This window comes from Microtus oregoni, unplaced genomic scaffold (assembly GCF_018167655.1).
Source record: "Microtus oregoni isolate MIOR12 unplaced genomic scaffold, Mior012 000012F_ref0000307, whole genome shotgun sequence".
Classification (NCBI taxonomy): domain Eukaryota; kingdom Metazoa; phylum Chordata; class Mammalia; order Rodentia; family Cricetidae; genus Microtus; species Microtus oregoni.
In genome coordinates, this window is record NW_024543071.1 from 8495059 (window position 1) to 8639237 (window position 144179).

The 144179-nt window shown below is 40.3% G+C and overlaps 1 protein-coding gene across 1 annotated transcript; it reads left to right on the forward strand.

Annotated features, from left to right (window-relative positions):
- The first annotated feature begins 87905 nt into the window (after positions 1-87905).
- On the forward strand, positions 87906-88580 carry LOC121454551 (profilin-1-like). The gene has a single exon (XM_041661951.1). It carries the CDS (start codon positions 87906-87908, stop codon positions 88326-88328), a length of 423 nt encoding a protein of 140 aa, XP_041517885.1. The 3' UTR covers positions 88329-88580.
- The last annotated feature ends 55599 nt before the right edge of the window (positions 88581-144179 follow it).

Here is a 144179-nt window from a genome sequence, read left to right on the forward strand (position 1 = left end):
AGAGGAGGTAGAAAGATGGAAAGAACCAGAGGCAGGGGGTGAATGAAAGGAGGATATGTTTTCTGGATACAACAAAAGAGCCATGCATATCAACTCTCCAGAGGTTGCGACAGCTCAAGCCAGACAAAACCCAGCAAAGAGAGGGGAGGTGGGCATGAAGTCTCACCCCAGTACTGGATTTTTAAAGTGACTTTTTATCTATTAATTTATGTGTATTTATGTATATATGTGTGGGTGCGTGTGTGCCACAGCATGGGTGTGGAGATCAAGAGACAACTTGCAAGACTCATTTCTCTTCTTCTACCATGTGGGTCACAGGCGCCACACGTCATTAAGCTTGGCAGCAGGGGCCCACACCATTTCTCTGGCCCCCAAATTGATTTTTTTAACCTCAAATTTTCTTATGCTAAATCTTAGAGTGAAAAGTCTTTACAAGACCAACATTTTTTCTTAGAGTTTAAAGTTTGAAAAAGGTTCCCATTTTCATGTTGTAACCAGATCGATATTGTTTATACAGTGTGAGGATGAAGGCTAGATGGAAAGATTATGTGACTACGTGTTAAGCATCTCGGGTTAGTAGCTGCATGAAGACCTATTGAGTCTGTAAAGAATTTGCTTGTGATTTTGAGTGGAAGGTAAGCACAGCAGCTGGAGGCTTTGGCTTCTAAAAGCTGCATTGTAGCAAGGTCAAGCATTGTACTGCTACCAGGAAGCGTTCCATGTGTTGATGTGAGAATATATACTGGGACTAACTTCATACCGAGCCTGTAACTCAAGAAGTTTATGTATATATTGTGAAGAGTAAATGTTTATTTTTTTATGTTACCCAACATTAATTTTTATTTCTTTTGAACCCCCTCGACTGTCACTCCCCAGCAACAATAATGTTCCTTCTTGTACAGTTGCTCTGTTCTCTGAGAGCGTGATGCAAATGAAGCTGATTCTATTTCCTGTTCCAGGACAGGGCATGTGGTTTTAGACCTGAGACAATCAACACCATTCTCATTGAGAAGTAAATATGTGCACGAATAGCACAGAACCAGCCTGAGACCTTGAGAACGAGGTGGGCATTGGGTGGCCTGGAAAGAGACCTTCAATTTCTTTCTTCCAGGGTTTAATAAATGTCTCTCGGAACCCCGTAGCATCACATCAATATGATAAAAAAGGCGGCAGAGAGCATAGGAGAGTCAGAGAGGATGATATCATTTGACCTCTGAGTCAAGACACATGGGAAGATAAATACACCCCTTAGATGCTTTATTTCCACAAGAAAGTGAAGTCTTACGATGCTTAAGCCGTTTCTGGTTGGCTGAATACTGAATTCTTATAAGCCGAATCACTTGCTTTTTTTGATGTTAATCAACCACTTTTGGAATTACCATCTCTTTATAGTCATATTGAATCTTGGTGGATCGAAATAATCACTTTAGTTCTAAGCTCCTTTAAACACCTCCAGTTTTACTCTAACTAATGTGCTATTGCTAAAACATTAAGAGACAGGAGGGAAGCTACCCACTTAAAAAGCCTCCCGGCGAACTCCTACTGTGAATTAGGAGAACCTGTATAAACCACATTACACGCTGGATGTATAGCTTTGAGGATTCCACTTTTCACCTTTCTGTGGAGCTATGACAGCTAAGACTGCGTTCATTCAGTTCTCAGCTCTGACTGGCTGGTCACACAGCTGTCGGCACCACTCTCTGAATGACATATAGAATGAGACTTACTTATTGGGACATAGAAGAACACTTTGCCTAATCCTCAACACTCCTTGAATTGTAACAGACATGTCAGATTGATTTTCATGTCAAGCCATGTCAGATAGGCTTTACGTTTGTATACCTGGAGGCCAGGGACATAAGTCAAATTGTAAAAGAGGAATAAGTTCACAACAGGAACAGCCTCTTGTTCCCCGATGAAATGTAGCTGTTGGGAGTGAGTAGCAAATGTTAGGGTTCTGTAGCCATTTTCCAGCTATGGCTGATTTTTGAAGTTTATGTTGTAAGAGTCGAAGGGGGGAAGAAGGGAATAGCCATGTCCTCAGCATTTGGCAAGTGGACCTTCTGAATGACCTCCCTGTAAGCATGTTCCACAATGTGACCAAAACTCGGATGCTCTGCTAAGGAGGTGAAATGCTGTTTGTCTTATTTTCTTTTTCATTTAGTTTTGAAATTGTAATTTAATTACATTTCTGCGTTCCCTTTCCTTCCATAAACCCTTCCCTGCTTTCCTTCAAATTCATGGCTTCTTTTTTCATTAATTGTTGTTGCATTCATGTATGTATACACCCATATTGTATATTGCTTTTAATTTTGCTATAAGACATAATCTCACAGCAAAGTTCCTGATCCTCTGGCTTTTTACACTCCCACCACAGTTTGCAATGTTCTCTGAGCCTAAGGCGTGACAATCGTTTTACTGGTGTATGTATTGGAACTGGGCTCCACAACTCTGAATGTTGCTTGATTGTGGTTTTCTGTAGCGGTCTCCCTCTGTTGCAAAGAGAAGATCTCTTGATGAGGGGGCGAGGACTACACTGATCTGTGGGTAAAGGACAGGTAGCTGTAGATTGATATTGGGGATCATGCTGGACATGGAACTCTACAGGTAGGCTAGGCAGATGGACAAGCATGCTCCAATCATCTGCCTGTTTCTACCTTCTCAGTGCTGAGATTATAGGTGACACCGCATTAGGCTCTTTTAAAAATAAGAATTCTGGGGGAGTGAACTCAAGTCTTCATGCTTAGAAGGCAAATACTTTATCAGTTGAGCTATCTTTTATTTTAGTCCCATTTTCTACCTTTTAATTACAAGAAACTTCTCATCAATTGACTTCTTTGTTTTATTGTTTTCAAGCATTGTAGCTGAAATATCCAATTTTGAGAATGTTTAGAGACATGGAATGGGAAAGGAGACTGTAGTATATGCTTCACGAAATTGAATCAGAAATCTTAAAAGACACTAAATGCTTCTCCTTATCTCAGCCCTTTCTAAAAATGCACTTTTCGTCCCCAGTTAGTATTTGCCTCACATGACTTAAGTGTTTCTCATAAAGTGCACGGGGTCTGCTTTCCCAGTAATTTCTCTACTTGCTAGGGATGCTTTCATCATTTTATTATGACCCAGTATCCTGATTAACCAGCTTCTTCAGAGTGAGGCTCTTAAGGGATACACTTTAAAGGAAGCCAGAGATAACTGAACAGACATAGATGAGATGCATGATGAATTATAAATACAGATGAGTGAGGTGGGATTTGATGATACCGGAGCATAAATGAGTTCAGCTTACTGCTGCATCCAGGTTTCCTATAGCACATCATGTTTTCACATTTCCATTGCAAATGCTCAGCACTGGGAATGCGTGGGAACCCATTAGCAGGTATTCTGTCCACCTCTTCATCTTCCAAATGCAATGGAAAGGGTTAATTGAAATGGTTGTCTGTTGGAAAATTTATCTGCATTATTCTCCATTTTTATCACTCAAAGTCTTGAAGATATATGTTTAGACTGATCACAGTAAATCTATAGACATACTTTGCAGCTTAGGTAACTGAGTGCAGGAAAACTGCCTAGCAAGGCTGGAGCGCAGGGTAGCCATGAGGCTGGTGTGAAGGGACATACGAGGCAACTAATGGGTTGCCTTTTTCCAGTGCTCTGTGTCCTTGTCTCAGTCAGTATGACCTCCATAGTCTCTAGAACCCCAACATCACAGGCTTGAGAGCAATGGGCTCAGAACGCCTGGCCTAGATTCTCAGTCCTCCAGTTCTGAGGGTGCTGATCACTTCCTTGTTTCCTCTCACTCAGAAGAAAGATGCTCAGAGTACCTGACTGTATATCCAAAAGGATCAAAGTTAGGCATACAACATATAGTATATCCGTGCTTCTTGTTGTCCTATCCACAGGGACCAAGTTACAGATGACTGGATAAAGGAAACATGGTGTATATATACAATGGGGTCTTGTTCCACCCTATGAATGAAGAAATTATGTTGTTTGTTAGGAAATGGGGATAGAAGTGAAGATTATCCTGCTAAGTGGAATAAGCCTGACTCAGAAAGACAAATTTTCATGCTTTCTCTCAAACATAGAATCTAGATTTAGAAAGAAAAGTATGAACATTGAAGGGGGTCTATTTTGGAAGAGGAAGGATACAGGAGGAGGAGGGTGAAGATGGTGGAATGAAGCTCATTATTTTGTATAATTAATATATACTAATAGAAAAGGGAAATAGTCCCTCACCCATAGGATGACTGAAAATCCAAGATAAAATATGTAACAATTAGAATAGCTCCTGGATAACACTAAATGATAAACACTAAGGATTTCTTCAAAACTCTAGCTCCATTAAACTCTCTAGTTGTGTCCTTAAGAATGTCAAGTTTAAGTTGTATTCCACATCATTTAGTGCGGTATTATAGCAACGGCATGAGCTCAGATACCAAGTTCCATGGCATTTGCTCTCATTATTGATGATATGCTCTTATTTCCCAATGATTTCCCTCTATTTTTACAAATAAATTAATTATTTTGACACAGGGTCTCACGTAGCCCAAGTTTAAGCTTGCTACGTCGTCAAGAATAACCTGGAACTTCTGACTTTCCCATCTTCTCCTCTAGAGTTCTGGAATGACAGGCATGCACCACTATGCCCACTTTATGCAGTGCTAAGCATAAAATCCAGGGCCTTCCATATGCTAGGCAAACCCTCTACTAGTTGATCTGTATCCCTAATTTGGTGATTTCTTTTGACTGGTCCAGGGCTAGGAAATGCTAAGCACATGGGTTACTATCGTTTCATAACAATTGCAGCCACGATCAACCAACTGTCCCATCTACAACTAAACCCATAAAAGGTTCACAGTTCTTCTCAACGATCAGGACAGCCTTGTGAATTAGGGTTGGCTCAGTGGTAACCTATTTGGATGTTTTTATTCTAGCAATTCAGTCGTAGTATTGCCTTTGTGGTGAAGAAACTGAACCGAGGAGGGGGTTAAGGCTGGAAGAGAGCTCAGACATGACTGATGTGCTTGTTAGCATCTGCTGACCCATTCTCTGTCATGAGCACCCGATCTTCCCTACTCCAGTGTGGTGATTTGCAAGAGCATAAAATGAGCTAATTTTGGAAATTTGTCAGTGTACAATCTCAGATAATAAAATATCCAGATTTACACAAGTGCTGCTGCTGTGGAAACAACAGCAGAAGTTATCTGTGCAGCTGGGTGGGGTGGATGCTGTCTGTCTGTGCAGCTGGGTGGGGTGGATGCTGTCTGTCTGTGCAGCTGGGTGGGGTGGATGCTGTCTGTCTGTGCAGCTGGGTGGGGTGGATGCTGGCTGTCTGTGCAGCTGGGTGGGGTGGATGCTGTCTGTCTGTGCAGCTGGGTGGGGTGGATGCTGGCTGTCTGTGCAGCTGGGAGGGATGGATACTGGTTACCTGTGCAGCTGGGAGGGATAGATGCTGGTTATCTGTACAGCTGGGCGGGGTGGATGCTGGTTATCTGTACAGCTGAGCAGGAAGGATACTGGTTATCTCTGTAACTGGGTGGGGTGGATGCTGGTTGTATGTTCAGTGGGGTGGGGTGGATGCTGGTTATTTGTGTAGCTGGGTGGGGCAGATGCTGGTTATATGTGAAGCTGGGCAGGGTGGATGCCTTAGAGTGTCAGCTGTCAGCTTGTTTCAATGTGTGGAGAAGTTTTATTGCATTTATTCTTTCAGTTTAGGAGTGTGTAGCTAAGCTTGATTCAGAAATTAGAGAAAAGGTCTATGAAATGCATAGCTTTTGTGATTTATTTTAGAGTACTGTAGTCTGGATCACAGAATTTGCACATGACCTTTGGTTAGGAAAATTGCTCATCAAGTCAATACAGAATGTTTTAAGATAGTGGTTCTCAATCTGTGAATTGAGAACCCTTTGCGGTTTGAATGACCCTTTCACAGGAGTTTCCTAAGACCATCAGAAAACAGAAATTTACATTACCAATCATAACAGTAGTAAAATTACAATTATGAAGTAGCAACAAAATTAATTTATGGTTGGGGTTCCCAAAGCATGAGGAGCTGTATTAAAGGTTCATAGCATTAGGGAAGTTAAGAACCCCCGCCCTAAGAGGTAAGATGAAAGCATGGGGTAAATGCAGGAAGGCCCCCCATAACCTGACATTTGAACACGGTCCTTGATGTTGTCTTTCCTCTAATATCTTTTAGCTCAATGTTTTATGAGTCCAGCATAACCTTGGCCTAAGTTAAGCCATTCTTTGAAGCACATACGGGAGCATTTGGAGAGGTATTGGCCCTTTCATTATTGGGAGTGAAGGTTAGGTTTGCTTCAGCTAATGGCTGTGTCTGTAGCTTCTTTATTTCCCATAACCCATTCTCTCTCTCTCTCTCTCTCTCTCTCTCTCTCTCTCTCTTCCTTTCTCTCTGTCTCTCTCTATTTTTCTTTCTTTTGCAGAGGAAACAGGGTCTCATGTACTTTATGCTCGCCTTGAACTTACTTTGAAGCTGAGGATGACCTTGAACTTCAAATCCTCCAGCTTCTATCTCCTAAGTTCTGAGATTTCAGGTGTGTGCTTCCAAGCCTACTTTTTGTGGTGGTGGGGATCAGGCTAAGTTTTTTTTTTTTTATGAGACACTACCATTTTATCAATTGACCTACATCCCCAGTTGATTGTTTAATTTAATTTTGTTTGGTTTCCCAATATATATTGGTTTCCTGGTCCAGAGGAGGAACTGGCGTATGTTTGACTCACATCTCTGTTTCCAATAAACTTGTTGCTAACTAATTTGAGCTAATCCCTTTTCTGTCTCCTAGGAATTCAAAACTCAAATTTAGAGATTTCTATAGAGTTACCTTTTGCCTGTGTTTGTCTTGTACAAGAATATTCTGTAGTGGAGGGCCCATTGTCTTATGCCACCATGAAGACTCAGTGACTAGGAAGAAAGGGAACAGGAGAGAGAGGAAAAGAGAGAGAGAAGGAGGGAGAGAAGTAGAGAGATATTCCATTTTTATTTGCCAGACTACATTCCATTTCGAGGACTGATGGTTTGCTGGGTCATCCCATGCATGAGAGTGAATTTGGCCAGGTAGAAACGCAGCCTTCGAAGGCCCTTAGATTTCTGGTGTTTTAAAAAAGTCGCCTCTCTTTTTATGCTCATTCTGTGAGTTTTAGCACAGCTCCTAACATTAAGTAAAACGCCAATATCCAGTCTTCAGATCACCGTCCCAGTAAAATACAATATATTCAATCCAAGAGAAGCATGAAGTAGTCAAACATAACCCAAATCCTCTCTGCTTCAGACAATGCCTCTTTTCTGTGGATTGAGCATTATGAATAAGACAAAAGCCTCAAATAGCTGTTATTTTTGTCTAATAGATGAGACTATTGAGACTCAGGAGAGATTTTATAGTGGAATTATTCAAATAGCTGGTCAGTGACACAATTAGAATTTTTAATACATTGTTTGACTTCAATACCAAAGCCCAACAACCCTTAGGTCCCTCACTTCTTTCTACTCTCTAAAGTTGACATGTTGTTTACTTTCATTGGTAAACATTGGTCTTCCACCCAGGTCTGAGTGACCCTACGTCTAGTTCATCTTCTACATTTTACTTTTCAATCATGTATGGTAACTTGGCATGAGTTGACTCTGGTGAGATGCTCTGGATAATGGGTGGATACATTTGTTTACCTGTAAAAGTCAAAGGAGAGGAAGAAAATGAAACTACTAACTTGGATCAGGTAGATGCAGGATCCATGTAGCCCTTAGAGGCTCAGATGTGCCCAGACTTTAAGGAGAGCTATTAGAGGTACCACCCCTCAGCTTTACTCATGTCTGCCTTTGACCTACAAGCTGATATTCAGTAGTAACTCTCCCCTTCCTCTCTTGTCTCATCTGTGTTTCCATCATTTGGGAAAGGTGAGTGGTTCATAGGTGGGTTGGATAACTGAAGACAGCTGTCGAGTGCCTTCCTGCCTTGCACACTGCCCCTGCCTCCATTTACTCCTGTTCTCACCGTCTCCTTCATATTTATGAACTTTAATCAGGAGAAAGAAATTAGGTATTTCATTTTGTTTCTTTTTCTAAAATATGTGCCTCAAAATTTCTGCATCACTGAAGAGAATAGATCATATATGTTCAATAAAGGACATTATATTCCAAGTGAGAATATTTTTGAACAGTATTTCGTGCCCCATTCTAAAGCTTTACTTAGCTTGGCTTACCTGAATCCACCTTAACTTTGTCATGGTGCAAAGTTCAAAATTCAGCAGATATTAAAGATATTTGACCACCACTTCTCCATCAAAAGCACCACTCACACCCAGTAACCTCATCTTCTTTGCCCCTTTCCAGACTTTTGAATTGGCCAAGAATGTAGTAAGGAGATGCTTGTTTGTCCCAGCTGCCCAGAACCAAAATAACCACACAGAAACTGTATTAATTAAATCACTGTTTAGCCCATTAGTTCTAGCTTCTTATTGGCTAACTCTTACATATTAATTTAATCCATTTCTATTAATTTGTGTATCACCACATGACAGTGGCTTACGGGCAAAGTTTCAACATGTTTGACTCTGACAGGGGCTCCTTAGCGTCTCTCTGTCTCTGCCTTCTTCCTCCCAGCATTCAGTTCTGAAGTAATAAGGGCGGCGGCGGGGCTGCATCCCCAACACCCCAGCCGCCTGCCCTGCTAGCTTATGCCCCGAAATAATTACACGGACACTGTATTCCTCCAAACACTGCCTGGCCCATTCTCTTCTAGGCTAATTCTCACATATTAATTTAGCCCACCTCTAATCATCTGTATGTAGCACCCCAAGGTGCGCTTACCGGGGAGATTCCAGCCTAGTCCATCCTGGGTCGGAGCTTCATCCCGGGAGCGGGGCATGGCGTCTCTCTCTGAGGCGTCTGCTCCCGAGAGGAAAGCGGTCCAGTCTCTGAGCTCACTTCCTCTTCCTCCCAGAATTTTGTTCTGTTTACTCCTCCCACCTATCCTCTAACCAATAAAATGGGCCAGGGCAGTTCCTTTATTAGCCAATGACCTTCCTCCATCACAGTTCCATCTTTCCTGCCTACCTAAGTTCTGCCCTGCTATAGTTTCAAAGCAGTTTATTCATTAACCAATAAAAGCAACACATAAACAGAAGGACCTCCCACACCACAAGAATGCCCTTGTGTAGTCTGAATGAGCATGTCCCCTATAGGCTAAAATGACAACAGTTGATCCAAAGTTGATAGTGATGTTTGGGGAGGTTTAGGTGGTGTGACCTTGTCTGAGAAAGTATGCCCCTGGAGGTGGACTTTCAGAAATTAAAGACTCCATGCTGCTTATAGTTTGATCCCTATTCTTTGTTCTTGCAGTTTCAGCTGAAAGATCTCAGTATCCTGCTCCTGCCATCATATTTCCCCACTTTGATGGATTCTTATATCTCTGGAGCTGTTAACCTAAGTAAAGTTTCTTCCTCGAGTTGCCTTAGTCATTGTGTTTTATCAAGGAACAGAAAATCAGTCAATGCAGTTCTTGTGTCCATGGTTCTACTCTAATGAAGCCTTTTGTATTTCTGTATATACTCAAGAGCAGCCCTGCTTAGACAAGAACTGTAATATTGTTCTCTTAATCCGTCCTATCTGTATAATATCTCTAAGGTCTTTAACGAGACCCAAGAGTCTATTCTGGGCTCATTCCAGTGTCTTTGCAATAAAGATCTTTTACTAGGAATCTTATTTATGTTTCTTTGGTTCTCAAACTCCTCTTTAATTACTGCCTACACAGAGCTCAAGACCTGCCACGAATGATAAAGACTCACTCTCATTGCTGCCTTAAATCTACTTCCCTTCCACCCAGTGCAGTAACCTTTATTACTGTAAGTTATAGCTGTACGGCTGTTCAAAGGGAGCTAAAGAAGAGCTTGCTTCTGTGTAAGATATGAAGGCAAATGAGTCACTGCTTGCTGTATGACAACAGGTTGGGGAATGGAACATGAGTCATTTGATGGATCCATAAAAATGCATTATGTGCCTTTTAAAAGATAATTATCTAGGAGATATTTGCTTAGTTTAGCTAGAAGTTTCTTTCGGAGGTGATAAATGTGTGGAAGGAAAAGAAAAAAATGATGGATTTGCTCACAACTGAAGAGATAAGGAGCAGAAGAGATGACTGGAGTGAAGACCAGGAAGGTCCTCAGTGTCTTGAGAGCAGTAGGATGTGAGATATCTCCTAGAAAGGAAGTCATGACAGCGACGGTGTAAGCCTGGAATTTGGTTATGGAAATTGCATTTCTTTCTACATTATACTGCAGTTTTTGTTTGCACATGAGGAAAATCATCTCCACCCCAAACAGAGAGTTGATATGTGATTGTGACTTGTAGTTGGGACAATATCACAGCTAGAAAATAGGTTACCCCTTGAGGCTTCATGCCCTACAACAGTTTTAGACAGCAAGTGCTATGTTAGGGACTTGGCCTTTCTTCTTCAGCTCAGCGTTTCATCTCTTTACCATGCTTGTTCTCTTAGTGTCTTAATGGAATTGCCAGGCAAATCCCCCAAGCCCAAGTAAAACACAGATTTCTGATTGGACACCACACATTTATCACCATTCATAAATGAGGTGACTCTGAGCCCAGTACAAGGCTACCTCTTCTCTACTGTACTTCTTGTTCATTTTCTCTGCCTTCTCGTGGATCAAGTGGTTCCTAATGTCCCATTTTGATCTTTTCTACTGGTTTAATATTATCACATCCTTAATGAAGTTTTAGTGGTTTCCCAAAACTTATGTAAGAATTCAAATATAATGAACATACATTGAATGACTATCACATCTTCCCATGTGTAGTGTAAGGACCTTAAAAGTGTTGCCCATTTCTTAAATTTTTTTCCTGTCATTGTTTTGCATTAAAATTTTTAGTATTGTGTGTTTTTTCAACTTCACATACATATGCATTGCATACTGGTCACTCTTCATCAGCCCACCTCCCTAACATCCCTGTCAACCCTTCCCCTTCTCTTTAAGTCTTATTCATGTCTTTTAATTTCATTTTGTGACTCACCAAGATTAACCAAGGGCCATCTCTGTGATTATGGGCTTGTAACTACTCGTCAGAGTCTGATGGACTCAGCAGAAGACATAAAACAAAAGACAATGATTCTCCCCCTCAGAATCTATCAGGAAAAGGGATGGGCCCTCTAAGCCCCTCCCACCTACTTGACTGATTGCTAATAGGGTTAGTCTTTGTACCCAGTAAAGACAACCTCAGCAGGCGTGAGTTAATGATTATAGTGCTCACACTGAATCCAGAAAAGGGCATTTTGTGACTCTCACAAACGTCCTGCCCCTCTTCTGCAGTGTTCCCCACGTCTTAGAATGGGTGGTGGTACAAATTACATGTTTAGGACTGGATCCACAGTCATCTTTTTTCCTTGTTCTTGGTAAACAACATGTCTCTACATTCACCACTGTTCGTAGCAAACAGAAACTTCTCCGATTAAAGCGGGGAGCTTCTTATGTCGGAATAACATAGGTGTTTAGAAGGCAGATTATTGTTATGCACATTTAATCACCAGAAATGTGTTCCATGAATGAGCCTAATACCTCTCTAGACCTGGATTGTTAGCCAGGCTTACTGTCTCAGGCAGTGCTCCTTCCTCACACCTCTGGAATGGGTCTTGGATCCATTCAGAGAACAGTTGGCTACTATCCCAATAGTCAAGATGCTACTGCACAGGAAGGCGTGTCTTGCTTTCCAAATAGTTAAATTATACTACCTTAATGCCATTTAATCACACCTTATCCCAACTTCTCTTCTCTTCAATTCCTCTACCTTCCTTCTTGACTTAACCTTTCCACTACAGTGTTCCCTTTCTTTATTTTCTTTTTACAACCCCCCTCTTAAGAAACCCCATCCCTTTCCTTGTTTTCTGGATTGCACGGGTACTCCAAGTTAGAGACACCACACTACAGAGTTGAAGCTAGGATCCTCATATGAGAAAGAACATGTGGCATTTGTCCTTTTAGGCCTGGGTCACCTCACACAGAGTAATTTCTCCATTTAATATGATATTGGCTAAAGGCATGCCATTTATAGTCTTTATTATTTTGAACTATGCTCCATCCATCCCTAGCTTTTCCGTGGCTTTTATTATGAAAGGAAGTTGAAATTTTGAAGGTTTTTTCTTCTTCTGAGATAGTTATGTGATTTCTCCTTGAGTTCATTTGTATGATGTATTGCATTTATTGATTTGTGTATATGGGACTATCCCCGAGTCTCTGGAATGAAGCAAACTTTATCATGAAGAATGTTTCTTTTTGATGTGCCATTGAATTTAGCTAGCCAGTATTTCATTGAGAACTTTTTCATCTTCTTTCATCAAGGAAATTTATCTGCAATTTTTTTTGTGTGTGTTCCTTTTTGATTTTGGTATCAGAGTAATGCTAGATTTATTAAAAGAGTTTGGAAGCATTTCTCCATTTTCTAATTTATAGAATATTTGAGTATTATTAGACTTAGTTCTTCTTTGAAAGAATTCTACCAAACTGTTGATATATAGTTTTATTTCATTGTGATCTGAGAGAATATAAAAGTTATTTTAATATTCTGTATTTGTAGAGACTTGCCTTATGTCCTAGCATGTGGTTTATTTAGAAGGTTCTATAAGATCTTAAGAAGAATGTGCATCTTTAATGTTTGTGTGGACTTTGTAGATGTCTGCCATGGCCATGGCCATTTCATTCATTGTTTCATTTAACTCCAATCTTTCTCTTTTCTTTGTTGTTCAGATGTGTTGTTGTGTATTGATGATAACGAAATATTGGAATCTCCTAATATTAATATGCTGGGATCAGCATGTAATTTTATTCAAGTGGTATGTTTCATGAAGTTGGAAGCAATTGTGCTTGATATGTATATGTTTAAAATTGTAATATTCTTGTGATTATTCCTTAATGAATATTCTTATGCTTCTTAAAAATCAGTACTCTATTTTTACATTTATTTAGAATATTCCATATATATGATTACTTTTTAAGACTTATTTTATTCTCAATTATATATTCATGCATACATATATAAATTCTACATATGTATGTTTGTATAAATATATGTGTGTGTGCACATGTACATGTTCATATGCAGGGGTCCAATGAGGTCAGATAAGGGTGTCGGATCCCTTGGAGCTGAGGTGGAGTTACAGGTGATTTTGAGCTGCCTTTGTGGGTGCTGGGAACTGAAAGTGGATCCCCTCAACAGTGATAAGTCCTCTCCACCCCCGAGTCCTCTCTCTAGCCTCTGTTATTATGATTTTCTTTAACAGTTATCTTGCTGACAAATGAATAAAGGAGAGTAGTTTATTTTACTATACTTGATGTCAGCCCCAGTGTTTCACTTCTCATAGAAAGCCTGAGTTCTAGCCTGTGTCTCATTTTTCCTTCTACAATAGCTCTTTTGAAAAATAAAACATTTCTTATGCAGCACTTGGGCTTTAAGTAAACTATTGATTTTTTTTTCTGACAAAGTCTTTATCTTTCATTCACTCTTGAAGTTTCTTTTTATTCTGATTATAGAAGTCTGGGTTGAACCCCTCCTTTAGCTTTAAACATACCTACTGACTGTCTCCTTTCCTGGTATCTGAGAAGCCTGCTATAACTTCTAGCCTTGTTCTGCTATAGGAAATGCATCTTTGTCTCCCTCTTAGCCCCTTTAAGATTACCTCTTTATTTCTTGGCTAGTTTGAATATAATATGGCCCCTCTTTCTCTCCTATTATTTAGTCAGTGTTTTCTGACCCTACACAGCACCTACCCGTTCATTAGAGACCTTATTGTTTTAGTTACAATTATTCTAATCTTCTCTTTGGTAGTTCTCATGTGTCTTTGTCATGCATGAGTTCACTTTTGTGTTTTGGTGTGTTTGTTCTGTGTTTTTTCTTGCCTTTTTGTTTCTTATTATTTATGCCTTAAAAGTTTATTATTGAAGAACTGATTTTGATATATATGTCAGTAGTACTGAAGGTGTGTGTGTGTGTATGTGTACATCGTATGTGTGTGCACGTGTATATGCACATGCATGGGTGTGTGTGTATGTGCCTGTGTGTGCATGTGAGTATGCATTTGCATATGGACTTGGAGATAGTATACTCCTCTTTTTTGACTACTATATAAATGTGTTCATTATACAAAACTATGGTTCATATGCCATTTTATTCATGTGTACAATGCACTCTAATCATGTCTGTCCTCTATTCATTCTTGCCTCCTCTCCCATTTGTTCCAAATAGTCTTGCTTCTATATTGTCTTTTCCAGAACTAACTTGCTTTATTTTATTTTAAAATATGACATATTTTACCTAATTCTTTAAGTCTTTCATACATATATATGTTTTAATCTACTCACCTCAACTACTCCCTACAACTGCCCCCAGGTCCACCTCACACCATCATCTCCTCTGAACTTTCTGAAAAATAACTCATAGAGTTCAGTTTGTGATGACCATGTATTCCATTTCAAGTGGAATGTAGTCTACTTACAAGGAGTCACACCATTTGAGCAAACTGATTCTTCATTTCCCAGAAATTATCAGCTGCACTAGTTCCTCAGCTTGGGATGAAGGTTCATTAGCCCATCCCTTCCACATTCATGTCTATGAGATAGTGTCTTCTACATATGACAGAGAATCTATATATGTCAAGAAATCTCCTAAGTTGACAAGTCAACATAAGGGAATTCTCCCAAGGCTTCACCAATCCTACGAGATCAGTGATAAACATAAGTGATCAATATTAAATGAACTCAGCAGATTGCACTTATAAATTTCTACACACATATGTAAAACTGTAATTAAAAATAAGAGGATATGTGTTGCTGGAGGCTGCTTGTTTGTTCCTGGTTGCTCAGACTCGAAATAACTCGAAACTGTATTAAGTAAATCACTGCTTGATCTATTAGCTTATGCATAGTTCTTGCTTGCTTTTATATTTTAAATTAACCAATTTCTATTATTTTATATTTTACCATGAGGCTCGTGGCCTACTGGCAAGGTTCTGACTGGTGGCTTGCATCTTCCTCCTCTGGTGGCTACATGGCTTCTCACTGACTCTATCTTATTTTTCCCAGCATTCAGTTTAGTTTTCCCACCTAGCTCTATTCTGCCATATCATGGGACAAAGATGCTTCTTTATTCATTAACCAATAAAAGCAACATATATACAGAAGGACTTCCCCCACCATTTCCCCTTTTCTGCCTAAATAAAAAGGAAGGTTTTAACTTCCTTTTAAAGTTTTAACTTTAACATAGTAAAATTACATACAACAAAACAAGTATCAAGCAAGAATTATAGTTACAGTATTTATATCTACTTTATCTTTTATAATAACTAAGGAAAACTATAATTATTTATTCTTCAACGCCATCAAAGACTCCAGAAAAATATATTACCTAAGTTAAACATGAAGTGCATTGTAAGTAACTTCCAGAACTCTAGACTTGACAGAGGCATCTCATTACCTGGACAGTCACCTAAGGTTCTTCTGTATTGTTGGTGCATCCATCTTCAGCCTGCAGGCCCATAGTATTTGGCAGACTTTCCCATGAAGCAAAGAAACTTCATTGGGGCCAATCTGTTGAAGGAGGCTGCTCGTTTGTTACTGGCTTCCCAGACCCAAAATATTCATTCAAAAACTATATTATTTGCAATACTGTTTGACCAATAGCTTAAGTGTATTTCTAGCTTGCTTTTACATCTTAAATTAACCAATTTATATTATTTTATATTTTACCATGAGGCTCGTGGCCTAGCAGGAAGGGTCCACCTGGCGGCTTGTGTCTTTCTCTTCTGGTGGCTACATGGTGTCTCCCTGACTCTGCCTACTCTCTCTCTATATTTTCCTTCTTTACTAACCAAAAAAAGCAACACATATGCAGAAGGACTTCCCACACCAGATATGAATTTGAAAAGGAGTAGGCAGGACATGAGAGGGATTTGAGGGAGAAGGGGAATTATGTAAATATAATTCTCATATATAAAACTCCTAGTAAGTAAGTATCAAGGTTTTGCACAGGAGAGAATAAATGGAGCATTTGTTTCAGTTTGTTATGTCAGCTAATGTGAAGGTTTGCAGCTCTATTCGTCTCCCTTCAAATGACAAAGTCTTTTCTCTTTGGAGAAGGCTCCTCATTCTGCTAGACATTTTAATCAGGAGTTCAGAGTGGCTTCAAGTGTGTTTTGGTTATGCTTACTGTTACCCTTGAGTGAAAGGCTTCAGATTCCTCTAGCTATAGTTATATAAGGCTTAGTTAGGGTGTAGATCAGGTCATCAGAATGACTTTTTTTGATGTCTGCTTCCTGCCAGAATCTGGATTTCCCTGCTTGGCCTGTGTCCTTAGAAAGGCACAGTCTAGGAAAAGCTGATGATGTAACCAGTGAGCACTGTCAGCTCTCTGACTTAAGATGAATGGGCTGTGACTGAAGCAGCCAGAGAAAATGGAGTTTGGAGCGGTCTCCAGACTTCCTTATGTTCATGTTCAAACTTTTAAAATTATTTTATTTAATTTTTAAAAATCATTTAATTACTGAGCAGCAGTGATATAAACAATTGTATAATATATAATTATTATGTAAGTATGGAGCTATCCTGTTGCTATACCAAATGCCCAAGGCATTTCTGTCCATGGTGGACCTCAGCAGAGCCTGTGACACTACACTTCAAGTGGTACACCACTCAGCACTGTCTCAGGGTACGACATCTATTTGCTCTTTCTATGCTTAGATATTCTCCAGGTGCTTGTCTTGGCATTGAGGTCCTATACTAGCCTTGTCTGCATTATACAGTAACTGGGAGAAAAACTACTTTTGTGTTTTAAATGGAGAGTTTGAGTCCATGAGAAACATCACCAAGGACTCAGGCTACAAGGTGAAGATATGTGTTGGAGACTAATTTTTGGCCCAGGAATAGGCAAAAACTTAGCAATATTAAGACAGAGAAAGGTTGCCACCTGGTTAGACAAGCAAAAGTCCAGAATTCCCAAGGTGGTTGGCAAGGTTAGGCTTTCCTTCTATCAAGGAGTAGTCGTTCTATAGCACTGGCATGCTGATAGCACTGTGGTGCTGCAGCTCATGCAGTTTGCAAGGTTAACATGCAAGGTTTTGTTATCGCAGGCTGTGATGTGAGAAATGGATGTGAACCTTAAGTAAATATTACGTACCATTAGAAAGGTTCCTATGCAAGCAAGCAATGCTGCCCATTGCTCCCTGTGAACCTTATGAAATGAGCATCTTGCTCAGCCTTTGGGAACATTCCAGAATGAGAGTCAGATTGTGGTGGAGTTCAGTTAACCCAGGATGTATTTCTAGGAAATCTGAGGTCATGTTCTGCTTTTTTCCTTTTACAAGATCTATTTTTTTTATTCTATGTGTGTGGTCCATGTGGTTACATGTGTCCCTGAATGTCAGGAGAATGTTAACTCCTCTGTGACTGGAGTTGTAGGCAGTTGAGAGCCGCTATGTAGGTGCTGGGAACAGGACATGGATCCTCTGTAAGGGCAACAAGTGCTCCTAATGAAGGAGCCATCTCTCTGATCCCCTGAGGTCATGCTTCCAGAGAAATTCTACAATAGATTAATGCACAAGGCGAAATGTCAGTGCACACGCCCTGTAAGTGATCTACTTCTCAGAGCAAGGAACATGTTCTCACAACTTGGACCATCCTTACACGGAAGCTGAAATAAAGTCATCTAGGAGACACTCAGCTATGTGATCCCAGGCCACCATGAGGGCAGAGCATACAAGGAATGAGGGAAAATCCAGAGAACTGCTACTCAAGGGAATGAGACAGGAGTATTATAAGTACACACCAGTCTAGGACAAGATAATGAATTAAAGGCCAGCTTGGGTAAGTTAATATGACTCCATATCAAGATAAAACAAAAATAAAAATAAAAAATAGAAGGTTCTTTTGAGTTGGCTACTGTGACTGGTGATCGTTTTGTTCCAGGGTACTTTTGGGAAGCTTGTAATGTATATTCCATGTTATCTGTGTAGGAGATAAAAGGGAGACATTTATTCATAAGTTTCTGGTTCCACAGATTCTGTATCATCTGTCTTTCCAGGTTGCACCGTATGAGGGTTGAGTGGGTCTGGGTTATCAGTTGCTGTAATTTTGGAGAAACCCGGAGTAATGAAGCAAGAGGAGATGGGTGGAGCAGAGCCTGCGATGAAGCACTGTCAGACTGCACCTGTGTGGAATGGGTTATGTTTCTATAACAGGGACTGGAAAAAGCAGGGCCAGAATGAAGACATCAACCTTAAAAGCCAGCCCAGAAGTCACCTCCTGCCTAGTCTCCTGAGTACTGTTCTTTGCATCTGCCTAAATTCAATGGCTGGGCAAAATTCCACAGAATTACTGATTCAACAGACAGCTCATTCAAATTATGCCTTTCCCAGGAACCATATTTACCGGCTCATGTCTTAATTTAGACTTGAATCATGCTTCACAGATGGCTACCATCGAGGCAACAATTTCCATGTATAACATTAGAGTTCAACATACTAACAAAGTCAGGACTTTTCAATATTCACCCTAGGAAGATATAAGTCTATCCTATATTGATATTCTTGTGTATGAAAATTAATATTCTTATAAGCTTTTGAGAAATACATTAATAGTTCTAAGCATAAAATTTTTAAATGTGAAGGAACTTAGGTGATCTATAATGGATAGAAATGCACTTTTTAGTTCATGGGTTTTTTGGAGCTTTTTTTTCAAATTTGAGAGACATCAGTTTTCTTTCTTTCAGTTGGAGTGAAAACAGTTTTCACATCTGTCATTAGAATGTTTTCAAACTTTCATAAATCAACAGAAGCTGAATCATCCTGATGTCTGTATTCAGGTCAGTGAGCACTTGCTCACCCTGGAAAGGAAAGCAGCTGTTTTTTGCTAATTACAAATTTAACTTACAGTCCGTAGATTCATGAGCTGTGGTGATTACAGAGACAAGATTTTGGGATGGGGTTGTGATTTTCAGTATCTTTTCCTGCAATGGGCTGCTGAACTACAGTTATGTCATTTTGTGAGAGTGTTCTTAGGGCAAACTTTAAGTACGAACATAATCTTGTGTAAACTGATCACTGGTCATGTAGAGGAGCCATAACTTTTTATACAGTGTGCTCCTGACCTTAAGGTTGTGAGAGCAGCCTGTTTAACTGCTATCTTTCTGCTTCTGTAAAGAATGTTTGCTTCCTTCCTACAGATATCCACAGCTGGCTTCCTGTATACATCACCATCACACACTTGCAATTTTTGCCTTTAAAAGATCAAGCAAGTTGGAGGTCAGGGCTGCTTCTGACTGCTTTGCGTGGGATAGTTCCACTGCTAGAGAATAAAAGTTCGATGTAATTTTACTTATTCAGGCCTCTTGGGTGGTCTATTTTTTGGGTATCCCATAATATTATTGTTTCAAGCAGTAGAATACAGATGAATAGATTGGCAGCCTTGACCTCATTGAAGAAAAGGGACATTGATGGTAGAAGCCAGCAGTACCACCTCCAGAGCATACATGGTTGTCACCTTCTTGACCACCTGGGAAACTTCTGGAGCTATTGCTTCAGATCTTGCCCCTTCTCAATGATGTACAGACACACTTGTCAAGCAGATGAGAAAAACTTAACAATGGCATCTGTTTTCTTTGGACTGGTGTGTGCATCCTCTAAGTATTTATACATATGGATCTTACTGACACCCATACCGGCATTTGGACGTTGTGGTAATATGGGGCGGCAGGGCTGCGTCCCCCACACCCGGCCGCCCACATGGCTAGCTTATGCTCCGAAATAACAACACACAAACTGTATTCTTTTAAGCACTACTTGGCCCTTTAGCTTCTAGCACTTACAGGCTAATTCTCACATCCCGATCAACCCATCTCTAATAATCTGTGAGAACCGGTCTTACCGGGAAGATTCTAGCCTAGTCCATCCTGGGTCGGAGCTTCATCCCGGGAGCGGGGCATGGCATCTCTCTCTCAGGCGTCTGCTCCCGAGAGAGCTGTGGAGTCTCTGACCTCACTTCCTCTTCCTCCCAGCGTTCTGTCCTGTTTACTCCTCCCACCTATCCTCTAACCAATAAAATGGGCCAGGGCAGTGCCTTTATTAGCCAATGACCTTCCTCCATCATTTCCCCTTTTTCGGTTTAAACAAAAAAAAGGCTTTAACATAGCAAAATTACATATAACAAAACAGTTATCAAGTAAAAGTTACAATAATCTTTATCATAACTAAGGAAAACTATAACTATAACTAACTATTCTTAACTCCATCAAAGACTCCAGAAAGATACAATACTACCTAAGCAAACAAGAAAAAAGCAACTTTTAAAACTCTAGACATGACAGAGACATCTCGCTGCCTGGACAGTCACCCAAGGTTCCTCTGTACCGTTGGGGCATCCATCTTCAGCCTTCAGGCCCATGGTATCCAGCAGACATTTCCATAAAGCAGGAAAATTCAAAGTCAGTTCAGTCACTATCTGTTGTGTCCTGCAGAATGTCTCGCAGACTCTTTCATGAATCAGGAACCCCGAAAGATCATCTCACCTTAGGCAAGTTCAGTAGTCCTCTCTCTGCGGGTTCTCTGTGTCCAGTTTATGCAATAGTCCAGGCAAGAGCAGTTTCTTGCCCAAATGGCTATCAAACTCCATAAGGTGCCTCTTCGATGCCCATCTTCCTCTTGAAGTACATTGGTGCTGCCAGGAGCAGAGTGTCTCATTGTCATGAAAATTCCTAAGTTATTAAAACAGTAAATGTCCTATTCTGTAATCTTTGAAAGACATGAAGAATGTCTATCTAAAATATATCTCTATATATCTAGAAAATCTAACTAACATGACTACAAGCTTTACTATTATCGATGATTATCCATTAACAACCTATATATATTACATTTTTAAATGAACTACACAATCACAACACCTTAATCAATATCAGAAATACATATACATATAACAAAATTGACCTTAAATCTCTATCAATAAAGCAAAATCTATACTAATGCAAATTATTCATACCGATATCATATCCCCCTTAAAATGTAAAAGAACGTTTATAAACAATATTTGGGAACATGGACGCAGTTTTTTCTCTCCAAACTGCTTCCTGCTGAATGGGGGCGTCGTTAATTAGGTCTTTCATGGTATAACCTGTGTGCTAGTTTATCTCAGTTGGCAGTTGAGCGAAGCAATTTTTTGAAGGCATTCACACCAACCCTTCAGGAGGGCGTGGTCTATCATACCATATCGGGATAAATGCAATCCACAAGGTCTGATCCTCTGTGAAAACAAAAGAAGAATCTCTTTTCCAAAGTATCATATCCTTAGATCCAAATTCTGAAATCATACCCTCATGATATCCGTTCTGGTTCCACTTGGCAGCCCATATAATGAAATGTCTCTCTGTACTTAGCTCCTTCACAGTCAAAAATTTTAAAGAAAACACAATGTACATAATCCAGACTCTCTGTGAATTTTCCATTTTTATGTGGCTTATTTTTCTTTATTTCTTTTAATCTCTTAACTATCTGTACTCTGTCTCTTTAAAGACTTTACTTTTACTTTTTTAAACCATTAACTTTATTCTCTATATTCTTTTTCTTCTCTCTCCCAAGCCTACGTACATTCATCCACAGTGTGACTCATTTAGTGGTCTGAATCTGTCCTATTGTGAATCTGCAATTTTTTACTATCCAGGGGCACTTTTGATTTGCGCCTTTAAATCACTAGGCGCTTAAGAATCTAAGCTGTGACATTCCTAGGTTAACTTTTTGCTTTTTGAGCGTATATCTTTGACCTGGAATATCTCTGTAGACCAGGCTGTCTTTGAACTCTCAGAGATCCGCCTGTCTCTGCCTCTCAGGCAGTGGGATTAAAGGTGTTTGCTACTACACCTTGAACTCACAGAGATCTGTTTGTCTCTGCCTTCTAGGCACTGGGATTAAAGGCGTGTGCTACCACACACAACAACTCTCTTCCTTTTTTTTTTTTGTTTTTTACTTTAAGAACTTCAACTTTTAGTCTGCATATATTTTTAACACACTGTAAACCATTTAAAAATTTTCTTTGTCTTTGAATCTCTCTTTACTGTATATCTCTCTTTTTCTGACCACATGAATCTTTAATTTACCAAGCAATCTCAGTAGGACTAAAGGCGTGGCTTTGCCAGCTAGATCCAGTCCATTCCTTAGCTTTCCATCCTCATGGCTGAGGTACTGGCTGTAGCCAGCAAGCGAGCTACAACAGACAACACTCAAGTCCTCTCTCGGTAGCCGGCCCTCCTGCCTCAAATAGTCAGAGTTTGCCCTGGCAGGACGGCCCAGAAAGCCGGCATTTTTAAACGGCGCAGCTTTTTTCCTGTTATGGCTGAAAACCGAAAAGCATGTGTTCAGCTTTCGTCAACACCGTTTAAGTGTTTCGTGGCAGGACCTCTTAATGAGCTGCAGGCTTTGCAGCTAAAGCTGAGTCAGGAAGCCTCTCTTAGATGAGGCGCTTGCTTGCCTCTAGCAAGCAGAGTAGAACCGAGAAATTGCTGCTACCATGAAACCAGGCACAATGCTTTCATTTTGTTCTAGAATTACTTCCCAAGCTGTCTCAGGCTTTATGTGGAAGCAGTTGTCCACGTGGGCGCCATATGTGGTAATATGGGGCGGCAGGGCTGCGTCCCCCACACCCGGCCGCCCACATGGCTAGCTTATGCTCCGAAATAACAACACACAAACTGTATTCTTTTAAGCACTACTTGGCCCTTTAGCTTCTAGCACTTACAGGCTAATTCTCACATCCCGATCAACCCATCTCTAATAATCTGTGAGAACCGGTCTTACCGGGAAGATTCTAGCCTAGTCCATCCTGGGTCGGAGCTTCATCCCGGGAGCGGGGCATGGCATCTCTCTCTCAGGCGTCTGCTCCCGAGAGAGCTGTGGAGTCTCTGACCTCACTTCCTCTTCCTCCCAGCGTTCTGTCCTGTTTACTCCTCCCACCTATCCTCTAACCAATAAAATGGGCCAGGGCAGTGCCTTTATTAGCCAATGACCTTCCTCCATCAGGACGTGGGGCTTTGGAGAGGCGATTACATCAGGATGAACCATGCTCCATTGATGTTGGTTACAGTTTTTCTGAATGGAGTTGGTACATTTACAAAAGAGACCCTGGAAAGCTCCCATGTTCCCGTCTGTTCTGCAAAGACGCAGCCAGAAGACAGCTGTGCTCAGAATGTGCTGACGTGAAGGGCATTTGCAGCATTGTGGCATTGAATTTGCCAGATCACAACAGAACATCACCATGTAAGATGGTTTTCTCAGCATAATAAAACATGGAGGACAGTATGGCAGGAAGGAGGTACACTGTTGATTTGCCCAGCTATCCAGAACTAAGCATAGGGAACATGACCCAGAAAACTAAGCGACATTTGCTGCTGAAAGAAAACCTGAACATGAAGTCCCAAAGCCACCTAGAAACTTTGGGAATAGCAGCAGCATGAGGTTTTGAACTGTCCCATGAAATAGAGGATCAGAGATAGAGCAAAGCATTCAAAGTCACAAGATTAAACAGAATCCAACAGGGAAGGACACTGAAGTCTGGGGTTCCACCCCTCACAGTCAGCACTCATCTCTTATTCCACATGAGTCAAGCCTTCTCATCTTCTCAGGCAGGGAACCCCACGTTTTCAGAAGAAATCACGTGCTATCTTTCTTCCATGACCATATGTAGTGTTGTTCTAAGTACCCCGAATATGAAACACTCTAACCTCAGAAGTTAACAACGGGGGCTTTGTGTCTTTGTGTCTGCCCTGAAGTCTCTTTCCTTCAAAAATAAAAGAAGCCCTTTACAGATTGTTCTGCCACACTCTCCCTTATATGGCTCTTTCCAGATAATGATAATAATACCGTAGACAGACACTATTTACAAAATAGTCTCAAATTGCTTGGTCACAGAACAATTACAGGATGGCATTAGTCTCATCCTAAGATTAAGAGGACAAGTTAAGTCAAACATGAGTGACTTCCTAATCTCACATGTTCAGTAGCTGGGCATGAAGAAGAGCGTGCAAGGTCTCACATGTTCAGTCGCTGGGCATGAAGAAGAACATGCGAACTCTCACATGTTCAGTAGCTAGGCATGACGAATAGCACGTGAGCTCCAGAGGTGGGGTTAGTTTCCGTCTATTTTATGCACAGTGAGTCTGTCCACAATTAATTGTTGGAAAAGCAATTATGAAGTGGAAAGTTTGCGAACAATGATGATGAATTATATCTAAAGTGTCTCGGAGCTTCTGAGAAACTGTGACCAAAGGCAAGAGAGGTGGATGTGTCAGTTTCGCTGAGGTCTTGGGTATGTCGTATTTGGAGTGAAAGCTGCGATTTTGTCCCCAGGATTAGCAATATCTCAAAATTCCAGTACTGGAGGCAAGCAGGAAATTACACAGTAATGCACCATGGGAGAGGAGATTGCTTTCTGATCCTCCAGGCATTTGTTTTATGTGCTGACACAAGAACGTTTGATTACTCTCTTAGCTATCTCATGGGGAATAGGTGTAAATGCTAATATGCACCAGACATTACCATAACCGTGGGGACAAATTTCATGCCAGCACGACCTGCAGGCGTGCATTCTGTGTCATGGCAGCCAGCCTGCCGTTGTAGGGTAGAGAGACTATCATCAGACTCTGGTCTCGGGAAGACCCCAGGGTCAGAACTCATGAGCTGCAACTTGTTATCGGAGTCACAGTTTATTCTTAGAACTTACTGTTGGAAACAACAGGAAATGTATTTCTGTACGGGAGGAGAGATATTCCAGAAGAAAACATAGATCCTAAAGTTTAATGAGGGAGCAGTTGAGGGAAGTCACAGGTGAGTTCTTCTGTCATAAAGCAATTGGGGTCCTTTTAGCTTCTCACAGTGGAGACAGTAGAGACAGTTTTGTGCTTATTCATCTTCCCCAAGGCTCAGTGCTTTGAAGCACCTGATGTACGCCTGACATCCCCTTGTGACTCAACTAATTCCTTTGCTGGGCTAATGTTGCTTTGAGACATCATATATATATATGTGTGTGTGTGTGTGTGTGTGTGTGTGTGTGTGTGTGTGTGTGTGAGTTGCCTCTCCTAAAGTCAAAAGAAATTTAGAGTCAGTATATTATTGTATAAAGAGCCTCAGTCCTGGGGAAGAGTCCAGAGGCAGAGATAAAAATGAAGCTGTTGATGGAGGAGGGGCTCATGAGTTCCCATCGCTAGCTGAGGAATATTAGGGGTTGATGGTTGCTAGAAGGAGAAGAGTAAGTTCTCTTCAGGAATGTGGCTTTTTGTAGGTTGCCCTGGCTCCAGTGGATGGCCCTACACCTATGCATACACAGGGACCACCAACTGGACTCTGTGGACTAGTAAGAAAAAAAGTAAGAAAAAAAAGAAATGAAGTTTGGAGGACAGGGAGGAAGGTCTTGGAGAAATTAAAGCGGAGGAAGTAGGGACAGAGATAGTTAAAATATATTGTCAACATGTGTAAAATTATCAAACATAGATAAATAAGAATTTAAAAATTATGCTGAACCCAGGAGAAAAGATAAATCTCTGATTCTAAGGCAAAGGGGAACAGAGTGGGTTATTGGATCTTTTCCCAGATTTTAATGACAAAGAATAGCTGAAAATAACCAGATTCTGTCATTGTAGACCCAGTGTCACCTTGATGGACAGCCAGAGGATGAGAAGTTTTTCTTTGTCTTCCTTGTTTTGGAACTAGTAGTCCTCAAAGCTGGGGACGATAGGAACCAAAATTCAAATAAGGCAAAAAGAAATCCAGAAATATTAAAATATTTTAGACTAAAAATGATTATTTGACCTATAAGTCAACTTTTGCATGTGCTCACAGAAAGCAACTCTCACCAGAGCAGTCCTCTGGTCTGGAGAAAAACAAATAGAAGATCCCATGACAGTCACTTACCACAAATACAACAGATTGTGAGATGATTGTGTCCAGGTGTTGACAACAGGCAGAGGAATCCATGATCCTCAAGAGAAGGAATACAGAAGAGTTTGGATAACTGAGGCCCTTTCAGGCCCATGGCTGGAGAAGATAGGGCCAGCCTGTAGGTAGGGGAAAGCAGACATTATAACTAGATCTTTTTAGGGTAATAGCTTGGCACCTGGTAGTCCCAAGGTGCTAGGCTTGATCACCATTGTGGCAGACCAATTAAAGACATAACCAATGGAGCAAAGCAGAAGATTTGTTCAGTGTTTTCTGTCTGAAAAGAGAACTCATAAAGGAGTCTGGTCAGCCCTAAGTTGTTGCAAAGGAGAGGGCCTGCTTGTCGTCCAGGCTGCCCGGCTAGCTTAGCCCTGAAATAACCACACAGAAATTGTATTAATTAAAATATTGCTTGGCCTATTAGCTCTAGCCTCTTATTGGCTAACTCTCACATCTTGATTTAACCCATCTCCATTAATCTGTATATCGCCATGTGGTAGTACTTACTGGGAAAGATTCAGTATATCTCTCTCAGGTGGAGAATCCATGGTATTCCTCTCCCACTCCACCTTTCCTCCCAGCATTCAGTTCTGTTTTCCCCACCTACCTAAGTTCTGCCCTATCAACTAGGCCAAGGCAGTTTCTTTATTAACCAATGAAAGCAACACAAAGACAGAAGGACCTCCTACACCACTTAGATCATCATTGGGGTATTTAATGATCCTTTTCTGGCCCGTGTATAGCAAGACCTGGCTGGCTTTGAACCTGTGATGTTTCCTCTGCCTTTGCTTTCCAAGTGCTGGGATTACAGGTATGTGCGACCACACCCTGCTTTCGTGTAGCTGTATTTAGAAAGATGTAACTGAATCAATGAATTAATTAATAAGTCAATAATTTTATCTGAATACTTCCTAAAATTTGGTTTGCAACGATGTTTTTTTAAATTATGGTTTATCAGTGAGAAGTTTTCTACATAGTAGGAAATCACCTGTTTCCCCACCCCCTCTGCAATGCTCCCTTTTGGAACAAGTATCCCTGCTATCATAATTCAGATGGGTTTTGTTCCTGGTCCACCATATATTACTGCATTGGAAAGTCAGGCACATGACTGACACACACACAGCACAGGACGTGCCATCCCCAGAGCCACCAAAGTTTAGACTTTGGAGACGAAGAAGACACCATTCAAAGAGAGTGATGTTTCTAGCTCTGTTTTGCGCCATAGGAGCTCCTGCGCATCTGCTCTGTTCTGTGTCCTTTAATAGTGAACTTGGCTCATGGTATTAATCCTATTAATTCACTGAATGTTTCCCCCATATACCTACAGATATCCAATTAAATGAGGCATTTGGAATCTCAAACTCATCCATCTGAAAATATCTTTCCCTGATCTGAGACGGGTTCATTAATTTGTTCATTTGACTGCGTTTAACAGCTTCTAGCTACGGAACATCTATACCTGTGAAGTGTGGGCATCAGCAAGAGTGACGAAGCGAGACAGAGAAGAAAGAGACATGACTTTGATCTTAGAGGCCTTGCAGTGTGAGGGGAAGAGCAGAGAAGCAGAGGACTGATGGCCACATGCTGTGGGATGAGCTGTGGTGGACTAGAGTGGGGTTTGCACAGCATTAACAATCAGTTTTCTCACAAACCTCACGTTGCACACACCCTCATGAATACTGGGAAAAATGTAAAGATAGGATTTCCCAGTGTCCACCCAGTGAGTCTATGGCATTAGGGCTGAGCAATCTGCTTTAAGAGATTACTCCAGGTTGTTGCTAAGTGCACTGAACAGTTGAGAGAATATTGCTATAGATCCATTGACTGAAACTTGCTATAGATCCATTAATCTCTCTCCAGTCTCCACACTCACCAGAAACCCACAGCAGGCTGTGGCAGATAGCACAGGTCCATTGTAGAGGTAATCCTGACTCAAATGCAAACTACTCAACTTTTTGGTAAAGGTATTCTTACAAATTCCTGGCAACTCACTGTTTAGTAGATTAATAAATAAGAAATTTTGTGTTCTAGAGGCTAAGGTTTGGATTTTGGGGCAGAGCTCTATGTCTGCCCAGCTGTGATGCTTTGAGTACACTGTGTTTTCATTTCCTCATTTTTGAGACAGGGTGATAGAAACACTACCATGAAGGACTGCGAAGAGAATCAATACAGTTACACATGTAATCCGAGAACCCTGAAAACCCTGTGATCTGCTCCACTGGCTGTCGGTTCCCATCTCCTTTCTAACAGTTTTTGGGGACATTCCCAAAGGAGTGCAGAGCAAGGCCACTGCTTTACAGAGTACAGTGAGCAAGACAGTGGGTCCCTATGTCATCCACTGTGTTAGTTTGAATGCAATTGGCCTCATAATCTCATAGGCAGTTGCACTATTAGGAGGTGCAGCTTTGTTGGAGTGGATCTGGCCTTGTTGGAGGAAGTGTGTCACTGTGGGGGTGGGCATTGTGGGCTCCTATGCTCAGTGTCTTGCTTGGCTTCCTGTTGCCTGCAATATGTAGGACTCTTAGCTGTTTCTTTAGCACGGCCATTGCCTGAATGCCTCCATGCTCTACATCATGATGACAATGGACTGAACCTTTGAAACTGGAAGTGAGCCACTCCAATGAAATGTTTCCTTTATAGGAGTTGCTGTGATCATGGCATCTCTTCACAGCAATAAGGCCCTCACAAGACGTTAACGCTTGAATAACCTGTGACCTGACATGGGCAGAGAGTCTGCAGGTGGAACCTGGGGAAGGAGAGGGTAAGTGGAAAATCCAGTTACACCCAACCCAAGTGAGGAACTTACCCAGGCCCAGTCAGACGTTGATATAGCCTTGTTGGCACTGTAGATGGAGGAAAGGACTCTTACTCAAAAGATGCAGGCAACCTCTGGAATCTGACAAAAGTGAGGGAATGGGTCTGCCAGAAGGAAATAAAGTCCAATCAATACATGAATTTTAGGTGGATGGTTCCATGTCAAAGTGATTAGTAGTTTAACTGCCAAGATATTGTAGAGGCACTGAGTTTATGGAATTCTGTTTGAGCAGAAGTGGAAAACTAATACACATGTTCTTAGAGACAAATGTCCCCCTTTTAATAATATACACATCAGTATTCATTTATAAGTTTTGTACTCAGAATGTAATTTCCTCCCATTTCAATGGCATAGCCTCTCATCAGTGGAATTAAGGAGTTGCCCTGATGCTAAGGATTTGAAAGCTGTTCTTTAATTTCAATAAGTCTTCTGTCTTCCAGGGTGCAGGGTATAAAGCCATTCCTCATGATCTTTTGTACCTCCTCCCTAACATCCTCATATTTAATTATATCCCCCCTCCCACTTCCCTTAACCTTTAGAGGTTTGTTTCTACAGGATTTCCACCAGATAGTACCTCACGGATCTCTGTTCCTGTTAAATGTCCCCTTATTTCACAGATTCCTCCATGGTGTGCCTGGAAACAGGGTCTGGGTAATTGGCAATCACATTATTTGCCTCAGCACTCTAGAATGCCATAAAATTAACTTCCAGCTAAATGAACCTAAAAGAAATAATGCAACCAGAATATTTAAAACCCCAACTAAGAGAGTTTTTGCATTATTCTGAACTTTGGTTACTAAGTGAAGATAATTTTTAAAGCTGTGATTAAAGATACATTTAAATTAGAATGTAGTTAGTTAAAAGGTGAGACAGAGCTTATGAAATCTCATCTGAGTAAATGTATCCCTTGGGAGAAGATGTTGTCTGCACTCCTCGTCGTGGTTCATGGTGTCTCTATTGTGCAGGAAGAACAATAACAAAGCTTGCAGCTCAGTGCACTGAAATTGATTTAAGTTTCTTTTCATTAGAATATACATTTATGATAGCTGCCACTAGCAAATAAAGGCTTAATTTTCTAATTTATTCAGGCATTCACAGAGCTGTTTGCCTTTTTTTTTTTTTTTTCGAGACAGGGTTTCTCTGTGTAGCTTTGGAGCCTGTCCTGGAGTTCCTGGAGTTAGCTCTTGTAGACCAGGCTGGCCTTGAACTCACAGAGATCCACCTGCCTCTGCCTCCCAAGTGCTGGGACTAAAGGCATGTGCTACCACTGCCTGGCCCCTGCCTTTTGTTGTAAGAATGGTTCCAGTAGTTTGAACTGGTTTTAGCTCACTTTTCCTTGGGAAAGTTTGCAGTGCCTGGAGTTGTTAATCCAGGTGGTAAAAGGGTCCTGAATCACTCTAAGTGTAAGAAGCTTCCAGAGGCATCTTCTGTGAGGTACCAGAAATGTTGATAGAAGTTTCTGTGTGTATATGATGTTGTGAACCCAGAGTTTTGTCCATGTTGGGCAAAGATCTCTCCCAAAAAGCTGGGCAAGATCTTTCCTCAACCTTTGTTGGAATCTTATAGTAGTTCTGTATCCTCTGAGGCTGCTTTGGAAAACAAATGGGATATTGATTTCAGGCCACTCTTGATGAGGGCTGCTATTTATTAAAATATGCCACAAGATTTGTGTGGTGTACAAAACACTGGGGGACATTTTTACGCAGCAAAGGAAGAATTGATGGGACGCAACAACTGAGTTCAAACACCTGAAGGGACCGCATGTGGAGAGAGAGGTTCACTTACTTCTGCCTTTCCCGAAGGGATGTAAGCGTCCTGCAGTAGGAGATACACTGAGGTTGATCTCCTGGGACCAAACGGTGTGAAGACGGAGGTGATGACTGTCCTTAGAGCCGTACAGGCATCTCCAAGAACCAGAGGTTCTTGTTCGACCTTGACAACCCATGCTTTAGGAATCTCCCATGTATTTCTAGGTCAAATGAGGTCAAGTATTAAAGTCCCCACATCCCCCCCCCCCCACAACACCTGCATCCTCTCTGCTACACAGAATCAGGTTGGGCACGGGCAGATGCTGACAAAGTGTAGGCATCTCTCCCACAGCCTGATCCAAAAGGGACCAGGAGCAGGTCTGCGGTTACAGGATATAGACGGTGACTTTTATGCGACTATTTGTCCCCCCCCCCCCTTTCCACCACTGGGGAACTGCCTTCTAGGGCATGGGTGGAACCCCAGGATTCTTTTCTACACAACATCTACACACTTCTGTGGGTTTGCAGATGGAACGCCGTCTTTTTAAAAGGCAAACTTGTGAATGTGCCTTCAGCCCCCAGTTCCTGCTTAGTCAGCGTGTCTTCTACTCCGGGGCTTGCAGTGTGCGTTCCTGCTTTGTTGACTGACGACTGTTTCTTATCTATACGTTCTTATTTTGATGTTCTCTCTCTCTTTCTGCCCCCACCTCTGTGTACTTATGCATGTGCAGGTGCTTGTGCATGTGTATAGGCTAGAGGTCAGCCTCAGCTGCCATCCACATTACGTTCCTTAGGTGCCATCCGTGTTACTCACTGAGACAGCGCCTGTTCTGAGCCTGGGGCTGGACGGCCAGTGAGCCTCAGGGATCCATTAGCTGTGCTTCCCCAGTGCTTGGATCATACGCTTAGGTCACCTGCTTATGTTCTTCTTTTTCTTCACTTTTGTTTTTCAAGACAGGGATTTTCTGTCCTATAGCTCTGTCTGTCCTGGAACTCACTCTGTAAACTGGCCTCAAACTCACAGAGATCCACCTGCCTTTGCCTCCTGATTGCTGGGATTAAAGGTTTGAGCAACCACCTCCAGCTGGCTGTCTTCATTTGGATGTGGACTCTAGGGATGCCACACTCTTGCAAGGCAGGCACAGCCCTGACCGTGCCGTCCCCCGGTTCACATTTCTTTCTGGTTTTCTCTGGCTTCCCGCTTCTCCCTTCTTGTAAGTATTACCCTAACAGCATCGGTTCCCTTCAGTAGCAGCTACTGAATCCAGGTTTAAGTTTTTCAGCTTTCTCAGAAGCAACTCCCCGACATCTTTCCAGGGGGAAAATAGCACCTCAGAGCCACTGCTGTCCTTGAAGGTCTAGAACTTGGCTGCACGGCACTCTGGCTGTGCATGCAGTCACTATTGCATCCCCTCAGCTTTTCCTGCCCTTCTCTAGAGTTAGGAACTCCCATGACTGTGTACCTTTGTGACTCTTACTTCCTTTAACCTGTTTATACAGTACAACTGTCTACCTAATTAAATGTCATTTGACTTTCTTTTCTAATACTGGTAAAAATTTTTGGTCACATTTCTCAGTAACACTCTTGGCTACCGTCATGTCCCTCTCGCCTCCCACCTGTCAATTAAAATGCCGCTTTACAAGTGTGAAACACCAGGAAAAGAGAAAGGCTACCCTCCAGGCCCGCTCCAGACAGTGCAGGAGCACAGCTTGATGAGCGACTTCCTGGACAAAAGCTCAGCGTGGATGTGATGTCATTACCTGTAATAAAACAGTAGGATGTGATATGGAAGTGGTTTTCAGGAATCATAAAGTCAAAATGATTAAGTATCAACAAAAAGCTTACAGATAAAAGGATTTAAGGAAAATAAAACAGCATTCACATCATTCAGCTAGGAACGTTAAATAATTACTAGAAAGGCTCACAAATCAATGAAAACAGCAACGTGTCTAGCATGTGGCCAGAAAACGATCCCTCCTGCAGTGAACAGATCTGCGTGGAGATAAAAAATAGACTAATACCTGTACCTGCCCTTCTGGTCCAAGTCCCTATCCTGTCAGGATCATCTGAATCCCGAGCTTCCTGCAGGTGAAAGTTAATTATTTTTGATAATACTGCCTCTTAATCATGTACTGTGTTATGAAGCAAGTGTTTTGTTAGGCACGCATTGATATATGGTGTCTTATCACATTTAATGCTTAAGAAGTCATGTTCCCATTTTAGGATGAAGGAATCTGTGTTTTCAGAAGTTGGTAATCGTTCAGGGTTTCTCAGCAGCCAATAATGGAGCCACGATTAGACCCTTGGTCAGGCTGATGCCTAACCTTGGTCTTTTAACCATCTCCAGCTGCTCTCTCTTCCTGCCCTCTGCTTCTTTGCCATTTGTAATGTTTCTCTTATTTACTTACCAGCTTTTCTTACTATGCTCTGTAGACTGCTCCTGGCTTTCAACTCAACTATTGATTCCAACACAGATTGACTAGCAGAGTCTCTGTCACATGCTTATATCCCGGGAATGGACCCTGGAGGAAGACAGAGGGTGGGGCTGAGGCAGGAAGTGAGATGATGGACTAGTCTGTGGGTAGAACAGGGTGGACTCAATCTGAGCCATCTTTAACTCATCAGTCTCTGGGATTCTTCAATGTGTGTGCTTCTGAGGCTAGCAACCTGCTGTGCCAATGTTAACCTCTGGTTTGGTCTCTTAGCAAAGGAAACCTCTTACATCAGAATTACCATCACTAAAAGCTTCTAGCTCTTTAAATGGACACAGTGACCTTTGGTTGACCTTTTCCTTAGTTTAAAAAATAGCAGGAAGCTTCCACATTTATATTTGATGTTCAAGAAAATCTCAACCATGGTCAAAGGGCCAAGGAAGAGGAAGGGCGGCTGCCCTTACTGGAAGCTATGAGTGCTACCGCTGTTGCCCCTGTAGCTTTCATGGATGAGCAGTGGTGGTTAAGTCCTAAGCAGGAGCTACTGCTGGGAGGGTGCAGTTCCTAACCATCAACCTCGGTCTCTAGCTTGTAGCATGGAATGGAAAGTTGAGTGGGCTGAAGAGAGGAAGTGTGTGGGGGGGACTCAGGTCAAGTGAGCCTACCTCTCTGGATATGGAATGAAGTCAATTATGAACAGGAGACTCAGTATCAGCTGTTAGTTCATGGGAGATGCTGGAAGCAAAGGCAAGAGGATCTCAAGCCACCAATCACCCTTTTCAGAGGATTTGTGCTTATTAGTAAAAGCTTCCCAACATGATTGGGATTAAAAGCAGCAGAAATTAAATAGGGGGAATTTTGGAAGTCATATGAAACCTCCTATATGAGACCTCCTATAGGTCTCATAGCCTGGGTGAACTGATCTCCATTTGCTAACCATGGATACTTTAAATTAGGAAAGCCACAATCTTAGAGTTCTTTTTATATATAGAAAAAGAGGCTGTGTGACCCAGTTCTAGCCAGTGAGCTGGTGGAGGTGGGCTGCTTCCATATATTCCCTCTGTCTTCCTTCCTGCTGGGATGCAGAGATGAAGTCTGTGACATTGCAGTCTTTGGTGAATCCTGAAACAATAACAATGAGGACAAAAGCCGATAGACTAGGAGGAGGAAAGACGAAAACATCTTGGATCCCCGATGACATCACTGGCATCACTGGTCCTGGAAGGCTGACAACCGAGCTGGTTTAAAAAGACTTCTTTACTGTTTTTTCTGTACTCCATTTTTAAAATTGGGTTATTTGTTCATTTGATGACCAATTTTTTGAGTTCTTTGTATGCAGTCCCTTTGGATATCTGTATGGCTATTTCTCAGGAAATTAGGAAACAACCTTCCTCAAGACCCAACAATACATTTGTGTATATATCCAAAGGATACTCAATCATACCACAAGGACATACATGTGCTCAAAACTATATTAACAACAGCATTCTTGTTATAACCAGAACCTGGAAACAACCTAAATGCTCCTCAACCGAAGAATAGATAAGGAAAATGTGAATGGAGTACTACACAGCAGAGAAAAATGATGATGTCTTGAAAGTTGCAGGCAAATGGATGGAGCTCTAAAACATCATACTGAGTGAGGTAACCCAGACCAAAAAAAGACAATTATCATATGTACTCACTCATAAGTGTTTTTTAAAACATAAAGCACAGAAAACCAGCCTACAAATCACAACCCAGAGAACCTAGACAACAATGAGGACTCTAAGAGAGACATACATGGATCTAATCTACAGGGGAAGTAGAAAAAGGCAAGATCTCCTGAGTAAATTGGGAGCATGAGGATCATTGGGGAGGGTTAAAGGGAGAAGAGAGGCAGGGAGGGGAGCAGAGAAAAATGTATAGCTCAATAAAATCAATAGAAAGAATTCTTCTATTTTATGTTTTTAGTGTTTGTCTGCATGTGTGTACGGGCATTATGCCCATGACCAGTTCTGGTGGAGGTCAGAGGGTTCAGATCTTTGTGGCGGCAACCCAGACTAGCCACCTGCTTCCTCTGTTTTCCTGTGTGTTGTCTGTGCAGTGCGGCTTCTCCAAATGAGCCTGTAAAGTGTCAGATTCTTGGCAAGTTTTGCGGACTCAGGCTGTGGACCTACAATCAATAAAGGAGGGAAACTCCTGGCAGTTCAGTGGAAAGAGGAGATTCCTCAAGTTAAGAGCTGCCTTGGTGTTTAAAAGTCAGGTTTCAGTCTCCATCTTGTCATCCTGGTCTATGTAGAGACTGTCAGCCACTGCTCACCCCTTGTAAGCATCAAGATTGAATGAGGACTGTAGATGAGATTTCTTCTGTACAACCGTACATATGCGACTCCAGCTATTCATTCCAGTGAGAGAAGCAGTCGCTAGCATTAAGAGTTCTAACTGAAGCCAAAGTTTCTTAAAACTGTTTATTGCTTTGGGTAAGATATTTATATGAATACATAGTCTCACACACACAAACACACACACACACATGCACACACACATATACATAAGTATGCATACATATTATGTGCAAATTTCTCATTTTTTGAGGTGCAATTTCTTATTCTAGTGTGGTGGTTCTCAAAATTTTGTCCCTTTCTTCCTTTGGGGACGTTTGGTTAAGTTCTCAACCCATTTTGGGTTGTCATTTTTTTTTTTTTATTGAGAAAAGGAAAAAAAACAAGTTTCCGCCTCCTCCCAGCCTCCCATTTCCCTCCCCCTCCTCCCACCCTTCTCCCCCTCCTCCCACCCTTCTCCCCCTCCCCCCACTCCTCTCCCCCTCCCTCTCCAGTCCAAAGAGCAGTCAGGGTTCCCTGCCCTGTGGAAAGTCCTAGGTCCTCCCCCCTCTGTCCATATCTAGGAAGGTGAACATCCAAACTGGCTAGGCTCCCACAAAGCCAGAACATGAAGTAGGATCAAAACCCCGAGCCATTGTCCTTGGCTTCTCATCAGCCCTCATTGTTCGCCATGTTCAGAGAGTCCGGTTTTATCCCAGGCTTTTTCAGTCATAGTCCAGCTGGCCTTGGTGAGCTCCCAATATATCAGCTCCACTGTCTCAGTGGGTGGGTGCACCCCTCGTGGTCCCGACTTCTTTGCTCATGTTCTCCCTCCTTCTCTCCTCATTGGGAACATATACACATTAGAGTACTACGCTGCGGTAAAAAACAATGACTTCTCGAATTTTGCATGCAAATGGATGGAAATAGAAAACAGTATCCTGAGTGAGGTAACCCTAGACCCAAAAAGATGAACATGGGATGTACTCACTCATAATTGGTTTCTAGCCATAAATAAGGGTCACGGAGTCTACAATTGGTGAACCTAAAGAAGCTAAGTAAGAAGGTGAACCCAAGGAAAAACATATAGTTATCCTCTTGGCTATGGGAAGTAGACAAAATTGCCGGGAAGAAAATTGGGATCTTGGGGGTGGGGTGGGATGGGGGTAAGGGGAGATGGGGAGAGAAAAGGAGAAGGGGAGGATGGGGGGAACTTGGGGAAAAAGGATGATTGGGATAAAGGAAGGCTGGACAGGTTACATGGAAGCACAATTCTTAGTTAAGGGAGCCACCTTAGGGTTGGCAAGAGACTTGAACCTAGAGTGGCTCCCAGGAGCCCAAGGCAATGTCCCCAGTTAGTTCCTTGGGCAGATGAGGATAGGGAACCTGAAATGACCCTATCCTATAGCAATACTGAGGAGTATCTTGCATATCACCATAGAACCTTCATCTGGTGATGGATGGAGATAGAGACAGAGACCCACACTGGAGCACTGGACTGAGCTCCCAAGGTCCCAATGAGGAGCAGAAGGAGGGAGAACATGTTTTTTTGAAGTATGTTTCCTTTTCCCTGGGCCAGTCTATAAGCTCTTGAGGACTCGCAGTCCATTGCCTGTCTCTCCACATCCTGACCTACTCGTCACCTTGAGTTTGTAGGTTCTCAGCACATAGCTGTGGCAAAGCATGGGACAGATGGAACAGCGTGAAGCTTCCCAGATGAATTCTGATGTGTCCAGTAGGAACTCCAGTGAATTGAGCATTGTAAGTCGGAAGGAAAGAATGTCACTTATGTATTTTCATTTTCATGTATTTTACTAAAATGACCACAAGATGGAAACTAAATTGTTTATTTGGATTATAGACTACCTATTGTTAAAAAAAAAAGGCACCTTGAGGGAAGATGGTTTTCCTTTTCACTCAGAATGCTGGATAGAGAAGTCAGGAGTTGATTTCTTCCTTTTCTTCTATAATTTTTTTAAACAAACTTGAGAAAACCAAATAATGATGCATCAGATATGAGCTGAATGTGTTCTTCTGTTATTTCCCAGGTTACACACCAGCAGTGTCTTGCCTTGGATTAATATCAACCTACTTTGCATTGTGTACTTCGTGTGCTGGCTTTAGTTGAGGAAACCACCTGAAGTACGTTATTTCTGGAACTAAAGCAATCAGGATTAATAAGGAGCATACAGCTCAGTGGCATGCACTTGTCCAGCATGCACAAGGCCATGGGTCAATCTCTAGTACTGAAAAAAAAACAGCACTAATAAAGCAAAATATCTTGCCATATTGTTCATATGGAATTTCTTAGCTTTTCAAATCTAGGATTAGAGAGAATATCTTTTCCTACAACAGTTTTATAAAAGAAGCATATGAAAAACTAGTTTAAAATAGGAAAGTATTATTTTTGACACATATTTTACTTAATGAATAGATAATGTTGGCTTTTCTTGAAGAAATTCATAGTAATGATTTTTTAAATATACTCAGATGAAAACGAACAAACTTATGGAAATAATTGTATTATTTTTTCTGCATGGTTTATAAAAACATGTCCAATTTTCGTTTTAAGATAAAAATTCAAGATAATGAAAATTAGCTTCTGTGCAGTAAACCTCAGAGTCTTCAGGGCAGTCTTACAGCACAGGAATAGCTAGTTCATTTGATCTGACACTCAGTCACTGCTTTTACTTCCTATGTGGTAGGCAATGTTTCACATTTGTTTATTGCTAAAGTCCTATCTGCTTTTAAATTTTTTTTCTTTTGAGATAGCATCTTATATAGCCCAGACTGACTTTGAACGCATAAGGATGTTTTTGAGCTCCTGATCCTCCTGCCTTCATTTCCCATGGATTACAGGCATGTACTACCATATTCAGTTTTTAATCTCTTTGTGAGTTTGTATGTGTGTATGTGGTACGTATGCTTATGTGTATGTATATATCTATCTATATCTATCTATATATCTATATATCTATATATGTCTATAATGTGTGGAGGCCAAAAGAAGATGGCATGTGTCCTGTTATATAATTTTCTGCCTTTCCACCTTGAGACAGGGTCTCTTAAGGAATTTAGAGCTACGCTGGTAGCCACCAAGCTTCAGTGATCCTCAATAACACCGTGATGGCTCAATGACATGGGGTGTCAGTCCCTGCATGGTCATTCCTAGCTTTTTATGTAGGTTCTGGGATCTGAACTCAGTTCCCCATCCTTATGTAATAAGTGCTATTACCCACTTAGCTATCTCTCCAGCCTCATAATCTTCCTTTTTAAACCAAAGCAAAGTTCATTCTTTGGCCCTTTTGACACAGTAGATTACACTGGAGAACATTATAGTAAGTTGAACATACTAAGCACATGGACACCAATACTGTATGATTTCATTTACATATGGAACCTGAAAATGTCAAATGCATAGAAGCAAATGTGTATGTATGTGTGTGTGTGTGCGTGTGTGTGTGTGTGTGCATATAATTTAGGTCATGGATATTTCAATTAACTTGATTATGTCAATCATTTCAGTCAATTATCTATCTATCTACTATCTATCTATCTATCTATCTATCTATCTATCTATCTATCTATCTATCTATCTATCTACTATCATTTCTCTCCTATCTATCTATCTATCTATCTATCTATCTATCTATCTATCTATCTCCTACCTACCTACCTACCTACCTACCTACCTTCTTGCCTATCACCTAAGAACTAAACACTCTTAATATACATGATTTCTTTTAAGCAATACTACTCCAGTGAGCTGGAGAGCACACTCTTCAAACTCGCGTTAGAATTTTAGAAGCAGGTAGAATTGGTGTGGTACAGAGTACGCATAGTGAGTACATGTTGAACTGAATCAGTTGAAATCTGTGTTAGAAACCTTTTGGCATCCTTCATCTCAAAATCAGTCTCAATCTCCACTGGTGAGTGTAGGAAGCACATATTGTCTAAAGACTGATGCTTTCTGGAGTACATTCAAGTCGAGCGTCCAACACAGATGTTTCATGGGGCGGAGTAACTGTTTTCAACACTCAAATATTTCTGTGAAATTTCAACTTCATTTCCACAATTCATTAATGAGGCAGTGAGAACATTTAAAATGTTAGCTTTATAAAAAGCCAGGCCAACAAAATTATAAAAAATCACAATGTGTCTTGATTTAAAAATCATATCAAATTATGAACATTCATTCTATGCCTTTAAAATATTGTCATCCTTAAACTTTTTAGTAAAAGAATCTTGTTTTGACTCAATATAGGAACTGAATCAAATCAGTCTGCTTTCATTAGCCAAGAGGAAGGCATTTTGTAATAAGTTGTTTCTTGAGCTACAGTCTGACGTGGCTTTGTTGTGTGTCTGGCATGGCAGAGTTGCCACTGAATACCCAGGAGGTGTGGCGCTGAGGTGTGGCACAGAACAACATGCACACTCTACTGCTTCATCTTTCATTTGTTTGGGTTCTCAGAAAAGATTTCTTTAAATAATATTATTTTACTAAGGGACATCTTCTTTTGTCTTGAAAGTTGTCAGTCGAAGAATCCTAACTGAGTTCATAGCAATGCCTGATTACATCTGGGGGATTCTTCGAGAAGTACCAGATGGGTAATGGGTGCGGAGAAGTGACACAAACGAGAAAATTAGGAAAGCACATTTCCCCACAAACTGAACATCTGCTCACAGTGACACCTAACAGACGGGATGTGTCATTTCCAAAGACAGATTTCTCTTCTAGCAACCGGGGTCATGGTGCTGTTTTTGAATTGATTTTGTAGAAGACAACTTTATTATACTTTTCAAATTGTGACACAATATTCATATGCATTTATGAAATGTGACATGACAGTTCTGTACCTGTGTACACCATATAGTGATCAAATCAAGTTAACAAACACTTCCATCTCCTCAAACAGCCATTTCTGTGTTGGTTCCTTGCACACGCTTTTTGTTGTGAAATACATCATAGATTGTTGCAGAAAACAGTTGCCTGTTGAACAGTTGAACTCATGTCTTCTGATTTTCTGTATTTTGGGGCTTTGGTTATGAATGTTTTTTGTCTTCCCTCTATGTTTCAATATCTAATGAATAACCACACTCATCTGTGAGATTAACTTTTTGTTTCTTGTAGAATGAGAGCTGTTTGGTTTCTGCTCTTTTCTCGCTTTGTATAATGTCTTTAAGTTCATTGCCTCAGATCACCTGTTGGCTGTTGAGGACTGCACTGCACAGGAGCAGAAGAATCTGTTAAACATAATCATATTCATTTCTTTTGGATTGCCTGATTATGAGGCAGTTCCATTGTATTCTGTTTACCATCATGGTCATACTGCCTTGCATTCCCATGAATAGGATATGAGAGGGCCTCCTCCTCAGCATCCTCACCAGCAATTTTCATTTTCCTTTGGTCTTTTTGGTAGTAGCCATACTACCTGGATTGAGGTTCTATCTCATTATGTCTCATTGTGATTAGGACTGTATTTGACTGATGGTCAGTGATATGGAACATTTGTGTGTGTGCTTGTTGGCCACTTGTGAGTCTTCTTTCGAGAAATGTCTGTTTAGATTGTTTGCCTATTATTTAATTTACTTCTAAAAATGTGGGGGTTTCCTGAGTTATACAGTCTAGATAGTAGCCTTATGCAAGCTTAAAAGTTTGTAGACTTTTTTTGCCCATCTTGACTTACTCTCTTGACCATGAAGAAGCTTCTGAAATCAGTTTGTTTAATTTTCTGTTGCCATCTGTGCCTTTAGGGTCCTTGGGGAAAATTCTTGGGCTCCACCAGTGTTTTACAATATTCCACTTATGTTTTGTTGTAATAATTTTATAGCCTCATGTCTTTCATCTAATTTTTAAAAATTTATACATTGAGTTTATTTTTGTGTCTGGTATGAGATGGGGATTTAGTTTTATTCTAGTCTTCTTTTTGCATATAACCATTTTTACTACCAAGATTTGTTGAAGAGAGCATCCTTTCTTTAATATATCCTATTGTGGCATTTTTAAAAGATAACTTGGCTTAAAACATGAAAACAATTCTGTCCCATTGCTCCATAATTCAGTTTTTATGATCATACCAATGTTATTATAGCTTTGAAGTATGTTTTGGAATCGGCATTGCAACGGTTCCAACCTTCCCCCTTTCTTTTCTTCTCAGGAACACATTGGTTATTTTGGGTCTTTTGTGGTTTCATATGAATTGATGATTATTTTTTATGTAAAGAATGCCAGTGGTGTTTTGATGGGGATTACATTGACTCTATAGATGACTTTTAGTAATAGGGGCATTATAAACAATATTAACCTTTCTAAAGCCTGAGCTTAGGATACACTTCCTTTCCTTTGTAGACTCTATTTCTTTCATCAACATCTTATAGTTTTCACTGTAAAATTTTTTCTATTACGTGGTTAAATTTATTCCTAAATAATTTTTTCTTTTTTTGAGGCCAGTTTTAAAAATTTTATTTGTTTTACAACCTGACAGCAGTTTTCCCTCCCTCCTTTCTTCCTACCTTCCCTCTACCCCCTTGTCCCCATCCACTCCTCCTCTGTTCCTGTTCAGAGAGGGGCAGGCCTTCCATGGGTATTAACAAAGCATGGCATATCAAGATTTAGTAAGACTTAGCACCTACCTTTGTATTAAGTCTGGGAAGGGCAATCCAGTTTGAGGAATAGGTTTCCAAGAACCAGCCAAAGCATTAGGGACAGCCCCTGCTCCTACTGTTGAGTCTTACAAGTAGAGCAATCTACACAACTGTCACATATATGTAGAGGGCCTATGTTGGTTCTATGTAGGATCCCTGGTTGTTCTTTCAGACTCTCTGAGTTCCTATAAGACAGGTTAGTTGTTTCTATGGGTTTTCTTGTGATGCCCTTGGCACCTCTAGCTCCTACAATCCTTCTTCCCTCTCTTCAACAGGATTCTCTAAGTTCTGCCTAATGTTTGGCTGTGGGTCTCTGCATCTGTTTCCATCAGTTACTGGATGAAGCCTCTCTGATGACAATTGGGGTAGTCACCAATCCAATCACAATGGACGGTCAGTTCAGGCTACACATCCATGATTTCCAGGAGTCTGAGCTGGGATCATCCTTGAAGATTCGTGGGACTTTTCCTTATACAAAGTTTCTACCTGATCCTAAAATGCCCTCTCCCCTTTCCTAGTCATCTCGTTCAGTATTTTGCGCCCACCCCCGTCTGCTCAGATTTCTTCTATTTCCCTGTCTCAGGGAGATCCATGCATTTTCCCTTGGGCCCTCCGTGTTACCTGGCCTCTCTGGATCTGTAGATTGTAGCTCAGTTATCTTTTATTTTACAGCTAATATCCACTTATGAGTGAGGACACACCGTAGATATCTTTATGGGTCTGAGTTACTTCACTCAGGACGATTTGTTCTAGTTCTATCCATTTGCCTTCAAATTTTCTGATGTTGTTGTTTTTAATAGCCACAAACTCTTTATCCATTCTTTGGTGGAGGGACTTTTAGGTTGTTTCCAGGTTCTGACTATTACAAATAAAGCTGCTACGAACATAGTTGAGCAAGTGTCCTTGTGGTATGATTGAGCACCCTTTGGGAATATGCCCTAAAGTGATACAGCTGGGGCTTGAGACAGATTGATTCCCAGTTTTTGAGAAACCATCATATTGATTTCCAAAGTGGCTGTACAAGTTTGCACTCCCCACAAGCAAAGGAGTAGTGATCCTCTAGTTCCATATTCTCACCACTATAAGCTGTCACTTGTGTTTTTTATCTCAGTCATTCTGACAGGTGTAAGATGGAATCTCAGAGTTGTTTTGATTTACATTTCCCTGATGGAAAAGGATTATGAATATTCCTTTAAGTGTTTCTCTGCCATCTGGAATTCTGCTGTGAATTCTCTGTTTAGGTCTGTGCCCATTTATAAATTGGATTATTTGGTATTTTGATGTCTACTTTCTTGAGTTCTTTATATATTTTGGAGATCAGCACTCTATCAGATACAGGGGTGGTGAAGATCTTTTCTCATTCTGAAGGCTGCCTATTTTTGTCCCATTGACAGTGTCCTTTGCCTTACAGAACGCTTTTCAGTTTCATTAATTTATTAATTGTCAATATTAGTGTCTGTGCTTATAGTATTCTATTCAGGAAGTTGTGCCAAACAACCGTCCTGTGCCAAAATGTTCAAGGCAATTTACAACTTTCTCTTCTATCAGCTTCAGTGTGACTGGATTTACGTTGAGATCCACTTGGACTTGAGTTTTGTGCATGGTGATAGATATGGATCGTTGTGCTTTCTTCTATATGCTGAAATCGAGTTATGCCAGCACCATTTGTTGAAGATATTTTCTTTTTTCCATTGTGTGATTTTGGCTTCTTTGTCAAAAATCAGGTGTCCAAAGGTGTGTAAATTTGTGTCTGGGTCTTTGAATCAATTCCATTGATCCACCTGTCTGTTTTTATGCCAATGCCATGCTGTTTTTTTTTTTATTACTATAACTAAGTATAGAGCTTGAGATCAGGAATGGTGATGTCTCTAACACTTATTTTATTATACAGGATTCTTTCCTATATTCTGTTTCTTTTTGTTTTTCCATATGGAAAGAGTATTTTTCTTTCAAGTTATGTAAAGAACTGAGTAGCATGAATTCTAATTGGTTTTACTGATAAAAATTCAGAGTCAGCTATCACGGGGTAAAAAAACTGAAGGATCAGAGAAGCAGAGTGGCCAGCCGCTAGAGTTCTTACTTCTACCTATACTCAGACAAAAGGGGCGATCCTATCCTCAGACTGCAGCCTCAGACTCACTGCTGCTCAGAATGAGTGTTTCAGATCTCTCTTTCAGACTGCACTGAACTCTAGTATCCTCTGCCTTATAATTTTCTCTCCGTCCAACCATATCACTCCTGTCTCCACCTCCTTAGTGCTGGAATTAAAGACATGTGATAACAAGTACTGGGATCACCTTTATGTGAGCTTTGTTTCTCTTTTAGATTGGATCAATTTTGTGTCGACCAGGGTGGCCTTTAACTAACAGAGATCCACCTGCCTCTGTCTCCTGAGTGTGTGCTACCCTTGCTTGGCGTCTATGGATAACTAGTGTGGCTAGCTCTGTGCTCTGATAGTCAGGCAAGCTTTATTTTTTAAATCATAAACAAACTATCACCACAGATTTTTGCTAGAAATTTGATGGGGGTTGCATTGAATCTGTGGATTCTTTTGGTAAAATGACCAATTTTTACTATGCTAATCCTACAAATCTATGAGCTTGGGAGATCTTCTATCTTCTGATATCTTCTCCTATTTCTTTCTAAGACTTAGAGTTCTTGTCATAGAGGTTTTTTACTTGCTTGGTTAGCGTTACACTAAAATATTTTATATTGTCTTTGGCTATTGTGAAAGGTGCTGTTTTCCTGATCTCTTTCTCGGCCCTTTTATTATTTGTATGCAAGAGGGCTACAGAGAAAAGAAATGGACATTTTTTTAGATAAGTACCATATACCAAAGTTAAACCAAGACCAGGTGAACAATCTAAATAGACCTGTTAGTTGCGAAGAATTAGAAGCTGTTATCAAAAATCTCCCTTCCAAAAAAAGCACCGGACCAGATGGTTTCAATGCAGAATTCTACCAGAACTTCCAAGAAGAGCTAATACCTATACTCCTTAATGTATTTCACAATATAGAAACAGAAGAGTCATTGCCAAATTCCTTTTATGAAGCTACAGTCACCCTGATACCAAAACCTCACAAAGACTTAACCAAGAAAGAGAATTACAGGCCTTTCTCACTCATGAATATCGACACAAAAATTCTCAATAAAATACTGGCAAACTGAATCCAAGAACACATTAGAAAAATTATCCATTATGATCAAGTAGGCATCATCCCAGAGATGCAGGGCCGGTTCAACATATGCAAATCTATCAATGTAATCCACCATATAAATAAGCTGAAAGAAAAAAACCATATGATCATTTCATTAGATTCTTAAAAAGCATTCAACAAAATTCAACACCCCTTTATGATAAAGGTCTTGGAGAGATTAGGGATACAATGGTCATACCTAAATATAATTAAAGCTATTTACAGCAAGCCAACAGCAAACATTAAATTAAACGGAGAAAAACTCAAAGCCATCCCACTAAAATCAGGAACACGACAAGGATGTCCACTCTCTCCATACCTCTTCAATATAGTGCTTGAAGTTCTAGCAATAGCAATAAGACAACATAAGGGGATCAAGAGGATTAGTATCGGAAAAGAAGAAGTTAAGCTCTCGTTATTTGCAGATGATATGATAGTATACATAAGTGACCCCAAAAACTCTACCAAAGAGCTCCTACAGATGATAAACACCTTTAGTAATGTGGCAGGATACAAGATCAACTCCAAAAAATCAGTTGCCTTCCTATACACTAAGGATAAGGAAACAGAGAGGGAAATCAGAGAAGCATCACCTTTCACGATAGCCACAAATAGCATAAAATATCTTGGGGTAACTCTGACCAAGAAAGTGAAAGATCTATTTGACAAGAACTTTAAGTCTTTGAAGAAAGAAATTGAAGAGGACACCAGAAAATGGAAGGATCTTCCTTGCTCTTGGATTGGGAGGATCAACATAGTAAAAATGGCAATTCTACCAAAAGCAATCTATAGATTCAATGCAATCCCCATCAAAATCCCATCAAAATTCTTCACAGACTTTGAGAAGACAATAATCAACTTTATATGGAAAAACAAAAAACCCAGGATAGCCAAAACAATCTTATCCAATAAAGGATCGTCAGGAGGCATTACCATCCCTGACTTCAAACTCAATTACAGAGCTACAGTATTGAAAACAGCTTGGTATTGGCATAAAAACAGAGAAGTCGACCAATGGAATCGAATAGAAGACCCTGACATTAACCCACAAACCTATGAACACCTGATTTTCGATAAAGAAGCTAAAAGTATACAATGGAAAAAAGAGAGCATCTTCAACAAATTGTGCAGGCAAAACTGGATGTCAACCTGTAGAAGAATGAAAATAGATCCATATCTATCACTATGCACAAAACTCAAGTCCAAATGGATTAAAGACCTCATTATCAGTCAGAACACACTGAACCTGATAGAAGAGAAAGTGGGAAGTACCCTACAGGAGATGGGCACAGGAGATCGCTTCCTACGTATAACCCCAGCAGCACAGATATTAAGGGCCCCATTGAATAAATGGGACTTCCTGAGACTGAGAAGCTTCTGTAAAGCAAAGGACACTGTCGCTAAGACACAAAGGCAACCCACTGACTGGGAGAAGATCTTCACCAACCCCGCAACTGACAAAGGTCTGATCTCCAAAATATATAAAGAACTCAAGAAACTAGACGGTAAAAGGCTAATCACCCAATTATAAAATGGGGCACTGAGCTGAACAGAGAATTCTCAACAGAAGAAGTTCAAATGGCCAAAAGACACTTAAGGTCATACTCAACTTCCTTAGCGATCAGGGAAATGCAAATCAAGACAACTTTAAGATACCATCTTACACCTGTCAGAATGGCTAAAATAAAAAACACCAATGATAGCCTTTGCTGGAGAGGTTGTGGAGAAAGGGGTACACTCATCCATTGCTGGTGGGAATGCAAACTTGTGTAGCTACTCTGGAAAGCAGTGTGGCATTTTCTCAGGAAATTCGAGATCAACTTACCCTTGGACCCAGCAATATCATTCTTGGGAATATACCAAGAGAAGCCTTATCATACAACAAAAGTATATGCTCTACTATGTTCATAGCAGCATTGTTGGTAATAGCCAGAACCTGGAAACAACCTAGATGTCCTTCAATGGAAGAATGGATGAAGAAAGTATGGAATATATACATATTAGAGTACTACTCAGCAGTAAAAAACAAGGACTTCTTGAATTTTGCATGCAAATGGATGGAAATAGAAAACACTATCCTGAGTGAGGTAAGCCAGACCCAAAAAGTGGAACATAGGATGCACTCACTCATATTTGGTTTCTAGCCATAAACAAAGGACATTGAGCCTTTAATTAGTGATCCTAGGGAAGCTAAATAAGGAGAACCCAAAGAAAAACATATGGGCATCCTCCTGAATATTAACCTTCATCAGGCGATGAAAGGAGACAGAGACAGAGACCCACATTGGAGTGCCGGACAGAAATCTCAAGGTCCAAATCAGGAGCAGAAGGAGAGAGAGCACGAGCAAGGAACTCAGGACCGCAAGGGGTGCACCCACACACTGAGACAATGGGGATGTTCTTTCGGGAACTCACCAAGGCCAGCTGGCTTGGATCTGAAAAAGCGCGGGATAAAACCGAACTCGCTGAACATAGCATACAATGAGGACTACTGAGAACTCAAGAACAATGGCAATGGGTTTTTGATCCTACTGCACATACTGGCTTTGTGGGAGCCTAGGCAGTTTGGATGCTCACCTTACTAGACCTGGATGGAGGTGGTGGTTTGTTGGACTTCCCACAGGGCAGGGAACCCTGATTGCTCTTTGGGCTGATGAGGGAGGGGGACTTGATTGGGGGAGGGGGAGGGAAATGGGAGGCGGTGGCGGGGAAGAGACAGAAATCTTTAATAAATAAATAAATTAAAAAAAAAAGAAACCAGGTGGTGCATGCCTTTAGTCCCAGTTGTGCATGTCTTTAATCCTAGCCCTAAAGAGGATTATAAAATGGCAGGAGCCAGCTCTCAGACACAGTCTCATTCTGAGATTCCTGGAGGCAGGATCGCCATTTCCAACTGAGGTCGAGGTAAGTGTCAGTGGCTGGCTGCTCTGCTTTTTGGATCTTCAGACTAAAGTCATGTTTCTCTCTCTGAGTTTTTATTAATCGTGTTTCACCTTTGTTTCCTCTCCATGTTTCCAGGACCAGGCCTTGGGATCCAGCTTGTGTCTTCTCTAGCGAGAAAGGTACCATCTTAAAAGTTTTCAGTGATATCATGGTCCCTATATAAAAGTCTTGAGTCTCAGTTTTACATGACTTTGCTGCTGACCTACTGTATCCCATTAGGTAATCCATTTAGACTCCATGCTTTAGTTTCTACAATGTTATAGCACAGATTATAGTTTTGTCTACTTTATAGGCTTATTCTTGGAACCACGTGTGTTCACAATTGGAACTGCAGCATGCAATCTATGAGTGAGCTTTTATTTTGACTCATAGTGGGAGCCAGGTCATGGACACCTGCTGTCTAGTTACAAGAGGGTTCTGAGTTAGCTTGTGTAGGGAACAGAAAAGAGTCTTTTTTCCTCTGCAGTGCCCCTAAGGCTGTCCTTCCCAGCATTTCTAATAACTCTCATTATGTGTTAGGAGAGTATTAACTCAGATACATCTTTTCTAGAACGTTCCTTCTCTGATGCTCGTAGCACCTTGTGACTCTTAGCCCATGTGAGCTTGTACACTCTGGGATATACTGATATAAGGAGTATACTGACCTTTATACCCATTATTCGCTCTTATCAGCCTTAGGTGAGTGAGTCTTATTAGAGACAGGTGACAATCTGACACATCTCTAGGAGGAATGTAACACACTAAGAAAATGAGCACAGTCATCAAGTGATTGATTTGAAGACAGAAAATCCAGGAAGCTTTGTAATAGATCTTAGAGAGCATTCAGTATGACTTGGTTCTCTCCAGACCTTGCCAGAGGTACTTCTCAGTGATAATCATATGTGACCCGAGTCATGTCTGGAAACCCCAAAGTCAGCATCTGTTGAATTTTCTTCTGAGACTGTCAACATTTTCTATCAAATTATAGAATCTTCCATATCTAGATGAATTTGATGTCATTTTCTATTTTCTCAAGGTTTTTGATGTTTTGAATTTGTGAAAAGTTATGTAATCTAACTCTCTTGGAACTCGGTCATGATTTTAAACACACTGACAAAATATAAGTTCTTTGATTCAGAAAGTCCCGGTTTAGGGACACATAAAAAAGCTCAAGGGTCTTTTCAGTAGGGGGAAGTGTATACGATTGTAAGAGCCAGAGGTAGAGAATGATTGCAAGGAGGCTGTTTTCTAGACACAACAGGGCAGTTGTACCTACAAACTCACAGCAGTTATTACAGCTTGCACAAGAACTGTGCAGGCTGAAGCCAGACCAAACCCAGTGTGGAGGTGGAAGAGGTGCATAAAGTCCCACCCTGTCTGAAGATTAGTAGGTAGCCATTGGGAGAGGGAGAGCTAGCTTTCTTTAAGGGTGTGGTCCCTGGTAGGTCAGCCATGCTCTAGTGGAAGGCCAAAAACCTGAGTATAAGGGCAGCACAAGTTGAATTTGATGGTTCAAACAAACAAACAAACAAACAAACACGTAAGAGGATACAAGGTTGGGTGGGTAGGGAAGGTGCGGTCAACCTGGGAAGAATTGAGGAAAGAGGGTAAATATGATCAAAATTCTCAAAGAACTAATAAAAAATGCAAAAAGCAATTAAACTAGAATAAGAAAAATCTGTCAATACATAAATCTTCATTGCATTGCTACTGGTAGTTGCAAGAAACAGAAAGGAAAACAACTTAGTCCACGAAATAGGCAAATTCAGTCTATATCAATCTATAGAGATAAACCAGAAAGCCAAAAACCAGTGTGAGATACTGTGCCTTCTAGGTCAGCACAGGTAATCCTCCGAATAGGGTTATAAATGAGGCATTATTGTTTTGTCAATATTACCAATTCACAGATGGCGTGCGGAGGCTGAGAATGATGACTTGCTGAAAGACAGACAACTGAGAAGTTGGGAAGCCATGCTTTGGATGCCCATCATCCAGACATAGATCTGATGACTTCTCCAGGGAGCTGAGGCAAGAATCCTCACTCAGTTCAAAATGCTTCTCACTGTCTAAAGAAGAGCTGTGGTTCCCGTGTAGAGGCACTGGCGAAAGCGATTTCAACAGTAGCAAAATTTATAGGAACCATAGAGTAATGGGGAGTGGGGAAGAGATAAGAGAGAAATAAGGTCATGGAGTGAAATCCGGCAGACACTGTGCTGGCTAGATTTACTTTTTGTCAACTTGATATAATCTAGAGTCATCTGGGAGGAAGGAACCTTTTAATCAACTGAAGAAAGCTCACGTAAACTCACAGAGACTGTGAGCAAGCACAGGCCTACATACGTCTGCAACAGGTCTTTTGTGTGTATATTACAGCTTTCAGTTTAATACTTTCTTAGACATTTTATTTAATTTTCATTTTTTAAAAGAAAACAAACTATCTTTTTTCATTATACATACCTATCCAAGTTCCCATTCCCTCCTCTCCTCCCATTCCCTCCACTTATCCCTCCACTCCACCCCCATCCAATCTTCAGAGAGGGTAATGCACATTGCTTTGGGGAGGCTCAAGGCCCTCCCTACTATATCTAGGCTGAGCAAAGTATCCATCCAAAGAGAATTGGTTCCTAAAAAGCTAGTCCAAGCAGTAGGGATAAATCCTCTCCTGCAGAAGCTGTCATCAGTGTTTTTGATCTTGGCCGTCCATTTTCATGCAAATTTCAAGATGTCATTGTTTTTAACTGCTGAGTAGTGCTCTAATGTGTAAATGTGCCACATTTTCTTTATCCATTCTTCAGTTGAGAGGCATCTTTATTAGGTCATATATTCCTACTTTTGGTTGGGAAGTTGCTGCATAACCAGATGATTTGGGTTTGTTAGTACTCATTAAAATAATTATATTCACATGTGGTTTTCCAAATTGCTCAACATTTATAGTGCATGTTCACCCAGTGCTTCATATAAGTCATCTGAGAAAAACTAAAATAATCCTTGACAATAACCATAATCACAAACAATGATGGGATATGTTTACCTTATTTGAAAATGTTTCCTTGGCTATATATCACCTCCCATATATTCTGTCAGCCTTAGGAAATGAAAATTTATTGCCACTTTATGGAATAGGGACTTTGCCTCAAGAGATTAAGTGGATTTCACAATAAAATTAGCAATTAAAATCTGACCATTAGATCAACATAATTCTTAATAATATTCTAAATATTATCCTCATATATACAGATAAGTGTGGCTCTCACTCCTCATCAAAGATGCCTCCCTTTACAGTAAATGGAAATTAGTACAGAAAAATCACAATTGGGTACAATGCAAAGATCAGTAGATGGTGGGGACTCAAGCTCCGAAGGGTCCGTCTGCAGAGCTCCTCCATCTACAACTCGGGTAACAATGTGGAGCAGCCTTCAGAAGATTGTAACAACCAGAATACCACGAAGTCTACTGTGAGATTGCCTTTCTTAGGAATGACTGCAAGAATAAGGCCTGAACAATGACATTAATAGACTTGCTAACAAGGAAGGTAGGATAATTTTATGAGGTTCCACTTTTAGGCAAAGAATCACAGGTAAGTAATGACCACCGAGGAGGGTAAACTAGCCTCTCTCTAAGCATGAGCCTCCTAATTGGTTACCAACACAAAGTAGTCAGCCCTGAAACCATATGTACCCAAACAACAAAAGCAGATTTTTCAGGTTGCATTTTTATATTTGCATGTGCACACACACACATATAAACACAAACATAAACACACACATATGTATAACAGCAATAAACAAAGATTTGAGAATGAGGGAGACATGTGAGGAGCTGGCATTCACCACCTCTGGCTCTTACAATTTTTCTGTTCCCTCTTCCTGATGATCCCAAGCCTATGGAGGGAGGGAGGGAGAGAAGGAGGTTGACAATGGGTAAGGGGTGTTGGGTGGGTAGGGAGAAACTCGAGTCAGGAGTCACACTGCTGGTCTGTCCTCTTTCAGAGCACATGCCCTGTGAGTGTGTACTTCCTTCTCAAACTCTTCAAGGTGGTTGTTCATACATACAGTATGGCTGCAATAACTAAGGTCAAGAGCCCAAGGATAGCAGGAAAGTCCCCAACAGTACTACTTAGGCTTACTTCCCTATTTTCAAAGAGGAAGTGGAGACTCAAGTTACAATTTACTGCCTAGGAGGCAGGATAGAGAGAGGCTTAGGTCTGATCCCTTCAGACATCAGCTACATAATGGATGCAAATTGAGAAAGGAAAGGTTGTGACTTAATGGTGATATGTTTGTATGTCAAACTGACAAGTGGTCAATTTTGCTGGCTAGTTTTATGCCAACTTGACACAAGCTGAATTCATCTGAGAGGAGGGAACCTCAATTAAGAAAATGCCTCTATAAAATCAGGCTGTAGGTAGGCCTATAGGGCATTTTCTTAACTAGTGATTGATGGGGGAGGGTCCAGACCATTGTGGGTGGTTCTATCTCTGGGCTGGTGGTTCTTGGTTCTTTAAGAAAGCAGACTGAAAAAGCCATGAGGAATAGCCAGTAAGCAGCACCCATCCATGGCCTCTGTATCTGCTCCTGCTTCCAGGTTTTGGCCCCATTTGAGTCCTGTCCTGACTTCCTTCCATGATGAACTTTGAAAAGGAAGTGTAAGCCAAACAAACCATTTCCTCCCCTGGTTGCTTTGGTCATGGTGCTTCATCACAACAATGATATCTTAACTAGGAAAGACACGATCCTTGAAGTCCTTGTGTGTGGTCCTTCTGAATATCTGCATAGACAGAAGGATTCACTTGATTGGCAAACACAATCTACCTACTGAGACTCAGCTAGCTTGCTCTAGTAAAGATACCACACCTGCTACTACTGCTGCAAACATGGGATAAACTGGCTTCAGTGCATGGTAGTCATCATCAGTAGCAGGCATAACATCAAGGATAGTGTTAATCTATTTTTTTCCTAAGACATAATACAAGTTTTATGCATTAATTTGGCCTGGGTAGTGGTCTTTTTCACAGTCTGAAACTCTGATACTTCAGTTGAGTCTTTTTAGGTTTGATACTTTCCTTCTCTGTATATTTTTCCTTTTTAACTAAGCCACTCCCATGTGGCTTTGGCTGGCCTCAAACTTACTGTGAGCTAAGGATGATGTTGAACTCTATTCTTCCTGTTAAGTTTCCCAAGTACTGGGCCACAAGTGCACGTGGTACTCTTGGTTCCTGCGATACTGTGAATCAAATCCAGGACTTTGTCCCTGCTTGGTAACCATGCTACCTATTAGGCCTAACTTTCAAGAGAAGATGGTTTCTTCCTGGGGCTTTAAGAGGACTCTTTGGATTCAGTTTGCTAGTATTTTATTGAGAATTTTTGCATCTATGTCCATAAGAAATCTTTGTCAGTAATTTTACTCTTCATGTGATTTAGGTTATAGGGTAATTGTGACCTAAGAAGAATTGCACAATGTTCCTTAAGTTTCTATATTGGGGGGCAATTTAAATGAATCAGCATTAACTTTTCTTTGAAGACCCAGTAGAATTCTGCACTGAATCCATCTGGTCCAGCTCTCTCTTTAGTTGGACAACTTTCAGTGACTGCTCCTATTTCACTAGGGGCTATAGCTCTGTTTAAATCGCTAAATTGCTTTTCTGATCTTGATTTCACTTTAGAAAATTGTATATATCAAGAAATTTACTCATTTCTTTTACAGTTTCCAAGTTGGTAAAGTAAGATTTTTAAAATATGTCCTGATAATTTTCTAGATTTTTTCAGAGTCTGTTGCGATGTTCCCCCTTTCAACAATGATTTTTATTGAATTGGATATTCTTGCTCCATATTTTAGTCAATTTGACAAGGGTTCATCAATCTTATTATTTTTCTTAAAGCACCAACTCTTCATTTCATTGAGCTTTTGTATTGTTTTCATTTTGCTTCTATTTTACTGATTTCAGTCCTGTGTTTATTTCTTGTTGATTTCTTTTGGGCCTTATTTCTTACTTTTGTTATAGAGCTTTCAGTATTTTTCTTAAAGCACCAACTCTTCATTTCATTGAGCTTTTGTATTGTTTTCATTTTGCTTCTATTTTACTGATTTCAGTCCTGTGTTTATTTCTTGTTGATTTCTTTTGGGCCTTATTTCTTACTTTTGTTATAGAGCTTTCAGGTGTGCTATTAAATTGCTAATTTTTTAAAAATTCTTTTTCAATGTAGACACTTAGTGCTATGATCTTGTCTCTTAGAACTTCTCTCATTTTGTCCCACAGCTTTAGGTATGATGTGTTTTTATTTTCATTCAATTTTAAAGAATTTTTAACTAATTTTATTCTTCATTTCCATCTTGATTCATATTTTTATTTATCAGTGAATTGTTTAGTTTCCATGAGTTTGTAAACTTTTGTTTGTTGTTGGTATCCAGCATTACCTTTACACTTCCCTTTTTCTTTCATTGTTATTCTTCAATATATTCATGGCCCCCCACTATCAGTTTCTAAATCCAACGTCTTCATAACCATTATTCTTTATGAAGCTCTTCGTTGTGTGGAATTTTATAGTGCTTTTCTGTCTAGCCTGATCCCATTCAGCACTGATGCAAGCTCCCCAGTGCACTGCTACCACAGGCCTAGGACTCTTAGGTCCCACATTCTGCCAGTGATGGGTCCTTATTTGTGGCAGACTGTCAATAATTCAGAGGCAACATTTCTTTCCATAATTCTTCTACTGATCATTTCTGTTGTCAACAATCATAGGTTGGGAATGCAAAGACATCAACTTTAATACTCTCAGCTGTGAGGAGCAGAGAGAGGGGTAACTGTGGTCATATGTATTGTAGGAGAAAAAAACCCAAACAGTCATCCTTTCATGTAATAGCGTTGTTGGAGAGTAGGTTTAGGAGAGCCAAAACCAAAAGTACAGGGCAAATGAAGATGCTCAATCGCAATGCAATTTCAGTAGAGTATTTCATTGTCTCTATAAGCATAGTTTCTCCTGAGCATCCTTTTGGAATTGATCTTTAAGTCAAGTAAGCCAGAATATTCTTCCACCTCCTAGAGGGAAACTGGGGTGGTATGCCACAGTAATCATCACAAGATCAAATAATTCATCTAAAGTGTTTGATAGAGTTCCTGACATTAGTAAATTCCCCAAACTGACAGTAGTCATTTTTGCTTATTCTTGAAGATTTGCAGATAATTAAGTAAGGATGACCTGATTGTTAGATGGTGTGGACCCGGGGATTAGGCAAAGGTCAGGGTTCCTATAAGAAGTGGCATGAAATAATTGTAACTATATCTGACCTGTGTTCTTTGCTTCTAGAGTTGCAGACAAGTGTGTCACAGAAGACCTGACCCTCTTCATTCCTTTTCCTCAGGACAGAGTTTCTTTTTTTTTTCTCCATGAGTTCAGTTCCACTAGGTCTTGAATTATATACTGCCAAAGTGCAGAAGAAAGCTGTGTCCTTTCAGAAAATAAGTACTGATTTAGTAGGAGGGAACTTATTATGTACATCTTCTTTTTAGTTAGAATAAATGAACTCAGGTTTTTGTTTTCTTTAGCTTATGGACAGATTGCTCATTGTATCTGTTCTAAGACCAGTCACGTGCTTGGTTAGTGATGGTTACTCATGACCTTTTCTTTCCATGGGTGGATTTGTTTTAATGCATTGTTTTTATTAATTTATTGAGATTTTCATGCAACACATTTTTTTTTATCACATTAACCCCTACTTCTCCTTTTAACTCCTCCAAGATCCATGACACTTCCCTAACCCCACCAACTTCATATCCTCTTCTTTTAAAAAAATATTTGATTGAGTCCAAATTGTTCTGCCCATATACTTCTGGGTGTGGAGTCACCTACTTGAGAGTAGTTGACCTACCAGGGGCTACACCCTCACATAAAACTGACTCTTCCTTCCCCGGAAACCATCAGATTTCCATACTTCTTCACTTATGGATTGGGATTGGTGAGTTCCTTTTTTGTCTGTGTTGGAATGTTGACTGACTTGGTTCTATGAAGTCAACCACAAGTGCTCTGAATGCATGAATGCAGCAGTCTTATACCCAGGAGGTACTATTTTTCTCTGCCCCTCCCTAGCCTCCAGATTTTACAAGATTTCCATCTGTTCCTCCTTAGTGGTGTCTGAGCCTTTGGGATAGTGTGATATTCATGTTCCATTTATGGCTAAGCACTCCAAGGACATTCTTTAGTTGAGTTTTGCTATGAATTCTTTCCACCACCCAAAGAAACTTCTCTGATGAGATCTGAGAGCTGCACTAATTTATGGGTAGAGAGATATGAACTTATAAGATGGTTGATACCATATCATTTAGCAGAATGATAGTTGTAGGTTTACCCCTCTTCAAACATGGGCTCTTGATCAGATTTATAGTACCAGACATATGTTTCCTTTGGTGGAGAGGCTCTTAAGACCAATCGGAAAGAAGTTGGTTATCCTCGTAGCATTTATACCAATCCTTTACTCATGGGCAGTTCTTGCTACACTGATTATTATTGTGGTTCACAGGGTTCATGGCAGGTAAGACTGTTGATGATGCACCGATCTCTATCAGCTACATGACACCTTTAAGTATGATAAGCTATTGATTTTATTATTTAGTATAATAAAAACTCCCTTCCAGCAGGGAAGAACTTTCCTGGTCAGCCCTAATGTGATTTCTCTGTTCCCTGGGACAAATGTGTATGATATTCTCATGTTTTCCCATCAAGTTCTAGCCAGAAACCAGGAATATTTGTGCTAACCTGTACTGTTTCAGAGGGGAAAGGTCTTTAGGGCTTCTCTGATTAACTACTTGAAGATAGCTGTTCCACATCTGGTCCCAAACCTTTTATCCTGCAACCTTCTGGGAGGAACAATATTCCCTATGGAGAAAAATTCCAATTACACTCTTTTATATGAGCATGTATGTGTGTTCATGTGATTGCCTGCACATGCATGTGTATATGTTCGTGTGTTTGTGTGTGTGTGTGAATTAAGCTTACCAAATAGCACATTTCCATATAACCTTTTCAAATATTCTGATTTATCTTATCCCTCATTAAGGGATAGTGGTGGATAGTGTCTTAGATCAGAACAAATTTAAATACATGTAGATGGCATCTATTACTCCTAAAACAAAATGTTCCCAGTATATAACTATTGAATTGTACTTAAAAACAAGATTCTAATGTCCTTCCAGCAGACAGGTAGAGGTAAGCCTCTTGTTCTCAGAGTACTCGAAAGGTTTATAAAACGTAACGTCTTCTCTGCAAAGAACTCCGGGAGGAAAATTGTCCAGACTCAGGAGCTGGGGTTTCTATTTGGGCTTCACTCAAGGCGCCCCGCTGAACTCTTTGGCATATGTAAACCTCTTTGCTGATTTTCCAGTCTCTTCCCTGTGAAAGTAAGTGAGAATCAATTCAGGGACATTTTTACATGGAGCCTGAAAAATTGGATATTTCAAAAGCCAGCCTTCGCAAACCCCATAGGCTTTCCTTTCTTTAAGAATGATATTAAAGTGAACAAGAGCATTTGAAATGAAACAGATTGAATGTTCTTTCATGTTGGGAGCATGGGAAGATTTATTAAACACACGTCTGGGTTTCTCTGTGGACATTTCACGACTTCATCAGCTTCTCCACAACACTTTTCAAAGCATTACATTTATGTGATGAGAATACAGTTACTGACGACAGTTTACAGGATGGGGGCCCAATGAAATGAGGCCTTGGAACCTTCCAGCATTGCACAGACAGTAATATGTTTGTGTGCATATATGTGCATGTTCATGTGTATGCAGATGCATGCGCATGTGTGGACGTGTGGAAGTCAGCCTTGTGTGTGTGTGCCACTCTTCGGGAGCCGTCTACCTAGTTTTTTGAGGCAAGGTCTGTCACTGGGACTTGAGGTTGCTCATTAGGCTAAACTGTCTGTCTAGTGAGCCCCGGGGACCCTCTGTCTCTGTCTCCCCAGTGGTGGGACCCTCTGTCACATCCATCTTTTTACATGAGTGTTGGGGGCTGAACAAGTCCTTATGCCAATACCATGCATGATAGCAACAGAGTTAGTCTGCCCTATAGGTGTTTTTAATACAAAGTTTTGTGCTTTCATAGAAATTATAATTTATTTAAGGAGTCAGGACAAATAAATATCCAGATAAGACAGACAGACACACACCACAAATGCATATTAAGATGTGTGTGAGTAAAAAAAAAATGCCATTGCTTATCTGCAAAGACTCTGTGAGGTGAGATGCTTTGAGGAGTCTATAAGTGGAAGGTGCCCATTGGAGAGACAGGTAGGATTCCAGCCGATGGTGTTTGTGTTGGTTGTGGCCCTCCTGGCTATGGCAGTGTAATCTGAATTTATAGTTCACTTGCTTTGCTGGCCCAGAAGGTGTCTTGATGAAGGGCGCTTCCAAGAAATCCCACAGTAGCTCAGAATTGAGTATAATATAGGGTTATTTATTTAGGGGTAGGCTCACAGATCACAGTCTTCTGCTGGAACAGGGAACAGCAACTGAATCCTGCAGCTGGAAAGGAGACTGGATGCGCACTTTACATTGGCATAAATAGTATAAAAGGCCATGCTCAAATGGGTGGGTAACTTAAAGGCTACTGGCAGTAGGGATTCCTACAGCATTTTGAGCTTGTGTGAGGTTCTGGGGTTAGATACAACAGGGCTTCTCCCGGAAAAGTGTAGTTGACTCATGCATTCAGAAAGCTGACATGTTGAGGCCTTCTGCATGGCACTGTGGTGATAACAAGAGGCAGAGCTGAAGAAACGGAGACCTGAAGTAGAAATGGTGTTGCCTACTGCGTGTCAGCCTTATGGGTCAACTGCTGAGCATTTCCCTGCCCCTGTATCTTCCCTTAAAGTCAATGTTCCCCCACTCCCGTGTATATGAATAAAGAATTTAATTAGGGTAGCTTCTAGGATCATGGATGAGGGGTTATTTATGACCATAGGTATCTTATCAGTGTCCAGAGCACTGAAGACAATGTCTCTTCCTTCTCCAGCAACCACAGTAAGTCTTCACTGAAGGATAAGGCCTCATAAGCCCCTGCCACTCTATGCAAGAACACTGACTGGCCTAATAGAATGCAAACGTTGTTCAGGTGATCACATCTTCTGGGAGAACAAGAGTGGACTGGCCATGTCAAACCCGAAAGTCAGCCTTCCCCCTTTCTTTCTGCTCTTACGTTCTTTCTGCTTCCTAGTAAGTGTCTGACTTTTCGGTACACTGACTTGACAGGGGGAAATATACTGCGCTCATTCTCCCTGCTTCTCACAGGCTTGCTCACACTGGTTCCAAATAGTGATGGATTTGCTGAAAAATTTAGCCAGGCGTTTGCATGCTTATAGGGACTCAAGGCTGCTTGACAGAGCGTCAGTGCTGAAGTGGGTTTTCTTACCAGCAAATGTAATACATAAATCAGGTTTCGGGACCAGGTCCCATGATCAGGAACTGAGTGAGATTTTTGTTATATGCTTTTAATAAAAATGTGAACTTCCTCCTCGTTTCCTTCTACAAGGATTGACTGACACGTATTAAGATCGTGTCTAAATCCCCTCAGTTCCCCATTCTCCAATTACAGACAGAAAGGTGCTTCTCTATCGCTAGTTTATTACCGTGACATAGCAATCCTTCATTTAGAGAACTCATAATCTGGATAACTAACAAGCATAGCCAAAAGCTCTATGGATTTCCCCCCACTCACTGGAATATTCTTCCTTTGCAGAGGCCTTGGCCTTGACAATCACCTACCCAGAGACTAGAATAAATGAATAAATATGCGCTTTAAAGAGAAAGCAATGTCCTGAAGGAAAACTTCAAGCTCAAGTCCTGCTTGGAAACAGGGCTATCTATCATAGGTTTGCGATTTTCTCATCCTGCCTGAATTTAATAAAATTGGCCTAAAGCAAATCTGCTGAAAAGTCAGTCTCCAAATCAAGGCACATAAGCTTCTCTGAAGCTGAGTCCAGATTTTGTACTGACTGAGCTCAGAGAACCTTCAGATGGGCAGCTGTTCTCTTAAGCCACGTGAAGGATGCAGGCTGAGGTGGGGATGGGTGTGACTCTTTTTCCAAGGTCACCCTGCAAGCAAAACTGACTCCTCTATGCACAGTAGTTCACCTCTCGAAAGTCCATGCTCACAATTAAATACTGCGTAGGTCCAACGGGCCTACCTAGCTCAGTATTCCAGAAACTGCTGTAAAATTCTGCTGTCAAGACCCCTTTGACCACAGACATCCAGGCAGCTGATCTCAACATGTGCGCCCCTCCCTACTTAGACACAAAGAAAATTACATGGCTTATGGGCATCTAAAAGTATGGTCAATATTTCTGGGAATTCTGGGGTTGCAACTCTTTTCTTCTTTTCTTTTCTTTTCTTTTTCTTGGACTCCTGACTTTTCATTAAAAAGTCCTACTATTCTTCACACTGCCCAAGGTTCATTTCAGTCCCTTTCTCGGAACCCCCCTCACCCAACTTAGATAAACACACAAGACTTCATGGAGTGGGTATCACTTTGTATCCCATAGATCCCATATAGCGGCCTCTTTTCTTATGAAAGGATGTCATGACAACCTCATCACTCAGACCCAGCCTCAATCTGTTTTCCTCCTGTTGGCTCCCATTTCTGTTCTTCAGATTTTCTATGCCTAGAGATAAGGGATCCAAGAAATTTTCACCTGTCTTTAGCAACACCTGATTTCTAGGTGCTTTGATCTTGCCTTTTCATTTAATATTTATTTCCACACAAATACGCACGCATGGGTGCATTGATGTACAGATGCATGTATACATGCACACATGCACGTACACACACAAAGAATCCTGGTGCTTTTTGCTAGATAGTATGTTATTCTGTTTATTTTTTCAACGTCACAGATACAGCAAGATGGTTAGCCTCCATGATATCCAAACTTAGCTTGCTCCCCTGCCATCTATCCTATTGAAGAAAGACGAGACGACAGCAGAGAAACAGCAAACATTTGCCTGCGCTAGCAACTCTTCACAAAGCGGCAGAAGTCTCAGTTCCAGAATTGTAAATGGCATCACACTGCTCTAACTGGCCTACTTATCTTCAAACACTGAAATACAATGGAGACGTGTGAATAACACCAGCCGACCCTTGGAAGGCAACAGAGATCTCCTGGAACAGATACACATGAACAGAGTTACATTCTATTACAGAAATCCAGGGATTTGAGTTCTTAAACATCTTTCTAAGGCTCAGTGTTCTTCCCTTCTGACCTCCCTCTTGGGGCAAACACATTGCGGGTGAGTAGTTATAATTGTTATAACAGAAATCTCCCTCTAATGAAATAATGTGCTTATTTATTCTAAGAAACACAGCTGTAAGATGAATGGAGGAGTGACTTAGAAGTTTTTGTATTCAATATGCCACCTGTAATTGAAAAATAATTAGCTTCTCCATCTGCTTTCCATCATGCGTGCCTCCATCCCCTCCACTGTCTACAGTACTTAAGAACAGTCAGCATGTTTTTAATACTAATTGCCTACTAATAAGAACTCTGTAGAGAAATTCATTGCCCTGCTATGCAACTTAGTCATCATTTAACATACTGTTGATCTTTTAATAGATTAAAATTTGACTATGATGAATTTGCTTCTGACTGATAATTTTTATTTTGCCATGCCAATACTATTGAGATTTCCCTATATTTGTATTTAATAGACACAACAGAAAATAGGTCATATATAATATAGGTGTTGGGTGAAAGGTGCACACAGATTACCATTCTGTGTTAATATTATTCAGAAATAAAGGTTGGAATAGATCATATTCTAGAGAGCCAATTAAATATGATCTTACTGATTCTCCCTCCAACTAATTGCAGCTGTGGTCCTGTGAAGTGGCATGATGCTGCGGGAGGAAACAGTATTGACTTCACAGCTAAGAATTCATTTTTAATCCTTCACATTTAGGTATCTTTGTTTTTTCTTTATCAAAATAACATGTGCAATGCTTTTGGAAGGAGACTAAAGCCTTTTAAATATTCTTATTGACCATATTTTTATTAACATAAAAACTACTTTTATTGCAAAATAATATTATAGATTTAAGAGATTGTAGTGATAGGTGCGGTGGGGCTGTGTTCGCAGCACCCCGGCCGCCTGCTAGCTTATGCCCCGAAATAACAACACACAAATTGTATTCATTTAAACACGGCTTGGCCCATTTCTCTCTAGACTCTTCTCGGCTAACTCTCGCACCTGGACTAGCCCATTTCTAGTGTAGCCCACGAACGAGGTGGCTTACCAAGGAGATTCTAGCCTACGTCCATCCTGGGTCGGAGCTTCATTGCATGTGTCTGCCCGGGAGCGGGCAGCATGGCGTCTCTGCTCCAGAGAGCAGAGCTGTCAGTCTGAGCTCACTTCCTCTTCCTCCCAGCATTCTGTTCTGTTTACTCCTCCCACCTATGTTTTAACCTATGAGGGCCAGCCAAGCAGTTTCTTTATTACTTAACCAATGAAATCAACAGATTGATATATGACACTCCCACATCAAGAGATCACTACACTTACCATACAGATATAAACATTACCAGTGTTTTTTCTAAACTTTTAACTAACATAATGCCTGTGAACTATTTATTTATTTATCTTATCTATTTTTTTCTCAATCTACAAGGAGTGCCTGTCCACATCACTCAGTGCAGATCACAGCTACCCTTATCATGGTGGCATGGTCATTTGCTCTATTACCTGCAGCCCACACTGTTTTACACCTGAGTCATTCTGATAGTTCCAGCACTTTGATTCTTGCCTGTTCTGCTTCTGACTCTGTCCTTGAGGCTGAGAGAGTAGGTGATGTATGTCCCTTGTCACTTTGTCCAGTTCCTTGTCACCTCTAGGCCTCTGGCTGAACGATTTTCTCCTTTTTTTTTTTTAAATAGAAATTGCTTTGGTTTACATAGAAAGAAAAAGAAAGAAAAGAGCCCACAATTTACTTGAAGATTCTGACTTTCTTACTTGATGCTCCTTTTCTCTCCTCCCTCTGTTTACTATTTGGCACAACAGATCTCAGTGACATCCCTGGCCTTTGAGAGACAGTGGTCCGGGAATGAGAGCAGCTGCCTCTTCCACTGCACATCATCGGCCGCTCATAGCTGACTCAGCAGATGGGCAATTTTATATTCTCTATTATTTTATATCTTGGGGGAAAGAAGCAAACAAAACCACATTATGAAGAATTTCATTTTCTTCTTAAATACCTGACAGAAAGTCACACTGAATGTTTAACTGTCTCTCTTCTATTATTTTCTTTATTCTCTCTTTCTCTTTTAGCATTCTTGTAAAGAAATAAAAAAGAAAAATAAGGTAGTTTGGTTAGATTTACAAACAGTTAACAGTCTGTTTTTCAATCAGAGTCTTGCAGATTTACTAGTGTCTGCAAGGTCCCCATTGAAAGATACCTCATCCGTGAGGCCATCCTGGGTTCCCCACTTTTCCTCCCATCCCCAACACCATGGCATACAACTAGGCTTTTAGAATAATGCTTAGCTTCTGTAGCACGAATCTAATTTGCCTTAATCATAAAAACCTGAAGTCGATATTAGGCGGTGAAAGCTGAAAGATCAGAGAAACAGAGCAGCCAGCCACTAATTCTTACCTCTATGAAATCCTCAGACAAACTGGAGCATCTTTTCTCTACAAGTCCTCAGACTGAATGCCATGACCTTCTGTCTCCTCCCACCTTTTATTTCTCCCTCTATCCTTCCTGTCTCCTTCCCTTGTTCTGGGATTAAAGGCATGTGACTCCCAAGTACTGGGATTAAAGGTGTGAGACATCAGAGCCTAGCTCTGTTTTTCTTTTAGACAGGATCAATCTAGTGTATCCCAGGGTGACCTTGAACACACACAGAGATCCAACTGTTGTCCCACCTCCCGTGTGCTGGGATTAAAGGTGTGTGCCACCACTGCCTGGCCTTTATGACTAACTAGCGATTTAGCTCTGCACTTTGATCTTCAGGCACACTTTATTTGTTAAAGCACATAACATAACATAAGCTTCCTTATGAGAAATCTGAGTCTGAAGTCCAGGTTTAGTGACAACATGAATGTGAGTCTGACCATCAACTTAGACAGGTGCTTTCCCCCAAAACAGGAAACTTAACTCTTCAATTAGGCTCATGCCTTGCAGCTCAATTCTGTGGATATGCCTCTGGAAGCCTGGTAGCTACCTTAGGAGTAAGATTTGTCTCATTTTGTGTCTCCATGGTCCCAGCTCTTGTAGTTTACCCTAGCTTGGAATGGATTTCAGTCTAGGCTGGAGGTGAGGGAGTGGGAGTTTTGGGGGAAATAGAGGAATACAGGGAATGAAGTTTGGGTGGTGTGGGTGGTGATGAGTGTAGGTGTGTGTGAGAGCTTGTATCTAGAGACAGAAATAGGCAAGAGAAAAGTTCAAAACTTGAGCTATGCTTTACTCATATGCATTCTAATCCGTTAGTTCTGGAGAAGTTCAATAATAGTTCATCCCCGTCTTCCCATCTCAATTAGAGGTGTGAGCCGATCCCACCGTGGAGCTCCATCCATCACAACAAAGAAGAAAGCAGCAGACGAGATAACACGGCTGAAAAAAAAAAAGCTGCGTGGACCTTGTGCCAGAGAGTCTCTGCCGGTCCTGTGTGATGTTTGTGAAATATGAAGCCACTCAAAGGAATCCCGGCTCTCACAGAAAATGTGTTTTGTCATCCAAATCGACATCTATTCAAGTTCCTTCTCTGCTTCCAGCTTAAAGAGCTGCTTAGGGCACACTTACAGAAGGAATCACCATCGAGGTAAGATGGTGTTTGGGAAGAGCATCCATGGACCAGCTTCTGCTGTGTAATTAAAGAGATGCTTTTCACACACCCCAGGGTCCTTGACTCAAAGCACAAATTGACGCCAGTTTCCAAGATGACGTCTGCTGATGCATCAACACAAAAACTAGGGCAAAATTATCACCACAGAGGTAGGGCCAGGTGCCCTCCTCTCTTGGGTTTTCCCACCATTTTCTTTATCTGGTAATGTGCACCTAAGTTACTTCATCAGTCTGCCTACTTGTATGTACTGCTGAAGACCTCCAATGTGCTCAGACTTGCTGAGATATGAGTTACAGTGGCCTCTGTGACTTAATTCTCAAGCCTATGATGAGATTTAGATTTTCTCAGGGATAGTTTGAGTATCATTTGAGTGCTTTAAAGATGTCAAGAAAGAACAGGCTACTTAGGCAAGCCACGAAACAAGACACAGAGCAGGTGAATGATGGTTTTTTTCAGCTCAGCAGGGCAACACACACACACACACACACACACACACACACACACCTAAACATAACTTGCAGATTCCAGTTTGCCTTTAGTGTGTACGTGTGGTCTGGGGGCTGACCATTTGGAACTGCAGTCAATTGGGGGCTCATCCCCAAGGGAAGCTGTTTCTTCTTCTCTTAGCGGTTGTTTCTGCCTGTAGTTCTCTGTCTAGGGATGGGACCTTGTGAGAGTTCCCCCTTTCTTTTTTAGCCGTCTACCGATGCCACTATAATTCAGATCTTTCCTTTGCAGCCGTTTCCAGGAGATATGGTCATGGCAGACTTCCAGGCTTTCAGGCTCTGATGACCCTCCCACTTTCTCCTCTCTGATGCTCCCTGAGCTGAAGAGAAGGAGCTGTGCAGCAGGTTTGAAAACTAAACCGGAAACCAACATGAACTTGTTGCCATGATATAAAAATAAAACATGGGGAAAATCATGATTCTTCAGACCACATTTAGTCACCAGAAAATTTCTTTCTCTTTTTTTTTCATGGAGAAGAATGAAATCTGAGAATAAAACACCAAGTGTTAGCAGAAGTCAAAGTAAAAAGATCTCTGAAGAGTGAAATCTCATCTGGACATTGTGCATGCACTCTCTGGCCCTTTCAGCCAGTGCAAGGCAATTGTGTCATACAGAGAACTTAATTGTTCTCCATATGACAGACACAAGACGAAGGCCAGCTATTCACACCTTCCTCTTCAGGTTCACAAATGGAACATGAAAGCAAAAGAGGCTCAGCTTTTGTTTGAGACCTCAAACCTGTGTCAGAGCCGTGGCTGCTGATGGCATCACAGGGACAGTTTCAGAGCATGAGTCTTGAGGTCAAATACTAGGGCATGGAATTTAACCTCCACATGTGCAATTTTTGACTTATAATGAGTCAAGAATAACAGTTATATCTTTATCACAGGTAATTAAAGGGCATCATAACTTGCCTGTGGGTATAAGCAGCTGTTGGATAACATTAAAGACTTAACAATTAGGAACTATCTTTATTACAGCATTTGAGGGAGTTTAGTTTCCTTCGTATAATAATAAGCAATGTTCCTTCTCTGGGAAACCCTTTTACTCTTAAGAAGCTCCTGGGTTCAACAAACTCTTTATATTAGGAGCTACTTTTCAATGAACATCTCTTATAAACTAAATAATTATATATAGAAAAAAGGTTCTAAGAAGTACTCATCTATACTAACTTAGGTGTTTTAGGTTTTAAAAGCTCAATGCATTTTGTTATGATAAATGTTTTAACTTTAGCTTGGTTGTCACTGGAGAAGCTAACCAACCTAATGGGAAAAGGAAAAGCATTTGTCTGTGTTCTTCCATGACACCCCTAGTTCTGCACTGCCCCCTCCTACTTCTCTATAGCAAAGAAGCCATCACCTATAAAGCTGGAGTTGAGTGAACTCCTAAAGGAGACGGGATCTCTCTAAATCTACTAACACACCTCTCTTGCAGCTGAGAAGCACAGATTTCCAGCTTATTTCCTCTTTCTAGCACCTGTTATTTCATGGAGGTGGTGGTGGGATTATTAATCAAATTTTAAAAATATTTTAATAATATTTAGAAATGCAAATCACTTTGTAGACAAGTAGGATGTCACAGAATTCATCCCTTCAACTAATACTTTGGATGTCAGCTTATTAACTAACTAAGGGAGAAACCTGGCACTCCTTCTTTAGCTAGTGGTAATCATAAAACACACATTAATTCTACATAATAAATATGAGCTGATGAAATTTTTGTGGTTTGTTGTAGGGTAAGATTTAGTTTTGTTGTTTTGCCATGTCCCCCTAGCTATCTCAACCCACTTTGACTTTAGTGGGTTGTATGGATATAAACTCCATGGCTTTGAAAACCACTTGGAAGCAGTAAAGAGTACATGCTGGGTTGACCAGATGGTCTGATGTGGGAGAGTCTTCTGTTTTGTGTTGATTTCATTGGTTAATAAAGAAACTTCCTTGGCCCTTTAATAGAACAGAAAATTAAGTGGGTGGAGTAGAGAGAACAGAATTCTGGGAGAAAGAAAGCAGAGTCAGGCAGTTGCCATGATTCTCCTACCCAACACAAATGCAGGTTAAGATCTTTCCTGGTAAGCCACACCTCGTGGTGCTACACAGATTATTAGAAATGGGTTAATCAAGATATGAGAATTAGCCAATAAGAGACTGAAACTAATGGGCCAGGTAGTGTTTAAAAGAATACAGTTTCCGTGTAATTATTTCGGGTAAAGCTAGCCTTGCGGGAGCAGGGGGGGACGAAAAGCAGGCCCACTGCTCCTCGCTACAGTGGTCTCTGATCCAATGGTTATCTGATGACCTGACAGGGTAAGTGTGTTTACAATCCTGGGAGGGATGCCCACTGGGATGGATGCCTGCTGCACTCAGTGCTTCTTTAATGTGTTGCCGTTTGTTCAACCTCTATAAAGTGTGACAAGAATATAATTGTTTCTCCTACCCCACCATACTCCTTACTAAAGAGAAGTTTAGCTCTTGAAGAAGGTATCACTTTGTTCCTTTTCTCATATAAATCCTGCCTCTGTAAACCAAAACTGATATCATTGTCACATTTCATCAAAACTACTTTTTCTGTTTACATATAGACATACTTTAATCTTAAAATTGCTAGCAACCTGACAGTGAAAAATAATTATAACCAGTTGCTTGTACCTGATAAACAAGTAAGGGAGTAGTCTTGGATTTGAAATTTTGCATTGAGGAGGCTGGAGGGAGGGGGAGGGAGAAGGAGGATCAGGAAGAGGAGAGACAGAGACCCACATTGGAGCACCGGACTGAAATCTCAAGGTCCAAATCAGGAGCAGAAGGAGAGAGAGAGCACGAGCAAGGAACTCAGGACTGCGAGGGGTGCACCCACACACTGAGACAATGGGGATGTTCTATCGGGAACTCACCAAGGCCAGCTGGCCTGGGTCTGAAAAAGCCTGAGATAAAACTGGACTTGCCGAACATAGCGGACAATGAGGACTACTGAGAACTCAAGAACAATGGCAATGGGTTTTTGATCCTACTGCATGTACTGGCTTTGTGGGAGGGAGCCTAGGCAGTTTGGATGCTCACCTTACTAGACCTGGATGGAGGTGGGTGGTCCTTGGACTTCCCACAGGTCAGGGAACCCTGATTGCTCTTTGGGCTGACGAGGGAGGGGGACTTGATTGGGGGAGGGGGAGGGAAATGGGAGGCGGTGGCGGGAGGAGGCAGAAATCTTTAATCAATAAATAAATAAAATTAGAAAAATAAAAGAAAAGAGAGAAATCGACTGACATTTCTCTGTTATACTACCCACCAAAGGACAGTTTATGCTGCCCTGACAGTGCTGGCTCCTGGACTATCTTGTGCAGAACTCATCAGCTGAGGAAGGTTAGGGAGAGCAGATAACTTGGAACATTAATATAATTTCATGCCCAAGGTTTGGCTGGAATGCACTTACTAACCCTCATTTCATTTTTTCCCCTAGTATAACTGGGCACCCTGTGGCAGTGTTGGGCACATCAGTGAGCAAGCCAGACAAGGTTCCAGAGAGAAAGAAATGCAGGAGACAGATGCCGGGTAGACTAAAGCTGAGGACCCAAGTAAAGGAAGGCTGGATGCTGCTGAACTGGCTTGATCTTCCCTCTCCTGCCCCTCGATGCCAAGGAGGTATTTCTAAGCCAAGAGCTATTTGGTCCCTTTGCTTCTCCACCAGCTTATTTTTGTAAAAATATGCTAAGGTAAAGGTATCTACCTACATAGATTATTAACAGACTCGTAAAATTCATAACCATATGTAGCTGGAGAGATGACTCAATGGTTAATCTTCCAGAGAACTGTTTCAATTCCCAACCAGCACTTACATGGTGCCTCACAACTGCCTGCAACTCCATTCCCAGGGGAGCCAATGCCCTCTGCTGGTCTCTACAGGCACTGCCTATATTTGATGCTCAGAGATATATTCAGGGAAACACACATAAAATAAAAATAACAATATCAAACAATTAAAAATAACTTTAAGATTTTATATAGAATCCCTAATGTCTTTGCTGTGGTTTTGTGTGCCTGTGCATTCATATTAATAAATGCTATATGTATTATAGATAAATATATAACATCTATTCAGAATACTAGGTACATTGTGGCTTTTATTTTAGTACATGAGTGACTTTAAATTCACTTTTTATCTCTATCATACCTAAACCTCCATGGAGTTAGAAGTGGAGAAAAAAGTCTTTCAGAGTTGGTAAGTTGCTTAACACAGGATAGCAGAGGCTTGGGAGCCTCCTACAGTCAACCATATACCTTACCATACAGTCCCTACATGGGGAGAGTAGGCATGTCCAGGAATTCTCAATCACTTTCATAAACCCCAGACCTGGGACAATGAATGGACTCAGGTCTGTCAGCCAGCTGTGTCTTTACTATGTCACATCAGCTAACTGTGTGCCACGTGACTCCTTACTCGCTGCCTGTCAAGTCAGAGCGAATTCACTCTTACCTGAGATATCTTCAAAAATAGTGAAAGGTAGATAGAACACAGCCAAAGTATTTTCTCTGCCTTTCCTTCCAGAGTGAGTCTGTGTGATTCAGCCTTCAGTTGCTGGAGCCTTCCCAGCAACCAGCTCTTTTTCCCTGTGTCATGAAGGTTCTTTTCCTATGCTGTGTGTGTTTCTTTGTTTGCAGATCTTTAGTATTCTGTTCTCAGTGCTTCCTGTAAATTGCTATTTCTGTTTGCTCCCAAAAGCCAATAAAATTTTAAATCAAGAGTAAATGGAAACAGTAAATATTTCACTTCTGCCAATCAACATGTAGATGGAAGATGAAGTGAGCAGGTGAACAGCGAAAATGACACAAATCACTTCCAGGTAGATTAGGAATGCAGCAGGGGCCATGTGAAGTTTGAGTGGCTCCTGGTAAAACACAGTGCTAGGTGACTGCGGCAAGAATGCTTCCTGACAGCAGAATGTAATTTCTATTAAGGAAAAGGCAATCCAAATGGCACCATTTTACCCCTTAAGAGGAAGATCTGGGAGCCCAGAAGTCATGAGAGGGGAGTGCTGTTTATACTGCTCCCTCTGACCCATGTGAGCTGCAGTTAGCATAGTCATAGCAACATCAGGCTCAGGTTTAGGAGCAGGGTACAAGGAGCATTCTAGAATATGAATGTATTGCCTATAGACCAATTTCTCTGGTGAGAAATTCATAATCAGGTATCACATAGAAAAGATCTGTCCCAGGCTTTGTTCATTGGCCACAGCTTTCTGAAATAAGAGGAAGGCTCTATTCAGAAAACATAACATGGAAAGGGAGAGGGTCACTGACTGGGCTTTCCTGAAACAAGAGAGGCATTGGGGGAAAGTCACACAGTGTCCCACCCTTCTCAATGACCACGACATTATGATTCATTTATCATAGAATGCTGTAGGGGCTGTGTTCTTAAACACTCTGAAAAGTCAAAATTTACACAAAGGCAAATTGCACAATCGCAATCCTAATTTCTATTGTTTGGATGTATTTTGAGTGTATCCCCCAAGGGTTCATTGTTGAAATCTAATCCAATTGTGAAATACCAGAAGGTCAGAGACTATGATGGCTGTAGTGTGGCAGTTTGAATGAGAATGACCACAATAGGCTCAGGATGTCACCTGGGAGTGGAACTGTTTAAGAAGGATTATACTGTTAGGAGATGTGGCCTTGCTGGAGTAGGAGTGTCACTTGGGGTAGCCTAGTCTCTCTCTTTCTCTGCCTATAACTTCTGGATCAGGATGTAAAACTCCCACTCCTGCTTTAGTACCATGTCTTCCTGCTTCCCACTGTGATGATCATGGACTATCCTCTGAAACTGTAGGCAAGCCCCCCAACTAAAGGTTTTCTTTTATGAAGTTGCCTTGGTTATGGTGTCTCTTCAGAGCAATAGGACTTGATGTGGGATGTCCTTATGCATATATACACATATATACATCCACATACACATAGAACACAAATAGACACAAGCACAACAGATACACAATACATATACATAAATACACATACCATGCACATATCCACACACATCACTGTAGACATATACCCACACCATAAACATACAAACACATTTCATATACCACATGCATACGTACACATACTACACAAATACACATACACCACACACACAAATATTCACATTCCCTTTCTTTTGCCATGTGATGACCTATGCCTCCTGGATTGTAACAAGAAGAAACGTGGTTTTTTGACTTTAGATCTCTAGAATTATGAATCAAATACACCTCTTTTCATTAAAACCCACCCAAACTATTTTATTATGTTATTGGTAACAAAATCACACTAACCCAATGCTGTGCTATTGGTTTCATTTTATCCTGTACTCTATTCTGAGAGGCTGAAGTTGAGATTGTATATCTGAATCTTAGGAGATCAGAACTGTATCAAGCCCTTCGTGTTATTTAGTCCAGCTCTGCCTGAGACCTGAAATTCTGCTATCATGCCACAGATATCAGAAATGTTGGAACAGTTTTGATTCCGAAAGCTCAGGGGTTCTAGGACTGGGCTGTTCTGTTTTGGGGTTTCTCAAGCATTGACAAGAGACTTCTAGGTGGAAGTAATACTATAGCGAAAAAGCAGACAATCCCTACTCTAGTAATTTAGAATTGTGTGTTAGATTGAGCAAAACCAGTAACTACAGAACTATGTTTTTCCTTACTGAAAACCCATGTTGGTAAATATTAGCCACTGTTTAAGCACACACTATGAATCTAACTTGTGCCCACAGAGCAGCTCCATTGGGTATTTGAAGATACCACCTTTAAAAATGCAGTGGGTGGTGGTGGCGCACGCCTTTAATCCCAGCACTCGGGAGGCAGAGGCAGGTGGATCTCAGTGAGTTCCAGGCCAACCTGCTCTACAAAGCTATCAGGAGGCCTTGAGTACTAGTCTCAGCACACCCTCAGGGCTCAGAACAGGACGGCTACACCGAGTGAAAGTCTGACTTCTAGGCTCTGAGGGGAAATGGAATAAATTAACTCAAGCATATTACTTCTGCATGCTCTTTATTCTTTGGGTAAAGAAGCAGAGAGAAGTGTGATGTCCATCAGGTTTTTAGTTTATCCAAACATAGTTTAAAAAATTCCATAGGCAAAATAATGATATCAACATGCATTTCAGAATCACAAAAACAAAAAACCAAACCAAACCAACAAGAGCAACAACAAAAACCCCCAGGAAGAACCTGAAAAAGGAGCACTCCAGGAAAAGTTGACACCACCTAGGAAATGCCAGCATCCAAGAGGAGATCTGACATTCCAAATCATTTAATAAGATTACTAGGCTTCCCGGCACCCTGGACTCACCCATTCCCTTCACCTCGATCTCTATTGCAATAGCCAGCTTTGGAGAGCCCAGACCTGATTATAAGCGCAGGCATGTTGTCTTCCTACCTTTTTGAAATTCCTATGTGGTCTATTAGCAAAGGTAATTCTGGGGAAGTGAATTTATGTAGATTTGACTGTTAGGACAGAGAGTGACTGTTGTAGCTCTAGGCCCCATTGAGGGTCATTCTTTTGCCCATACAGGAGGAAGTTACACTGCTGAGGTATTTTGGAAATGAATCCCATTTTGAAGGGGAGAAGAGTCATGGTTTCACAAGGTTTCTACAGAATGGGCAGTGACTTATTCAAAAGACAGGTGTTCCCGAAGCTCTGCATATCATGTTCTCCATATGGAGTGTATATGCCTGTGGATCTGTCTGTTGGTCTGTCAGCTGTACATGTGCAGTCTTGTGGGCCCACGACACGAAATGAGTTCCAGGACAGCCAGGACTGTTACACAGAGAAACCTTGTCTCAACCCTCCTCCAAAGAGTTTAAAAATGCTCATCTTTTCAAAACCTTCCTTTTTCTGCCTTTTAATGTGAATGAATCAAATTCATCAGTTAAAACAGAAACTAACTATACATTTCCATGCATGCACAGTCAGGTTGTTAAAGATTATAAAGTCATGCAAGCCTATGTTTTATTTCCTTTTGCTTTATTAAAGTTAAAAAAAGTGAACAAAGAAAGGGAGGGAAACAGTTTTATATATAGATTTTATGCTTTTCTTAGTTTGATTAGAAAAATTGGTTTCCCCTCTCACACCTTCCCTCAGTCATTGAGACATTTATTATATGTTCTTTTCACATCTTCAAACTTTCAAACACAAAGCCTAACAAAGAAACCTAAACAAATTAAATGGAACCTATTTTCCCCTTACATAAAAAATGCATTTTCGTTTTGCCTTAAGGATGTCTTTGTTTTCATTATTATTAAAAAATGTCGGGAATATTTTGCCTGCTGGGAGCACAGACTTTCCTCCTATTTTTCAGTCTTACTCAAAACCTCTTACTGTATATTTTATAAGTTTTAGCAAACTCCTGGTTGTGCTTTAAAAACAGCCACCAACTCTGGAGCTAATGCTGGTCCTCTGCACAGTGGTTTCCACCCGTGTCCCATGCCATGTTGGGAGCTTATGGGCAGAGATGTAATAAGAAAATTTTTGTCGATGAACACATACTTGTCTGGTTTTTTGAAACAGAATGTTAGAAATAGAACTTTAGTGAGGTTCCTAACTGAGTTTTCCCATGCACTAACCTTATGGTCCCAGCTTTCGTTTTGGGTAGTGATGACCATGAATTACTTTAATTGTTTTTCAAATTCTCTTTGTATTTTGAGAAGCCTATAAATAGAGTATAGTGTTGAAATTCAGGTTGGGTGCCTTGAAACCTTTTTTGCCTTGCTTACCACAGTCCTGTGAGCTTCTCCAACTTACTTTGCACATCCGCAGTGAGGATAACTCCCCTTGTGGATGGAAAGAATGAAAATGCCCATAGGGAAATGGAGCAAAAGTAGTGTCAGGAAATATTTGTATTACAGGACTTTGAAATTTCTGGAAGTACAGAGAATTGCTTCTTTTATGAGAGAGGGTGAGAGTTATTGTTTGAGTTTGGAATGTTCCTCATTGGTACATGTATGAATGTCCTAGAACTAAAGAATATTTAATTTAAAAGAAATACAAATCAATAGCAATAAACAAGAAACTAGAGAGACTACTCAGCAGTTAAGATCACTGACAGATCTTCCAGAAGACTTGAGCTCAATTCCCAGCATGCACATGGAGTCTTGCATCCATTTATAACCCCAACCACAGAGAACCTGATGCTTCTGAGCACACAGCATACATGTGGTCCCCACACATACACTTAGGCAAAACATCCATAAACATAGAAAATAAGGAAAATTTAAAAAGAAAAAAAGCAATAAACACACTAGAAATCTTCATTGAGCATAGTTTATATGAGAGACACAGTTCTGAACATTTTATATGTGATATCTCATTTAACCATCACATATACCCCAGTATTGTTTCTAAAGTTTTTTAAAAATTTTATTTGTGTGTGTGTGTGTGTGTGTGTGTGTGTGCATATGTGTGTGTGTGTAAGGGAATACTGCATCTATGCAGGTTCCCACAGTGGCCAGAAGAAGGCTCTGTATTTCTTGATCCTGAAGTCATAGGTGATTTTGAGCTATAACACATGGGTGGGAACTGAACTGGGGTTCCCTGGAAGTGTGCCCTATTAAAGATTGAGACACCTTTCAAAACTCTAAATTCCAGTATTTTAAATTATAACATTTGTTTGGTTAACCCTTGATGTGTGATTCCCCTCTGTGAATATCCTGTGAACATGTTTTATTACCATTGGTTAATAAAGAAGCTATTTTGGCCTATGGCAGGGCAGAATAGAGCCAGGTGGAAAAACTAAACTGAATGCAGGGAGAAAGAAGGCAGAGTCAGTCAGAGATGCCATGTAGCTGCTGAAGAAGAAAGATGCTGGAACCTTAAGTGTAGGCCACTGCCTTGTGGTGATACACAGATTAATAGAAATGTAAGAGTTAGCTAGGAATATGCCTGAGCTATTGGCCAAATAGTGTTGTAATTAATATAGTTTCTGTGTGATTATTCAGGTCTGGGTGGCCAGGAAATGCAAGTGGAATCTCTGTTTATGAACCCTCTTTCGAATTCTTGAGGGACTGCCATCACAGTTACTACTCATGACAAGTGGGATACAAGTTTTCTGCCTTCTTCAAGCTGAAGTCCAGAGGGGACAATTGTGATGTTTGCTCTTCCCTCTACTCTCCCTCGAGAAATGCCTATAATCCATTAGAATGAAATATGGCTGTAGGACTTATTGCATTTCTCTCCAAACGGCCAAAGGATTAGCAGTGGTAAAAGGAGGAGCAATACTGTATAGCTGAAATACAAAGGCAAATGTACAATCAAGAGAAAAATCAAAGCATCAATAAGGATAGTATAATATGAGGTTAGAGAGTTTACAAAAAGTCCACATGTCAAAGTTTGTTACAGCTGTGACTTCTGTACCACTGATGATACAAAGAATGTGCGGCCATCCATTAGACACTGCAGCTGTCTTTGCACTCATAGGCGCCATAGATGGAACCTATCTCAAAAGCAAAGATCAGTGAAGAATACATCACAAGTGACCCATACAGCCAGAGAACAATGACTGTATCAAATCAAGATCACAGAGTGCTGGACAAATTCACCAGCCACACTTCCGTCTGTTAAAAACAGCTCTAATGCCTGTGAGATAATGCGCCTTAATTAAAGTCACAGGTGTTTATTTCAAAATTAAAATATGTAGGTGTTCCTAATGTTATGTATTAACCTTATACAATTTATCACTTCACAGTAGGATTGTATTTCCATAATTCAGAAGCCATGAGACGATTTAATTACTTTTCATACCACAAGTCAAAGCACTAATTACTTGTTAAGTTACTCAATATTTCCTCTTCTTATCTTTTCAGTTTAGAGAATGTTCTAACCTTTTCTGAATGCTAGTCACTAGTTTACTTCTAGCAATAACCTTTTTGCAAGCCTCAGATCGATGTGGAAGAGAACAATTTTTTTCAAGCAGATCATTGAAGGTAATTCCTCTCTCAGAGGCCCAAACACAGTAACTGAAAGTCAATGCTCCTCTTTGGTGAGGAGCACTCCGAGTGTCCCAGAAAATCTGCACACCCACTCACAGCTGAGAGGCCTTTCTGAGGACTTCAGGAAGTCCACATACCCAAGCACAGCTGGTACCTCTTTCTACATTTTCAGCGCTGAGATTTCCCATCTCGTCGCTGAAGATTGACTTTGAGCACAGTCAATGTATCGCCCATCTTATGTGTACTCACTGCCCTCTCCACTCTCCCTGGAGATGTATTTCTCTTCAAGGACAAAGAAAAATAAATACCTTTAGCTTTAAGTGTTAGCAGAGCTCAATGTGCAGAGGAACATAGAGATCTTGACAAGTGGAAAGCTTCTTTTTCGAGATGCTAAAGACTAACTCTTACCAGACTTTCCTCTTGGCGATGGTCTCACATTTGCAAATAAAGTGTCCTGTCTGTTTTCACTCCCATTAGAGAAATACTGTCGAGGTGAGATGCCTATGGTTCAATTCTCATTCTTTGGGTCAACACATTTGAGGAGTCAATGTCCTCACGTTGGCTCACTGGATCACAAGGTCATTTTATGGATAGCTCGAGCTGTTACCTTTTATACTTATCTACCCTCTTTCACCAAGTCCATCAGAGAAAGGACCTCCACTGTTTTCCATATAGATATAATGCCACAGTATTTCTGAAAGACAAAGAAACTAGGAAAATATAAGGTAGTGTTTGCCTATTTATAAATTTTTCTCCCAGACTACACAAAATATGTACAAGTATATTTATTTATTTTTTGAATTTTTATTTTAGAGGAAAATTTCTATTTATCATAGAGAGAAGCATGCTTCAGAACAAAGGAAATTATATGCCTTTTCTTATTTTCCCTTTATTCTATCCTCATGACATATATAACACATAAGCCTTAGGTTATAACAAAAAGTGCCCCAGTTTTATTGCACTCATGAATTCTGAGAATTTATATTTCTTAATCTACAAAGCTGATAGCATTACTCTCTGGCAGATATCATCTTAGCACACAGAGTCACTGAGATGCATGGTCCACCTTTAATGTCTGGAATTGCCTATAGTTCATTTTCATAGCCATAACCTTTCAATGTATCCAGTTGTTCAAGCATCCATCTCCCATGCAGCATTGAGAAGATGTCATTGAAACTATCTGGTGTTACCCAGAGGAGTTAGTGACTGGTGCATGGTATACAACATCTCAGTTGCTGTAGCTCACTCCAGATTTTCTAAGACCTTTCTCCCTATTGTGCAGCTACATTGTGGGAGTTCACCATCAGCTGAAGAATGAAATGAGGAGGGTCGCAAACTGGAATTCTTCGTTTTAGTAAACGAATCAGTTATTTCAAACATCTTCCTTACCCCAGTAAGGTCTCTAATACACATTTACAACTCCTGGTCTCACACCGCCTCTGTGTGGATATGAGTGTCTTTTTAATCCCCACAGCATGTGTCTTGCTGGATGTCCCATCAGAATCCTGTGAGATGAGGTGTGATGTGTCTGGTGTTTGTATTGAGCGTGATGTTTGAGATTCGTTCATGTCAGAAACACACAGTTGCATTTTATCCCTCCTACTGTTGACTAGTATTCTCTTGTGTGAACATACTTTATTCTGTGCTGTTGAGATGGCTCAGAGGGGAAAGGTACTTACTGCATAAACATGGCAACATAAGCAAAACCACGTAGAATTTTAAGAACAAACGGGCAAACCTATAGTGATATTTAGTGATTCTCATGTTTACTGAACAATTCATAAAATTACTTCACTCAACTGCCAACTGAGACATATATTGTATGCATATTGATGTATTACTTACATTAATATATAATATAACTGATCACTTTATAAGTTTTAACACATAATAATTAGTATAATAGAAAACAATATAATTACCATACATTAATTTATAGTGCATGCAATATAAAATATATATGAAACATATATATATTTAAATCAGTTAAAACATCTACAGGTTGCTATTAGCAGCCTCTCATTTGAAACATGAGACCACTTAGGCTTGAACTGACTGCTTGCAGTATTAGTATGTACAGCTCTGATAATTTTGGGAAAATGCATATATGGATATCACAGAGGCTGACAGACTAGGAAAAATATAAATTTTTGAACTGTAGTTGCTGATGGTATTATGATCGGAGCAGGGGAGGAAAGAAGTCAGACAGTGAGGAAAAACACTCATTGGCACACTAGGAGCTCCTGTGATTGACAGTTCAGTGCTCTTCCTGGAATCTAGCTAGACATCAAGCAGTATTCCTGAGCTCCTGGCAGGTTAGGTGTGACTGTGGGACTCAGTTCTTGCTCATGGAGTCTGAGCAGATATATGCCTCATTGATAGGCTGACGTATAAAAATCCTTCGAAGGGAGCTCTTTAGGTTATTTTCTGCATGCAAGACTCAGGGTACCCATTCAGGACAACCAGGGATCCTGCATGGGATTGACCTAGCCCCTCTGCATATATTTGGCAGCTTGGTCTTCTTGTGGGACTCCTAACAGTGGGAGCATGGGCTGTCTCTGAGAAACCACAATTTCTCATAATGTATTGCTTTGCCCAGCCCTAATACAAGGGGAGGGGTGTTTAGTCTTAATGCAACTTGATATGCCATGCTTTGTTTACATCCATGGGACACCTCCCCTTTTCTGAATAGAAATAAAGGAAGAGAGAATGGGGGGGGCAGAGGGAAAGTGAAGGGGAAGGAACTGGGAGGAGAGGATGTAGAGAAAACTGTGGTCAGGATTCAAAATAAATTAAGAAAAAAGAAGACTCAGGATGCCCAAATCAACAGTTGGAAGAACTCAGTTCCCTCTTTATCTGACACAGGCAGGAGTCGCCTACCAATCACAAGCACAGCCCTTGCATTCCATCTAATTTTTTGTTTGTCTTTTTCCTCCATTTAAGGAAATTTTCATTCGTCTTTAAGGGTCTCTATTACCATCATAAAGTTAATATTTAAGGTCTTTTTCTTCTGCTTCTTCTGGGTTAGGGTGTTCAGGTCTTCCTGTTGTAGGATCACTAGGTTCTGGTGTTGCCATACTGCTCTTTAACTTGTTGAATGTATTCTTGCCTTGGTGCCTATACATCCCTTCCTCCAACTGGTGCAGGCAGTGTCTTTGCCTCTTGGTCCAATCACTGCAGTAGGTGTCTGTGTCTTAGGGATCCCCTCTTGGATGGATAAGTTTGATGGAGGAAGGTCATTGGCTAATAAAGGAACTGCCTTGGCCCATTTTATTGGTTAGAAGATAGGTGGGAGGAGTAAACAGAACAGAACGCTGGGAGGAACAGGAAGTGAGCTCAGACTCGACAGCTTTCCTCTCAGGAGCAGATGTCTGAGAGAGACACCACGCCCCGCTCCCGGGCAGACACACGCCATGAAGCTCCGACCCAGGATGGACTAGGCTAGAATCTTCCCGGTAAGACTGGTTCTCACAGATTATTAGAGATGGGTTGATCGGGGTATCAGAATTAGCCAGTAAGGGCTAGAGCTAAAGGGCCAAGCAGTGTTTAAATGAATACAGTTTGTGTGTTGTTATTTCGGAGCATAAGCTAGCTGAGCAGGCGGCCGGGGTGCTGGGGATGCAGCCCCGTCGCTTTTAATTACTACATAAGTTGGTTGCTGATTGTGTCTCAGGGAGCTGCTGACATCTTCGGGGATGGATGGAGTTGGAGCAGAGTGGGACTTAAAGGTTACAGGGTCCTATGTGGGGTGTTGGAGCAGCCTGCCTGCAGGAGGCTCTTGTGTTTCATGATTAAGAATCACTACTATGTCCGCTATGTTCAGCTAGTCCGGATTTATCCCATGCTTTTTCAGACCTAGGCCAGCTGGCCTTGGTGAGTTCCCAATAGAACATCCCCATTGTCTTAGTGTGTGGGTGCACCCCTCGTGGTCCTGAGTTCCTTGCTCGTGCTCCGTCTCCTTCTGCTCCTGATTTGGACCTTGAGATTTCTGTCCGGTGCTCCCATGTGGGTCTCTGTCTCTGTCTCCTTTCATCGCCATGAGGATGCCTATGTGTTTGTCTTTGGATTGAGGAATACTGAGAATTCAAGAACAATCGCAGTGGGTTTTTGATCCTACTGCACGTACTGGCTTTGTGGGAGCCTAGGCAATTTGGATGCTCACCTTATGAGACCTGGATAGAGGTGGGCGGTCCTTGGGTTTCCCACAGGTCAGGGAACCCTGATTGCTCTTCGAGCAGATGAGGGAGGGGGACTTGATCAGGGGAGGGGGAGGGAAATGGGAAGCAGTTGCGGGGACGAGGTAGAAATCCTTAATAAATAAATAAATTAAAAAAAAAGAATCACTACTATGGAGTCTGCCCACTTATGTTTTGGAGTTTATTTCGGCTGGGAGTCTGTACAGACTCCTACAGTCTGACAGCGTATCTGGTCCCTTGGTCTGCCTAATAGATCATGAACAAAGATAAGTTTGTTTTTCTATTAGGAACCTCCACTGTAGCTAAATGTGTTCGCTATAAATTTATGTTATAATCCATTTGGACAGTTTTGCTGTGATCTTATTTATTGTTTACTTTTGAAGTTCCAACTCACTTCATCCTCCAATTAATTGAGGATTGTTAGATACAGAATTGGTATCACCTTCGCTCAGAGGGTCCATGACCCTTTAAAAACACACCCATCTTTTAAGACCCAGCTCATCTTCCCTCATCCAAAAGGTGATTATTAAGCCTCTGGCACCCCCAAAGTCACTCCTTCCTCTTAATCTCTATATCATCAACATTTTCCGGTCTGTTATGTGCTAAGGCAGAGACTAGTATTATTTGAATTTTAACTATGTATTATTTATTACTGTTCTGGCTGGTCTTACGCCAACTTGACACGAGCTAGAGTCATTTGGTAAGTGTGCTTCTCCACTGAGAAAAATCTCTCTGTAAGACTGGTTTGTAGGCAAGTCTATAGTATCTATTTTTTGGTCAATGATCTATGTAGGAAAGCTCAGTACACTGTAAGTTGTGTCACCCCTGGGATGGTGGTCCTAGGTGCAGACTGAGCAAGCCATGAGGAACAAGTCAGTAAGCTCTTCTCCTCGGTGGCCTCTGCTTCAATTCCTGCATGCATGTTCTTGCCCTGGCTTCTCTCAGTGATGATGTAAGAAGAAAATAATCCCTTTCCTTCCCAAACTGGTTTTGGTCATGGCATTTTGTCACATTGATAGAAACCTTAACTAAGATACCTGTTTTAAAAAGTCATCTACTGGCCTGAAGGGATGGGTCAGCAGTTAAGGCTGTGTGCTTCTTTTGTGGAAGGTCAAGTTAGTCTCCTAGTAGTTAAATTAGGTGGCTCACAACCTATAACCACAGATACAGGGGAACTGACAAATTCTCTGGCATCCATGGACACTGCACTCACACGCACACCCTAACTCCACCATACATATAATTAAAAAATAAAAATAAAATTGTTTAGAATCATTTATTTATTCATTCAAGTCATATTTAAGCACTTACACTGTCTTGGGGATTTGATGGAGGAAGGTCATTGGTTAAATAAAAAGAAACTGCTTGGCCCTCATTGGTTAGAAGATAGGTGGGAGGAGTAAACAGAACAGAACGCTGGGAGGAAGAGGAAGTGAGTTCAGACTCCACAGCTCTCTTCTCGGGAGCAGACGCCTCAGACAGAGACGCCATGCTCCCGGCTCCTGGGCAGACATGTGATGAAGCTCTGACCCAGGATGGATGTAGGCTAGAATCTTCCCGGTAAGCGCACCTAGCTGTGCTACATAGAATATTAGACATGGGCTAGTCCAGGTGCGAGAGTTAGCCTAGAAGAGGCTAGATAGAAATGGGCCAAGCAGTGATTAAATGAATACAGTTTGTGTGTTGTTATTTCGGGCATAAGCTAACCAGGCAGCCGGGGTGCTGGGGACGCAGCCCCGCCGCCCATATCATTACAAATGGTGCCCGACGTTGAAGTAATAGGAGCGGCGGCGAGGCTGCGTCCCCAACACCCCAGCCGCCTGCCTGGCTAGCTTATGCCCCGAAATAATTACACGGACACTGTATTCTTTTAAACACTGCTTGGCCCATTCTCTTCTAGGCTAATTCTCACATATTAATTTAGCCCATTTCTAATCATCTGTATGTAGCACCCCAAGGTGCGCTTACCCGGGAGATTCTAGCCTAGTCCATCCTGGGTCGGAGCTTCATCCCGGGAGCGGGGCATGGCGTCTCTCTCAGGCGTCTGCTCCAGAGAGGAGAGCTGTGGCGTCTCTGAGCTCACTTCCTCTTCCTCCCAGCGTCCTATTCTGTTTTCTCCTCCCACCTATCTTCTAACCAATAAAATGGGCCAGGGCAATTCCTTTATTAGCCAATGACCTTCCTCCATCATTTCCCCTTTTTCGGTTTAAACAAAAAAAAAAAAATGGCTTTAACTTTAACATAGCAAAATTACATATAACCAAACAGTTATCAAGTAAAAGTTACAATAATCTTTATCATAACTAAAGAAAACTATAACTAACTATTCTTAACTCCATCAAAGACTCGTGGGGGTATGGCGCCCCACGTGATGGACTAAATCCACTTAAAAAACCTGAGACGGCTTAAAAATAAGGGAGCGAGAGTTTAACACAGATTTTTGCTGTTTGTTGGTGGCGTGCTGTAGAGAGATTTCCTGATTCAGCAACAGTAGCAGAAAAAAACGCTGTGTCATTTTAAAGCGCGACTTCCTGGGGCTGTGCCGCCATTGCGATCTCTGTCTGGCTCCTGCGAGAGACAGAGCTTTTGAATAAAGCATTTGGAGTAAAGTGCTACGATTTGTTTGATGGCAACTAGACTTGCTGTGTTCTCGGGTCTGCTCTGCTTGCCAGAGACAAGCAGGCGCCTCATCTAAGAGAGGCTTCCTGACTCAGCTTTAGCTGCAAAACCCTGCAGCTCATTAAGAGGTCCTACCACGAAACACATAAACGGTGTTGACGAAAAGCTGAACGCATGCTTTTCGGTTTTCAGCCTTAGCAGGAAAAAAGCTGCGCCGTTTAAAAATGCTGGCTTTCTGGGCTGTCCTGCCAGGGCAAACTCTGACTCTTTTACACAGGCAGTTCATGCGGTTTGCAAGCTGCTGACAGGGACATTGAAACACTGTAAGCTTGTAGCACTGAATGCGGCTCTGGCCAGTACCTCAGCCATGAGGCTGGAAAGCTAAGGAATGGACTGGATCTAGCTGGCAAAGCCACGCCTTTAATCCTACTGATATTGCTTGGTAAATTAAAGATTCATGTGGTCAGAAAAAGAGAGATATACAGTAAAGAGAGATTCAAAGACAGAGAAAATTTCTGAATGGTTTAAAGTGTGTTAAAAATATATGCAGACTAAAAGTTGAAGTTCTTAAAGTAAAAAACATAAAAAAAAAGGAAGAGAGTTGTTGTGTGTGGTAGCACACGCCTTTAATCCCAGTGCCTAGAAGGCAGAGACAAACAGATCTCTGTGAGTTCAAGGTGTAGTAGTGTACACCTTTAATCCCAAATGCCTGGGAGGCAGAGACAGGCGGATCTTTGAGAGTTCAAAGACAGCCTGGTCTACAGAGTTACTTCAGGTCAAAGATACAGAGAACCTGTCTCAAAAAGCAAAAAGTTAAAAGTAAAAATAAACGAAATAGAGGTTAAAACAAAGCTGTACAAAGATGGAAAATACACAGAGAATCTTGATACTGTATGCTATTATGCTCTCTTTGAATTATTTAAATGCTGAGGAAGGAGCAACAGATGCTAAAAGATATTTATTTATAAATGCTGCTGAACTAATCCAACATAGATATTTTGAAAATGCCTTGAATTTGAAATTTGGATCTAAGGACATGATGCTTTGGAAAGGAGTTTCTTATTTTGTTTTCACAGAGGATGAGACACTATTCATTTCTTCTATTCTGATTTGGTATGATGGACCATGCCCTCCTGAAGGATTGTTGTGAACATCTTCAGAAAATTGCTTCGCTCAACTGCCAACTGAGATGAAACTAACACACAGGTTATACCATGAAAGACCTAATTAACGACGCCCCCATTCAGCAGGAAGCAGTTTGGAGAGAAATAACTGCGCCCATATTCCCAAAAAATGTTTATAAATGTTCTTTTACATTTGAAGGGGGATATGATATAGATATGAATAATTTACATTAGTATAGATTTTGCTTTATTGATAGAGATTTAAGGTCAATTTTGTTATATGTATAAGTGTTTCTGATTTTGATTAAGGTATTGTGATTGTGTAGTTCATTTAAATATGTACTGTATAATTAAGAAATATAGGTTGTTAATGGATAATCATCGATAATAGTAAAGCTTGTAGTCATGTTAGTTAGATTTTCTAGATATATAGAGATATATTTTAGATAGACATTCTTCATATCTTTCAAAGATTACAGAATAGGACATTTAATGTTTTAATAACTTAGGACTTTTCATGACAATGAGACACTCTGCTCCTGGCAGCACCAATGTACTTCAAGAGGAAGATGGGCATCGAAGAGGCACCTTATGGAGTTTGATAGCCATTTGGGCAAGAAACTGCTCTTGCCTGGACTATTGCATAAACTGGACACAGAGAACCCGCAGAGAGAGGACTACTGAACTTGCCTAAGGTGAGATGATCTTTCGGGGTTCCTGATTCATTTTGAAAGAGTCTGCGAGATATTCTGCAGGACACAACAGATAGTGACTGAACTGACTTTGAATTTTCCTGCTTTATGGAAATGTCTGCTGGATACCATGGGCCTGAAGGCTGAAGATGGATGCCCTAACGGTACAGAGGAACTTTGGGTGACTGTCCAGGCAGCGAGATGTCTCTGTCATTTCTAGAGTTTTAAAAGTTGCTTTTTTCTTGTTTGCTTAGGTAGTATTGTATCTTTCTGGAGTCTTTGATGGAATTAAGAATAGTTAGTTATAGTTATTGTTTTCCTTAGTTATGATAAAGATTATTGTAACTTTTACTTGATAACTGTTTGGTTATATGTAATTTTGCTATGTTAAAGTTAAAGCCATTTTTTTTTTTTTGTTTAAACCGAAAAAGGGGAAATGATGGAGGAAGGTCATTGGCTAATAAAGGAACTGCCCTGGTCCATTTTATTGGTTAGAAGATAGGTGGGAGGAGAAAACAGAATAGGACGCTGGGAGGAAGAGGAAGTGAGCTCAGAGATGCCACAGCTCTCCTCTCTGGAGCAGACGCCTGAGAGAGACGCCATGCCCCGCTCCCGGGATGAAGCTCCGACCCAGGATGGACTAGGCTAGAATCTCCCGGGTAAGCGCACCTTGGGGTGCTACATACAGATGATTAGAAATGGGCTAAATTAATATGTGAGAATTAGCCTAGAAGAGAATGGGCCAAGCAGTGTTTAAAAGAATACAGTGTCCGTGTAATTATTTCGGGGCATAAGCTAGCTGGGCAGGCGGCTGGGGTGTTGGGGACGCAGCCTCGCCGCCCTTATTACTACACGACGTGATGGACTAAAGCCACTTAAAGAAACCTGAGAAGGCTTAAAAATAAGGGAGAGAGAGTTTAACACAGATTTTTGCTGTTTGTTGGTGGTGTGCTATAGAGAGATTTCTTGATTTGGCAACAGCAGCAGAAAAAACGCTGTGTCATTTTAAAGCGCAGCTTCTTGGGGCTGTGCTGCCAGCGTGAACTCTGGCTTTAAAGCATTTGTGGCACTCTGCTTGCTAGAGGCAAGCAAGCGCTCTCATCTAAGAGAAGCTTCCTGACTCAGCTTTAGCTGCAAAACCCTGCAGCTCATTAAGAGGTCCTGCCACGAAACACTTAAATGGTGTTGAAGAAAAGCTGAACGCATGCTTTTTGGTTTTCAGCCGTAGCAGGAAAAAAGCTGTGCCGTTTAAAAATGCCGGCTTTCTGGGCTGTCCTGCCACGGCAAACTCTGACTCTTTTACGCAGGCGGTTCGTGCGGTTTGCAAGCACAGGCTGCTGAAGCTCGCTTGCTGGCAGGGACCTTGAAATGCCATAGAGTTGTGACACTAAACATGGCTACAGCCAGTACCTTAGCCATGAGGCTGGAAAGCTAAGGAATGGGCTGGATCTAGCCGTCAAAGCCACAGCTTTAGTCCTACTGAGATTGCTTGGTAAATTAAAGACTCATGTGGTCAGAAAAACAGAGAGAGATACAGTAAAGAGAGAGTCAAAGACAAAGAAAATTTTTAAATGATTTACAGCGTGTTAAAAATATATGCAGACTAAAAGTTAAAATTCTTAAAGTAAAAAACAAAAATAAAATAAAGAGAGTTGTTGTATGTGGTAGTACACACCTTTAATCCCAACACTTGAAAGGCAGAGGGAGATTGACCTCTGTGACTTCAAGGTGTGGTAGCACACACCTTTAATCCCAGTGCCTAGAAGGCAGAGACAAACAGTTCTCTATGAGTTCAAGGTGTCATAGTGTACACCTTTAATCCCGAATGCCTGGGAGGCTGAGAAAGGCAGATCTTTGAGAGTTCAAGGACAGCCTGGTCTACAGAGTTACTTCAGGTCAAAGATACAGAGAACCTGTCTCAAAAAGCAAAAAGTTAAAAGTAAAAATAAACAAAATAGAGGTTAAAATAAAACGAACAAAGATGGAAAATACACAGAGAATCTTGATACTGTATGCTATTATGCTCTCTTTGAATTGTTTGAATGCTGAGGAAGGAGCAACAGCTGCTAAAAGATATTTGTTTATAAATGCTGATGAACTAATCCAACATAGATATTTTGATGCCTTGAGATTGAAATTTGGATCTAAGGACATGATGCTTTGGAAAGGAGTTTCTTATTTTGTTTTCACAGAGGACCGACCCTGTGGATTTCTTCTATCCCAATTTGGTATGATAGACCACGACCTCCCGAAAAGTTGCTGTGAACATCTTCAGAAAATTGCTTCTCTCAACTGCCAACTGAGATGAAACTAGCACACAGGTTATACCATGAAAGACCTAATTAACGATGCCCCCAGTCAGCAGGAAGCAGTTTGGAGAGAAAAAACTGCGTCCATGTTCCCAAATATGGTTTATAAACGTTCTTTTACATTTAAAGGGGGATATGATATAGATATGAATAATTTGCATTAGTATAGATTTTGCTTTATTGATAGAGATTTAAGGTCAATTTTGTTATATGTATAAGTGTTTCTGATTTTGATTAAGGTATTGTGATTGTGTAGTTCATTTAAATATGTACTGTATAATTAAGAAATATAGGTTGTTAATGGATAATCATCAATAATAGTAAAGCTTGCAGTCATGTTAGTTAGATTTTCTAGATATATAGCGATATATTTTAGATAGACATTCTTCATGTCTTTCAAAGATTACAGAATAGGACATTTAATGTTTTAATAACTGAGGACTTTTCATGACAATGAGACACTCTGCTCCTGGCAGCACCAATCTACTTCAAGAGGAAGATGGGGTGGCGGTGCGAGGGCTGCTGCACAGCTAACAGAGCCGCGTTCTGGACAGCAGCCCGTGCCCCGAGCTCTCTGCCCCCCCCCCCCCCCCCCCCGCCCACCAGCCCTAGCCCAGCCTGTGGCCCCAGCAGCAGCGCCATGGCCAGGTGGAACGCCTACATCGACAGCCTCATGGCAGATGGGACCTGTCAGGATGCGGCCATCGTAGGCTACAAGGACTCGCCCTCCGTCTGGGCCACCGTCCCCGGGAAGACCTTCGTTAGCATTATGCCAGCTGAGGTTGGTGTCCTGGTAGGCAAAGACCGGTCAAGTTTTTTCGTGAATGAGTTGACACTTGGAGGCCAGAAATGTTCTGTGATCCGGGACTCACTGCTGCAGGATGGGGAATTTACAATGGATCTTCGTACCAAGAGCACCGGAGGAGCCCCAACCTTCAATGTCACTGTCACCATGACTGCCAAGATGCTAGTCCTGCTGATGGGCAAAGAAGGTGTCCATGGTGGTTTGATCAACAAGAAAAGTTATGAAATGGCCTCTCACCTGCGGCGTTCCCAGTACTGACCTCATCTGTCCCCTCCCCCACCGCTCCCTTCAGCTTTTGCACCCTTTCTTTTCATACACACACATACCATTATTTTTTGGGCCATTACCCCATTTCCCTTATTGCTGCCAAAACCACATGGGCCGGGGGCTGGGGCTGGACAGACAGATACCTCCCCTTACCCATACTCCCTCCTGTGTGTGTTTGGGAAAAAATTGTTTTTGGTTTTTTTTTTTTTTCTGAATAAAAAAGATTCTACTAACAAAAAAAAAGAGGAAGATGGGCATTGAAGAGGCACCTTATGGAGTTTGATAGCCATTTGGGCAAGAAACTGCTCTTGCCTGGACTATTGCATAAACTGGACACAGAGAACCCACAGAGAGAGGACTACTGAACTTGCCTAAGGTGAGATGATCTTTCGGGGTTCCTGATTCATGAAAGAGTCTGCGAGACATTCTGCAGGACACAACAGATAGTGACTGAACTGACTTTGAATTTTCCTGCTTTATGGAAATGTCTGCTGGATACCATGGGCCTGAAGGCTGAAGATGGATGCCCTAACGGTACAGAGGAACTTTGGGTGACTGTCCAGGCAGCGAGATGTCTCTGTCATTTCTAGAGTTTTAAAAGTTGCTTTTTTCTTGTTTGCTTAGGTAGTATTGTATCTTTCTGGAGTCTTTGATGGAGTTAAGAATAGTTAGTTATAGTTATTGTTTTCCTTAGTTATGATAAAGATTATTGTAACTTTTACTTGATAACTGTTTTGTTATATGTAATTTTGCTATGTTAAAGTTAAAGCCTTTTCTTTTTTTGTTTAAACCGAAAAAGGGGAAATGATGGAGGAAGGTCATTGGTTAAATAAAAAGAAACTGCTTGGCCCTCATTGGTTAGAAGATAGGTGGGAGGAGTAAACAGAACAGAACGCTGGGAGGAAGAGGAAGTGAGCTCAGACTCCACAGCTCTCTTCTCGGGAGCAGACGCCTCAGACACAGATGCTATGCTCCCGGCTCCTGGGCAGACATGCGATGAAGCTCCGACCCAGGATGGATGTAGGCTAGAATCTTCCCGGTAAGCGCACCTAGTTGTGCTACATAGAATATTAGACATGGGCTAGTCCAGGTGCGAGAGTTAGCCTAGAAGAGGCTAGATAGAAATGGGCCAAGCAGTGATTAAAAGACTACAGTGTCCGTGTAATTATTTTGGGGCATAAGCTAGCCAAGCTGGCGGCCGGGGTGCTGGGAACGCAGCCCTGCTGCGCCCTTATTACTACAGGGATTGTGAAGGGCACTAAGTATAAAGGATATCAATAGGACAGTCAATACTTGGTTCTCTGTGTTCATGTTTTAACAAAAATATTACCAAGTAGTAGTTTAAAATTTAATTAATATGATAATGACATTTAAATAGGGTTTTGGAAGATAGAAGAGAGATGTCTGAGGCGGGCTCTAGTCATGTTTGGGCTCATTGTGAATGTTTATATTTGCTACACTTTTGCTAAAGCCTTCGTGTTCACTGTGTCATTTGATCCCTCTAGTCATCTAAGAAGTCAATAGGTTGCATTAGACTTACTTTATAGATGTAAAAATAAAAGCACAGAAAATTAGCTTAAAAAAGCTATGACCATGTGTTCTTTAAAAACCCCGTGTATGCTGAGTTGTAACCACTGAGGCCTCAAGACCTCTTCTGCAAGGCTGAGCACAGAGGATGAGGAGTAAGGTGGTGTGCACAGGGCTCTTCTGCAAGGCTGAGCACAGAGGATGGGGAGTAAGGTGGTGTGCACAGGGCTCTTCTGCAAGGCTGAGCACAGAGGATGGGGAGTAAGGTGGTGTGCACAGGGCTCTTCTGCAAGGCTGAGCACAGAGGATGAGGAGTAAGGTGGTGTGCACAGAGCTCAGAGTGATGGAGTGACAGGAACCCGAGGAGAGTCAGGTGAGGGTGGTAGGGTTACATCTGGTATGTGTAAAAATTCTTGTTGTTTGCCATGTGCTGAAAGTCCTTCCTGTTTCATGATTTAGAGAAATGTCTCTGTGTGGTAGATTTCAGGAATGTAAGAATAAAAGTTCAGGGCACATTTAGGAGGTTAATTCTTAGTAGGGTAAGAGATGAGGGGTTGAAAGATGGTTGTGGGGATAAGAAGAGATCGTTTCCAGTGAAGGACAGGCCTGGGTTCCTAACTGTCTGGTACACAGCAATGGCTGACTTGTAGCTTCCATCCCTCCCCAGTGCGACTGCCCTCTGAGGAGGGGGACTGATAAAATGGAACACTTAACTCTGTTTTTAAACACAGCTCATAGACTATGTATGTCTTTCCTAAGTAGGATGTCTTACTACTTCTCTGAATGGGTCTCAGAACCACCGCTTTCTTCAGAACAGGATGTAATACTGTATAAAGTTGTGTATTATTTATGTTGAAGTTCTTCATCATTCTTGGGAGAAAATGGCTGGCCTTTCTCCATGCCTCGGAGAAAAACAGCTCCTTACTTTGAATAATTTTCTGGTCATCTGTAGTGAGTTTCAATTACTGTCTTGTGTTTCTAGATACAGAAGCCTGGCCTTGGGATTGCCCCATTTATTCGGAGAGGTCTGTGGCAACACCACACCTGCACAGGCGTAACTTTATCTGCTGATGAATTCTAGTTGTAATACAACTTCCCCTCTGTCTCCAATATAATGCATAAATGCCAATTTGCAGTATCCCAGGGAACCTTATTTGGCATCTAAGTCTAGTGTAATCAAAAACTGCATTCATGATTCACCTACCAATTTATCTTTTTCTCGCTCTGCTGATTTGAGATAAATAAGTATCTTGCACTTCTCAGCACATTCTGTTTCATTGCATGAACAGTCCCGCATCCAGGATCACTCTACAAAAGTCCTCTTTTTTGTGGGTTTTTACAGAGACCAGGAGAGATGGCTTTCCATGATGAATGAACACCTCAGGATACTTTGGTCAGTGACTAAATGCCAGAGAAAGACAGTATCTGGGAAGCAATCGAAACAAAATATGAGACAGGGCATTTGGCTCACACTGAAGGTCCTTGTACATGAACACACATTATGGTGAAGGTCCTTTAACATGGGGTAATATTCAGCCCTGTCCTCTCAAGTCCCTGAGACTATGATGGGACCATGTTAGGTCAAAGAAAAACTCTTAATTTGCAAACACGCACCTATTTCTGTATTTGGTAGGTACCTAGCTTCAATTCTCAATTCAGCTGCACGTTTGTTAAAATCTAATGGGGGCATTTTTGATTACAGGAGGAAGCAAGAAACCAAAAATATTTTAAGAAAGAATGAAATGTAAATAAAATCATAGGGGACTGGAGAGATGGCTCAGTGGTTATGGGCACTGGCTGCTCTTCCAAAAGACCCTGGTTCAATTCTCAACACCCACACAGCAGCTCAAAACTGTCTGTAACTCCAGTTCCAGAGAATCCAACACCTTCAAGTAAACATACATGCTGGCAAAACACCAGTACACATGAAATAAAAGTAAAATAGCAATTTAGAAAACCTAAACGATAAATTTATAAAAACATTATAGGTATCTTGACAAGCATCTGCGTTTATAGATCTATGCATTTGTCAAACTTTCAGTGTGAGGCCCACTTTACAAGAGGGAGTATATGTCGAGATCTTGGAAAGCCGCTGGGAAACTTGTGGCTGAAGAAGTTTTAGGCCAGAAGAGGAACTTAAAACTGCTTCTTAGTCAAGCTGACACAGCATCAAGCTGCACCCTAAATGTCTGTGCTTATACTCCCAGAAAAAAAGACTACTCTCAGGTGTCAACAGAGAAACCCCTGCACTCAGTGAGCAGAAGCGAAAGCAGAGGCTCATGTCTGCATGCTATGGCGAGAAGGACAAAAACTTGAGGGCTACGCCCTCAAGACAATGTTTGAGCTGTTTTCTCTAGGGCCCAGAAGTTACAGCCTTACAGAAGAGGAAGACTCAGTGAAAGGAGAAGACTGGCTGTGTCATGACACGTCATGGAAACCATGGATTCCCAGTAGCTGGGCTCAGAAGTCCAGGCTTCCTGACAGTTAGGTGTGGACTGGGGAGGAAGCTCAGGGGACCCTTCCACTTACTGTTGGGCTATGAAAAATAACAGGTTATGGGATACAGGAAGGCACAGTATCTAGTTGTGTACTTGCTGGTTAGGCTCCCAGGCTCTAATAGATAGATAGCTCTAAACCCAAAGTCATACAGGCAGCCCTAGTAAAACTCTGCATGGCAGAGGACAAGACAGGAAATAAACATGGAAAAGGAACTTTTAAAGGAGGGTGGTGGTAGTAAGCGTGGGAGGGACATAAGGATTAGAGGAGGGTACATTATATACATGTATGAAGTTGAAAAAGAATAAAATTTATAAACTATATGGACTGGAAAATTAAAAAAGCAGGCAAAATTCAATGAACAATCCTTGTAAAATTTGTACATCTCACTATGTTTAAACTTTGTAAAATAAAAAAAAATGTATTGCTGAAGCATGCATGGGCAGACTGTATATGACAGTTCTGTTGAACGTGTCCATATTGGGTTTCATGGTCTAAACTGATGAAGAAGACTGACCAGGTCTCTTCCTCAAGAAGGCACCAGTTCTCACTACAGATGATTGTGAGCCACCATGGGGTTGCTAGGAATTGAACTCAGGACTTTTGAATGAGCAGGCAGTGCTTTTATAGTTGAAATATGTTTTAGGTTATATATGGTGATTTGAATAGAGATGTTCCATAACAATTTATACAGATTAAGTCCAAATACATAAAACAGAAAGTTAAGTTTTGAGTAATGGTTGGACAGGTGTGAGATATAATAAGTGTAGCCAAATGTTAATTGTATCATTATTTTACTGTTAATTATATGATTATTTGTACATATTTGAGTATTTTCATAAGAAAAAGTTGAACCAAGAATGTGAGGACAAGTCTATGGGTGGATCCTTGTAACAGCATCTTCTCTTGTTTGTTTCTATTGCCCACAATCATTTCTTCTGCTGCTTTATGTATATGGTTCAAAGCTTGACTGTCAGGATCAGGTTTATATTTCATTACTTTATCATCAGAGACTGATAAAATATTCTTCCTGTTTCCTATTTCAAAAATTACTGGTGAGCAATATTCATTGGTCCAGCACCCACCTATGAGCCAATTAAGTGTGACCAGAAGGACAATGCATCCTGGACAATCTGTGTCTGTTAGAAAATGGAGATGCATGAATAGACAAAGGCTTCACAATGATTAGGAATGTTTTTCCTGTAAAAAGATGACCTGGAATTAAATTGAATGGCACATAGCTATCATACAGAGAATAAGGGTCTTATGCCATTCATGTGATCAAATTTACCCCTGTGATGGCTGATATTGTCCAGATGACAGGATCTAAGATAATCTAGAAGACAGTCCTCTGTTAGGTTTATGAGAGACTTTCTGGATTTGGATCATTACTGTGGGAAGATGCATCCTCAGTGTGAGCGGCGTCACCCCATGGGCTGGGTTTCTAAACTGCATTGAAGAGAAGGCAAACTAATCTCTGCTTTCTTGTCTCTCTTCTTCCTGACTGCAGTTGTGAGGTGGCCAACTTCACACTGCAGCCACCAAGACGACCCCCCCCCCCCCGCTGCAGCAGACGACTATCCTGACAAACTGTGCACAAAACAAACCTTTTACACTGCAGCCACCAAGATGACCCCCCCGCTGCAGCAGACTATCCTGCAAGCTGTGTGCAAACCCTTTGTCCCCTAAGTCATTTTTGTTAAGCATTTTTTCATAGCAACAAGTAATTGATACAACTAGTGAGCAGAAAGAAATAATAAAGGGGTGGAGGTCGAGGGCAGACACTTAAAATCATCCAAAAAAATGAGTCCTTATCTAACAGTACCCTATTCATTTAAATCTTAATTTTACTTAAAATTAATTTCATTTTATTCAAATGTTACTCATTTTCTTCAAGCATTACCTTAAAATATCATGTTCTACACTGATCAATTTATTTTTCCCAGTATATTTTGTGACCACACATTGTCTTTCATTTGTTTAGAGTTTTGTATGTAGTCATCTCCCATTACAGGCTGTAATCCTTGTGACTATCTAATAATTATTATTTCTAGCATTAATAATTGCCCATTCACTTTCTTTTATCCTGAAACTTTCTAGTCCAATCCCCCCTCTCTCTGAGTGATTACATGTTTGGAAGGCAATTTAGGGGAAGATGCTTGACTCTACTCAAGCCACGTGCCTCGGCTGCTGTGTAAGACACAAAGCGGGTCACTGGCCGGGTGCTGATACTGCTCTGATACATAAATAGAGTTCCAGGCTTCGGATGATAGTCTAGGAGAGATATCCAGGTGAAAGAACAAGCATGTAGGAGGAGGACCTGCTTGTTCTTCCTGGCTGCCAGGCTAGCTTAGACCAGAAATAATCACACAGAAACTGTATTTATTAAATCACTGCTTGGCTCATTAGCTCTAACTTCTTATTGGTTAACTCTTACATATTCATTTAACCCATTTCTACTAATCTGTGTATTGCCACGTGGCTGTGGCTTACCAGCAAAGTTTCAACACGTCTTATCTCTGGTGGCAGTTCCATGGCATCTCCTGACTCCACCCTTTCTTCTCCCAGCTTTCAGTCCAGCTTTCCCTGTCTACCTAAGTTGTGCCTTGCTATAGGTCCAACGCAGCTTCTTTATTCATTAATGGTGCTCACAGCACACAGAGGGGACCCCCACATCACAAGCACGAAATGCTTGCCGGAGATGGGACAGTGCTTTGCCCTGCAGACGGCACTGGCCTGAGTACGGGCATAGTTTTCTTGCTTTGGAAAGTCTCAAAGAACAAAAGAGGAGAACATTTCCTAGAAAGCAACAATGCCTCTGCTTAATAGATTTCCAAAACAGAGGTTGCCAAGAAAGGCTCATTAATTTACACTAACTCAATGATGATCAATTAAAACTTGTAAAAATGTAAGGCAGCTGGGGTGTGAACCAAGTGACTCATGTTATAATTGAAAGGCAGCATGCTGATGAGCAAGTTGTCATCCCTAAGAAGTCTAGATCTCGGGTGCTTTTGTAGGACGACAGCAATGCTCCCACAGTGATGGCAACAACTCCTTTACTGCAGCAAAAATGGCCTTCTTTTGTGTGCTTTTAGTGTTTGTGTCATGCTGTAAGATTTTATCAATGCCTTACATATTGAAAATCTATCCTCATGGAAACATATGAGATGACCAGCCTTTAATTGTGGCCCTCCACTGGGACCCTACCAAGGTATTGGAGGGACTAGAAATCAGTATTCTTGGTTTCTGTTGTGCCAGGCAACTCCTTACCACTGATTTGGACAAATTTTAACTCACTATCAAGCCTTTTAAAACAATATAGTCATGTCTCCATAGGGCCAAAACTCCAACGGAGATGCCCTATGGCCACCCCAGAGTGCTGAGGCTCCTCAGGATAATTTCTGAGAAGGATTACTGGCAAGGAGCCCAGAGAGTGAATCCTGATAATACTGACTGGGAGAACCATAAATTTTATGACTTCTTTACTATTTCAAATGAAAGATTTATGCCCCCAGATAAATTTAAATCAGTTATTTTCTCTTTTGTTTATCTGATAACAGCAGATAATTGGAATCAAACTAACTGACCCTCCACCCAGATCCCTCCAAGTTTCTTCTACATGAGAGCAGCTCTTAACTTTTGTTAGGTTTTTTCTTTTTCTTTTTTCTTCTTCTTCAGTAGATAACAGTTAATATAGAAACTTAAAACTGGTCAAAATACCAAGAGTAAGTAAGTTTGGTGTGTTCAGCTCTATATAGGACATCTATATCACACCCCATCCTGTTAAGACTCAGGGAGAATCATGGAAGAGGGGTCTGGAGCTAGAGACTTGGGAGAATCACTGGGAAACAGTGTCCTGTTGTAAAGAGGCTGGTTCGTTACAGATGCCCAGACCCAAAATAACTACATGGAAAGTATATTAATTAAATTACTGCTTGCCCTATTATCTCTAGCTTCTTATTGGCTAGGTCTTATATTCTAAACTAGCCCATCTACATTAAACTGTGTATTGCCATGTGGCTGTGGCTTACTGGCAAGTTTTGTCTGGCATCTGTCTCTGGTGGGGCTACATGGCTTCTACTGACTCCATCTTTTTTCTCCCAACATTCAGTTTAGTTTTCCCTGCTTTCCCTATCAGGCCAAGCCAGTTCCTTTATTCATTAACCAATAAAAGCAACACATATGCAGGACTTTGCACATCAGTGTCCCTTTGCACTCATGAATTTACAGCACTGATGGTTGCCTGTACAGCAACATGACATCACATTTCTGTATGGACTGGGGTAAGAGTCTGTTTTCTTCATGGATGCAACCCTTGGCATGATATCCACACTACAGCGGATGACCCTACACTGTTACACATGATGTACTAACTGGATTCAGAGGGTTGAAAAAAAGAGGGCATGAAGTTGGGAGGGGGACGTGGTAGTAGGGTTCTGGGAGGAGTTAGGGGAAAATGAGGCATGAATATGATATATTAATAATTGGTAATCAAATGAGAAGATCTTTGAGTTACTGCGTGCAAAAAGTCCTGAAGAGCTAATAACTCAGATGACCAGGGCCAGATAAGAAGTCTCAGATAATGGCCACAATGCTGTTAGACAATCATGCTGCAATAGTTCAAAGTATATTATATATCCACCCTCCATAGAAAAGGGAGTGGAGGCAAAGCTGATTTTGATGTGTGCTTAAAGGACATGCTTCTGATAACTAAGGGATTTAAACTTCAGCTAAGCTCCATTTGAGGCATGTTCTTTGGGACCTTTGACCTCACCTCATTTTTTTCTAGTAAACAGGTGCTCTTAAATCCTGCTCCTACTCCCCACTTGTGCTTAGCCTAAAGGTCTCTTCCTTGTTTGTCTTCTGTCTTAGGAAAAGCTTCCAAACCTTTTAAACACATACTGTATAGAAGCCATTAAGGACCTGATAGAAATGTGTGCCAATATGTGAAACATATATTTACCATTTAACAAATGGTGATTTCTCTCTCCCAAAGTAATTGCATGTTTATGAGAGACATTCTCACAACATCTTAGGTTCTTGTTTATATCATTTCGGTTAGTAGGATAACAGGTGCCTCAAGCTGGATGAAAAACTTTATTTTTTTTTAAATTGTCCTTCAGGTTACAGTTGTCAAAGTAAATGTTCAATATCCCCAGCCCCTATGATCTCTTTCCTTATCATTAAAGCCACAAACCATCATGGACTTGTCAGATCTCAGTTTTTTTTCAAATAGTCTTTTAATTAACTATCCAGCAACAGATGAAATATGGCTTCCTTTCCAAATTAGTGATTTGCACTTAGTCTGTGGGATGATGTGGCTTGATGGATGATCATTTTTCACTTCAGAAATTCTTTCTGAAAAGAACTTTTCCTTGGTGGGCTTATGATGTCATTTTGCAATGGCAGTATGCTTTGTTTGAACCAGGTAGGAAAGTTTGTCGAATTTGGCCACTGTAATTTTTACCAATCAGATTAAATCAGCTTCCCCCAAATGACAGGCTTTTCAAAATATTCTTTGATGTATTTCTTAAAGTTCAAGCAGTGTATGGTAGGGATATTATTGGCTATTATAATACAAATGAAATATTTCTTTCTTGGACGACCTTAGCCAGCTGGTGTCTCTGCACAGGTTTTCTAAGCTACTCTGTGATTGGGTTTGATCTTTTTCATTGAGACCTCTGTAGAGAGAGGCTTTCTGACTTATCCCATGCTCAGCCCTACTAATTGAGGAGGGCAGCTATCTACAGGTATAACTGGACCCTGTGAAGGCCCTGGAGATATCTTGGCTGGATTTTGATAGCTCAAATCAAATTAAATTTCATGTCCAGGGAGAAAATAAAAAGACCAAGTATAAGCTTAAAAATTGGGTCTATTCAGGTGGCTGAGCAAAGTTTTCTAACCATATTAGGTCAATATATAGTGACAATGTTCTATTAGCTGTAGTTTGGATAAGGTCGTGATAAATGCCCTGTGCCTCTATTAACCCTTATGACAGCCTTTTGATGTAGATACCATTAGCATTCCCACTTTTTTTTTCCCTCTTCTTCCTCCCCCTCTCCTTTCTCTGCACTCTTTCTCTCTCTTTTTATGGATTAGGAAGGATTATAAGATAATAATAGATGATTTGACTAAAGTCGTGTAGACATGGAGTTAAGATTAAATCCAATTTTGCCTTATAATTATACACCCCAGGGCAGTGGTGGTGCACGCCTTTAATCCCAGCACTCAGAAGGCAGAGGCAGGTAGATCTCTGTGAGTTTGAGGCCAGCCTGGTCTACAAGAGCTAGTTCCAGGATAGGCGCCAAAGCTACAGAGAAACTATATCAGGAAAAATCAAACCAAACCAACTAAACAAACAAAAAAAATAAGTATACACGTGATGGGGGAGAGTCTTCTGTTTTGTGTTAATTTTATTGGTTAAATAGACTGCCTCAGCCCTTTAATAGGACAGAAAATTAGGTAGGCGGAGTAAACAGAACAGAATGCTGGGAGAAAGAAGCTGAGTCAGGGAGTCGCCATGATTCTCCCACTCCAGACAGACGCAGGTTAAGATCTTTCCTGGTAAGCCAGCTGGTGGTGCTACACAGAATATTAGAAATGGGTTAGATCAATATGTAAGAGCTAGCCAGTAAGAGGTTAGAACTAATGGGCCAGGCAGTATTTAAAAGAATACAGTTTCCATGTAATTATTTCGGGGCATAAGCTAGCCATGCGGGCGGCCGGGTGCCTGGGACGCAGCCCCGCTGCTCCTATTACTACATACACGCATGAACACACACACGTGCATGAGTGCGCACACGCATGTGCACACACAACACTCTTGTTTATCTTTGTATTTGTCTCTTTTACTCATCTATAATGAGTTTACACTGATATAATCAATTCTAATCCCACAATAAAGGGAGCATTTTTGTTCTCCTTTTCATTTCAAGCTCTGATTTGAAAACTTTATGAGACCATAATGGCATGTATTAACCTTCTGGCCCACGGCTTGAACATACTAATAGACCTACCTCAGGGGCCTCATGTGAATAGGAGAACTATGTCCCCCCTTCCAGGCAGATAGTAGATAGTGGCTGCATTCCAGCTTCACCCACTGGCTGGACCCTTTGCTACCCTACCAGAACAGGGCATGGAGAGGCACAGAAGAGTCAGTATCCAATAACTGGGAAATTATTTCTTCCCAAGAACAGGTATTGCAGGAAAATGGCAAAAGAAACATACAAAGAGTTCATGACTAATATAATTTTTCCTCAGAGACCCTTTCATAGCTAATAAGGTAGTTTAATAAAGTGTCTCCAGGGTTCTCAACTTGGATGGGAAAATCAATGCAATCCAGAGACTTTCCAATAACACCAATTATTTCTCATTGGACATAATTTAAAATGGTTTGACTGATCTATTATGATTATTTCTTTTAACCCAATGCCTGGCAATGTTATCCCAAGCTCTGAATTAGAAGCAAGGTGATATAAAAACACAAACCATCACTACTTTTCCAGAAGCTTGGCTGCCAACCAGGAAAAAAATGGATCTATCTATAATACAGAGAACACAATTCAAATTAGCATTGGAGGTAACACTTAATTTCATGTTCCTGGAGAGTAAAGGATGCTGCCAGGGTTAGGAGCATCGTATTGCTAAACACCACTGCTCTGACTTTTGTGCACGTATTTGTCTGTGGAGAAAGGCAGATCAGTTCAGTTCCGGGCCTTTCAGATGATCTTTTGCCAGTATTTGATGGGCTTAAATCTGTCAGAGAGAAACCACTTGGAGTTGACGTGATACTATAAATGGTGACAACACAAAGGCCTGGACAGTGCCAGAGATCTTCCCAACTAGTGTTTGGATGGAGCACAGCAAGGTGCTGCTGAGCAGCCCATAGTCTGCAGAAGTGGGTGGAAGCTTTGTAGAGAGAGGCATGCCAGCATTCTGGGGCTGTGACTCAGGTCTCTGTGACAACTGTTTGCACACACGGTGCTCTTTTTGAAAGTCTTTCTATAGGGATAGACATACAAGGCTCCAGACCATGAATTTTATCATCTGCTGAGTCAGGTGACAGTGGCATCTACAGAGTGACTCAGGGAGACATCGAGAATTAGACGCCTTAGCCAGAGAAAGGCGGCAGCAACATGTTTTACCCTGAGTTGTGCTTCCAAGAATTTTAACATAAACATATGAACTATTGCAGATTTAGAGGCAGATACAAATATAGTAGAATTATTCAAGTAAATATCTTTGTCACAAGGACTGGCAGGTTTGAAACCTACAGAGTAGGCTTACAAGCCAGTAACTTAGTGAGGAGTTGATATTACAACTAAGACTGCCCTGGGAAACCTTATTGTATTTAAGGCCTGGTTTTGATGAGGTACATTTTATTGAGCAAATACCCTCCAATACATGCAGTGTTTGGTTACATGCCTGGGTACTAGAGTGCCGTCAAGATGCTAACTAGCACACAAGCTTTGCTCTGCTCTAATGTCCTGTGTGGTCAAAAGCCAAGCTGAATGAGTTATCTACGGTCATTTTCTAGTCATCTGCTCCCTCAGACAGGGTTTATTCCACAGATTTCCTGTCAAGTAAGTGAAGAATGAACTCTCTATGAGAGAAACAAGAAAGCCCTCAGCTTGAAGCATGCTTCTGGCAGGTGGCTAGTAAGTGGGTCCCCCTGCTTCATCATGTAAGATATCTTTTCATTTCCCAGCCCAAAGAAGGAAGGCTATTACTTTTGTCCAAAGGCGAGCTGGATCTGGAGTGTATGTCGGTTGATTCCTCAGTTACAGCTGGGTTCAGGAATCACTCTGTGTCACCTTTGGCTGCTAGGGAGATTGCCATTACAGGTGGGAAGATGCATCATCGCTCTGGCAGTGAAGCATGGTTCCCAGATAGTCTGCATAACGGCCCATCTGTGTGTGGGCATAGAGAGTGGCCCTTGGGGAAGAGAATGTTAGAGTGAATGGGCCAGATGTGTAACCTACTTCCCGCACCTACCAGACATGCCATATGAAACAATCACTTATATCTCTATTCGTGAAACTGAGCCATGCGTTTGTTGTGTAAGGTTGAGGTGAAGTTTCAGTTGAATAATGGGAGAAGAACTTGCATCACTACTTTCACTACTTTAATTTAAAATCCTAGCACCTGACAAACTAAGATTTGTGCTTCCCTGCTCCCCTATCCAACCTTCCTTTATCCCAATCATCCTGTTTCCCCAAGTTCCCCCCATCCTCCCCTTTTCACTTTTCTCTCCCCATCTCCCCTTAAGGGAGCCACCTTAGGGTTGACAAGAGACTTGAACCTAGAGTGGCTCCCAGGAGCCCAAGGAGATGTCCCCAGTTAGTTCCTTGGGCAGCTGAGGATAGGGAACCTGAAATGACCCTATCCTGTAGCAATACTGACGAATATCTTGCATATCACCATAGAACCTTCATCTTGTGATGGATGGAGATAGAGACAGAGACCCACACTGGAGCACTGGACTGAGCTCCCAAGGTCCCAATGAGGAGCAGAAGGAGGGAGAAGATGAGCAAGGAAGTCAGGACCACAAGGGGTGCACCCACCCACTGAGACAGTGGGGCTGATCTATTGGGAGCTCACCAAGGCCAGCTGGACTGTGACTGAAAAAGCATGGGATAAAACCGGACTCTCTGAACATGGCGAACAATGAGGGCTGATGAGAAGCCAAGGACAATGGCATGGGGTTTTGATCCTACTTCATGTTCTGGCTTTGTGGGAGCCTAGCCAGTTTGGATGTTCACCTTCCTAGACATGGACGGAGGGGGGAGGACCTTGGACTTTCCACAGGGCAGGGAACCCTGACTGCTCTTTGGACTGGAGAGGGAGGGGGAGAGGAGTGGGAGGAGGGGGAGAAGGGTGGGAGGAGGGGGAGGGAAATGGGAGGCTGGGAGGAGGCAGAAACTTTTTTTTTTCTTTTTCTCAATAAAAAAAGAAAGAAAGAATAGGATCCCAAAAAGCCAGTACATGCAGTAGAGACAAATCCCAGTGCCATCATCACTGGGCTTCTCAGTCTGCCCCAATTGTCAGCCACATTCAGAGGGTCCAGTTCGATCCCATGCTCGTTCAGTCCCAGTCTAGCTGGATTTGGTGAGCTCCCATTAGCTCAGGCACACTGCAAAGAGATCTTTGTGCATTTACAGTCATAGCATCAGTCTTCACAAGCCAGAGTGCAGAAGGAACTTGACTGTTCATTCATGGACAAATGGCCACATGTGGTCTGCATACGGGGGAGAAGTTCTCCAGCCTCAGAAAGGAAGGAGAGTCTGCTTCACCATGAATGAAATGTGAACACATTGTTCAGGGTGAAACAGGCCACAAAAAGGGACAGGTACTGGATAACTGTCAGATACCTGGGGCAGGTGGGGAGGACTCACCAAGACAAAACATTAAAGCATGGTTGCAGAGAGGTGTTAAGCTAGGCTCACATTTCTTAAGGAGAAGAATTGGGAGAGTCTTGTTAGATGCTATTTCATCATCTTCCTGTCGTCTAATAGGAATCCCTAAGGCCTGCCACACTGCTGTTAAAATATGCCATGAAAAGAATTAGATTATAAAATGAAGAAAATTTAATTCTAACAAAGAGAATTGAAACATGGAGATAGGCCATTATTGTAGAAGGAAAAAAATTAATAAAATGAAAGAGAAGGAAAAACAGAGAAGCATCCAAGCTCTAAGGCGATTTCTCTGATCTCTTTGCTCTTTGTATCCAGACAGTTTGTGGTCCCCAAAGTTTTCCTAAACAGAGTGTACCATAGGTAAAACTAAGCTGAATGCAACCATTTTCAAAAGATAAAATAGAATTTCCCCAGGCTGCAAGACAAAAGAAGTCTAAAGCAGCTGAGGGGTGTTTACTGATCACAAAGACGTTGCATAATCAGATGGCCTGGATGGGCGTACCAGGTGGGGCCCTGGATATCTGGGTTAACAGGGCCTGTATAACACAAGAATGACATCTATCTCTCAGGCCTCCTGTAAGGAGTAAAACACTCAGAAGTGCTTAGCTGTGTGCTCCGGATTTATGTGCTCACTAAGTTACTGTTTGACCATCATCATCATTACCATCTCCACTCAGCTCACAAAACAAGAAAACAGGAGCATCCAAAATGGAATTACAGTGAAGAGTGGTGGGGGAAAAACCTACAGCAAACCAGAGTTTATGTTGCATTATTCTCAATAAGTCCACAACTGGGATTCGATGAACTGAAGCTCCGGTATTTTAAGGTCATTTGAGTGACACCGTAAGCAAAGGAAAACAAGAAACCAAGGCAATTTCCCATCATGGTGTGGCGCCTCGGCTGTAGGGTCCCTGGCAGGAGAGACAAGTGTCTGTGAATGAATGGAGCAGCAGGCCACACGAGGAAGAAGCTGCAGGCCATCAGCAACACTTACTTAACTTATTATCACAAATGGCTGAACGATGCAATTTCACACAAACATAACAAATGGGAGAGCAAAATGACCATTAGTATTTTAATATGTGTGTAGGAAAGCCATCAAACACGCCCAGCAAATGAGGGGCCATCTGAATGCTAAATAATTCCACCCTCATTACTAATAATAATGTGTCACCGGGACGAAATAGTCCCTTAAGTGTTTCACATTCCCTGCTGGAACTGAGCCATTAATCCCATTGATACAGTTAATGGTGAAGCCCTGAGCCCCAATTATGTTCCCTGAGAAGATGTATTAGCATGTGGTTCAGAGGAGATCCGTTATCCCTCTCCAGCAGATGGAATGCTCATTTTCTGACTAACACACTTTGCCCCTGGATTCTTCTTTGAATGCCAAATAACGCTTTGGAAAGAAGTGGCTACTATGGATCGTGATGGTTTTGTGTTGGAAACCCAGGGCATTGCTGGACCCTCAAAATAACCCCAGTCTCTTTATGAATGTCCTTGGTGACGTTCACAATCCATTGTGGCACTGGAAAAGGACAGAGACAGGGAAGTTCTATGGTTCGTCCCTCCCAAATTCTGTAAGGCAAGTAACCTGTGATTACCTTCGAGAATGTGAGGAAATAGAGCAGGGTGGCTGGGTGGGTAGGCTCTGGCCCCCGGCACCTGCTGTGTATATTAGTTTATACTAGTATATGTAAATTGTCATTGATTGACCAACTTACCTTCCCTCTAAAGAAAAACAAATGCACAAAATGGCTGTATCAATAGTCAACACCGTTGGTTCTATTAGAAAAGTTCCTGTGTTAATAGAAAAGAAAGGAAGGTTGGATGACAGGGAAAGAGAGAAGATTCCCCAGAAAATCCACAGCCTCGTTACCAGATTTCTCCTTCTTGTGAACCAGTCTTGGAGCCAGACTCAGCCCCATCTAAACAGTCATTTACCTTCATGTTTTGATTGGAGTAGAGGGACATTTGCTTAAGTACTATAAAGAGAGGGAGCTGGGGGGCCTGTTGTGTGGTTATATTCCCAGATGACGACATCTTGGCTAAACCAATTTGTCCTTACTATGCAATTACAGGCTTAATTAGATGTAGCCAAATTGCAGCAGAGGATCCTAATGGATCTTAAATGACTGTAAGTCACTCTGGTTACATATATAGTTTAAATAGAGAACATATTTATGAATACACGAAGAAGCTGTATTGCCCCTTAGCTTATTTTAAGAAAATTAAAGAAGTTTCCATAGAATTCAGTGGAAAGATCATACCTCTTTTATTGCAAGTGATCTCAAGACGCTTATAAAAGTAAGTCACTATGTGTTCTTTCTGAGAGATCATTCTATTTGGGGCTTCACAGATGGAGATGATTGTCAATTGCTGCACACTTCATTGAATTCTTTCTGTATCTAAAGCAAAGATAATGTATTAAAATGTTTTCTTTTTTATTTCATAAAACAAATTTGTTTTAGATGGGGAAACTGTTCTACATACATCAACTATGCTTTCCAAAGTCACTCTGTGGGTTAGGTGCCAAAATAGGATTTCAATCTATATCTACCCTGCTTGGAATCTCACATTTTGTAGCCCTCATGGTCTGCTTGCTTTTGCATGCAAGCTTTCTGTTAAAGAAAAGAGCACAGAGACTTGATGTCAACAAAGTCCAAATAAACAGGTAACCTGTAAACTTTTAATGATGCTGATAATAGTGACCCCTGCCAAATTGGGTATGATATGATCTAAGAAGGGAGATAGATTGGAAAGTGGAAAGAAGTCCTCCACTCTGCTGGAATGTTTCAGGATCCTTGGAACTGGCAGATGTTGAATTGTTGGCACTTTTTCCCTAGAGATGCTTGGCCCAGGGAACAGACAGACTATCACGGTGATGATTGTGTAGCTGAAGGTGTTTTCTTGGCATTGAAACACTTCTTCCTCGAGAGGATATTCACAAGGAACTCACAGAACTCATGATGCTCACCTCTGAGATTATGTAATCAGTAAACTGCTGGGGGAAAGGAGACTGGTAAGGAGTTGCCTATATGGCATATGGGGAAATTCAGTGATGGCACTTTCAAGAACAGTTATCCCTGTTGGAGTGGGACTTTGCACTGATGCTGCTCCTGTTCAGTTGCCCATGATCCTCTAATTAACCCCAATGGATTCATTGGTTCACCAAGCAGAGTTTGGGTGTACTCATTTCTCTATTATGCCATTGATCTTTCTATAAGTTTCAGGGATGGGTGAGAAAAATAGTCTTCCCAGGTCAAATCATGCAATATGGTGCTTTTTTATTAAGAACTGGTGGATGAAGGTCATTGGTTAATAAAGAAACTGCTTGGTTTGATAGGTTAGAACATAGGTGGGTGGAGTAAACAGAACAGAATGCTGGGAGGAAAGGAAGTGAGCTCAGACGCCATGCTGCTGCTCTCTGGGGCAGACGCAATGAAGTTCCTACCCAGGATGGACGTAGGCTGAATCTTTCCCAGTAAGCCACACAGATTATTAGAGATGAGTTAATCAAGATATAAGAGTTAGCCAAGAAGAGGCTAGATATAATGGGCCAGGCAGTGTTTAAAAGAATACAATTTGTGTGTTGTTATTTTGGGTATAAAGCTAGCCAGTGGCTGGGAGCTGGAAGGCGAGAAGTGGCTGGCCGCAGCTCCTTCTACAAAGAACCTCCCAGTATATCCTCCAAAAGCCTCCCTGGAGTTTAATTTTGCTTCAGCAGGGCAACAGCTTTGCCTAATAGCAAAAAGGAGGGGCTGTTTTCCACCACAGGGACCTAAGTACACAGGTGCTCTTATGTTGTGAATATTAGTTTAAGATGTGTTGAATTTTTTTATACTATGGAATATTTGTTTCATGGTACAAAGATGTGTTGCAATTTTTTATGTTGCATTTGCTTAACTCTGTAAAATTGTATTACTTTGCCTGCATAAAATTCTGAATTGGTTTAATAAAGAGCTGAACAGCTAATAGGTAGGCAGGAGAAAGAAATAAGCTGGGCAGCCAGGCAGAGAGAATAAAGAGGAAGAGAAATTTAGGTTCAAAAGAGGAGGAGGGAGGAGCGAGAAAAGGAGGACAGGAGGACACCAGGGGGCAGTCACCCAGCCACATAACCAGTCACGAAGTAAGAGAAGAAAGACATAGAATAAAGAAAGGTAAAGATCCCAAAGGCAAAATGCAGAAGAAGAGAAATGGGTTAATTTAAGTTAAGCTAAAAAAGCTGGCTAGAAACAAGCCAAGCTAAGGCTGAGAATTCATAAGTAGGAATGCTCTGTGTATTTATTTGGGAGCTGGGTGCAGGCACCCAAATGTGATGAAAAACCAACTACACTCTTAAGCTACATGGGCTGTATCAGAACTCATCCTTATCTTCCTCCTTCAAAGATTCTTTGTTGTTCTGAGAAACAGAGTCCAGCCTAGGAACAACTGAAGACACCTCTTAATATGCACTCCACAAAATACTGAATATGTTGTCTTATTAATACTAACACATATAAGATATAATTAAGAACAAGAATGAAGGTTCGATCTTATATTTACCTGTGTGAGTGTGTCCAGGAGTATGTACAGAGGCCAGCCAAATTAACATATTGATGGTCTGTTGTTTCACTCTTCCTATTTTTCTTTGGAATAGGGCTTCTCTCTAAGCCTGGAGTGAGACAGGCACCCAGTAAACCCCACGGAATCTCCTGTCTCTAACCCTGATAGCATTGGGGCTATCAATGCACAGGTCAACACTTAGCTCTTTGCGTGGTTACTGAGGATTTGAACTAAGGTATTCACGCTTATGCAGAAAATATTCTCACTCACCGAACCATCTCACCTGGAGAGTTTACTCTTTTCATATTTCCTCTATAGTTTAAAAAGTTGAAGTGAAATATCCATATATTTGATTCTTCTGTTTTTATATATAAAGTAGCCCACTGGCCCTGATCTTCTTTTCAGCTAGAAGCATACAGTTTTTAAAACTCATGGAAAGATTTCTCATCCATTTTTATAGGTGGGTAATATTCGACTTCATGGATATACAATGATGGGTTTCATTAACTTCTTCCACAACTGAACTGTTTTCATCATTTTATTTTGAAATATGCTACAGGGAAGTCCTCATTAGGCCAGGCAGACGAAGAGTTAGGTATGAAGCAATTGAATATGAATCAAAGAGGATAATTGACATTACATCTTGGTAGCTGTGTCTTCTGATGATAAAAATGCCCTCTTTGTGGTTAAAAATCCTTCATTTTTCCCATTATAATAATTAAGGCCCCATGGCATTTCCACAAATACACACACTAACAAAAGATCCTCACCATCACAAGTCCTGATGTCATTAGAGTCATCAAAATATCATTTATATTATGGTATAGGTAACCTTTCCTTCTGTGAACTTTTTATAGGAAGAAATACCCTGAAAGGGAGGTCTTGTCTCCCTCTATTGTAACTATCCACCTTATCACTTTCTAGACTGCAAGAGCTTGTATGGGAGTTTGCCTTTTTCTGGAACCTACTGCCACCCTTAACAACTAGTATCAACTGTGCCAAGGGTCAATGCTCGAGGGCTGTCATAGCATGTAATTATAATCTCAGCATTCTAGCACTTGGAAGGCAGAGTAGGAAGATCTCATGTGCAAATCTGGGCTGGTATGGCTACATGAAAAGGCCCTATCAGAAAAAAAAAAAGAGAGGGTAAAGAAAAAGAAAATATATGTAGTGGCTCTCAACCCCTAGCTGTTTATGCCCTTAGTTCCCTTCTCTTTAGTCTCAAGAACAGAAGGCCTCTTCCCTACAGTGTGTGCACTTATGCTAACAATAGACTTTCTTTCCCCCCTCCAGGCAGTAGATATTCCTTACATCTTTCTAGTTTCCGAATCCAGGAGACAGATTTATTAACAGTGCTAGGTTCAATTTCCCAAGTCTTCATCTGCACAGAGGACCTAGAAGTCAAGTCCTATAACACAGTCTGTTGATTCTGAAGTTTGCTTTGTCAGGCATGCACTCTGAATTCTACTAGCGGCTCTGCAGTTATGCAGAAAGAAGGCATCAGATTCCTTCATTACCACGTCTGTGTTCTCAAAGAGATTTTGATGCAAATCAAATTTTGCAAAACTTCATCAGATTATAGAACAAGGGAGAGGATTAAAGATTAGCATTAGGGACCCCCCAATTTCTAGGCCATTACATTGGGTTTTCCTCATGGGTGGTACATTAGTCATTTGTGTTTGTGATACACAAATCTCCCTAATGCAAACCATGATGCTTAATCTCTACTCTGCAGACTTGCTGTGTTCTAGTTAAACTCTAGCTGGTTTCGTGTGGTTGGAGTTTCGGTCAGGCTTCTTCTTACTGGAAGTATAAGAAAATGCAGTTCAATCTGGATGAAACCGGAAGACAATCTATTTACATCCGTGAAGAGACCTTTTGAGATCTCGGTGCCACTGATGCTAGAGGTTTTATTGACTTCACGTTCTGGAATTCTGGCTTCGGGCTCAGACAGATTGTGTCTACCACCAGTCTCATGGCAACAGTGTTTGAGCATCCACACCTCAAATCCAGCAGGTGAGGGCTTCAGCTTCCCTTGAGTAGAAGCTGTGAGTGAATTAACTAGGGTTAAGCATTCACTGTGGCCAGATGGAATTTATGTGACCCCCAAACACAAATGCATGCATTTGCACATACTTGTCAGACTGCCATCACACACGTGTACACAGTCAGACATGCATACAGTTGTACTTATCCACATGCACATGTATGTACATAACTGACATGCTAATGCACAGAGAAGAAATTTATCAGCAAAGAAAATCCCCATTAGTATTATAAAGACAAAGATCTTGTGCGGGAAGAACAACAGATTTTACTATAATCAAGCATTAAAAGCAAACACAGCAGTCAGCCAATGTAAGACTGTGGGTAGAGACAATTATGTATGACAAGAATTGTGAATTTGGACTCAGGCTCAGATTCTTGCTTCTCACACCTGTCTAAAACTTTTTGGGCATTTACTATTTTTCTTTATAAACCTAGAAAGAAGTGATGATGGTTATCCAGAGAAATTCCCTTTAGAGCAAATGTTTCATTTGTAATTACCTTCCATACATTGTCAGACCCATGAAGATAATGGTTGTCTTATCCATGCTGAACATTCAGTAATCTACACAGTACCTGGTACTAAATAATATTTGAAAATCAAATGAGAAACTTTTTAAAATATTAAATATTGAAATGTCTTACAACACCATCCCAAGAATTTTTCTCTTGTACTATAATGTCTTCCTCTAGGATGGTTTTCAACATATGTACACATATGAATGGTAAAAATTTATTATGTTCTATATTCAAATTTTTACTTTGATATAATGTATACCTAGACACAAAAATCATTTCCCATGAAAATACATTGTTATTTATTTGTCAATTAAATATTTCTGAGCAGTTGAAAGATAATCAACTAGAATGCTATTGAGCCTTATTTCTGAATTTGTGGCAACAGAAAAACAGATTGTGTTTGAAGAAGGTGTTAGGAAGCCTGAATTCTCACCCCAGTTCTGCTATTGATTAATATTTTGACATAAATAGTCATCAAATTTCCTAAGTCTCCATTTTTCATCAATTGTCAAATGTGTACTGGATATGGGTACTAAAATGAATAATCCCTTAAATTTCTTTACTGTAGTTAAATTCTATCAGTTCATATATGACCAAAAAATTGGATTTTTTAACATAAAATTAGTTCATTTGAAATATTAAATTTTATTTCAGATGGGATGATTAACTGTGGACCAGAACAGTAGACCACAAGCATAAGCTTGTGACAATAGAGAAATACAATTTCACATTATTTTTTTGCAATTTAAAAGGATTATTAAACACTTACTCAGTGTGTTCTGACTTCTTGGTGATTGAAAATCAGTCTTGATAATCTGCATCCCTCTCCTGATTAGGGACACCCCACTTAAGCCCGGTAAGTTCTCTTTGATCACAATCAAAGCCCAGTCTTCAAAGTTCTACCACATGCGTCCCGTAAAACGACTAGCAGATGCGCATTTCTGACTTTAATGCATTATGAAAATTTCAGAGGCTAAGCTTCTCTGAAGTACAATCTTCTGAGAATAGAATGTTGCTATGAAAGAGACAAGCAGCTCTGGAGCAAGGCTTCTCAACGCCATTCTAAGTAATGACTTTTATTTTCTCTAAAACAGATTAATTGGGTTGCACTTAGTTTCGCACAGATTCTTATCCTCAACCATAAAGTTGGGTCAACTTTGCCAGACTGACTTCCGTTATATCTTTGCTTGTTTGATAGTTCAACCCATTAAGAGACCAATAACCAATTCTAAATATCTCAGGCAGAAACCTGACAAAAATCAAGATAAAATGGACCTTTTTTCTTGACTACTTGTATTTAATGAGGATAACACTTGGTCACAAGTTGGTGATACTGTTTGGGAACCTTACTATTGTTGGAGAAGGTGTATGACAAGAGGCAGATTTTAAAATTTCAAGTTTGTAGCACTTTTATTGAATCCTCTATCTGCCTTCTACTAATGGGTCAATATGTAATCTCTCAGCTGTCCCTGCTGCCATGCCCTTGTTTGGCCTTAATGGATTCTAACCCTCTGAAATAGTAATCTCAAAATTTTTAAAAATGTTTCCTTGGTCATGGTATTCCATCACAGTAGTTGAAACATAACTAGTTTTTTTTTTTTAACCTTGAGCAAGGGGAAGTTGATTTTAAGTTCTTTACTCACATTTTCCCTCTTGCTTTAAAACTGCTGATTTTTAAAAATCAATCCTAGGTCTTCAAAAATTCCTTTGCAACATATATCTTTAAATATCAAAGCCAGCATCAATGTGGATGGTACTGGGTTCATGGTATGAACACTAACAACAGGCAGTGACCAGGAGCTTTTCAAGAGATGGACAAACAGCATCAGAATGCTTTTTTTCTCTTCTCTGTATAAAGCCTCCAGCCCAGAAATACAAAGAGCACTGCTTTGGTGTTAATTGTATCAGTTGAGCGATAATAAACCCATACACAAAGCAAAAGAATGAAGAGATTTCTCACTACAACACAAGCATTCCGTAGATATGAAATTTGGGGCACTTAAAGTTTTGGTTTCAGCATCTGAAATGTACCCTGTACCTGTACTTATATAGTAGCGTTGAGAATGAAATAACACAAGGCTGACGTACAACCTGACAGTGGGCCTGGCACCCACTACATGGTGGACTCAGATGTGTAAATATCTAGACTCTTGTTACCCTTATATCCAACTCTTGTCATTGTAGAAGCAAAAATGAGCCTCGGAATCTACAGAGAAATCAGAATAAAGGTGGAGGGGGCGGGGAGATTCTTGTTGTTTAATGAATAGTGTCAGAATGTATAGAATGAGAAGTCAAAAAAAACCAACAGAAACCTCTTCTTGCCTCTCTCTTAAGTCTATCGATGACTGCCCCACTGACAGCTTCAAAATTGTCCGTTTCAGTCACCTGCCCTACTCACAAGAGCTTCTTAGTGTCCCAGTCATAAGCTTCACTTCTCCTTCATGCCTTCATTTGCATACCATCTCTAGGCTTGTGCACTTGTCGGCAAGGTGATGAAAAGCACATGGCTTTCCCCTGCAAGGCGTAGGTTAGACACTGAAGATCTTGTTCTAAGAGCAGCTTAGATGTACTTTTTTACTGAAAACAATCACCATGGCATGTCCCCATTTGACAAAAAAGATTGTTTAAGCTGCCCCAATGGAAGAAATGAATATGAACATTTCTATTTTAAATTTAAGTTCCTTATTTGGCCTTTGGAAGTTAGAACACCCAAAGGGACTACAGTCACTGTTCTCAGCAGCCTTAGTTGGGAACGGAGTCACCTGTGCACATTGGTGTTTTCAAGAGGGAGCACGAGAAGGCATGCGGGCATTGGGTAGGGTGCTAATGTCTTTCTAGCTCTGCCTTCCACTCACTTCCCTGCCATCATTGCTTTATTATATGCTCCAGAAAATCTGCTGAAGATGGGAAATAGAATATTTATTAATAATAGCTTTTGTGGAAATAAATTATAAAGTACCTTACATGAATGCATTAGGGACTAGACTTTTGGCTGGATGAGGAAAAGATAATATAGATAGGAATCCGATGTGGCCGTCTTCATTGTTACCTTGACTGAATTTGGAACCAGTAAGAGACCGGTGAAACACACTTCTGGGTGTGATTTTGTGCACATTTCCAGAAGAGATTAACTGTAGTGTATTTTAATAAATAAAACTTGCATGAGGATCAGAAAAGTAAAACAGTCATACTGGCTAGTCTTATAGACCAGGTAGCCATACTAGCTTGCCATAGAAACCAGGCAGCAGTTTAATCTCAGCACTAGAGAGGAATATAAGATGGGAATAGACAGCTTTCACACACACTCTCATTCTGAAGTTTTTGGAGGCAGGATCTCCATTTCAGACAGAGGTAGAGGTAAGAAGATCCAGTGACTGGCTTTTTTTGCTTTTCTAGTCTTCAGGTTGAACCCCAGTATCAATCAATCACTGAGCTTTTATTTTTTTTTTTTGGTTTTTTCTTTTTTTTTTAATATTTATTTATTTATTTATTATGTATACAATATTCTGTCTGTGTGTATGTCTGTAGGCCAGAAGAGGGCACCAGACTTCATTCCAGATGGTTGTGAGCCACCATGTGGTTGCCGGGAATTGAACTCCGGACCTTTGGAAGAGCAGGCAATGCTCTTAACCACTGAGCCATCTCTCCAGCCCCCATCACTGAGCTTTTATTAATTGCGCTTCAATTAAGTGGGGGTGGAAAGACATACTGTGAGTGTGGACAGCAGCATCCATGGCCCAAGGACCTGGGTAGATTAAAAAGGCAAACAGCTAAACAGCAGCATCATGTTATCCCTTTCTCTCAGCCAAAATGTGCACCGTTATGTCCTGCCTTTTCTGCCATGAAGACCTGAACCCTCTGAGACGATGAGCCAAGGTAGATCCTTCCTATTATAGGTTGTTCTTCTCTGTTTTTCTTTTTTTATTAATGTAATCTGAAAAAACGCCGCTGTAATGAGATGAAAAAGTGTTCTCCTATATCTCTATGAAGGCCTGAATTCCTATTCTAAAGGCAGGTTAAAAGGACAATGCTACTTCTGGTTGTCATAGAAAGCAATTCTCCCTTTTAATGTGCCTAATGGGATAGCCAGACAGTACGTCCTTTCATGGTTGTTTTTATCTTATTTTATATCAAGTAGCAAGAACTAAGCCTTTAGTTGCTGTTTTATCATACTATATTATCCATAGTATATATCATATATCATATATATTATCCATACTATAATACAAGTAACTTTCCCATTTGTGGGGGGTCTGATTTAGCCTTGGTTTTATTAATCAACCTTATTTTATGCTCTCCACCCATATGAATATATAAAATCACAAACAAACAAGTCAGGGCCCTCTATCAGGAAAAAACAGTATCGCTAGTGAAACTAGTGGGCAAATACTTGTGTGTTTATTCCATAAATGATTTCACAAAACAGAGCTAGGACTGTGTTTTCTCTCCATCACCAATGTAATGCTCATCTACTGACTGAAAGCTTCTCTGCTCAGCCCTTCAGAGAGCTTGTCATTTGCAATCAAAACAAGTTAATTTTATTAATATAAAGCAAGACAAAAAGTTCAAATACAAAAAAATTAGTAAAATTGGAAGGTGATTTAAACAAATAATGTAGCTTGAGAAGTGATGTGGGATTCCCCTCTGTATGCAGTGAACACCCTTGGTTAATAAAGAAATTGGCTTGGCCTGATAGAGTAGGACAGACTTAGGCAGGGAAAACTGAACTGAATGCTGGGAGAAGGAAGGCACAGCTAAGAAAAAAGCCAGTAGCTCCACTGTGGGACAGATGCCAGAACTTTAGTGGGTAAGTTACTGCCATGTGGTGACACACAGATTAATGGAGATGTATTAAGTTAATATGTAAAAGTCAGTCAATAAGAAGCTAGAGCAAATGAGCCAAGCAGTGATTTAAATAATACAGTTTCTGTGTTATTATTTCAGGAGTCTGGATGGCCAGGAAAACAAACAAGCGGCTTTATACAACAGGGAAGATTTTCAGCAGAAAAGAAAGGGAGGCTGTTAGGGAGCAATGGGTTTTAAAATGGCTAAAAGTTATATACATGTATGAAACTGGTAAAGAATACATAAAAATGATATACTGGTGGTTTTTATTTATATGAAAAATGCCAGTACTCACAAATAAAGGGAAAACACAATTTAAAGTTTATTGAATAACATTTTTCACACACCAGGATGGCAAATGCAAACTCGGTTCCGTGATGTAGGTGTGAGCTTTCAAGGACAAAGTCTTTAATGTTTACCACACATTGAAGGGCATACACCATGTGCCTAGTGATCTCACTCCAGAACGTTAGCTCACTGTTGTTCTACCACATTGCAAGGCAATGCAAGCACACATTTTATATCACTGTACCATTTGTAACCACAAATCATGTCAGAGAAACAAGCCGGGTCTTGGTCAGGTGGGCATTCGTGAAGTAATAATAAAGTCTTCAATATAATATACACAAAAATAAAAAAAGAAATATAAACCTTGATATGCCCTGATGTGAAAAATTGTCTAAAATATGGAAAATGATCTTCAAGATACATCAGCCACCAAGTAAAGCAGGAGTGAAGCAGACTTGAGTATCTGAAGTAGGTACAAGGAAATATACAATTCAATTTTATTTGCATAAAGTATTTTTGTTAAAGAAATATCCACAGAAAATGGCAAAGCTGTTTGCCTTTGAGAAGTAGCAGGTGAAGGGTAACTGAGATTAGAAACATTTTTTTTTAAAAAAAATAGGCCTTATGTATCTTTAAAATTTTTAAATATAAAATTGCAATATCTTTTTAGGATTGTCATTATGACTAGAACATTATTGATTCCACTTTTTAAGAATAATACTCTTTGAAGATGTACCCACAGGGACAGTTCAGACAAGCCACTCTAAACGCCAGAGTGAAATGATGCCATCAATATTCCCAGCCAGTCCCGGAGGAAGAGAGTAGTGCTTTCTCTTAGCAACCTGGAGAGTTTGAATGTTGGAGGACACCAGGGGAAAGAGTCTCAGGGAGCCCCTTGTCTGAGTACTGGTCTGGAGTCTCCCCTCTCTTGCAACAGTGCTTTTGCTTGATTAGAGGTGGTCAGCATTTGACACACATGCCAGGGGAGCTGGTTTCTGTTAGTCATGCACCAAGGAAGAAATTGGTATGGTTGAGACTTTTGTGGTTTGAATCTGCAACATGGCCCATGGGCTCATGTGCTGAGAGCATGTTCTCCATTTGGCTCCCTTACTTTGGGGGCTGGTGGAACTTTGAGGAGGAGGGGTGTAGTTGGTGGAAAGAGGTCACTATAGCTCAGCATTTGAAGGCTACACTCATATCTCTGGTTTCTGATGTTTCCTGATTCACTTTGATGTCGGTAGTCCCCACCACCTGTTCCCACCACCATGAACAAAGCCACTCTGCTGTACCTGAGGCAAAATAAATCTCCCTGGCCTTAAATTGTTCCTGTTGGTGATTTTGTTATGGACACAAAATATAACCAGCTGTGACCTTATGTGTGCATGTTCAAATTACCAGGCCTCTAATGATCTGTAGAAGCTTGATTTAAAAAAAAAAATAAGAAAAAAATGAACCAGACATCACATCCTACCTGTCACTTTTGAAAGCCCTCTAACCCTTTTCTAGAAGGAATACTCACACCGAGGACATTTATCATGCAATTTTAAGGATATCTTTAAAAAAGAAAGAAGAAAATTCTTCTTTTGAATTTTTTTGAATAAGTTTAATTACATACTGGAAACCACCAAGGCAGCTAATCAGGAAGCGTGTCAATGTTTAGCATGCCGTTAACAAGTTGTCTTGATTTTTAAAAGGGATTGATTTTGAGTTGAGTTAGAACCCTGGCCTTTGTTAATATCAAGTAAACAGAAACAGAGAACTGTGGAAATGAAAAAGGTTAACATTTCATGACAAGGTCTAAAAAATATGAAGAAAACAATGCCATCAGTCTTAATTGCTAGCAAATTGACAAATTCAGATTTCAGATCTGTCTCTGAGCTGTCAGGGAATAGTTTTTGAGTGTTCTCTTTGAGGGAGATGTTTTCACACTCATTAACAACTCTTTACCAGAGAAGACATGGTTTCTCACTACACTGAAACCCTGAGTTATCAAAGGTCTGTAGTGTAGATTGCACTGTGCAAACAGATGATGAAGTGTGTGGTTTCAGCATCCTCTTCTTCCTTGTTTTTTGGCATCTGTGTAGTGTGCACAATGCGCATGTCTGTGTAGTGCATGTGGGGGTGTATGCCTAATGGAAAAATCTGCTGGATACTATGGGCGAGTAGATTAAATATGGGTCCCTGAAATGTTACAGAAGAACTTTGGGTGACTGTCCAGGCAGCAAGATGTCTCTGTCAATTCTAAAGTTTTGGAAGTTGCTTACAATGCACTTTCTGTTAACTTAGATAATATTATATCCTTCTGAAATCTTTGATGGAGTTGAAGAATAGATGTAATTATAGTTTTCCTTAGTTATGATAAAAGATAAAGTATATATAAATATTGTAACTGTCATTCTTGTTTGATACCTTGTTATATTTAATTTTAATATGTTAAAGTTAAAACCTTCCTTTTTATTTAAACAGAAAAGGGGATATGGTGTGGGGAAATCATTCTGTATAGGTGTTGATATTATTGGTTTATAAATAAAGAAACTGCCTTGGCCCGTGATAGGGTAGAGTAGAGCTAGGTTGGGAAATCTAAACTGAATGCTGAGAAAAAGAAGGTTGAGTCAGGGAGATGCCAAGGCAAATCCTTTCCATGAGGCTACCCCCAGGCAATTGCCAGAAATAACTGATCCAAAGCCACCAGGAACAGACAAGCTGGAACCTTGCGGGTAAGCCACAGCCGGATGGCAATACACAGATTAATGCAAATGGGTTAAATTAAGATGTAAGAGCAAGCCAATAAGAAGCTAGAGCCAATAGGTCAAGCAATGATTTAATTAATACAGTTTCTGTGTGGTTGTTTCTGGGCTGAGCATCCCGGAACAAACAGGTGGGTTCCTACTGCACATGTAGGTTCCTGGGAGCAAACGAAGCTCTTTGGACTTAGTGACAAGTGTCCTTATTTGCTGAGTCATGTATGCAGCCCTTTACCTCTTATATTTGAGACAGGGTCTCTCACTAAGCCTGGAGATCATTGATTAGCTAGTCTGGCTGAACAGTAGGTTCCAGACCTGCCTGTTCCCAGAGTCCAATATTAAGATTCAGTCATTTGAGGGGTGAAATTTGATTACTAGCCTAATATTTTTAAGGTAGCTATAGCCATTTTGTCCCATATGGTCACTATCAACTCACGGTGAACACCTGAGAGACCGTAGCATGGAAACCGTGTCGGTCTCTACTCATCATTTGGGGTAGAGGTGTGACAGTGAAATATCAAAACAGAATTCAAAATAGGTATCAAAGTACGTAATGGAAATAATGATGGCTAGTATTTATTTCTTAAACAGTCAATGTAGTCCAAGCACTGTGCCCTGCTACATACTTATAATATTTTGTTAAATTATTCATAGTACATTAAGTAATACATTTTTCACTTAATAAGTAATCTTTATGTTTAATAGAACTGAAAATCTCAAATCTCCAGTCCTTTTCCTCAATCGTCATCAAAAAACAGAGGCAAATCCTTCCATGAGGCTACCCCCAGGCAATTGCCAGAAATAGCTGATCCAAAGCTTTCATCATAAACTTGAAAAAACAAAAAGAACCAGTTTGCCTCAGAGGTGCAGTCTCCATATGGCTGCCCGCCTATTCTCGTGGGGGATTATGCCTGACATAGCAATATGGAGCAGATCTGACTAGAGAGCTGCTAGCAAGTGGGAGGACAGTGGTGGGACACAGAAGTTTTCTGACTTCTTAAAGGAGTGACAGCAAGGTCATGGTGGCTATTTTCTATTATAGCCCCAGACCTTTGCAAATGGTGGGCCTTCCTATAAACCACACTGCAGCGACAAAAAGAGACAGATCAGTGCATGAAAATTTTCTTCCATGAAGGTGGCTGCACTGTTTTTAGATTTCACTGATTGCCCTTCATCATTTACCCATACTTTTCCTCTTTCCAGGAAAACAAGGGATGATGTGCATGTATTCAGGTGTGTGTGTGTGTGTGTGTGTGTGTGTGTGTGTGTGTGTGTGAACTAAGATACTGCACACTTTTGTTTAGCTCTGAAATGGAAGTTTGTAGGTGATACTGCCTTCAGTCTTCCAGAGTCTGGAAGATACAACCTAGTCATGAAGACATGTACTGAGTCAGTTACCACCCAAGGCTCAGTTAGATGCTTCCTGGAGGCTTGGCCAGTATTTCAAGGTGAGAGGAAAAGTTTGGTTCAGTATAAAGAAATCAACTAAAGACTGAAGTCTGTATGCATTCGTTTTCCTTAATATTTCAATCTATTAGATAGCTTTCTAATTATGAGAGATTAGAGATTTGACTAAAGTTGATGTGTGTGTGAGTCACCATTTCCATGTAGAGATGTTATCTGTAAATGGGAGCAGTTGTCTGGGAAAAGGAGCACCCTGAGGTGGATGGAGGACTATGGTTCTCAGTAACCAATGTATTCATTACAAATGCCACTGAGAACTGTTGAGTAGAATATTCATTTCTATAGGAAACAACTTTGTCAAAGGCAGTGTTGAGAGTGTTAAGGACTCTCAACTCATGGTTTGGCTGCAGTATCTCTAGGTAATCTTGTTTCAGAAGAGGGAGCTCAAAGGATGAACTGTAAGAAATAAATCATTGTGTAAGAAGCTGGAATTCAGGTTCCACAATCTATTTTTAATCTTTCAATAATGTTTGCTTTAAATTTACACCTGGTAAGTGACTAAGGCATAATGGTGTCAATCTTCTAAGCCAAGTTTCCAGAGATGACAGATGATGAATGAATTCATTAATTTATTAATGCACAGTGATTAAGTCAGTGGACTTTAAAGTTACGTGAATTGAGTTTTAATCTTATGTTTGTCACTCACAAGCTGTGTGCTTCAGGAAAACATACACTCTAGTCTTATTTTCCTGATGTGTAAAACAAGGTTCGTGATAATTGTTGTGTCGTAAAGAGGCCGCTTGTTGGTTTCCAGCTTCCCAGCCCCCAAATAATCACACAGAAACTGTATTAATTAAAATCTCTGCTTGTCCCTTAGCTCTAGCTTCTTATTGGCTAACTCTTACATATTAATTTAACCCATTTTTATTAATCTGTGTATCGCCACAAAGCTATGGCTTACTGGGAAATGTTCCAGCATCTATCTCTGACAGGGCTGCATGGCTTCTCTCTGACTCTGCCTCCTTTCTCCCAGAATTCAGTTAGTTTTTCCCCTACCTAACTTCTGTCCTATCAACAGGCCCACAGCAACTTCTTTATTAACTAACAGTTTTCACAGCACACAGAGGGGAATCCCACATCATTGTTGCAGGGTTGTGTGAGGATTAAATAGCAGAGCTAATGTAAAACAAATAACATACAGCCTGGTACAGCCCGGTACCTGGCTGTCTTCCAGACAATTTTTTTTTAAAAGTGTACTCTGTTAATTGATGAAAGTGCCTGCAGACCTCTGCAGGATGAGGAGCACTGCTCTTGAACCATCTATTCTGTAGTTTATCTACTTCAAGTCAGAAGAGAGAGAGAATTTCATTCTTCCCAGGCTCAAGAAGAATCTCAAAGAGGCAAAGTAGAAGCCTGGGTAGATGCTGACAAACGGAGGGGACTGGATACACATGGTGGTCCTCTGGCTTTGATGGAGATGTGTTAGTCTATCAATAACATGATTGACATTAGTTATCCACAGGATTATTCTTTTCTGTTCCTAAAATCAGTAAATTCTCCATAATCTGTACATCACAGTCTAGTCTCTAGGAAGAGACCCAGTTCCAATGAAAGCAGTTATTCCTTTGTTTGGTATACTTTCTTCTTCTGAGAACCCAACTTATTATCATAGCTATTTTCTAATTTTCCCAGGCAGAATTAACTTCTCCTCTCTCTGTGTGTTTGTCCACTGTGGGCAGATTTTCATTATTGCACTAATCATATTACACTATAATTATTTGATATTCCCTCCCTGCTTCCCCATAAGAAAAGCTGCATTGTCTCCGAGGATTCAACTTCTTTTTCCAAAGATGCTTATTTAACTCTCATAGTGTAACTGTGCTGTCCGGCGGGAACTAGATTAAGAACTTTTATGAACTAGATATGAACTTTTATGCTTAAAAGCCAGTGTACTCTTGAAAATACAAAGCAAAAATGAGAATGTGTCCAGATCTAATCTCTGGTCTGTAACTCTAGAAATGTGGAAAGAGTTGTAAGTTATTTTGAATTTCCTGGCTGGCTGGTGGAAAGCTAGACTGGTCTGCTACTCTGGGAGAGTTGCTCCAAGGCTTGTTTGAAGGAGAAAATTATATCCTGCCCATGATTTTAAGACAGTCTGCTAAGGTTACCCTGTCTACTGGGAAGCCAAATACTGCAATTAGTTACTTCCACTTATGGAGTAATTTACTGAATACCGTGTACTGTTCTAAGCATTTTTGCTGCATTTGCTCATTTAAACCTTAAGACAAGTCCAAGCGGTGGCGATTATGTTTGCTATGTGAGTCAGAAAGATGAACCGAGTTTTTCCAAGGTGGTGTGGGTAGGCTGCAGACCTGACTGTCAGTGCCAGTGCCGTATCAAACAAGTTTTTGCATCTGAAAGTATACGATACAGTTTTATAGAATACACAATTCAAGTACAAGAAATACTTCATTAGAGATTTGTTGATGGACACTCCAGATGAGTATAAATAGACACTCTAAATGACAATGAAATAGACACTCTCAATGACAATCGTATCAACATCTGAGAAATGGTCATAAGGGAGCTGGGAGCTACCAAGTTCCTAATATTTACTTGACTATGTAACTTGCAATCTTGGATTATAAGGTGCCATATTGAGTCAATGTCAATCAAAAGGCCATATACAGAAGCTGTCTTAGTTATGTAACTATAGCTGTGCTGAAACACCACGACCAAAGCAGCTTGGGGACGAAGAGTTTATTTGACTTACACTTCCACAACTGTTTATAGTGGCACTTCATTGTGTTTTCATAAATAAAGGTTGCCTGAGGATCAGAAAAGTAAAACAGCCAGTCACTAGAGAAATTTTATCTCTACCAAGGTCTGGTGACCACAAAACTAAGTAGTCTAAGCCTTTTTCTCTGAAGCATGATTAATAGAAACTCAGAGACAGAAATGAGGTTCAACCTGAAGATCAGAAAAGCAAAACAGCCAGCCACTAGCTCTTACCTGAGTCTGAAATGGTGATCCTGCCTCCAGGAATCTCAGACTGAGACTGAGAGACTAAGAGCTGTCTCTTCCTATTTTATAATATTTAGTTCTGAAATTAATGGCTTGTACCCCTACTGCCTGGTTTCTACGGCAAGCTAGCATGGCTACTGGAATTAAAGGTGTGTGTTATTGTTGCCTGGTCTGTAAGGCTGGCCAGTGTGGCTGTATAACCTTTCTTATCCTCAGTCAAGCTTTATTTATTAAAATACAAATGAAATGCCACTAAAACTGTTTATCATTAAAGAAGTCAGGACAGGAACCTGGAGCAGGAGCTGATGCAGGGGCCGTGGAGAATGCTGCTTATTGGTTTGCTCATCATGGCTTGCTCAGCCTGCTTTCTTTTTCTTTTTTTAATAGAAAAATTCTTTTTTTAAATTTTTCCATTCAAAAATTTACACTTCCTCTCCTCCTCCCATTCCCCTCCCGCTCCCCTACTCACCCTCCTCCCTCTCCCTCCCTCCTTAAGAGAGGGCAGGGTACCTTGCCCTGTGGGGAGTCCAAAGCCCTCACCCCTCCTCCAGACATAGGAAGGTGTGCATTCAAATAGACTAGGGTCCCAAAAAGCAGTATATGCAGTAGAAACAGGTCCCAGTGCCATTATTGATGGCTTCTCAGTCTTCCTCATATGTTGTCAACCTCCAATTTTCTACCAGTAAGCCAAAAAATAGATAATACACTCAATACTATTTGATATAAACTATGACATTGTGGTATTTCACCAAAAGATGTACACCAGGCAGAGGAAGCCATCCACTTTGTACTTTATTTCACTAAGGCATTGATATAGCCAATACTTTTCACATGTAATTCAAGAGAGAATAGAAAATAGATTTAGGGGTTACCCATGTTCAAAATCTAAAGCTGTGGCTGAATATTAAATCTGTGTATAGAATTGTGGTTTGTCAAGTGAAGTAACTTTAATTTCATTTTTAATGTGAATTACATGACTCAAATCACATTTGTGAAAATAAGTGGGCATTTTAATATCTTTGACTTTAGGAAATTTTTATTTTTTAATTTTTTTCTTTTTTTTTGTTTTTGGTTTTTCATGACAGGGTTTCTCTGTAGCTTTGTAATTTGCCTTGGAACTAGCTCTTGTAGACCAGGATGGCCTCAAACTCACAAAGATTCATTTTGTCTCTGCCTCCCAAGTGCTGGAAACATTATTTTTAATAGAGTAAAAATTTTAATTTCTTTCATATTATTTTTGGCCACTAGTATACCCAGTTTTGCTTCTGTTCTTCTTTGTTTGAAGAGAAAAACTTAGAATTCCTTTAATTTCACTGCTTAGTCTTACCCATGCTTCCACAGGTAATAAGAAACTGGGCATCAAAGATTAGGAGAAATGGTGGCATCTTCTAGAAGGTTGTAGGTGTCAAGGGCAATTCTACACTCCAAAGTATGCAAATGGTGAGGGTCAATACTAAAGGGATCACACTATTATTTATTTATTTATTATAGGGGAAGCTGGGAGTATCCTAAAGTCCTAATTCTCACTTTGTTTTGATTTGGGGCTTAATTTATGGCTGTGTCTAACTGATGAAATCTTGTAGTTGATGAAGTCCAAATTCCAACACCTACAGTCAAAGAGTAGTGATGTCATTTTCACTATTATACTACTATATGATTCTGGTTAGTCTCTCATTCTTCCTCTTTCTCTCTTCCCTTTTTCTGCTATACCTTTGCTTCTAGCTTTGAATAAGTTAGCTTGCATAGATTCCCCAAATCTCCAAGTAATTAATTCTAGCAACACACTGAAAGATTTTGAAAGCAGACCTTTCTTTAGTTAAGGCTCTGATTGGAATCCAGCTACGTTAAGTACTTTGGCTGCAGGTCTGTTCCTAAGATGAGAACCCAACTCAGTATGCATGAATGCCTGGCCTAAACACTAAAGCTAAAAAAAGAGAGAGAGAGAGAGAGAGAGAGAGAGAGAGAGAGAGAGAGAGAGAGAGAGAGAGTTATTTTAAGTTACTTGGTTTGTCGTGCTAATCAGAATAGGATACTATCCCACACTGACATTCTCTTAAGAATATCTCATTTTCAAGAATACACAGTTTTGGAAACTGACATAGAAAGCTAAGATAAAAGATGCTGTAGTTTATGAATCTCAAATTAGTATACCTGATGTCTTCCTGAAATGTCCATTGTGATCCGTTTGTCCCAATAATCTATTATTCAGTCTCATCTTCCCCCTGTCCCTTATGCTGACCTCGGTAAAAGACAAGGACAATTGCTATACTGCTTAGGATAGACTCCTTAAAGCAGAAAGCCTGCATAGTGAATTTGAGAGTCCCACCCAGAGACTTTAAGCTCAGCTGAAAATTTTCCAGAGTAGGAGGGAAAACGGAATTAACAGAAACCAGGTGGGCATTATTTATTAGCCCAGACAAGAAGAGACTTACGTAGTGAACCTGAGCTCTCTGCTTCTGCTTTGTTTTCTTTTGTCATGGCTTCATTCCAAGTCACGTGCTTTCCTCATCAAGGCACCGACATGAACACACACTGACATCAAATACTCCCCGGGCTCATTCTGCAAGAGCAGATATCTCACTGGGGAGGACAGTGGCGGAAATGTCAACTCTATCCTCATGTCACGTTATCTTTCTGGATACCCAGGAGGACTGCAGTTCCAGATTTCTCTGGTAGCTGGGCTGCCTAGGAGGGATAGAAACTGTGTCACCGCTGGCGGCTACAAGCAGCGCTTCGTATAGCCGCATTTCTTCCCTTTGTCATCATGTCTTCCAGGCTCTGTGGCTCAGACGGAGAAGCGATAACTTAGCAAAGATTTGACCAAACAGAAGTGGACCTTGTGAACAAGAAATTTATTTTAAAGTACTGTGGTTTCAGCTACATTATTTGTTCCTTTCACCTGGTCTGGCCTTTGCAACTTGGTGTAAACATTGCTTTCCCAACAGCTAACTTAGTCTGTGACGGTTGTTCTTGTATCTAGCTGTAGGATAGCTCTAGCAATGGCAGTCACATGTAAGGAAAAGTCATTCCCATGTGATAGGAAATGTGAAAAATCAAAACACCTTATTGACATTATTTGTCTTTTGGGAAATTCATTATTATTTTGGAGGTCAATCTCCTGGATCATTGGTTGGACACTTGCTCAAAAGTCTAATGGGAGTTTCAAAGATGATTGGTCTGAAAGAGGAATTTGGTTACATTTGTCAACAGTCATTGGCTGTTTTCCAGTCCACCAAACAAATACTTTGTCAACCTGAAAAATATCAGGTTACTCATGCTGTTTTCTTGTCTGTGAATTTATACGACCCAGTTTAGCGCACTTGTTCAAATATAGGAGGGCTCAATGTAAATTCTACTAATAATGTAATGTGGATTTGTTTTTATTAAACATTAATACATTTATATTGGAAAAAAATTATTTCTTTTCTTTGCAAATCCTTAAAGAAGTAAAAAGTTAAAACTCCAGAGATGATGATTAGCATCATAGTGGGGAAACTCATCTATGTTAATCCCATCCAGGGACCAATTCATCACAGAAAATCTTTTTTTTTTTTGTGCTGAGGAAGTGGTTTGAGGAGTGTTTGCATCTTGAGATTGTGAGAAGCCCTACTCTTCTCTACTAGCCTTTTAGTGCTGTGAGTGGAGACTTTTAATGGCACATTTTTCTTTTCTTACAAATTTTAAAACTCTCTGGAACATTCTATATTCACAATTGGTCAAAATATAAGCATTTACTTTTTTCTTTTTAGATTATCATTCTTGTTGGCAATTACATTTTTATAGTTCAAAGGCTGTGGTGTGAGTACTTTGATAATACTTTAAAAAATTGAAGAGACCAAAAAAGCAGACTTTTTGTGGAGCATTAAGTGTCCAAATTAGTAATAACAATAAAGTAGTACTAAAAATTTCATACACACAAGAGTTTTAAAGAGGGTACAATGGATGCCTGAGTTCTCTTCATAGTCTCCCAAAATTTACGTTGCCACAATATCTATCACTTTCTCTCTCTTGAAAGGTGGTTCTAAAATTAGCTTTTTTATTATTGCATTATGATACATGCAGTATTTTCATCACTCTATTTCTAGCTTGATTCTTTTATAAAGTGTGGGACTCATAAATGTATGTAATATGATTTTTCAAAATCAAACTTCTGCATTTTGGTTGGCTGCTTAACCTATTTACAATCAATGTTATCACTGATAAGATCACACTTATACCTAACATTTTTAAATTTTGTTTTTTGTATGACTCAGATTTTAGACTTTTTGGTTACATTTTAAAAGCCCTTACCTTTCTTTTTTTGGAATTGTTTTATTTTTTTATTTTTATTTATTTTGCATTCTGACCTCAGTTTCCCTTCCTTACCTCCCAAGCACCCCCACCTCTCTTCTGTGCCTTCCCATCCACTCCTCTTCTGTTTATGTTTAGAAAAGGGCAGTTCTCCCATGGACATCAATAAAATATGGGACTAGGTATCTCTTCTCTGATTAAGGCTTGACAAAGCAATGTAGTATGAGGAAAGAAGTCCCAAAAGCCAGCAAAAGAGTTAGAGGCAGCATCTATCTGCTCCTACTGTTAGGGGTCCCACAAGAAGACCAAGCTACATAGCTGTAACATATGCACAGGGCCTAGGTCAGTCCCATGCAGGCTCCCTGGTTGTTGGTTGGTTGGTTGTTGGTTGTTGGTACTTATCAATCAGTCCAGGTTAGTTGATTCTGGGTTTTTTTTTTTTTTTGTTGTTGTTCTTGACCCCTTTGGCTCATAGAATCCTTTCTCCTCTTACATAGGATTTTCTGCTCTCCACCTAATATTTGGCTGTGGGTCTCTGTCTGCATCAGTTGCTGGATGAGGTCTCTTTGACAATTGGGCTAGACAGCAATCTATAAGTATAACAGAATGTCATTAGGTATAATTTCACTGACGTTTTGTCAGTCATGTTTTGTTCTAGCTTAGGTCTCTGAGCTATCCAGTTTTTCTGGGTCCTGGCGCAGTGTCAGGGGTGGGCTCCCTCTCGTCTCATGGGTCTTAAGCAGGACCAGTCATTAGTTGGCTGTCAGCATCACCTATGTGAAGCACAATTAATAAAAACTCAGAGAGAGAAAAAGTTGGGGCTTAACCTGAAGATCCCAAAAGCAAAACAGTCAGCTATTGGCTCTTACCTTGACCTCAGTCTGAAATGGCGATCCTACCTCCAGGACTCTCAGAATGAGACTGAGAGACTGAGAGCTGTCTCCTTCTGCTTTATAATCTTCTCTAGGGCTAGGATTGAAGGCATGCACTGCCCACTTTCTAATGCAAACTAGTGTGGCTACTAGGATTAAAGGTGCGTATTACCACTACCTGGTTTGTAAGGCTGACCAATGGGGCTGTTTTACTTTCAGATCAGGCAAGCTTTGTTTATTAAAATACAATTGAAATGCCACTACACCTATACTCCAGCATATTTTGTAGGCAGGACATGTTGTAGGTCAAAATTATGTGACTGGGTTGCTATCCCAATCATTCCACTGCAAGTCTTGCCTGGTTACAAGAGATGGACAGTTTAGGCTCTGTATCCCCCACTGCTCTGAGTCTTAGCTAGGGTCACTCTCATAGATAGACTCCTTCGAGTTTCCATTGCACTAGGTTTCTAGCTTGTCTCTAAGTTGCCATCTAATTCTAGCTGACTCTCAAAATACTCTCTCCCTTAATTTAACTTTATGTGGCAGTTTTAATGGAATTGGCCCCCAGAATCTCATAGGGAGGGATACTTTTGGAATGGGTATGGCCTGGTTGGAGGAAGTGTGAGAATGTGGGAGTGAGCTTTAAGGATTCCTATGCTGAGGAAATTAATGATGCCACCCAGTGCCTCAGTTGACTTCTGCTGCTTGCAAGATGTAGGACTCTCAGCTAGTACTCTAGAACTATGTCTGCCCGCATGCCCCCGTGCTTTCTGCCCTGATGATAATGTGTTGAACCTCTGAAACTTTAAGCAAGACTCCTCAACTAAATGTTTTCTTTACAAGAGTTGCTTTGGTCATGATGTCTCTTCATAGCAATCAAACCCTTTTAACTAAGACATTTTGGTAAGTGGTATCTATTAAGAAATTTATCCATTTTTTTAAAGATTTTTTTCCCAATTTTGTGGAATCCAATTTTTTATTTGTATGTATGAACTAATCATTCTTTAGACTTCCTCAGTGTCTGTTATGTACCCCTTTCAATTCTGATTTTGTCAATTTGTTTATTCTGTTTTTTAGTTTGTTTGGATAAGGGTTTGTCTGTCTTGTGATTTTTACAAAGAAACCACTCTTTGTTTCATTGATTCTTTGTATTATTCTCTTTGTTTCGATTTTATTAATTCCAGCCCTCAGTTTGATTATTTCCTGCTCTATACTTCTCTTGGGTGTGTTTGCTTCTTCTTGTTCTGGAACTTTCAGGTGTGCTATTAAATTGTTAATATGAGGTCTAATTTCTTAATGAAAGCACTTAGTGTATGAACTTTCCTCAATACCAGTTTCATTGTGTGCCATAAATTTGGGTATGTTGTGCATTTATTTCATTGAATTCTAGGAAGCTAGGAAGTTTTTAATTTCCTTCTTTATTTCAGCCTTGACTCAGTAGAGAGTTATTCAGTTTCCAAGGCTTTGTAGGCTTTCTGTTGTTTCTACTGTTATTGAAATCCAGCTTTAATCTGGGGTGGTCTGATAAGATACTTGAGGTTATTTCAGTTTTCTTGTATCTGCTGAGACTTGCTTTGTGACCAAGAACATGATCATTTTGGAGAAGGTTCTGTGAGATGCTGAGAAGGTATAGCATTTTGTGTTTAGGTGAAATGTTCTGTGGACATCTGTTACATCCACTTGAGTCATAGTGCCTGTTAGTTCCAGTAATTCTCTGCTCACAGTTTTCATCTGGATGACCTATCCTTTGGTGAGAGTGAGGTGTTGAAGTCTCCCACTATTAATTTTTAGAGTTTGACGTGTGATTTAAGCTTTATTAATGTATTTTGTTTTATTAAGTGAAGTTTTGAGTAGGACGTTTTTCTTGAATTGGATTTGTTAAGTTAAAATTAAAATTTAAGGATTATATGAAGTTTTATTTTAAAGCTTGGTTACTTTAGGGTTTAAGACTCCATAACACTGTAACCTCTATAATGGAGATATACCAGCGTATTAGTCTCCTTGCCTAGCCAACTCCTTCCCTGAGATTCACTAAAAGCCCCTGTCCAGTGTCTAAGGAATCCAGTTTTTGCTCTGTGCTTGTCATTTATTAAGCAATTTTTTAACCAAATTTTCAAAATGCACACTGCTCTGAATCCATCCCAACAAGCATGCCCCTTCCTACTGCCTGGTCCCTACTTCTCTTACTCACTTAAGCTCTCTGAAAAATGTTCCCATTTTATAATTACCACCTTGTATAAAATTATACTTTTTTCTTGATGGTTGAATAGATAAATACCATCTGCAGAGCGAGAGAACAAGCTCCCTTTGATCTTTAATTAACACTCAAAGACTTTTATATTGAATTATATTCCCACTTGACATGAAAACATCTTTGGATTGCTGTATACACACACACACACATATGTATATACATACACTCATATCAAAGGCATATTTTGCTAAGGGAACAACACATACTGGTTCTTAAGAGCCGAAGTATATGGATGCCACAATAACATCACATGGTCCACACAAATGTAGCAGCTAGTGGTGTTTCAAGGTTTTCACTTCTCTTAGAGCTGGCAAGTCCTTCTAGGTTGAATGAGGAAGGTTCAGGAAAGCAACATCCTGATTTTACAGTGTGATACAAATTCCTCAGAACTGACTTATAATATCTTTATGAATTAGTAGTTAGGACAAAGGTAATGATTTAGAAGTGAGAAGAAAATGCATTTATCTGTATTTTTTAGTGATGATTCTGATTAGTTGATCATTGAAATGGAACTATTTTCTTCTACCTCAGAATGTAAGACACAGCAAGTGCTGACTTGTCTGAATTGCCTTGGCGTCTGACACAATGCAGGAGAAGACTGGCCTAGACTAGTAGCTTCAGTGACATTTCTGAGAATAATTATCAAGATGATTGTAGTCCACCATGCTCTAGTAGAATATAGACTGTGGTCTGAGACAATATCTGTGTCAATTGCCTTAAAATATAATAAATTCTTCACTCTGATTACTATTAATGTGAATTTTGGCAAGATTCCCTCATCAAACTATAGCACACTCATCTATAAAATAGGATAATAGCACAATTCAGTTACCATAAGCTCAATTAAACCTGATATACACAGGGCTTAATAAATGTTAAATGATTAGTGTTTGAAATAAACGTGATGAGTTATTGGTCATCTACATGTCAAACACCAGGTTTCACTGAATGACACTTGTCAAAACAAGTAACACAGTTCCAAAGTCCAAGTCAACATCCAAGGAGTTTAACCCTCTCAAACAAGAACAAGAGAAAATCATCTATACTAAAGTTTGTAAGTCTCTACAGGTACTCGAAAGTAAAGAGAAGGAAGAGACGAGAGTGAGCTGTAGAGAAAGTGGACAGTGGAGATCTGTGGGTCTTTCATGAAGTGTAAGCATTTAAAATTCTTCATCTTCCCATGAGTTCCTAGGAGAAACCATATATTATTTTAGAGATGGTACAGTCTGTGCTTCTATAAAGACGAAAGTAGTAACTGATGCAGTTTCTGGCACGACTCTCTTCCTGTGGTACCCAGGACTTTTGTTACACAAGCTAGATTCCTTTCAGTTTTGTAATGAGATGTTTAGGCTAATATTTGCAGACCAACTTTTAGAATGAATTTAGAATGGGGCCTGCTGTATGGTAAGAGCATGAAAGGAAGTAGACACTTCAGTTTCTTTTTCCATCTATTGAAAGAAAAACTCATTGTCACTCACCAGAACTATTTAAATGTGTTAAGCTTGTCATTTACACATTTGATTATAAGACATCGATAAAGGTTTTCCAGAAAGATTTTCTAATCAGAAACAAAAGAGGCAGAAGTATACTCGTAACTATGGAAACATTCACTCCATATTTGTTGCATTTAGAAGGTACATGCTTTCATATCAAGTAATAAGGAAAATGTGGGCATAATCATTTATTTCTTATTAATAACCAGTTTTTAATAAGAAAGAGGAACTTATCTCAAGACCATGCTTTTAAATAACTACATTAAAGGCAGCTATGTAATTATTGCTCAAGTCTTAGTGTAATTGAACCTGATTTGAACAAAGTTTTTCTATCATAATAAGATCTTAGAATTGAATGAAGAGGAGTAATCAGTTCTATTACAGACTGGCCATCTGAAGTCATCCTGAAAACAATGTAGAATTGTCTCTTAGAATAATGTTGGTAAGACATGGTGCAGAGCAGTCTGGAATGGATTCATAGGAAAATCACATAGCCATTTTAATTTTCACTTTGGAAAAAAGCACATAACCATTTTAATTTTCACTTCATAATCTCAATCCTGACTGGTTTGCTGTACTATTCACTGTACATTAAGATGGAAAGTAAAGCAGCATTGAGGACTGCCATGCTTGAAGGAACACTGACTCCGGATTATCTATGTAGCTGCACAAAAAGATAATTTTGGCTCTTAATTTATCCAATACACAAAATTAAATTACCAATAGATTGTTTACTTTAGCATTGATGCTGGAACTGCAAGACTTTCAGGAAGCAGAGTAGTTTTTGTTCTATTTTACGGAGTGTATAATTGTACAAAATATTGAACATCATGACATTTTATACCTGCATGCAATGTATTTTGATAATATTCTGATCTATTCGTGTCTCTTGCCTGCTTTCTCTTCTGTCTCCTTCATCATTTTGTACTATCACGGCCCCCAAATTCTACAATGAGAGAATATATACAATATTTATCTTTGTGAGTCTGACTTATTTTACTCGACATAATGATATCCAGTTCTACTCCTGTTTTCCCCACAAAGCACATGGTTTTATTCTTCTGAATAAAGAGGGATGAAACTCTATTGTGTATGTCATCTGTGATCTAACCTGATTCTGTAATTGAATGTTGTAACAGTGCCACTCCAAGGACAGCTACGTGAGATTGTTATTTTAAACTGGCTTTTATTCTTTTGTGTATATCCCCAGAAAGTTTATAGCTGCATCATTTGGTAGATCTAATTTTATTCATTTATTTTTTTCTGATAAACAACCATACTCAATTCTTTAGTTGCTAGACTAATTTACGTTCTTAACAACAGTGTATAAAGGTTCAATCCTGTTGACAATTGATAGCTGCTGGGAGAGGAAGACTCAATTTCCTTTAAAGGTATAGCCCCTATTAGGTAGGCCATGCTCCAGTGGAAGGTCACACACCCAAGAGTATATAAAAATACAAATTGGACTTGATACATTAAAATAAAAAAAGACGCATGATTGGGTGGGTATAGAAGGGGCATAGATGTGGGAGGAGTTAAGGGTGAAGAGTGGCTATAATCAGAATGCTGTCAGAGATTGTAGGAAATTCTCAAAGAACAAAGTGAAAAACAAGGAAACACAAAAACAGAGATCTAGTTCCACTGCTTTTCTCATATCCTCACTAATATTTTGTTGTTGTTGTTGATGATGATGGAAATCATTGAATTAGGGAAGGATGGAATCTAAATATGGTTATGATTGGCTACAGGTACTGAATACTTTAATACATTTAATGATTCTTTGTATCTAGTAGACATCTTCAAACTTTAGAATAGAAAAACATCAACCAAACAATAGTGGAAGAAAATGCAATATATTAGGCTTTATGAAAATAAAAATTTCATGCCATATAAAGAATAATCTGTATTGTGAGGGAAATGATGTGCTTTCTTACATAAAACTTATATCTGTAAAAAATGTGTCAAATAAATATATAGAGATATTCTCAACCGTGGAATAAGTTCACTGTGTTCTTACTCTAGTCTATCACTCTAGAAGCTATATTGGTAGACTTTTAAGAAGCTAGCATTGACAATAAGAAAAGCAGTGCATAACAACAACCAGCTTTATAGATATGATAAGGACATAGTTCACAGCAAGCAATTTCTTTAGGGGAAATTCTTGACGTCTTTATGTGTAATGAGGATCTGGACAAAACCTGATACATGTTTTTGGTTACAAAAAGTGGTAAATGCTGGTACTGGGCACCAAGTATGACCCTTACAAATAGATAAGAGAACACTTTACTTATGATTCTGTAAAAGAGACAGTCTATAATCCTGTCCACACTAGATCTGAAGAGTGGCAAACAGTCATTAAAGACTGTAGAAAATGTAACGATGAGGGTGAATAAATTCATGATTGAAAGGAACTCTGGCAAGTTTGCCTTGATTTCCTATTTTCTACAGAAGAGTGTTAGTACGATCCACACCTACGCTCCTTTGTAGCCACTTATAGTACTGTCCATTTTTTGAAGGGGTAGGCACAAAATGGGTGTGAAAGTCCTAAAGGAGACCCCATCGAATAAAGAACTAGACAATTTCTTTTGGAAACCAGGTGGGTAAATTGCTTTAGTTCATGAAAAATCATTGAAGTGCTTTCAAAAATAATTTATAATGATTGTGTATGATTATTATACATGGAGTCCAGACTCCAGCGAATTAGTTTCATTTGTAACAATGGAAGGTCCTGAAATTAAGATGGTGGGCCATTAGCAGACATCAAAAAGAAGGGTATGGCGGGTGGGGCATGATTGCTTAAACTCTAAAGCAGAGATTCAACAACTCAGTTCATTGTGCTCCAATTTTAAATTGTTGCCAGTGGTAACAGCAATAATAATGTAGTAGCAGTAATAACATTAATATAGTCATAGTTTTAGAATAGGAGTCTCCACCAATGGCATGAAATCAGAAGGTCTAAGTAAACTTAGTGCTCTCTTGTTAGTTAATCAATAACAGGAACTGCAAAGGTCAATAAAAAGCTTTGAACTTTTTCTGGCAGGGGTTGATAAACTTAGAAACTTGTTGTGAAATCCTCATTCTAGAATAGAGAAAATTGAAGTCCAGAGAAGGAAGCTACCATTTTAGACTATGTAGCTAAGAGATTAAAGTCCACTATAAATATAAAATTATTTTATCTCCATTGTAACGTAAACCCCACAAAGACAAGGATTTTGTTTTCATGTATCTATATTCACTATGTTTCCCCATTACTTGAAAAAGCCTGGAACATAATAGGCAAGCCCTCAGTTAAATAAGTGTCAAAATATAGTGGTTAAAACTTGATATATAATTGAAATATTGACCACCATGTACCAGACATGTTATGCTGGGTGGATTATTAAGCTTTTGCAGTCCTTAAAAAAGGTATTGAAATAATGCACACATCAAGTTGAGCATCCTGAATCATTTTGTGAACACTCAATAGATGTGGGCATTATGGTAGCATCTTATTTCACTCAACTTTCTTCGCAAGTTCAAGCCTTTAACCTTTTTACTTTCATAAATGTTAGGCCATTGCCACATCCAGTCATTCTTTAAATGGTTTATTTAATTTTCTTTTAGAGAATACATTAAGAAATTAGCATTCATATTACAGCCTCATTTCACTTGCTGAGCAGTCTGTCATTGCTATTTTTCTCTAATTCATAATTACTCTCCAATTGCTCATACATTTAAACAATCAATGTCATTATTACAGCCTCCATCACAAATATCAAGGTAAAAATTACCTGTTGGGAGAAACAACTATTGAGGACTATTTCCAGTTATATAATGTGTATCCAGCGGTTGAAAATAGTGTTCCCTAGTGTTTCTGTTTATTATCTACAAGAAAAATAAGAACGCTCCAGAGTTCCATTTACTCAGAAATCATCAGCACTGACAATCACGGGAAAACTGTTTAAGATTAGGAATGCCAGAGACTACATACTGCATGATGGAAAGGCCTGCTACATGTAATTAGCAGCAGCAGTTAGACCCTTGTGCTCCCCATTTGGCAGCATGGGCATTGGCTAGTGTTTGTTGAAAATGCAAATTTATGGCTCCACCTACTGGATCAGAATCTGCGTTTTTAAGAAGAGCGGCCAGGTGATTAAAGCCATCAAGGCACTGTTGTAGCTAGAGTAAAGAGGCAGGCAGAATCCTTCAGAACTGCTCTGTTTAAAACATATTGTTTTGCACAAAACATTCTTTTATGCCAGACAGTTTAAATAATATTAAATCAAGGTTATAGCAAAAGTAAAAAGTAAATCATGCCAGCTAGCAACACAGACGAGCTATGGATGTATGTGCGTAAATTCATATATAACAGGCCACGTTGTCCTTGGTGCTTGTCATAGCAGTGTATCACACTCAGCTGTCTAAGAAAATAAACAGAGCTGTACTCCAGCATCTTAAACCTGGCTGGCGAGGATACAGGCTTTTATATAGCACTCTGGCTTATCAAATGTCGTATTGATTGACAATTAGTTTTTTCCCCCAATTTTATTCTTCACGTAGAAATGTCTTTGTGTTATATCTTTTCATTCTGTCTTTATTTCATAACTCCAAGGATATTCATCATCTATCACAAGTTAGTTATAAAATGTTTTCACAGAAAAACCATACAAGGGATCAAAAGACCAAATCCAGATTTGGTTTCTATTAACTTCCTTATTGACATCTCCGTTGGCTGAACATCCCTGTTAGGCGCCCCATAGTGTCCAGTAGTCAATGAAAACAGTCAGCACTAGGTCTGCCACATGCTATTAGAAAGCATGCTTCAGGGAATTTCCATTTGAGTCTAATATCTTATTTTAACTGTATATATCAAGTTTTGATAACAGACAAAGATGGCCCAAAGAGAACCTGAATTCCAGAGAGAATTCATTCTAGAATTCCATATTTTTGGATTTGGGAAGTTGAGGCACAACTTGAGAGCAAGCACTGCCTGGCACAATGTACACAAGGATGCAGCCCAACCCTATTAGGCTGATATATGAAAGGAATTGTGAGTTCAGACCATGAATTTTAAGCTATTATAACTAGTTTCAAATGCATCTTTATTCATCAAAAGAGGAACCATTACAACCAATGTATTTTAGTTTTTGACTATCTGAAATAAGTGTGTATCACATTGTAAACATCCATGCTTTGGGATTTGACAAACTCTTGGCAAACATTTTGTTTTTCATCCTGAAGGTTTTGGAAGTGTTTTCTTTGAAAAAACTTGTTCACTTGCTTGAAGAAGTGAGATTTGGTTGGTGAGAGGTCAGGTGAATATGGTAGACAAGGCAAGACTTCATAGCTCTATTTGTTCAACTTGAAAACTATGGCAGAAACTAGTGTTTACCTATCAACCTTCTGTCTCGGGAAACACTGAGGCAGGGAGCAGGGGCCCAGGAAGATCGAAAGGGAGTTTGCTGTGAGATTGTATCTCCTTAGTAATGGCAGAAGTTACATCCATAAACTCTCAGCAACGTGACTGCCTAAACATGAACTGAGAAAGAATGATATCATTGGACATGCCAAAGTGTAAGGGGAAACAGGAAAGCTGCAGTGGGAGAGTGGTTTTTCCCAGGGCACACCAATTGGTTATCCTGTACCAAACGGTCAGCCTTAAAAACACATATACAAATACATGATATGGACTAATCAGGGTATATTTAGGAATATACCTGGTATTATATACATATACATAGATGCATGCAATAACAACTAATGATACTAAAGGTCATCAATTTGAACAGGAGTCAGGAGGTGTATCTAGACAGGTTTGGAGCGAGGAAAGGGAAAAGAGAAATGTTGTAATTATGTTATAATTCTAAAAAAAAATGCTTTCCATATCTAAAAAACAACTAACCAACCAACCAACCAACCTATCAAACAAACAATGCCAGTACCCAGCTTGGTGAAAGAGCACGAAGAGCTAGTTGTCAGTGTGGACTAAAGTTCCTGAGTAGAACACCACCTCCCACTGAACTCTCTGCAGGGCTCATTAACTAATTAAAACTTCGTGGTTCTGAATAAGTCGCAATGCTACGGTCTAGAAGCTAATTACAATTTATCTTTTGCTATTTTTATCTCCCTTACCGGACATACTTTTCCCTCCCCCGTGTCTGACCTGAGGACCTCGTGGTTAACAGGTGAAACCATTTAGAATGTATTAACTGACATCTAGATTCCACCAACCAGAAGGCCGAGGGTTGTTGATCAAAGGCCAAGGCAGAGATTGCCCCACCTGGTTTTAACTACCTCCTTTCTGCATTTCTAGCAACATATTAAAAAAGTGTCTTAATTTATGACTTTCTTTGTTTCATTACTATAAAATGTTGTCTCACTGTTACGTCAGAAGATAGAATTCAGAGTAACTTTGTGTTCCTAGGCCATGCCTCCTCATATTCGGCTTCAGTGTAGACTGTCTCTTATCTCTTTGAGGTGAGTGTGAGAGCTGTTGGTTGACAGCAGTAACTACCCAAAGCTAAAGAAAAATGCTTGTTCTCTTTGATCCAGCATTTCCTCACTAAGGGATATATCCTGAAAACAATCATTAAGACACAAATACACATGAGCAGAGATAATAGCAGAAAGGACATGGAATCTAGTAATAGGATGCAAACTGAACAAGGTGGAGAAATAAGGAAGGCATGAAAGTCACACTTTAAGAGAATACATAATAACATGAAAATTGTTCATATGTATTGTAAGAAAAAGTATGTTATAAAACACTAGTTACAGAATATGCTCAAAATGTGTACAATATGAATAAATGAACACATACACAGTTACCAAGGAACTATAAGGGTAATAGCAAAATGTTAATTAGTGTTTGTCTTTGGTACAAGGAATTATTAAGCAATTTCCCTTTCCTTTCCTTTTCTGCATTTAGATGCTTCTGCTGAGATATCTTAATATATTTCCACTGTACTGAATATTCAGGCACTTTTTCTAATTTGACCATTGCAAGTTTATTTAAGCACAGGCATGCTCAATCTTTAGTTGTGGTGAAACAAACTGCCCTCCATACTTAATCCCTTCATGGGTTCTCAGATTTAAAGTGTGGATTCATCTGCTACATTTTCATGCTTCAGTGCTAGCAGACTACATGGAAAGTGTTGTGATCACAGGACGGTTGGTGGTAATTAGCTCTGGTCATTCTGAGTACAGTCTATGAGAGATCCCATGGGTCTCTGCCATTGCCTACTTCCTTTGACACAAACACGGTGCAAGTCTCTAACCACATACTAAAGTATGCCCTCTTGCTTTGCTGTATGCTCTCAGAATCCTTTATGCTAAGTCTACATGAAGAACCCTTTACTAGTCTCCCCATGCACATTGCTGAGAGCAAATTTTGTCTCACCTTCTGGGTATGCCATCAGCAGCTACTTCCTTTTGGAACACATGACTTTCCTCTTATGAGTTTTGGAGCTAGAGGTTATTCAGCATCTCCAAGAGAGATTCACTTCAGCTGATTATAAGTCAGAATCTGGGTTATCTTTGTTTATAACAGGTTTTTGGTGCCCTGGATTCAAGAATTCTCCAGCATTTTCCTCCTATATTGCTGTCTATTTTATTTACATTATCTTGATGTTATATGGTTTTCCTTATTTACTAAATTAATTAGTTTTGTTTGTATGTACTAACGTTAGAATCCCATTTTCTGAAGAATGGTTTCTGAACATTTATTACCCGCATTTGACCAGATTTTCATTCATTTTCCATTAAACAAATTTCTATGGGCCACTAAACAAGGTTGAACACATTAATGTCAAGAGCTGTCTTGATGGGGGACTCTGTGTCAGCCAATGATCTTTAAGAGGTTAGACCAGGTTAGGGCATGACCTTTTGGGTACCCGGAGAAAAACCACCGGCGCACACAGGGTTCTCTCTCTCTCTGTGGTTCCCATACTACACAACTGAGGTTGGACTTCTCATTCCTGTTTCATGAGTTTGCCACTTATAAAAAAGAAAATATAATTGGAATGCTTTGTAGTTAGCTTGGGATTCTTTGACCTGTGTCCTTTAACACCATCTCATAACAGAGTGTGTTAAGCAAGTTACAAGTAACTTTTCTCACAAAGAACAGATATGTGAAACTCGGTATCCCGTACATGTCTGTAATCACAACTACATGAAAAGCTGAGGCAGGAGGATACTTAAGACTGAGGGCAGCCTGGGCTATAGGCAAGACCTCATCTAACATACAAATGAGCACCCGAGAAGATAGCAGGCACTCTGGGTGGAGTTGTGAAGTGTATTTTGAAGAAGTTTAAGGTTCTTCACATATTGACCAACTGAGTGACTGAAAGTGTTCATCTTAGATGAATTTGGACCGCAAATCATAAGATTATTCCTTGGAGTACTTAGGGTTTGGTATTTAGGTAAGTCAAGAAAGCCAACAGCCGGGGTCAGATGAAGGATTCCTGGAACCGGTTCTGGAACCTGTGACTTTCATATGTGCTTGAGTGAGCATTCAAATCACCTCATCCATATTCCTGCAGCTGTCAGGTAAGCAGATTTTGTGTAACTTAATATCGCAGCCCTAAGTCATTGTAGAAGACAAGATTTTATCTCACATTTTAAAAATTTCTTAGACTTAAATTTCCCAAAGATATAACAAATCAAATTTCTTTAGAAACATTTCTTAAGGAACTGTTGCAAACATGTCAAAGTTAATTGAAGAGATAATAGGTGAGGATTGCACTGATGAGTTCCAAGTTCTGTTTCAAACTGCACATTTGAAATAGAAATGTCTGCTTGACTTTCTTTCCCTTTTTTAAAAGATTATTTTATTTGTGTGTGTGTGTGTGTGTGTGTGTGTGTTTGTGTGTCTGTGTCTGTGTGTGCCTGCCTGCACTGGTGCTTGTCGAGGCCAGAGGGGGATTTCCTTGGAGCTGGAGTTACAGGTGGTTTGAATTGTTTGATGCGTGTTTTCAAAACTGAACTCAGGTCCTCTAGAAGAGAAACAAGTGCTCTTAGCTGCCATATCTCCAGCCCTTCTGCTTTCTTGAACTCAATGAATGGGTTGGAGTAGGGGCAAAAAAGCATGAGTTACTATTACTGACATAGAGCTAGAATGAATGTCTTCTGTACCTTTACGAGTAGACATGTTTTCTGGACACAGTATGATACTGGAAGTATAGGAAATGATATAGTTCAAATAAAAAAAACCTTAATTCTTCTGCCACTGAAGAACTGATATATCCATGAATTGCATCACTTCTCAGAGTATTGACTTCCTTCAAGATTATAGATACTCACAAGTCTTTACAAGATGTGATATATTTTATATGTGTATTTTATATATGTAACTTTCTATAAATTATCCCAAAGATAATACTCTTATGTAAGTATTAAGGCCATTTCCCCAATATATGTCTTTTAAGTAGGAACAAGATCACTTTTCCATCCTATGTGATTGACAGGTAGTACAGTTTCTAGCCCCTTAGAGATGCTGCTTTCTTTCTTTGTGATGCCTACAGTTGACAAGCCAAGTATTGGTGATTTAACATTTTGATTATTCATGTGCTCCCTTTTGTTAGTTGCTACTACCGATTGTTGGCTTACAACCTGATACTTCTCTACTTCTACAAAAGTAATAGACCATTTATATAAATCATCCAGAACAAAAGCAGAATAATTATGGAATGGTAGTATCTTGAATGACAGGGTGTAACCAATGACATATATGGAAAGCATCAACATATTAACATGTCTACAATTTTGAAGGGAGAGGAAAAGGGATATATATATATATATATATATATATATATATATATATATATATCCATGGTTGTTCAGCATCAGATGAAGTGACAAAGCTGCATGACAGTTCACTGTGGCCCTCTGAACACCTGCCTCCACTGGCCTGTTGTCTGCAGCAGAAGGCACTCAGCATCTCATCTATCACAGGGAGCAGGCCTAATGGTCTGAGTAGGCTGTATGGATTGTTGACTCATTTAATTACCTAGGGCAAGAAACTTATGCCCTAAGAACACAAGAATACATGATTCCTTTGTAAGACTGTAAGCTTACCTGCATTTCAACCACCATTAAACACCCTCAGAGAATCACAGTGACATTGATGAAAAGCAGCAAGATACTTTCAAAATTGAGCCTTATCCATCTGTGGGGATTGAGAGTGAAATAAAAATCTGCATCCCAGTATCTCCCTTAAGAACCCTTGGTTGTATTATAGATATCTGCATTGCTTTAGATCAACAGCAGACAATAGTGAGGTGAAATACTAAGTTTTGGAATCCAGTGCCTTGCTTAGAGTCCAACTCTCCGACATCATAGCAGAATAATATTGGCAAATATTTGCTCATGGACCCTGTGAATGAGAATCACTAATGTAACTGACACACAGGACTGTTTGGTTTCATGTGATGGTGTAGTCAGTGCCTCACCACCTGCTTTCTTGAGTCCCCATGCTGCCAAGTTCCACCGGAGCCCTTTCAAGCTAGGAAGATGCACATAGAATCAGCTCCCTGACCACAGCACCCCACTGATATAAATCACTTGCAGGATAACTGGGAAAACTGAGGGACTCAAATATTGTTATTTGAGGATCCTCAAAATAAGTATCATAGATTTTAAAATTTCAAAATGGCTTTTATTATTCAAATTCACTATAGAATTTCTCATCTCTCAATACTATCACTTCTAAAATTTTGGCAAATTACAGTGGCAATTAAAATTCAAAACAGCCAAACCAGACTCCTGTTTTTATGTTCGTTATTTAAGAGAAAAAGCCAACAACTAGAGAATGTATATTTTAGTTAAGCTACAGTTCACACCCAATCTCAGAAGCTCAGTTGTCCTGCTTGTGAAGTGGGGAGAACCATAATGCTTTGCTTTCCTGATGAAAAATTTGAATATTAAAACAAAAACCTTATGTAGAAGTTCCTTGTAATTCTTTATTTTCAGGATCACTGACTTGTTAATCCAGTGTCCTGGATTTATAGGAAAGAAATAATTGCAAAGAAGAAAGAAACCTTTTCAAAAACACCAAACAATTAGAAAGAACAGAAGTATAAATTATTGATTTTTGTTTTAGGTAGCTTATCTTAGGTAAATAAAATTGAATGCTGTATTAGTGTAAATGAGCTTTATGCCAGACTACATGGATGCTATGCTAATGTTATGTTAATGCTAATATAATATTAACTTTGCCATAGGAAATTATTATCTCCATGAACGAAGAAATTGTATTTCTCTAGGAGAAAAATTTCATGACATTAAATGGCAAAAGTCACTGAACTGCATTACATTACAAATATAATCATGTAGTATAAGATGTACTTAGAAGTATAGGAAAGAAATGCAAAACAGATTAAAGTTCTGGTGTTAGTCATAGATTTTATATTACAAAAGTCATGAATAAAAATCAAATTTTAAAAGTGCATTATGAAAATAGTTACTTGGTAATATGATATTAATGGAAATCCAATAAAAAGAAAGACATCAGCCCAGAACTGTTTTTCTCCAAATGCTCATCCATACATATTGTTTCCAAGATCAGGCTTAGTAAGTTGAGCAGCTACTGCACAGAACTGATACCTGAACAAGGAAGGTTGCCCAAAGAACTGAAAGTAAAAATGGATTTGTGGTTGGATCTGGTGGTGGCTCTTTTCTTCTGGACAAAGCCCACATCAACTTGCCAGCCTTGCCATGCCTGCAGTGGTAGAGTGAATGGCACAGCAGAGGCTTTGTGTAGAAGCAAACCTTGCTTCCAATCCTGGCCCTCATTCTTATGCTCAGGCTTACTGTAAGCCATGAATTTGGAGCTTCTGTCTTTCTTGATGTCTGGCTTACATTGCTCTATCATTTTTTTCCCACTTGCCAAAATAACAGATTATTTTTGTTTAACTTCCTCCAAGACTTTGTTGTCTAGGATTCTGTGAATCAACAGTCTTATGAGCACCCTGCGAAATATATCTCAGTGTTATTGAAGGTTCTCTCACTAACAGTGACTTTCAATACTAGCCAAATATCTGCTCCTTCACTCTCGGAGTCACAACTATGTGTGTGGAGTGAGAAATCTAAGACAGAAGCTTGGAATGTGCAACTAAAGCTCAGTGCAGCTCCAGTGATTGGCAGAGACAAAATTGGCCTCTGTCACTATCAATTCAATCCAGAACTTACAAATTTGAAACCACACAAGACAGTCTGATGGCAATGGGGATGGCGAGGCACTAATTCTGTAAAGATTGGCGTAACACCTCCTAGATACTGTTTTCCAAAGACCTTGTGGACTAATACAATTACCACCCAGGACACTGGAGGCTGCTAGTCTGCTTAAACTTGTGCATATTTTCAATGTGGGAGGAGAGTAAAGAAGAAGAAAGGAGAGGAGGCGAGAGGAGAAGAGAGGAGACTAGAGGAGATGCTTCTGTGGCCATATGCTCATGTCCCACTGAGGGAGTGCATCTTTCTGCCCTTCTTTTTCTTCCCTTTCAAGTCTCACAGATGGCTGTGTTGAGCTCCTAAGACCAACCTGAGGGTCTTTGCCAGAAAAGATGAAGAGACTCTTTGTTGCTGTGACACAGAAATGGTGATTTCTGGTTCTTCACATTGTCTCCAGTGTCCCTGTCTGAGGTGACACGGTAATGGTGGTGTTTTCTGACTCTTCACATTGTCTCCAGTGTCCCTGTCTGAGGTGACATGGTAATGGTGTTTTCTGGCTCTTCACATTGTCTCCGTGTCCCTGTCTGAGGTGACACGGTAATGGTGTTTTCTGGTTCTTCACATTGTCTCTGTGTCCCTGTCCATCCACTCTCTCAAGAGTTATCTAATCACGTAACCAGAGATTCTCAACCTGGAGATTGTGGCCCCTGGGGTTCTTTTAAAGACCTTTTCACAGGGTCCCCTAAACCATCTGCATATTGGCTATTTATTTTTTATATTACAATTCATAACAGTAGCAAAGTTACAGTTATAAAGTTTGAGTGAAAATAATTTGATATTTGGAGGTCACCACAATATGAGGAACTGTATTAAAGAATTAGTAGTGTTGAGAACCACTGATTTAAATGAACACAGACCCCCTGCTTTAATCGT

Coding starts and splice junctions, on each gene's coding strand:
- LOC121454551 (XM_041661951.1), top strand. CDS start 87,906: ATGGCCAGGTGGAACGCCTACATCGACAGCCTCATGGCAGATGGGACC.